Source organism: Oncorhynchus gorbuscha, linkage group LG03 (genome assembly GCF_021184085.1).
Source record: "Oncorhynchus gorbuscha isolate QuinsamMale2020 ecotype Even-year linkage group LG03, OgorEven_v1.0, whole genome shotgun sequence".
Lineage (NCBI taxonomy): Eukaryota > Metazoa > Chordata > Actinopteri > Salmoniformes > Salmonidae > Oncorhynchus > Oncorhynchus gorbuscha.
This window is the reverse complement of record NC_060175.1, coordinates 36,520,362-36,646,656: the sequence shown is the minus strand read 5'-3', so window position 1 is coordinate 36,646,656 and position 126,295 is coordinate 36,520,362. Positions and strand designations below refer to the sequence as shown.

The window sequence follows — 126,295 nt, the reverse complement described above, 5'->3', positions numbered from 1 at the left end:
TAGCACTGCTGCTTGATTTGACATGAATTATTGATGGAGGTTGCCTGTCTGTGTGAGTGGGGCGTTATGCATCTGTGTGAAGAGTGCCACGGTCTAATGAAAGAGAAAAAACATGTCTAACATCCAGCTAAAGATGTCACTAGTACCTCTCTTTCTCTGACATGAAGAAGGGACAGAATGCCTGTCTGTCAGAATACACAGACTGCAGGTCAGATGCACATACATGTGAACACACACACCTCTGAGTGCTATCTGACTGACACTCATCACAAGAACTAGTGAATAGTTGTAGGAGGCATGTTGTGGTATTTTGTTCCTGTTACCAGCTGTGTTTGTACAGTATTGGTTTGTTGAGTGATTATTGAGTTTCAAATGGCCACAGATACTGTTATACCCATATAGCAACTCCCAAGGTAATTCCTTTCTTTTTAATGAGATGTTTAGATGTTTTTTGTATTCTTCATAGACTTGCTCCTTTGCACCCCATTATTTTTATTTCTACTTTTCACATTCTTCCATTGCAAAACTACCATTCCAGTGTTTTACTTGCTATATTGTATTTACTTTGCCACCATGGCCTTTTTTGCCTTTACCTCCCTTCTCACCTCATTTGCTCACATTGTATATAGACTTGTTTATACTGTATTGTTGACTGTATGTTTGTTTTACTCCATGTGTAACTCTGTGTCGTTGTATCTGTCGAACTGCTTTGCTTTATCTTGGCCAGGTCGCAATTGTAAATGAGAACTTGTTCTCAACTTGCCTACCTGGTTAAATAAAGGTGAAATAAATTTAAAAAAAATTAAAGTGTAGTAATTTCCCCACCAGTAATTGGAGCTGGGTTGTTTTTGATTTGATCACAGAACATATTACTGTGAGAATGGTACTGACTCACTGTCACCAACTGTTTGTTAGAAAGCAACCATTTCCTCATTCTCTCGCACTCTACCCATCTGTCTCTCTCCTGCTTCTCGCTCACTCTCTTTCCCCCCTCCTTCTCTTCATCCCTCATCACCCTCCCTCTGGTTGTGTGTTGCAGTGATGGCCAACCCTCAGCGTTTCCTGGGTAACAGTCTGTTGCAGTGGACTAACCTGGCGGCGGTGGTGACTGTTCCCTGGCATGTGGAGCTCATGTTCCGCACGCGTCAGCCTAGTGCCACCCTGCTGCACGTCACCGCCGGACAGCACCACAACCTCACCCTACAGGTACAGAGAACACAATTAACTCACTGCACATTGTCTTGGCCCTCACAACCTCACCCTACAGGTACAGAGAACACAATTAACTCAATGCACATTGTCTTGGCCCTCACAACCTCACCCTACAGGTACAGAGAACACAATTAACTCACTGCACATTGTCTTGGCCCTCACAACCTCACCCTACAGGTACAGAGAACACAATTAACTCACTGCACATTGTCTTGGCCCTCACAACCTCACCCTACAGGTACAGAGAACACAATTAACTCACTGCACATTGTCCCGGCGCTCACAACCTCACCCTAAAGGATCTCACCCACACACCCTCCTCCCAACCACCCACACACCCTCCTCCCAACCACCCACACACCCTCCTCCCAACCACCCACACGCCCTCCTCCCAACCACCCACACGCCCTCCTCCCAACCACCCACACACCCTCTTCCCAACCACCCACACGCCCTCCTCCCAACCACCCTCACGCCCTCCTCCCAACCACCCACACACCCTCCTCCCAACCACCCACACACCCTCCTCCCAACCACCCACACGCCCTCCTCCCAACCACCCACACGCCCTCCTCCCAACCACCCACACGCCCTCCTCCCAACCACCCACACGCCCTCCTCCCAACCACCCACACGCCCTCCTCCCAACCACCCACACACCCTCCTCCCAACCACCCACACACCCTCCTCCCAACCACCCACACACCCTCCTCCCAACCACCCACACGCCCTCCTCCCAACCACCCACACGCCCTCCTCCCAACCACCCACACATATGGTTGGTCTTTCTGGCCTCAATAAAAAAACATAAATGCCATAGTAGTGATAAAATGAGCTGCACAAGGTGTCATAAGTGAACTTGAATACAAAACCAAATTAGATGTGTGTGTATGTATGTATGTATATATATATGTATATATATATATTATGGCCACAGAACCGGCCTTGATCGAGAACCTCTATATCAGGCAGTGTGAATGGAAGGCCCGGGGAAATCGTTAAAGACCCCAGCCACACAAGCCATAGACTATTCTCTCTGCTTCCGCACGGCAAGCGGTACCGGTGCATCAAGTCTGGCACCAAAAGGCTCCTACAGCTTCTATCCCCAAGCCATAAGACTGCTAAATAGTTAACAAAATGGCTACACGGACTACCTGAGTTGACCCTTGTATATATATATGTTTTGCTGCACACTCACAGAACTCCACACAATCACGCACACTGACACTCCAACACACACACACATTTCTAGTGACTCTTCTCACACGCACACACACACACACTCCCTCACATACAATCTTAATTTACGCTGCTGCTACTCTGTTTATCCTGATGCCTAGTCACTTTACCCCTGTACATATCTACCTCTATCACTTTAGGATCCCTGTACATTGTAAATATGGTATTTGAACTGCCCCTGTAAGCTTCTTACTTTCCTTGTGTTCTTGTTTCTTATTTCTTGTGTTTTTGTTCTACCGTGTCTTATTTTTAGTGCTTGATTGATTACTGTGTTGTTGGTTTAGAGTTTGCAAGAAAGGCATTTCACTGTACTTGTGCATGTGACATTACAACTTAACTTGAGTGACTGTAGGTTAGTTGGTGTAAAGCTCCACCTGTTGGCTGTCCGGGCAGCAGCATGACTAAATATTTGATGGTGTTGAGACAGCCTGCCAACTAACAAACACTTTATCTTGAGATCTGAGAGCTGCCATTTCAGGCCTTTCAGTTGGCAGCTGTTGTGTTTGTCTAGTCAGGTACCTCTTTTGAAAAATAACCGTCCAGCAGCTATTTTAAAGTTGTTGCATTTTAAAACGGGGCATATATTTTACTACAGTATTACCATAGATTGTCTGATGAGGAGGAGAAGAAAACCTTACTGACTGAGCATGTGATTTATGTATACTAAAGAAGTTCTCTCTCTCCTGCATTCCCTCACCTCTCTCTTCCCATCCCCTCCTCCCTCCCATCCTTTCCCTCACCTCTCTCTTCCCATCCCCTCCTCCCTCCCATCCTTTCCCTCACCTCTCTCTTCCCATCCCCTCCTCCCTCCCATCCTTTCCCTCACCTCTCTCTTCCCATCCCCTCCTCCCTCCCATCCTTTCCCTCACCTCTCTCTTCCCATCCCCTCCTCCCTCCCATCCTTTCCCTCACCTCTCTCTCCCATCCCCTTTCCCTCCCATCCTTTCCCTCACCTCTCTCCCCATCCCCTTCTCCCTCCCATCCTTTCCCTCACCTCTCTCTTCCCATCCCCTTCTCCCTCCCATCCTTTCCCTCACCTCTCTCTTCCCATCCCCTTCTCCCTCCCATCCTTTCCCTCACCTCTCTCTTCCCATCCCCTCCCTCCCATCCTTTCCCTCACCTCTCTTTCCCATCCCCTCCTCCCTCCCATCCTTTCCCTCACCTCTCTCTTCCCATCCCCTTCTCCCTCCCATCCTTTCCCTCACCTCTCTCTTCCCATCCCCTTCTCCCTCCCATCCTTTCCCTCACTTCTCTCTTCCCATCCCCTCCTCCCTCCCATCCTTTCCCTCACCTCTCTCTTCCCATCCCCTTCTCCCTCCCATCCTTTCCCTCACTTCTCTCTTCCCATCCCCTCCTCCCTCCCATCCTTTCCCTCACCTCTCTCTTCCCATCCCCTTCTCCCTCCCATCCTTTCCCTCACCTCTCTCTTCCCATCCCCTCCTCCCTCCCATCCTTTCCCTCACCTCTCTCTTCCCATCCCCTTCTCCCTCCCATCCTTTCCCTCACCTCTCTCTTCCCATCCCCTTCTCCCTCCCATCCTTTCCCTCACCTCTCTCTTCCCATCCCCTTCTCCCTCCCATCCTTTCCCTCACCTCTCTCTTCCCATCCCCTCCTCCCTCCCATCCTTTCCCTCACCTCTCTTCCCATCCCCTTCCACCTCTCTCTCTCTCTATCTATCTATAGCTGCGGGAGGGCAGTGTGGTGATGGGCCTGCAGAGAGGGGAGGACTCCACCCTGTCCCGGGTAGAGGAGGTGACAGTGAATGACGGAGACTGGCACCATCTACAGCTGGAGCTGAAGGGCGTCCCGGGAGGCGCGCCCAGACACAATGCTGTGCTCTCCTTCGACCATGGACTCTACACGGTGAGACACTGTTAGAAGACAAACTGTCGCTTCTGTATTTTAATTACATTTAATTGAAATGCTGTATGTATGTATTCAGGGCAGTTACCATGTGTTATGTACTTAGGCCAGTATGTAGACCGCCAGTCAGCTGAGTGTATATGAATGTATCTAATGTGTGTGATCTGATCTACATATCCAGGCCAGTATGGAAGTGGATAATAAGCTGAAGGGGGCGAAGGTCAAGACTCTGAGTGTCGGGGGCATCACTGGGGCTGATGGGAAAATACATCACGGCTTCCGTGGTTGTGTCCAGGTCAGTTCTCTTTTCATCACTCATTCTCTCTCTCTTACACACACACACACACACACACACACACACACACACACACACACACACACACACACACACACACACACACACACACACACACACACACACACACACACACACACACACACACACACACACAGAGTATTTATTGTCTGAGTGTGTTCTGCCTGCTGTGTGTGTGTTCCTCAGGGTCTGCTTGTGGGGGAGACCTCCTCCAGCTCCGTGCCTCTCAGCATGTCTCAGGCCAGGAGGGTGAACATGGAGCAGGGCTGCAGCGTACCAGACCCCTGTGTCTCTAACACCTGCCCCTCCAACAGCTACTGCAGTGATGACTGGGACAGCCACTCCTGTACCTGCCTCACCGGTCAGTCTGCCAACCATCATCATCCTCTTCCTCGTCATCATTGTCTTTATCCTCATAATTCAATTTTACAACCATATAATACAACCATATTGCCTTATGTTGATCCCTCCCAAGCATAACTTATGAATGTATATTGTGTTGTTTACCTGTCAGGTTACTATGGCGATAACTGCATAGACATATGTGCACTAAACCCCTGTGAGCACCAATCAGCTTGCACCAGGAAGGCTAGCTCCTCCCGTGGCTACACTTGTGACTGTCCCAGCAACCACTTTGGGCAGTACTGCGAGAGAAAGTGAGTAGGATCCTTTTGGTCCATATGACTATAAAGAAAACTATCAGAGTGTATTTGTGGTCCGTGTTTCTGACTGTATGTGTCCCTCCTTAGGACTGACCTGCCGTGTCCCAGGGGTTGGTGGGGACATAAGACCTGTGGTCCCTGTGACTGTCAGACAGACAGGGGCTTCGATGCCGACTGCAACAAGACCAGCGGGGAGTGCCGCTGCAAGGTCAGCTAACTACTGAGTCTCAATGTCAGGATGTTGGACAGGGGCGATGGGTGAAACTGCACTGTGGGCTACTTTCATCCCTACCTCCCTCCCTCCCTTTTCTGTTCCCTCCCCGTCCATCTCTCTCTCTATCCCACTCCCTCTTCTCAGGATAACCACTACCGTCCAGAGGCCAGCGAGGCATGTCTGCTGTGTGAGTGTTACCCAGTGGGCTCCGTCTCGCGAGCGTGTGAGAGAGAGAGTGGCCAGTGCCAGTGTAAACCAGGGGTCATTGGGCGCCAGTGTGACCGCTGTGACAACCCATTTGCTGAGGTGTCGCCCAATGGCTGTGAAGGTCAGCATTACCATACGTCACATGCTTCAGAAAACTGCATCATGGTTGAAATGTATCTGTAGCCCAGAATGATTCATTTAGTTCACTAATTTAGTAAATTAATGGTTATAGAAGGCCTTTTTAAAAAAATGTTGTGCCAAGTGAACATTAAAGGTGCAATGTGCATAAATCGCTCAGCCATTTCCTGGTTGCTGAAATTCTAATAGTTTGCCTAATTTCAGTTATGTGACAAAACAAGTATGGAAAATCATTGTACCGTCTAAACTGCTGTGAAATATCTTTTCAATAACCAAAAATATATTATTTTCAGCTGTTTTAATATGGTGTACAAAACTGAAAGTAAAAGACACGAAAACTAAACTTCAGAACGGGAAGCATAGAAATAGTGCACAAACAAACTTGCTTTCAATGAGAATGACAGATCTATAACTCACATTTCTATGTGAATTTGGTCGGGTAGCCTAAAAGTGACATATTGCAGCTTTAATAATTATCTGCCATGCATACAGTTACGCCTGGACAATTAATTGAATCAGCTTTCCTTCTCTCCCTCTTTCTCTCCCTCTCTCTTTCTACCTCCCTCTCTCTTTCTATCTCAGTGATCTATGACAGTTGTCCCCAGGCGATAGAGGCTGGGATCTGGTGGCCTAGGACAAAGTTTGGTCTCCCTACAGCTGTCTCCTGTCCCAAGGGATCTATTGGTATGATGACTCTGTGGCTTAGCTAATACAGTATACTACATAGCATATATAATAATTACCATTTCTATAATGGAATGGTTGAAACTCTCTTTAGGTCTGCCTCATGCACATTCCCTCCTTCTCTCTTACTCTCTCAGGTACAGCTGTCCGCCACTGTGATGAACACAAGGGATGGCTGCCCCCCAACCTCTTCAACTGTACCTCTGTCACCTTCACCAAACTCAAAGCCCTGGTGTGTACAGCTCCTCTACAGCTCGCTCACATTTATATGGATCAATTCACTTCAGTGACAAATGCTATTAAGTTGAGTGATGAACTGATTTTAGCAGAGTTGGTGCCTTTTTATTTAACTTTTATTTTAATTTAACAGGGATTCACCATTGAGACCACGGTCTCGTGTGTGTGTGTGTGTGTGTGTGTGTGTGTGTGTGTGTGTGTGTGTGTGTGTGTGTGTGTGTGTGTGTGTGTGTGTGTGTGTGTGTGTGTGTGTGTGTGTGTGTGTGTGTGTGTGTGTGTGTGTGTGTGTGTGTGTGTGTGTTATTTTAATGGACGAAAAATGTGCTTTTCTTTAAAAAACAAGGACATTTCTAAGTGACCCCAAACTTTTGAACGGTAGTGTACATCATACCGTAGCAGTCCAACGTTTGGACACACCTACTCATTCAAGGGGTTTTCTTTATTTTTACTATTTTCTACATTGTAGAATAATATTGAAGACATCAAAACTATGAAATAACACATATAATCATGTAGTAACCAAAAAAGTGTTAAACAAATTAAATATATATTTTATATTTGAAATTCTTCGAAGTAGCCACCCTCTGCCTTGATGACAGCGATGCACGCTCTTGGCATTCTCTCAACCAGAATTGTAAATAAATCACAGACAGTGTCACCAGTAAAACTCCACCACACCACCTCCTCCATGCTTCATGATGGGAACCACACATGCGGAGATCATCTGTTTACCTACTCTGTGTCTCACAAAGACACTGCAGTTGGAACCAAAAATCACACATTTTTTGGACTCATTGGCGCCAAGAAAGTCTCCTCTTCTTATTGGTGTACTTTAGTAGTGGTTTCTTTGCAGCAATTCAACCATGAAGACCTGATTCACACAGTCTCCTCTGAACAGTTGATATTGAGATGTGTCTGTTACTTGAACTCTGTGAAGCATTTATTTGGACTGCAACTTCTGAGGCTGGTAACTCTAATGAACTTATCCTCTGCAGCAGAGGTAACTTTGGGTCTTCCTTTCCTGTGGCGGTCCTCATGAGCGCCAGTTTCATCATAGAGCTTGATGGTTGTTGCGACTGCACTTGAAGAAACTTTCAAAGTTCTTGAAATTTTCGGGAGTTGACTGACCTTCATGTCTTAAAGTAATGATGGACTATTGTTTCCTTTTGCTTATTTGAGCTGTTCCTGCCATAATTTGGACTTGGTCTTTTACCAAATAGGGATCTTCTGCACACCACCTCTACCTTGTCACAACACAACTGATTGGCTCAAACGCTTAATGTAATGGCATATTTCTATCTATTCCATCCAATAAATATGGGACTATTTCGGACAAACACTCACAGCAGGTTTTAATGCACATCTGTAGAGATGATGGCAGTGTGGCGGATTGCAAGTTCACAAACAAAGGGATGCTTCTTCGTTCAAGCATATCAATGTAGACTTTCTAATATAAAAGATAGGAAAACTTAAATGTTCCTTATAATTCCTCTAATTCTAATAACTTATAAGAGCAATAAATTAAGTCTATTGTGCGCAGTAAATTCAAGATATCATGCGAGCAAGTGCGGTCAAATAACTACACCGCTCCCCCGTCGAACCAAGACTCCTCCTCGTAGGCCCGACTTCCTCCCTCAAATAACCTTTCCTCCTCCCGTAGCCACTGCACTGGCCGCAAGGGGGGTATTCATCTCCAATAATGGCTTCACACTAATACTTTGACTAATAATGCTCTGGTTATTGTATACAAATACAAATGGGCTATTTGGCTTTAACATTTCGGCCCCTAATTGTACAATGCACAAAATGCATAATCAATTACCTAAAATATTTCAAGTGGAGGCCATAATAAAAACAAATATACTGCATCAGAGCGTAATCGTAATTCATAATTGTCTAAGGTCCTGTATAGACATAGATGTATGGTTGTATGTGGGCGCGTGTCGGTGAAGAATCCATAGTTCATGAGCTCGACATCTTGGGTTGCATGTCACCTAAAGATGGTTGCCTAAATGAGTCTGCCTCAATGACAGAGCTTGGTGATGGGCCTGACTAAAATGCTAGTCTTTGTCTTAACTAACATGCTCCGGACTAGGCCTTTAGTCCCTGGCAGGGCCTTCACCACGCGTCCCATTAACCTTGAATTTCTTGGAGCTGTCTCATCCATGATGACGACCAGGTCTCCAGGAGGGAATTTTCTCCTAGGATTATTCCACTTGCTCCTTTCCTGCATCAATGGGAGATATTCCCTAACCCACCTCTTCCAGAAGAGATCAGCAATGTACTGCACTTGCCTCTCCACCTTCTCCTGGAGTACAGGTCTCCTCTCTGGAATAGCCTGGGGGGCATGATGGGTTTTGCCCTCAGTAGAAGCAGGTGGTTAGGAGTGAGAGGCTATAGGTCGTTGGGGTCGTTGGTCATCGTTGTTAATGGCCTGTCATTTATGATTGCCTCGACCTCGCACAGAGCTGTTTGCAAAGCCTCGTCTTCCGGTGCTTGTTCTTAGAGGCTTGATGCTAGAATCTTCTTCACTGGCCAAATCAGCCTTTCCCATACTCCTACATGGTGGGCTCCTGAGGGAGGGTTGATGCTAGAATCTTCTTCACTGGCCAAATCAGCCTTTCCCATACTCCTCCATGGTGGGCTCCTGAGGGAGGGTTGATGCTAGAATCTTCTTCACTGGCCAAATCAGCCTTTCCCATACTCCTCCATGGTGGGCTCCTGAGGGAGGGTTGATGCTAGAATCTTCTTCACTGGCCAAATCAGCCTTTCCCATACTCCTCCATGGTGGGCTCCTGAGGGAGGAATGATGCTAGAATCTTCTTCACTGGCCAAATCAGCCTTTCCCATACTCCTCCATGGTGGGCTCCTGAGGGAGGGTTGATGCTAGAATCTTCTTCACTGGCCAAATCAGCCTTTCCCATACTCCTACATGGTGGGCTCCTGAGGGAGGGTTGATGCTAGAATCTTCTTCACTGGCCAAATCAGCCTTTCCCATAGTCCTCCATGTTGGGCCACTGGCCAAATGGGTGGGCTCCTGAGGGAGGGTTGATGCTAGAATCTTCTTCACTGGCCAAATCAGCCTTTCCCATACTCCTCCATGGTGGGCTCCTGAGGGAGGAATGATGCTAGAATCTTCTTCACTGGCCAAATCAGCCTTTCCCATACTCCTCCATGGTGGGCTCCTGAGGGTGGGCTCCTGAGGGTTGATGCTAGAATCTTCTTCACTGGCCAAATCAGCCTTTCCCATACTCCTCCATGGTGGGCTCCTGAGGGAGGAATGATGCTAGAATCTTCTTCACTGGCCAAATCAGCCTTTCCCATACTCCTCCATGGTGGGCTCCTGAGGGAGGAATGATGATAGAATCTTCTTCACTGGTCAAATCAGCCTTTCCCATACTCCTCCATGGTGGGCTCCTGAGGGAGGAATGATGCTAGAATCTTCTTCACTGGCCAAATCAGCCTTTCCCATACTCCTACATGGTGGGCTCCTGAGGGAGGGTTGATGCTAGAATCTTCTTCACTGGCCAAATCAGCCTTTCCCATGCTCCTCCATGTTGGGCTCCTGAGGGAGGGTTGATGCTAGAATCTTCTTCACTGGCCAAATCAGCCTTTCCCATACTCCTACATGGTGGGCTCCTGAGGGAGGGTTGATGCTAGAATCTTCTTCACTGGCCAAATCAGCCTTTCCCATACTCCTCCATGGTGGGCTCCTGAGGGAGGAATGATGATAGAATCTTCTTCACTGGCCAAATCAGCCTTTCCCATACTCCTCCATGGTGGGCTCCTGAGGGAGGAATGATGCTAGAATCTTCTTCACTGGCCAAATCAGCCTTTCCCATACTCCTCCATGTTGGGCTCCTGAGGGAGGATTGATGCTAGAATCTTCTTCACTGGCCAAATCAGCCTTTCCCATACTCCTCCATGGTGGGCTCCTGAGGGAGGAATGATGCTAGAATCTTCTTCACTGGCCAAATCAGCCTTTCCCATACTCCTCCATGGTGGGCTCCTGAGGGAGGAGTGAACGACCATTTTACTCCAACGTTCAGTAATGTATTCTGGATCTTCTTGTGATCCAGTTCCTTTCGAGCCCCTGCTAGCTCCCTTTGTGCACCCACAAAATATGTACAGTTATCAGTCCCGATACTAGACACGGGCCTCTTCGGCAGATACATCTACGCAAGCGTTAATGCAGGAAGCTGTGTCTAAGTAGCTAGCAAGATCTAGATGGATGGCACGACAAACAAGGCAGGTAAAAATCACACGCCGTCGCTTCACAAAAGAGCAGCCTTGCTTGATCTTTGTAGGCCCAAAGTAGCCCATACCCACATGGGTAAAGGGTGGCAGGTCAGGGGTCACATGGTTCTGTGGAAGGTCAGACATCTTTTGTTCTCCAGCTTTGGCCTGTATACGCCTACAGAAGACACAGCTCTTGATGATCTTTCTTGCCAATGAATTCCCACAGGGCATCCAAAAGCATTGGCTAAGTCTGGACAGCATACGGCCCCTCCCACAATGATCAATCTGCTCATGAATCTATCGTGGGAATCTTTTGTCAGTATCATGGGGTTCTTCAGCTCCATAGGCATGGATCCTTTACTTATCCATCCTCCTACTCTCAGCAGGCCTTAATCCATGATTGGGTCCATCTACCGTTTCCTTTAGCACATTGTCTCCCTTTATCTTCAGGTGCTGCTTCTGATCGTAACAGATTATTGCTTTCTCAGCTACCTACATGTCCTCCGAAGTGAGGCTTTGTGTCTTGACAGACAGCTTGAGCTGGGTAGAGGGGGTAATTCAAAATATTCTGTTCTGGCTTGACCCTCACTAATTTTAAACATCAGCTATCTGATCAGCTAACCAATCGCTGCAGCTGTACACAGCCCATCTGTAAACAGCCCATCCAATCTACCTACCTCATCCCCATATTGTTTTGATTTACTTTTTTGCTCTTTTGCACACCAGTATGTCTACTTGCACATCATCATCTGCTCATCTATCACTCCAGTGTTCATTTCCTATATTGTAATTACTTCGATTACTATGGCCTATTTATTGCCTTACCTCCTCTCTCCTCTGTCACGCTCACACTATTTATAGTGACATCCTTCCTTACCTCGGGGTCATCCTGAGGGATAGAGCCCAGCTGTGGATTCTTTGGCCATTGTGTTTATGGTTTCTCCAAAAACTCTGGTCCTGCCAGCCATCTTGAATTCAGAAAGGTCTCAATGTTCAGGCCACGTGAGGCGCCGTCAGCTGGGTTCTGTTTTGTATTGATGTATCTCCACTGCTCTCCTCTTGACGGATCACGAATCACAGAGACTCGGCTTGCTACAAAGGTATGGAATCTTGTAGTCTTGTTGTTGTTATATTTCAGTACTGACTGGCTGTCTGTCCAGAAAGTCGAGTCTTGTAGTCTTGTTGTTGTTATATTTCAGTACAGACTGGCTGTCTGTCCAGAAAGTCGAGTCTTGTAGTCTTGTTGTTGTTATATTTCAGTACAGACTGGCTGTCTGTCCAGAGAGTCGAGTCTTGTAGTCTTGTTGTTGTTATATTTCAGTACAGACTGGCTGTCTGTCCAGAAAGTCAAGTCTTGTAGTCTTGTTGTTGTTATATTTCAGTACAGACTGGCTGTCTGTCCAGAAAGTCGAGTCTTGTAGTTCAATCTGTAGCTCCATTCTGAGCATCTGATCTACTTCACACAGCTGATGTTGATGCTGAGAGTTCCAGCCTGGGGATTGTCATCTGCTTAATTGGCATCACTCTGGACCCAGAACAAATGCAATGTGAACCTTTTCTTCTTCGCCTGTGAGCCTCAAGTAGCTTGCAGTTCCGTAGACTTGTTCACTTGCGTCACAGAAATGATGCATCTTAGTAGTTTTAACTGGACCAAAGTTTTCAGGCTTCATGCCCCCTTCACCTGGACTCTAGAAAGCTGATCCAACTCTGAGAGCCATCTTTGCAATGGTTTACAGAGTTCCTATGGGAAACCTAGTGGATCGTAGACTGCCATTACAGTTGAGAGGATACCTCTTCTGGTAGCTGGTCAGCCGTTGATCATGACTCGGTAGGTGAATAGGTCATTCTCAATGTTCCATTGAATACCAAGCGCTCGAATGCTAACTTTTTTCTGTCGAGATCCAGTTCCTTTATCTGCTTGGCTTTATGTTCATCAGGGAGGGAGGCCAATATAGCATGGCTGTTACTGACCTATTTGGTCAACTTATATCCACCTTGAGAGCATAGGTCCCTGATATCTCTTGTGAGAGCTACAGTTGAAGTCGGAAGTTTACATACACTTAGGTTGGAGTCAATAAAACTCATTTTTCAACCATTACACAAATTTCTTGTTAACAAACTATAGTTTTGGCAAATTGATTAGGACATCTACTTTGTGCATGACACAAGTCATTTCTCCAACAATTGTTTACAGACAGATTATTTCACTTATAATTCACTGTATCACAATTCCAGTGGGTCAGAAGTTTACATACACTAAGATGACTGTGCCTTTAAACAGCTTGTAAAATTCTAGAAAATGATGTCATGGCTTTAGAAGCTTCTGATAGGCTAATTGTCATAATTTGAGTCAATTGGAGGTGTACCTGTGGATGTATTTCAAGGCCTACCTTCAAACTCAGTTCCTATTTGCTTGACATCATGCGAAAATCTAAAGAAATCAGCAAAAAAATTGTAGACTTCCACAAGTCTGGTTCATCTTTGGGAGCAATTTCCAAACACCTGAAGGTACCATGTTCATCTGTACAAACAATAGTACGCAAGTATAAACACAATCCCAGAACAACAGCAAGGACCTTGTGAAAATGCTGGAGGAAACCGGTACAAAAGTATCTATATCCACTGTAAAACAAGTCTTATATCGACATAACCTGAAAGGCCACTCAGCAAGGAAGAAGCCACTGTTCCAAAACCGCCATAAGAAAAGACAGACTACGGTTTGCAACTGCACATGGGGACAAAGATCGTACTTTTTGGAGAAATGTCCTCTGGTTTGATGAAACAAAAATATAACTATTTGGCCATATTGACCATCGTTATGTTCGGAGAAAAAAGGGGGAGGCTTGCAAGCCGAAGAACTTCTACAAACCTGACTCCGTTACACCACCTCTGTCAGGAGGAATGGGCCAAAATTCACCCAACATATTGTGGGAAAGGATTAAATGTCAGGAATTGTGAAAAAACTGAGTTTAAATGTATTTGGCTAAGGTGTATGTAAACTTCCGACTTCAACCGTGTGTGTGTGTGTGTGTGTGTGTGTGTGTGTGTGCGCGCACGCACGCACGCACGCACGCACGCACACACGCACACACACACGCACACACGCACGCACACACGCACACACGCACACATCATCAAACGTGTAAAATGTTGCTTTAAGAATGTTCTCCCTTCCCCGGTCCAGTCGGAGAAGTTGGCCCGTAACATGTCTCTCCTGGACTCTGGGCATGTCCAGCAGACTGCAGCCATGTTGGCCAACGCCACGCTACACACGGTGGAGTTCTACGGTAGTGATGTAAGGGTGGCCTACCGCCTCACCCAGAGCCTTCTGAAGTACGAGAGCCACCAGCAGGGCTTCAGCCTGACCGCTACACAGGACGTCCTATTCACTGAGGTAACACAATAATACACAACACAGCACAATGCTGCACAGTGTAACACACCACCATGCAGCACAGGATAGGGCAACACATGGCAGCACACAACAGTTGAATGCACAGCGTAATACCACATGACACAGTACAACATAAATCTCAGATCAACTCTGTAGACATTTGCCCAACACCACCCTATGCCAGTCTGTCTCTCTGACCCCCTGCCTTACTCCCTCTATCAGAACCTGGTGCGGGTGGGCAGTGCCATCCTGTCCCCGGGCACACGGCCACACTGGGAGCTGATCCAGCAGACGGAAGGGGGCACGGCGGCCCTGCTGCGCCAGTTTGAACAGTACGCCAACACCCTGGCACAGAACATGAGGAAGACCTACCTCAGCCCCTTCACCATCGTCACTCCACACATAGGTGAGGGTAGTCTTCTGTGGTATGCCATTGTAGAAATATGGGAGTGATGATGATCGCTTAATGCAAAATAAGTTAGAGATATGCACAGCATGTTGTAGTTTGTTTATCAGCTGGAATATATGTGTTCATTATTCTTCCATGAGCGTTGAAGGATAAACTGAACGTCTAACCAGTTATCTCTTTGTTGTGGTTTGTCTAACCTACCCTTCCTGTGTTGTGTGTTCTCTCCACAGTCATCTCAATAGATCGCCTCCAGAAGATGAACTTTCCCGGAGCCAAACTCCCTCGCTACCAGTCTCTGAGAGGACTGAGGCCTCAGGACCAGGAGACGGCCGTCACCCTCCCCGACTCCGTCTTTGAGCCACCCATGGAGACCAAGGGCCACCGCCACCTGGACACCTTCCCAGAACCCTTCCTGAGGAACCACACGTCCAACAGGAAGAGGCGCCATAGAGGTCCTGACGACCCCGAGCAGGAAGCCATCGCTAGTGTGATCATCTTCCACAGCCTGGCCTCACTTCTGCCTGAGAGCTACGACCCTGATAAGAGGAGTCTGAGGTGAGACCAAGAGAGACTGAGATCTGATTCCATATTAACATACATACAGTTGAAGTCGGAAGTTTATATACACTCAGGTTGGAGTCAATAAAACTTGTTTTTCAGCTACTCCACAAATTTCTTGTGAACAAACTATAGTTTTTGCAAGTCGGTTAGGACATCTACTTTGTGCATGACACAAGTCATTTTTCCAACAATTGTTTACAGACAGATTATATCACTTATATTTCACTGTATCACAATTCCAGTGGGTCAGAAGTTTACATACACTAAGTTGACCGTGCCTTTAAACAGCTTGGAAAATTCCAGAAAATTATATCATGGCTTTAGAAGCTTCTGATAGGCTAATTGACATAATTAGAGTCAATTGGAGGTGTACCTGTAGATGTATTTCAAGGCCTACCCTCAAACTCAGTGCCTCAGCCAAGACCTCCACAAGTGTGGTTCATCCTTGGGAGCAATTTCCAAACGCCTGAAGGTACCACGCTCATCTGTACAAACAGTAGTACGCAAGTATAAATGCTCTTATGGCTGCGATCCCCGTACAGGGATCAACATCAGGGGGAATCTCAGAGTGACAACTAAAAATACATCGTAACATGAAACATTCTTGAAAATGCAAGTGTCTTAAATCCTTCAAAAGATTAGAATCTTGGTAATCAAACTCCGTTTTCCGATTTAAAATAGCTATTACAGAGAACAAATGCCATGCTTTTGTTTGAGAAGAGCGATCAACAAAAAAAAAAAACATTTTCCACCACAACAGTTTTTACACATTCACATCTGAAGGTAAAATGATGACTTACATTCTGATATCTTGCTCTTATTTCTCTTGCTGAGGGTCCCATTGATCAAATGAAGTGCGGTTTTCTTTGATAAAATCCATTTTTATAGCCTAAATCGAAACATTTGGTAAACCGGTTGTGCCGTGAATTCCATCTCTATCAACTTTTTACGGAGCATTCGACGTAATTACACATAGTAAACAATCGTTTATCTAGTCATGGTTGGTTTCAGTGCATTCCTCTGGATGTTTGCAACACAGCCAAACTTGATTGTTTTTTTTTTGCGGGGAGTATTGACCGAAGTGAACTGATTTGAAGACAACGAGCAATGACTTCATTGCGCACCAATCATTTTAGCGAAGCTTCGTTGATTGACTGTATTTCTGCCCAATGACCACTGATCTTCTTGAAATCTAGCTGGGTAGATAGCCAATGAGCTGAGGTAAACGCCAGTATGTGAAGGGTATGGGTTGGACCACCATCCCTTGTTTGTAAACGCTCGCGTAACGAACTCCATTCTCATCTTGACCATCAGAGTAGTTGCAGTCACGCTTGTTACGCACAGCAATGTTTTGGAAAGTAGTATTTCGGAAAGTGTTTTTTCAACAATTTCATTGAAGACATCATGGCGAATAAATCAGGAAAAACGAAGTCCAAGTCTAAATATACAGATTTGCACCAGTTTATAGAAGAGATTGATCGGGAAAGTGAGAGAGATTTTTTTGTTTGAGGAATCTTTGAGTGTTATGATTCAAACAGGAGCTGAGGAGCTGTTTCTGCAAGGACAGGACGTACTTTACGAGGATTAAATGTCAGGAATTGTGAAAAACTGAGTTTAAATGTATGTAAACTTCCAACTTCAACTGTGTGTATGTGTGTGTGTGTGTGTGTGTGTGTATGTCTATTTTTATATGTGTGTGTGTGTAGGGGTTAAGGGAGGAAGAGAAGATGGTAAAGTATAGGTTGCTGTCTTCTATGCTAAAGTATTATTTAATGATGGTTTTGTGTGACGTCCACTAGGGTGCCCAAGCGTCCTGTCATCAACACCCCTGTGGTCAGCATCACGGTCCATGACAACGAGGAGCTGCTGCAGCACACCCTGGACAAACCAATCACTGTGCAGTTCCGCATGGTCACTGCTGAGGACCGCTCCAAACCCATCTGTGTCTTCTGGAACCACTCCATACTGTGAGTTACACACACACACACACACACACACACACACACACACACACACACACACACACACACACACACACACACACACACACACACACACACACACACACACACACACACACACACACACACACACACACACACACACACACACACTAGCTATTTGAACTTTGAGCTGTAGAAACAGGTTTTTAGAAAGGCTCTATAAAGGATTAGGTTGAAACCAATGAATCCACCATTGTATTGTTTGACTGTTTATTGTGTTTGTCAGAGCGGGGAACGGAGGCTGGTCAGCTAAAGGCTGTGAGGTGGTGTTCAGGAACAACACTCACATCAGCTGCCAGTGTTACCACATGACCAGCTTCGCTGTCCTCATGGATGTCTCCAGGAGAGAGGTGAGAGGGGCTACACGATGTATCACAAAAACACCACACAACATTCCCCTCATACTTTCAGACCTAACATTGCATACAACACTACAAAACTACTCCATATAGACTTCACATTGTAAACTTCACATAGATACCTCAATGCACCACAGGCCGGCCTCACCCAAAAGTGGTCTTGTTCACTATAATGACCAGAAAAAGCTCTGTTTAAACTTCCCCTTCTTATCTTTTCAGAACGGCGAGATCCTGCCTGTGAAGCTGGTGACGTGGAGCACGGTGGGTGTGACCCTGGTCTTCCTCTTTCTCACCACCCTCTTCCTCCTCTGCCTGCGGGCCATGCACTGCAACAAGACCAGTATCATCAACAATGGAGCCACTGCCCTCTTCATCTCCGAACTCATCTTCATCCTGGGCATTAACCTGCCAGACAACCCGGTAAACTACTGGAATAAAGTTATTCTCTATCTACCTTTAATACTGTATTTGACCTCGTGTCCCACTCTACCTCTGTTCAGCACTTCACTTTCAGTATCCTACCTTTCCTCTCATTTGTATTTGGAATAGGTGTCTGACATATGGATCTGATTCAAATCAAAGGCAAAAATAAGCAAAGCATTCAGCCCATTTTGAGGCCTGCCATATCCAGTATTATATGCTCTCTCTGTCTGTGTGTGTGTGTGTGTGTGTGTCTGTGTGTGTGTTTAGTTCATGTGCACAATCATTGCCATCTTGCTGCATTTCTTCTACCTGTGCACCTTCTCCTGGCTCTTCCTGGAGGGCCTGCACGTCTACCGCATGCTGAGCGAAATACGAGACATCAACTACGGACCCATGCGCTTTTACTACATGATCGGCTGGGGCGTGCCGGCCTTTATCACAGGTCTGAATAATACACACACACAGACACACAATGCCAACTCATCATATATCCAGTTAGACTGTAGTTATTTTATAGTTACTAGTGGTTTGTTTGTTTGTTGTGTTGTCCAGGCCTGGCGGTCGGACTGGACCCAGAGGGTTATGGGAACCCAGACTTCTGCTGGCTGTCCATGTACGACACTCTGATCTGGAGCTTGGCAGGGCCCATCGCCATGGTGGTGTTTGTGAGTGCACTCCACTTCTAATACAGTGTATTATATTACACTCATATGATATGGTGGTTGGTGTGTAATCTTTGTGTAACTTGTGTTCAATATTAGTAGCTTATTATGTAAATTATGGTGCATTAATACATTGTTTGTGTTTTCCAGATGAACATCTTCCTGTACATCCTGGCCTCCAGAGCATCCTGCTCCATTAGACACCACAGCTTTGAGAAGAAAGAGCCCCCTGTGTGAGTGTCCTGCCGCTGCCTGAATAAAAACAATAGGGAAACTACACTCATTCTGTCATTAACACAGGCATGCTGTTGTACCCCGAGGAAACATGACTACCGCACTTTAGAGACAACGGAGAGTGTGCATTGTGTCATTGAATTGAGAGTGAAGCTGCCAATTCACTAAACTCTGAAAATGCACTTATCCCAAAGTAACCTTGTGTCCTCATTTAACATGTGTGTGTGTGTGTGTGTGTGTGTGTGTGTGTGTGTGTGTGTGTGTGTGTGTGTGTGTGTGTGTGTGTGTGTGTGTGTGTGTGTGTGTGTGTGTGTGTGTGTGTGTAGCTCTGGGCTGAGGACTGCGTGTGGGGTTCTCCTCCTGGTCACTGTAACGTGTCTGTTAGCTGTACTCTCAGTCAACAGTGACATGATCATCTTCCACTACTTGTTTGCTGGATTCAACTGTCTCCAGGTAAACACTTTCTTCTCTGACTTATACCAGGAATCGGTACCTTGCTCCATTGGTTTCTTTGACTTCCTCTTCCTTTGGTCTGTCCATCCAGGGTCCCTTCATCTTCTTCTTCCGCATCGTCTTCAACAAGGATGCCAGGAAAGCCATGCGCTACTGCTGCAGCCGCAAGCGCCCAGATCACATGATCAAGTCCAAGCCCTCTGTGAGTCTCTCCCACTATATAGGGACACCAGTCATCCAAGGCCTTAGTAGAACAGGAACTAGTACAGCTATGTACAGCTGTAGGCCTCCATATCATACCTTTAGGTTTGGCCTTGTGTTACCAAGGACAATGAACTAAAGCATCAAACAAATAAAACAGAATTTGGTGTGATGACTGCCTATTAACTTATACCATGTCCCTCTCCTCCTCCTCCAGTCATATAACTGTACCAACAGCTACATGGATGGCAGACTGTACCACCTGCCGTTTGGAGACTCCAGTGTGTCTCTGAACGGCACCCTGCAGAGTGGCAAGAGCCAGCAGAGCTACGTCCCTTTTGTCCTTAGGTACGGCAAGCCCAGAGGGACATAACAGACCCCTTGGACACAAGCTGTTCAGGGCCTCCTGCATCATTGTGTATTAGAAAAAAGTTTACTTTACAAATTAATTGAAAATGTATATTTTATGATGGTCTATTATGTACAGTAAGACAAGTAGAACAGCCCTTTCAGATACACATAGTAACTTTGATTGAGGAGATGAGGGCTTTGTGTTTGTATGTCTATGTCCTGTTACAAGTCCTGTTGTGTTTTTCAGGGATGATGGTGGCCTGAATAACAGCCAAGCACACATCGCTCTGAATGAACACGGCTCACTCTTCCATGAAACTAAAGAGCATTTAGATAGTAGGTCTCCCATTCTAATGTCATTAGGATCACTGTGACTGCCTTTAGCAGAGAGGCATACAGAGGGTTATTTCATATGGTTAATATATGTATACAAACTATATATCTGTGCAATTCTCATTGGTCATCATCTTAACGTGTGTGTGCAACAACAGATCCCAACTCAGACTCTGACAGTGACCTGTCTCTGGAGGACGACCAGAGCGGCTCATACGCCTCTACACACTCCTCTGACAGCGAGGAGGAGGAGCCCTACCCACCAGAGGAATGCTGGGAAAGCATGGCCTCCAACGTGTCCAAGAGACCACACCCTCACGGTATGACCTCACACCTATAATCAACCCAGTCATCCACACTCTATACGACCTCATACATTCAATGCCTCACTCTCAGTAGACCACACCAACATGGTGGTTGTGTTCCCCTGCTCAGACGTTGCATGCATCAACCAATGGTTGCTGTTGGGCACCAGGTTGCTATAATGTATGATGTGGTTAGCTGATTTGTAAAATACCTATCTAGGTGTTGTAAGATTTGGCATGCGTCAGCAACACTTTGGCAGAGGAACGCGCCCGATTTGTCACCACAGCCCCATCATCCACTGTGTGACCTCAGACCTTCTTGATAATACTGCTCCCACACTTTTAACAGTTCACCACACCCAAACAGCACACACTGACCAGACCTTCAATAGACTATACCTACACTGTATACAATTGTCCAGGTGTAAATAAATCCACCTCTGAGCAATACATGAATGTTATGAATTTGACCATAGGTTACACCATCATTTAATGCATCAAGCATTTAAGATGTAGTCTTAAAATTGTTCCCCAGATAACAACCTGAGTAAGCTGTACTGGCCAGTGGAGTATATGACGACAGCCAGCAACAGTGAGGGCCTCGGGGGAGCAGACAGGCTGAAGACAGAGTCTCTGGCCAACACTGAGCTGGGCCAGACTCGGGACACCCGAGGCATGCCAAGCGAAAGGCCAGGGGACAAGGCAGGTAGCTATGGGAAGGATAACTTGATGCTGCTACTTCCCAGTCTGCCCAACCTCAATGCACACCCACAGAAAGGTTAGCAACAAAACTGAACATCCACACTGCTGCAACATTCCTCCACATGTTGTTAGTTCAACTGTATATCTCTGTAGGGGTGGGCTTTCCAGAACTTTGGAATTGTTTGAGAGGATGTGTCTTCAAATTCAGGAATCCTGAAGAAGAAGCAGCTCTCCCCCATCGCAGAGAGAAATGGTATCAACCGCATCCATAACGAGCTGTCAAAGAACGCGCCGGGCCACGCCTCCTCTCAGGGCTCCTCCTCCAGTGAGAGCCGAGGGGGCCGGGCCAAACCCAGCCTACCAGATCAGCTGAATGGTGTCGGCATGAGCATCAAGGCGGGAACAGTAGACGGTGACTCGTCAGGATCAGAGTGAGTGTCATCCAACACAGAGCACCAGACACAAAGCAGGTTCAAGCATAATACACAGAATACACATAATACACAGAATACACAGAATACACAATGTCATAGAATCAAAGCAATAGCTTTAGATGGAAGTTAAGAGATTTCTCAGTACTTATGTATTTAAATGTTGTTTCATATGTTGCTGGATACAGTATGTTACATTTTCTGTTGATCAGTCTGCCAGGTTGATGTGTGAGAATTGATGTCCCACTGAATGTATCTTGAGCACCCCCCCCCCCCCCCCCCCCCCATCACCATTGTGTGTAGTCCTCTGTCCTCCTCTATGTACTGGTGATGTCAGCATGCTGGCTTGTCAATAGTCCAAAACAAAACAGCACCTTCACATTCTCATCAATGAGCTCAGACACCAATAATGTCAAGCAACTTCCGTGATCAGGTGATTTTATTCTATTGCAAGCATTTCGCTACACTCGCATTAACATCTGCTAACCATGTGTATGTGACAAATAACATCTGATTTGATTATTGGGAACTAAATACTGTTCCATAAACAGAGGGACTTTTAGTAAAAGCTGATTTCAACAAGTTAGATTGTATATTAACACGTTTTGTTGAGCTTTTATTGCTACCATATTACAAGCGGCTTTAAAGCTGGAATCAGCAGTTGAAACGTAACAAAGCGTACTCCCAGCGCCTGTTTTGTTACAAAGCTGAGGGATGGGGCTAGAGAAATGTACATTCATAGAGCTATGGATGCAAGGACTGACCATCCATGATATCAAAAGTATCATTTTAACTATGTTTTAATGCTATATAGTGTTTGAAAACATTTAATTTGTTTACAAACATTGGAATAATAATAATAATAATATATAATAATAATAATAACAATAATAATAATTATAATATAATATAATAATAATAATATAAATAATATAATAAATAATAATAATATAATAATATAATATAATAATAATAATAATAATATATATATGCTATTTAGCAGACGCTTTTATCCAAAGCGACTTACAGTCATGTGTGCATACATTCTACGTATGGGTGGTCCCGGGGATCGAACCCACTACCCTGGCGTTACAAGCGCCATGCTCTACCAACTGAGCTACAGAAGGACCAGGAATGGAGGAATGAAACCAGCTGATATGATGGGGTCTGACAGTTACACTAAGCTCCTGAGGCATTTCGAAGTTCTATTCTTCAAGAATCAATAGGTACATATTATTCATTTATAGGTCAAAAAAATAGTTAGGCAATATCATTTTATTATGAAGAGTGTCTACAATGCTGAGTCTTGTAGCTTACGAACCACCCTTCTCTGTCCTTTCTCTCTCTCACTCCAAAAGCCATAGATTCTTATTCTTTCATTTTATTTACTGAAGCACTTGATCCTCATTTGAAATCAGGATCACTGTCTTCATGTCGATGGATCATTCAGCCCTTACAGCCATCCTTCACCCCTTACAACCATCCTTCACCCCTTACAGCCATCCTTCACCCCTTACTGCCATCCTTCACCCCTTACAACCATCCTTCACCCCTTACAGCCATCCTTCACCCCTTACAGCCATCCTTCACCCCTTACAGCCATCCTTCACCCCTTACAACCATCCTTCACCCCTTACAACCATCCTTCACCCCTTACAGCCATCCTTCACCCCTTACTGCCATCCTTCACCCCTTACAACCAAAATAAGAATCCCATGTGTGTGTGTGAATAATTCATTCATTTTTTTCCTGTTCCTTCTATTTTCCCTGTGTTGTGTTGTGTTTGTCACCGACACCACCCCCCCTCCCATCGCCCTGTTTTCCCAGCAGCCGCCGTAACACATATGAACAGGCTGACGGAGGGGTGTGTCTTTGCAGGTCATAGAGCCCAGCCCCTCATCGCCACGCACACTTTTCTCTGAGTGACAGGAGCTGATGTATGAGGAGACACAGAGCATTGGACTGTCCTCAACTGGAGATCCATGGAGTACCCTCTCTCTTCCCCCTCATTTTTTAAGAGGGTGCGTGTGTGTGCGAGAGAGCACGAGACCGAGCCAAACCTCAGGAGTCTCTGCACTGGCCCAGGTTTCACAGCACTGATAGAATGAGTCTCCCTCTTTAAAACATATATATATATATCATTGTTTGTTTACATACTTGAAGCAATGTACTTTTTAAAATAATTTACACTGCCTGACCAGATGTGCTGGTAGTCAACTGGAGCAGATGTTTCGTTTTATGTTTCAAACTCCGGAGATACAAAGTCCTCCTTTGGTTGTGTCATTTAGCTGTCAGATTTTAAACGTTCAGGGAATTTCCTTATCTAATTTGTAATTTCAGAAAGGGTCGCCTGTACAGTTGTTGTTTTGTTTGAGGATTGAATTGTTCTACTGAGGGCTGAGGCCAGTTTGAGTTTTGCTGCAGTGTAGAGAGGACTCACTCTTCTCCACTCCAGTCTCAGGAAGCTGCCAGCCTGAGCAGTCAGTCCAAAATGTCCCCAGACTGAACAGGAGACGGGGACAGCTCCACCCAGCTGAGTTCAGGCACTGGAGGAAAGGGACTCCTGTTGGAAGTGTGGCTGGAGAACTGGGTTGTGGACAGTGAGGCCATTGGGTCACTCAGTACTGCAATGCCTCGTATTGGACGGGCTCTGTAAACAGTTTCTCTCACTATTGACGGATGTTTAATCAAGGCAACAGGACAGCTGTCATCCAGAGGGAGAACGCCTGAGGGAGAACGCCTGAGGGAGAACGCCTGAGGGAGAACGCCTGAGGGAGAACGCCTGAGGGAGAACGCCTGAGGGAGAACGCCTGAGGGAGAACGCCTGAGGGAGAACGCCTGAGGGAGACCGCCTGAGGGAGAACGCCTGCCTTTCTCCACCACTTCGCCTTTGATTTATTACATCCTCATTGGAGGAAAAGAGTGCGCGTGTCAAGAATTTGTATAACAAGGACTTTTGATACATCTTGACTTTTGTAAAGTGTTGGGAGCAAATTTTTTGTATGAACATTGAAGATGCTCCCGTTTTTGTCCAAGGGATATTTGCCATCATTTGAATCCGTGACTAAATTACTTTGTATTTTATAGATCAGATATGAAGGACCCATTGTTTTGTCAAATACTTACTGTAATACACTTTGAAATGTATTCCAATTTTACTGTACAGAGTTGTCTGTAAAATGACATACACTAATACTTCATGCAACATATTGAATCATACTGCATAAACTGTACACACCTCAGTCAGTGCTCAAATATAACGTACACCACTACATTCCAACTATTGAAAAGCAGTTCAAGCAATGTATTGATGTGTAGGAAAGAAGCTGTTATTTCTCTTGCATATTACTTGTTTTTATGCGTCTTAAAAGGTCTTATCATTCATGTATTACTCCACAAGCACCAACACAGCCTTCATGGGAAGATGTAATAACACTACAGTTCCTGAGAGCATTGTGTTTGCACTGGTGCTCCCTAAAATGAAATGTACGGACATCTGAGAGCATTCTCCATGATACAATACCTCAACAATATGTGCCAAGTCAAGGGAATTTATGTATTGCCAATAGTTTCTTAAATGTTTTCCTCTTCTTTTTCTTACAACAACACTATGGGTAAATACAAGGTGAAGCTTGGTAAAACATTTGCTGAAGGGTTATTGAATATCAGGCCTACAAAAGAGTTCTCTCATTTTCATTACCACATTATCGGGATCCTAATGAATCACTTTGTTGAGACTCAACTGTGAAGAGCTTTATGCTCTTCACAGTAGCATACAGTTGCTACAGTATGCTACTCTCATACTCCTTATCTGGTTGGTACGAACACTTCATAATTGGAGCTCCAAGTAATCAACTGCTTAAAACCAAGACCTGTAGTAGGTTACTGATGTCAAAGCTTTAGTGATCCAGGGTAGATATGACTTGTATTTTTCTAAGATAAATGGCTTTCTAAAGGAATTTTCCAAAATGCAATGAGTAAAACAGACATGCTTTTAATACAGTGGTATTGTTTTTTATTCCTTCAGGGGAAATGGCCTCCTTAGCCTATTAAAAATATTACATAACACATGTAGTCCAAGCAGTTTGTAGTAGAATGCTGAGCTTTAGTACAGTCCAGTCATTAGAGCCCTCTGGTGCTGAACTGCTACCGAAACAACTAAAAAGCAAATAAAAATGTATTGGTCATTGCTGGTGTAGCAAAATGCTTGTAACTTCAAGAAGAATCACAGATTAGTCATTGAAATTCAAGTCTTTATTCTTTTGTGTCGTCTGTTTCAAGGGGACACTCCTTGCAGGGTAGAACATTCCCATCTTTAGTAGCTGAGGCTCCACTGCGCCAACCCAGCATAGCAGACAGTGCCCTGCCCCACCCCACCAGGGTCGCCAGCACTCCTCCCTCTGGGACCGGCTCACTGTGCCTAACCTTGGAGGATACCTGGCACTTCAGGCTCTCAATACGCTCATGGAGCTCTTTTGTCAGATGGTGGCTGGCGCCCAACTTGTACTTGTAGTCTACAGTAACACAGAGAGGAGAAGTAAAGAGATGGAGAGGACTTTCTACAGTTCATATGCTCCGATACATTGAAGTGTAGGGACACTTTGACCAGGGATTACCATTCTCAATATTTTGTAGAATCTGCAGGGTCTCCTTCTCAATCATACACACCATAGGGAGGGGAATCTGAAGAAGAGAGTTGCATGATTCAGCTTTCAGGGTCATGGACATTAAGATATCAGCAACTCTCACGACCAGCTGTACCCTTTCTACCATTGAGCTGAGGTGAAGGAATACGGTTGGGGTCTCTTACACTGGTTTTGCAGTCCAGCTCATGCTGCATGATCATGGCCTTGCGTCTGGGGTCATCGGTCAGGCAGTTGATATGGTAGCCTCTCCGATGGGCCATCTTCCACTTGCTGATATACTTGGTGGTTCCCCAGATAGAAAGCATCCGGGCAAAGGAATCCTCCTCTGTGGCGCACAACAATGGTTACTTACATCATTGGTACTTCAGAATAGTGGGGGAGAAATGTTACTGGTGATAATACTCACTTACCCTTCTCCTTGGGTTGGGCTGCAGGCCCTGCCTAATGAAAGAGGAACACGTACCTAAACTGTATGTGATGACATCCCTGATATCAAATGTACAGTGCCTTGCGAAAGTATTCGGTCCCCTTGAACTTTGCAACCTTTTGCCACATTTCAGGCTTCAAACATAAAGATATAAAACTGTATTTTTTTGTGAAGAATCAACAAGTGGGACACAATCATGAAGTGGAACGATATTTATTGGATATTTCAAACTTTAACAAATCAAAAACTAAAAAAATTGGGCGTGCAAAATTATTCAGCCCCCTTAAGTTAATACTTTGTAGCTCCACCTTTTGCTGCGATTACAGCTGTAAGTCGCTTGGGGTTTGTCTCTATCAGTTTTGCACATCGAGAGACTGAATTTTTTCCCCATTCCTCCTTGCAAAACAGCTCGAGCTCAGTGAGGTTGGATGGAGATCATTTGTGAACAGCAGTTTTCAGTTCTTTCCACAGATTCTCGATTGGATTCAGGTCTGGACTTTGACTTGGCCATTCTAACACCTGGATATGTTTATTTTTGAACCATTCCATTGTAGATTTTGCTTTATGTTTTGGATCATTGTCTTGTTGGAAGACAAATCTCCGTCCCAGTCTCAGGTCTTTTGCAGACTCCATCAGGTTTTCTTCCAGAATGGTCCTGTATTTGGCTCCATCCATCTTCCCATCAATTTTAACCATCTTCCCTGTCCCTGCTGAAGAAAAGCAGGCCCAAACCATGATGCTGCCACCACCATGTTTGACAGTGGGGATGGTCTGTGTTGCTTTTACGCCAAACATAACGTTTTGCATTGTTGCCAAAAAGTTCAATTTTGGTTTCATCTGACCAGAGCACCTTCTTCCACATGTTTGGTGTGTCTCCCAGGTGGCTTGTGGCAAACTTTAAACGACACTTTTTATGGATATCTTTAAGAAATGGCTTTATTCGTGCCACTCTTCCAATAAAGGCCAGATTTGTGCAATATATGACTGATTGTTGTCCTATGGACAGAGTGTCCCACCTCAGCTGTAGATCTCTGCAGTTCATCCAGAGTGATCATGAGCCTCTTGGCTGCATCTCTGATCAGTCTTCTCCTTGTATGAGCTGAAAGTTTAGAGGGACGGCCAGGTCTTGGTAGATTTGCAGTGGTCTGATACTCCTTCCATTTCAATAGTATCGCTTGCACAGTGCTTCTTGGGATGTTTAAAGCTTGGGAAATCTTTTTGTATCCAAATCCGGCTTTAAACTTCTTCACAACAGTATCTCGGACCTGCCTGGTGTGTTCCTTGTTCTTCATGATGCTCTCTGCGCTTTTAACGGACCTCTGAGACTATCACAGTGCAGGTGCATTTATACGGAGACTTGATTACACAGGTGGATTGTATTTATCATTAGTCATTTAGGTCAACATTGGATCATTCAGAGATCCTCACTGAACTTCTGGAGAGAGTTTGCTGCACTGAAAATAAAGGGGCTGAATAATTTTGCACGCCCAATTTTTCAGTTTTTGATTTGTTAAAAAAGTTTGAAATATCCAATAAATGTCACTCCACTTCATGATTGTGTCCCACTTGTTGTTGATACTTCACAAAAAAATAGTTTTATATCTATGTTTGAAGCCTGAAATGTGGCAAAAGGTCGCAAAGTTCAAGGGGGCCGAATACTTTCGCAAGGCACTGTAGTTGTCTGGATTGGACCAAACATTACGATGTCCTAACAAAGTTACCTCTTCATCGTCATCCTCTTCATCCACACCCTCTGACTCCGTGCCACTCTGTCCCTTGTCTGACTGCACGCCGGTCCCCCCAACAAAGCCATCATCCTCCTCCTCCTCCTCCTCCAACTCGCTCTGTGAGTCACTGAGACCAGAGTGCAAGCATTTACCTCATGCTTTGGTATTCCAATTGTATGAGACTATATTCACTATAGTAGTGACCATATCATGGACTAGGTGAGACTACACCATTGTATTTCTATGGACTATACATACTCCAAGGTGGGCTGCTGTGCAGTGTGAGCCGTCTCAGTCTTCTCCATCCCCAAACCTCTGGATCACAGAAGTATAATGTAGATGTCTTCAGTAACTTAAAATAAACATTCAATGTATTATAGGTTAAACAAATGCGGTCGCTTCTTACCTACTTGGTACACAATGGCCAGGATAGTCTTGTTGCAGTTCAAAAGCACTTGAAAAATGCTGTTGTCAGCTATGACACGTTTCAGAACTCTCCTCATTCCAGAATCTTAATATTCAATTATTCTTACCATCCTAAATTTCTTCCAGGTGTTGATTCATGTCATTACATTTTAGTTTTTGTCACATGTGCAACAGGCGTATTGATAGCATCACTTCCATCTTCTGTATTAGTGTGGACAGTCTAAATTTTCCTGGGGTCGTTATCCTGCTGGCATCTAAATGATAAAGATTGGTTTATTATCAGGGAAATAGAAGTATCCTCTAAGGCTTGAGGACTGGTGCTGTGAAGATGCTGAAAACAGAACCCTATTTAAGAGTGAAGGGAAACAATTGATTATTTTTCAAAATCATTTTATTTAAAAATTTTATAAATGAATTTCATAGTATTCATAACAGAACACTCTGATAACCAGTTTAAATACAGTCTAAAATGTATATTTGTATATATAATACTGCGTTTTTTAAAACTATATTTCAAATGTTTTATCTAGTAACAATCCTATGACCAATCAGCAATTAGCATGCCAGCTAAGTCGGAAGCATAGTGTCTGCTAGAGTTTGTATACTATGCAAATACACATGGCACAAACACATTTGTCAAGTGTCAGCTTAAATAGTGTATATATAACTCCTGTAAAGGAAGAGGACAACTGTCTTTGACAATCTTTATTATTGGCCTTCCAGAAACACACTGTCATTTTTCCATAAATACAACAAAAAGTTTTTTTTTTTTGACCATAATCCTTTGCAACAGTCTGTGGTCCTCTCTGAGTTTCAGTTTGAGTCCTCCAGGCTGCTGCTCTTCTGATCTGAGCCACAATTGCAAAGCCGTACCATGATGCTTTGCAGGCTGGGCTCTACGATGCCGAGCAGTGGCCTCTGGGAAGGGTCTCCATTCCAGCAGGCCTCCATCAGCTGCCAGCATTCCTCATCAAAGTTGGCCAACCGTTCGGGTCGCGCACCTGCAAACAACATGGGCACAAATGAGGCCCGGGCAGCTCTCTAGTCCAATTCAGCTAACAGACACACAGCCCACATCTCATCCACAAATAGACACACTGTAAATCCTGGATAAAAGACAAATGTTACAACAAGAATTTGTGGGTTTGCATATCACCTTTTTTAACATTATTCCACAACTGGTCCTTGCTGGAGCATTTCTCAAAGGACTCTGGGAGTTTGACAGAGCCAGTGCAGAGGTACCAGAACAGGATTCCAAAGGCATAGACATCCACAGAATTATCATACTTTCCTGAAGAAAGAGGTGAGACTTGGGGTTTAACCAAAGAATCTAGAATAAGAGATGATGCAGCAGTGTGACCGAGTAGCAGGATAGCTGACCTGTGAAGAGCTCGGGGGCCATGTGAATGGGGGTTCCTACAATGCTGCCGGACATCATGGCCTCTGGCTTACAGAAGCCCAGGTCTGTGATCTTGGCCCGGTTCTGTTTGTCCAGCTGAGGGAGGGACAGATGACAGCACAGACGAGGAACACTTTTGGCAAGACGTGAAACTTCAGGGCCATAAATATTGGTTTCTCAGGGAATATACAGTCAAAAAAGCATACCCTTGAGTCTTCAATACAAAGAAAGTAAGTGATTTTATCCCCCAATTGTCAACTCAAAACTAAATTCCAAAAAGGTCAGTGCTCAGAGCATCCAATTTATGAGTGAAGTTAAATATTTTCCATAACTCTGTCCTAACAATACAGCTATGTGTTGTAGCCTGTGACCTCCATTTCATGAAAATGCAAACATAGTATGTCTCATTAAACATTGCCCCTTATTTTCACACATAGTTAAGTCAGTCAGAGGACACAGCAAAACAGTGATATATGAGCCAACCATCAGACTGTGTAGGCGGGGCTGGGCTATTCTTACACTACCAAGCAAGCAACACAGGTGGAATATGATGGAAATAATGAGGAATTCATTGGTGTGCGGTGCTGGAGCATTTCCACTGAGCCATGATGCCCACAGCTGAATCAGATCAACATTAGAACTGATTTGATGAATGGATAATGTAGTGATCAACGCTGGTGTTAAACATTTAGCATGAGTTGAGATGACCTTTAACCCTCACTCACCAGCACATTCTTTAGTTTGATGTCTCTGTGCAGAAGCCCCTGGCCATGCAGGAAGCGAATGCCTTCCACCACGTCCAGAGCGATCTGGAGTCTCTCCTTTAGTGATAAACCAGCCTGATAGAGAGCGAGGAGATGGGGAGGTAGGCCTCAGTGTGCCAAATCACTTATGTCATCATAAGTTCTAGATTAGGGTAAATGATAGATATGGGATTACCTTCAGGCCTGTGTAGAGATCTCTGTGAAGCCTCTCCATGATGAGCAGCACAGCAATGCTGGAGCCGCCGCCATACGTGTGGTCAATCACTGAGCCGTGCAGGTCCACCAGGCGCTCGTGTTTAGGGAGGGACCTGAGCAATAGAGAAGGTAGGAAAACAAAGGTCCTACATTTTTATATACGTCCTACCCTCTGTGTTAGTAGAAATGGTGGGGACGGGGGTTGCATTGGAATATATATTATATTGAATTCTGCTTATATCACGCTATACCAGAACAAAGATAAAGTTGAAATGCAGAGACTCCGAGGCCATTGATTGAGTGCTTTTGAAGTGACAGGCTACAGATTTACAACAGTATAAATAGGGTAATTCCCCTATGTGAATGCAGCCATACACACAGTGGTCTTAACAAAATAACCTAGTCATTCATGCAGGCTTAGAATACCGACAACTACTACAGTGAGAAGCAGCCATGAAGTTAAATCACAGCAGTCTTGCCAAACAAATAGGCCCGCTTGAAAAATCATGGTGCCCAAAAATCATGGTGCCCAGTACAGCAACACGTGACATAGCACAACGTGATCAACCAGCATAAAACTAAAACTGAGGACGCACAAGTTTCAACTGAGGGGGCTGGCCCGCAAATACAGTACCATCACTTTTCCATGGTGTATGAAATTCTTCTATCAGTCACAAGGGGGCATAGGCATCTCAGTTCCAACACTAGCATCTGTCCACAGACATGAGTGGTTACTTCTCTATGAACTGTATTAGTAAGCTGTTAGAGCAGATGATCTGTGAAATTACACAGTGAAAGGCTGCAGTTATATGAAATGAACATGCTGAGATGTACACTAAACACAGCACCAGATGCCAATTCATTGCCCTAGAGGAAAAACATCTGTCCTGGAGAGCAGAATATGTTTCGTTATCCTAGAGGGTGTTGGTTGTACCAGTACATGCATTATACAAAGAACTGTCACCACCAATAACAATAGTTTTGTTGATGACAAATGAGTCTCACCATTCCTTATTATTGGATGATTCTTTTTCACTTGACTATGGATCCATTTTGATTAATGCAAAACAAGTTCACTCAGTTGACATCCTATTTACTATTTTAGGTGTCAGCTTATTAAAGGCATGCTTTATTGAAATGATAGTCCATTCAGCAATGGTTGAGGTCCACAGGCTGGGCCAGCTCACCTGGTGTAGTGAAACTCCAGGGCCAGGTCGTTCCAGTGCTTGTCATCAGGTGGTACAACTGACTTCAGAGCGCAGGGATAGCGTCCCCCCCAGCTGTCACACAGATAGACCACTCCATACTGACCCCGCCCCAGCTCTGGCCCAAGTTTGGGCTTGCCTGCCAGGAAGAGAGAAACATGTCAACACATGTTCATACAACCAACAGTGACGTCGCCAGTGACATCAAAGTAAACTACTGGTCAACTTCATGAAAAAGTTGTTAAGTTTGTCAGTCAGAAATACAAATTTGTGTTATTGTACTGTGACTGGTATAGGTTCTGGGCCTTTTTAGCACGTGAGAGCATGGAACCCAGACAGAGTGATTACTGTCACTGCCAGAGCTCAAAGCCCAGTGGATAGAGCAGCTATTATGTGTGTGTCTCACCATGCAGTAGCACGTCTCGGAGAGAGCGGCTCTCCAGAGACAGGCGGGCCAGCCGCGGGGCGTGGTCCTTCCTCACACGCAGCCACAGGTCCTCAGTACGCTCCAACCGCCCCGTGTGGCCTTCCTCCAGCTACACAAACATACGTCATTGGTTAAAATGAAACCAACAAATGTTAACGACACTCCAGATACTTGTAAACTCATAAGATCATCATAAGAGTACAAAACTGCAAACAGAAAAATAATCTAGGATTAGAAATCAGATAAATCATAAATAATTCTGTCAAACACAGGCCAAATAAGCCATGTTTTCCACATATAATGTTTTAATCTGTAATATGGCATCCTAGTTCAAACTGGGTTTTGCTGAAACCACTGTGATACTTAACGAGGGTCTTTATCAATGATGGGAATCACATTGTCAGTCATGTGGGAAGAACCATCACATACATTTGGGGTGGCAGGGTAGCCTAGTGGTTAGAGCATTGGACTAGCAACCGGAAGGTTGTGAGTTCAAACCCCCGAGCTGACAAGGTACAAATCTGTCGTTCTGCCCCTGAACAGGCAGTTAACCCACTGTTCCCAGGCCGTCATTGAAAATAAGAATGTGTTCTTAACTGACTTGCCTGGTTAAATAAAGGTAAAATTAAAAACAGTTTGACCATTGAGATCAAAGGTCAAAGAAGGTCAAGCAGAAAATCTTACTTGTTTACAACACAAAATCTGTAACTGGAGAGTTGCTGAAGTTCATTTGCACACACTGTATACAGATTTTTATAATGTGTTTACGTTTGTTTATCCCCATGTGTAACTCTGTTGTTGCACTGCTTTGCTTTATTTTTGCCAGGTCACAGTTATAAATGAGAAGTTGTTCTCAACAGGCCTACCTAGTTAAACATAAGTGAAATAAAAAAATTAAGTGAGACATTGCCAGGTTAAGTCCCAAGAGCTACCGTAAAGAGAGAACCTGGCAAAACTGGTTGAAATTACAGTACCAATCAAAGGTTTGGACAAACCTAATCATCCAAGGGTTTTTCTTTATTTTACGATTTTCTCAATTTTAGAATAATAGTGAAGACATCAAAACTATGAAATAACACATGGAATCATGTAGTAACCAAAAAACAGAAACAAATCAAAATATATTTTAGATTCTTCAAAGTAGCCATCCTTTGCCTTGACAGCTTTGCACACGCTTGGCATTCTCTCAACGAGCTTCATGAGGTAATCACCTGGAATGCTTTTCCAACAGTCTTGAAGGAGTTCCCACATATGCTGAGCACTTGTTGGCTGCATTTCCTTCACTCTGCGATCCAACTCATCCCAAACCATCTCAATTGGGTGGAGGTCGGGTAATTGTGGAGGCCTGGTCATCTGATGCAGCACTCCATCACTCTCCTTCTTGGTCAAATAGCCCTTACACAGCCTGGAGGTGTGTTGGGTCACTTTCCTGTTGAAAGACAAATGATAGTCCCACTAAGCACAAACCAGATGGGATGGTGTATCGCTGCAGAATTCTGTGGTAGCCATGCTGGTTAAGTGTGCCTTAAATTCTAAATAAATCACCAACAGTGTCACCAGCAAAGCACCCCCACACCATCACACCTCCTCCTCCATACTTCACGGTGGGAACCACACAAGTGGAGATCACCCAATCACCTATGCTGCGTCTCACAAAGACACGGCGGTTGGAACCAAAAATCTCAAATTTGGACTCATCAGACCAAAGGACATATTTCCACTGGTCTAATGTCCATTGCTTGTGTTTCTTGGCTCAAGCAAGTCTCTTCTTATTATTGGTGTCCTTTAATAGTGGTTTCTTTGCAGCAATTTGACCATGAAGGCCTGATTCTCCTCTGAACAGTCGAAGTTGAGATGTGTCTGTTATTTGAACTCTGTGAAGCATTTTTGGGGGCTGCAATCTGAGGTGCAGTTAACTCTAATGAACTTATCCTCTGCAGCAGAGGTAACTCTGGGTCTTCCATTCCTGTGGCTGTCCTCATGAGAGCCAGTTTCATCATAGCGCTTGGTGGTTTCTGTGATTGCACTTGAAGAAACAGTTCTTGAAATGTTCCGGATTGACTGACCTTCAAATCTTAGTGTCTTCATGTCTGTTGTTTCTATTTGCTTATTTGAGCTTTTCTTACCATAATATGGACTTGGTATTTTACCAAACAGGGCTATCTTCTGCAAACCACAATTACCTTGTCACAACACAACTGACTGGTACAAATGCATTAAGGAAAGAAATTCCACAAATGTACTTTAAACAAGGCACACCTGTTAAATTAAATGCATTCCAGGTGACTACCTAATGAATCTAGTTGAGAGAATGCAAAGCTGTCATCAAGGCAAAGGGTGGCTATATATCAAATATATTTAGATTTGTTCAACACTTTTTTTGGTTACTACATCACTCATAGTGTTGATGTCTTCACTATTATTCTACAATATAAAAAATAGTAAAAACAAAAAAACCTGGAATGAGTAGGTGTGTCCAAACTTTTGACTGGTACTTATATATCATTATTACAAACAGAGACTGGTTGAAAGAAGGTCATTGATAAGGTCATTTCAAACCGTTTTTCCCGCTGGGAAAGAAAAAAGTAGTCAAGACCAAACCTGATTGGATGAAGAGTGCAATAGAGAAGAGGGAACCTTATGGAGAGTGTGAATTATGGAGGTGCATAAAAAAAGTTTCTTGTTTGATATAAAAAGATTAGCAGAAGCCGGGTTTGGAGTGCGGTGTACCTGTCGCAGGGAGCCAGCGAAGGCATCGTGGGAGCTGTTGAGGCGTGTTCTGAACTGGGAACAGATACTCTTAGCCAGCTTGGCAGCACTCAAGCTCTCTATGGCATCCTGGGCCACCTTCCTCTTCCACTCTGTAGTGATGCCAGGAGGGTTCACAAACGTTATCCTCTGAATGATCTACATAGGGGAGGAGAGAGAGACCAAGAGAGAGAATACACAAGACATAAATCAAGGTTCAAATCAATGTGTTGTTATTGCAAAGCCCTACAATTGAAGTAGATTCCTGATGCTCGACTGGGAATGGTTACCTGTTTGATCTGCTCCCAGACGAGTCTCGTAACAGATGATCCTGAATGGAAGGTCACCTCCACGTGATAGGCAGCGTTAAGGATCTGACCAGGACAGGAAGTGAGATGGAGAGAACAGAATAAGATGTTATCATTTAACTTAGACCAACTGTCTTGTAGGAAAAAAGGCAATTGTCTTTTATCCTGTCTTTTTCATTGTCTTTTGAGGAATCAGTCTATTGAATTAATCTCAAACATCTGATGGTATTTGGACATAATGTAGTACAGAGAAATAGAAAAGGCATTTCTGAACAAAACAAGCTTCATTTGACATGGTTGACATACAGTATATAAATTATGGAAGAGTATACTGTACAATCACACACCTGTTTGAGGTGGTTGGAGGTGACATTGTGGACAGATGACTCCATGTTGGACTTCTCCAGGCTGTTTAGACAGCGCTCCAGGGTTCCTACAAAGCTCTCCCTCAGATAATCCACAGAGCTGATCAGCTTGTTGGCCACCGCCTGGTTCAACCTCACAACTATCAGCTCCTGGATCTGGTGGATGCAAGACTTGATGTCCTTTGAGGTAACAGGCTCTCCGTTGGTCGCCACTATGACATCTGCGAGGTCAGAGAGAGAGAGAAAGATAATGTAGGTTGGTTACAGGCCACTACCATGCAAACCTCATGCTGTGACTGAGTTCATGCTATGGCGTTATAGTGTGGTTATGTTGATTGCATGGCTAGTTTCGACATTTTTACAAGTAGGCTAAATGGTATTTTGTAAACTGTCAAGAGAAATGTGTGATCAGTGTGAACACTGAAGAAATGACACTTTGCTACAATGGAAAGTAGTGAGTGTACAGCTTGTATAACAGTGTAAATTTGCTGTCCTCTCAAAATAACTCAACATACAGTCGTTAATGTCTAAACCGCTGGCAACAAAAGTGAGTACACCCCTAAGTGAAAATGTCCAAATTAGGCCCAATTAGCCATTTTCCCTCCCCGGTGTCATGTGACTCGTTAGTGTTACAAGGTCTCAGGTGTGAATGGGGAGCAGGTGTGTTAAATTTGGTGTTATCACTCTCACACTCCCTCATACTGACTGGTCACTGGAAGTTCAACATGGTACCTCATGACAAAGAACTCTCTGATGATCTGAAAGAAATAATTGTTGCTCTACATAAAGATGGCCTGGGCTATAAGAAGTATATAAGTATATAAGTATATAAGAAGATTGCCAAGATAATGAAACTGAGCTGCAGCACGGTGGCCAAGACCATACAGCAGTTTAACTGGACAGGTTCCACTCAGAACAGTCCTCGCCATGGTCGACCAAAGAAGTTGAGTGCAGATGCTCAGCGTCATATCCAGAGGTTGTCTTTGGGAAATAGACGTATGAGTGCTGCCAGCATTGCTGCAGAGGTTGAAGGGGTGGGGGTCAGCCTGTCAGTGCTCATACCATAGGCCGTACACTGCATCAAATTGGTCTGCATGGCTGTCGTCCCAGAAGGAAGCCCCTTCTAAAGATGATGCACAAGAAAGCCCGCAAGCAGTTTGCTGAAGACAAGCAGACTAAGGACATGGAACCATGTCCTGTGGTCTGAAGAGACCAAGATAAACTTATTTGGTTCAGATGGTGTCAAGCGTGTGTAGCGGCAACCAGGTGAGGAGTGCAAAGACAAATGTGTCTTGCCTACAGTTAAACATAGTGGTGGGAGTGTCATGGTCTGGGGCTGCATGAGTGCTGCTGGCATTGGGGAGCTACAGTCCATTGAGGGAACCATGAATGCCAACTTGTACTGTGAGATACTGAAGCAGAGCATGATCCCCTCCCTTCGGATACTGGGCCGCAGGGCAGTATTCCAACATAACGACCCCAAACACACCTCCAAGACGACCACTGCCTTGCTAAAGAAGCTGAGGGTAAAGGTGATGGACTGGCCAAGCATGTCTCCAGACCTAAACCCTATTGAGCATCTGTGGGGCATCCTCAAACGGAAGGTGGAGGAGTGCAAGGTCTCCAACATCCAGCAGCTCTGTGATGTCGTCATGGAGGAGTACTCCAGTGGCAACCTGTGAAGCTCTGGTGAACTCCATGCCCAAGAGGGTTAAGGCAGTGCTGGAAAATGATGGTGGCCACACAAAATATTGACACTTTGGGCCCAATTTGGACATTTTCACTTAGGGGTGTACTCACTTATGTTGCCAACGGTTTAGACGTTAATGGCTGTGTGTTGAGTTATTTTGAGGGGACAGCATATTTACACTGCTATACAAGCTGTACACTCACTACTTTACATTGTAGCAAAGTGTCATTTCTTCAGTGTTGTCACATGAAAAGATATACTCAAATATTTACAAAAGTGTGAGGGGTGTACTCACTTTTGTGATATACTGTGTGTGTGTGTGTGTGTGTGTGTGTGTGTGTGTGTGTGTGTGTGTGTGTGTGTGTGTGTGTGTGTGTGTGTGTGTGTGTGTGTGTGTGTGTGTGTGTGTGTGTGTGTGTGTGTGTGTGTGTGTGTGTGTGTGTGTGTGTGTTAGATATATATAGGGGTGGTGGGATCGTTGAGGTTGTTTCTCTCGAGGGCACAACCAGCAGGAGGGGTTGGTTGAAATGGCCGTACGTAGACTTTGAAAAACTCAGTCGGCAGAATGAGGTGAAGAATTGGTGGAAGAATGTATTTTAGCATCAAATCAGCCTTAAGGATAAATAGCGCTGTAGTAATAGTCTTAGATTCTATTGAAAAGGTGAATACGATAGCTGAGAGTTGTTACGGGAGACACAGACGTCGGTATTTTAAATCCTGGCGAAGAACGTTATACTTTCTAAGGTGTCCTTTTTGTTAGAGATGAAGTGTTGGAGCGAGAGTCCTCCTCATGGACAACAGGTTTCTACAATAAAAAAAGGTTACTTTTGGATGCAAATCGCCTTTGCTGAAACATGTAGTATCTCATAGGAGACAAAGTGCACATGATTTTAAAGAAGGATACTGACAAACTGAATTTAGATTTCAGTTTCAAGATTGATGGGTTTGATTATGTGTTCTACGCTTCTACTGAATCAATCAAATGCTTTGGGTGTGGAAGAGCAGGGCATTTGGTGTGTAGTTGTCCAGAGAACGAGTGCGCAGAGCCCAGTAGCAGCTCTAGCACTGGTGCAGCTGAAGCACCACTGAGAAGGGAGGTGGGCAGATGTGGTGGGAGAAATAGGAAAGGAGAGCAATGTGGCTACGAGGATAGTTGTGGGAAAGCAGGGAAAAGGGGGGCGGGGGGGGCAGTAGGTGAGTCTGCAGACTAAGAGGAAGGTCGAGATGATCGATTAGTTGAGGATGAACAGGTTGTTGAGATGCAGGTTTCTTCTGGGGATGATGGCGAGAGTGAGGCATCTGATGCGTTACAACAAAATAGCGAGAGAAATGGGGTGGAAGGGAGCTATGGGATTGAAAAGGTACATACATTTTTGAATATGACAAAATTGAAGAAATATATGCAGGATTATAATGTAATGGATTCCCCCCCCCCTCCCCTAAAAATGAATTGTTTATTGAACCAGCAAAGTTTCTGATGTAATAAATAACAGGTGTAGGTTTGACAAGCCCAGAAATTGCTAGACTAAAGAAGGTGGTCACAAGAGTGACAAGTGAGGTACATTCTAAAGGAAATGAAAGAGTTCAGTTGCAGCCTTAACTCTGTAAAGAGATGTGTTCTGTTTCTTACTCTATTTTCAGCCAGTTAAGACTTCTTCTTTAAACATAAATGGGGCAAGAGACATGAAAAAAAGTGTATGAGTTAATAAAGGGAAAGGGAAGTGACATAAGTTTTCTACAAGACACGCATAGTAATATGTCAAATGAAGTTGTGGCAACAGGAGTGGGGGGGACAGAGGTGTGTAGTCATAAACTCAATGTGGGGGTGTGGCCTTCCTGTTCTCAAAAGGGTTTTTGCCTTTGTCATATGAGGTTGAAGAGGAGGATGAGGAGAGGTTATTAAAAGTTAGAGCGAGATATCACTATGTGTTTAATAAATGTATATGCCCCAGTAGTGGCGGTATGAAACAGTATGTTTTTTAGAAGCATTAAATACCATTGAGAAATGTAATACTGAGGATTATTTATTTCTTGCTGGGGATTTTAACTGTACAGTCAGTGATTTAGATATAAATCACAAAGAACCTCATACAGCTTCAAGGACTTTTTAAAAACACATTATTGTAACACATGAACTATGTGATATTTGGAGTTAAAAATGGAGGCACGAGACAGTACACATGGGCTAATGTGAGAGAGAACACAATCTCTCTGGCCAGGTTAGATAGGTTATGAGCATCAATCTCAAGTCTGTAAGTGTGATGACCCCAGTGAGATTTTCTGATCATTGTATAGTAACAGAGGTGGTGTACATTAACGCTGTAAAACCCAAAAGAGCATACTGACATTTTAATATAACTTTATATATAACTTAGTGTTTTAGTTTTTCTGGGAGAGGTAGGGGTCTGAAAAGGACAGTTCTATATCTCTTCAACAGTGGTGGGATATAGGGGGAAATCCAGATTAAACCATTCTGTAATCAATACACAATGAATGTCACCAGATATATCACCAGATGAATGAACGCCCCAGAGTCTGAGATAGTGGAACTCCTGACGTTAGTTGAGACCACAGGAGATCGAGGCCATATTCAGGCACTCGAGAGGAAAAAAGCCGCAGTGGCAGACCTGCTGGGTATCAGAGCACAGGGGCATTGGTGAGAAGTAAGTTTCAGGGAATCCCTGAAATGGATATGCAATGTTGCATGGCATCATTGCAGTTAATGCTTTTGTATCTGTCGTTAATTCAGATGTTGAATATAGTTTTGCTTGTATTACAAAAAGGACATCTATTTTTCACTGCTTTATGGAGTGTGAGAGGATAAAGCCTCTCTTTGAAATACTACAGTCTTTGTTGACAGCTGTAGGGGAGTTAACACTTTATTTTGGCGTTTCAATATAGTAATCAACAGAAAATAAACTGTCAACTGTTACATTTTATTTTGGGTCAAGCAAAAATGTAAATTATTCTGAGAAGGAAGAATTAGATAGACAAAAGATATAGTAAGGATGTAAGATGGGTTTTTAAATGATTAGTAAAAGCGAGGATAAAAGTGGATTTTGAGTTCTCGGCTGATTGATTGAGGATTGAAGTGGATTTATGAAGGAGTGGAATGTTTTGTGGAGGGGAAACAATTTTTTGTTGACGTAATAAGTTGAATGTACATTTTTTATGAAATGTATTAGATTTTTATGTTTATTTAAGAATGACACAATTGTTGTGTAATTTCTGATAAGGCAGTGTGCCAATATTTGTGTTAATACTTTATTTTAAAATAAAGGTTTTATAAAAACTCTAAATGATCTGTGTCTAGGGAGGTAGGTCTCTTTCGTCAGTCTCTTATTTATTTTATTTCATCTTTATTTAACCAGGTATGCCAGTTGAACAAGTTCCCATTTACAACTGCAACCTGGCCAAGATAAAGCAAAGCAGTGCGACACAAACAACTACAGAGTTACACATAAACAAACGTATAGTCAATAACCCAATAGAAAAAATCTGTATACAGTGTGTGCAAATGTAGGGAGGGAGGGTAAGGCAATAAATAGGCCATAGAGGCGAAATATTTACAATTTAGCATTAACACTGGAGTGACAGATGTGCAGATGATGATGTACAAGTAGAGATACTGGGGTGCAAAAGAGCAAGAAGGTAAATAACAATATGGGGATGACCAGTGAAATATAGCTGTTTGAGATCCTGCTGTGGGTGGGTGTTGCTATGGTGACCGGTGAGCTGAGATAAGGCGGTGGTTTACCGAGCAAAGACTTATAGATGACCTGGAACCACTGGGTTTGGCGACAAATATGTAGGGAGGGCCAGTCAGGTCTCTCTCTCTCTCTCTCTCTCTCTCCCTCTCCCCGGTCTCTCTCTCCCTCTCCCCAGGTCTCTCTCTCTCCCTACCCCCAGGCCCCCCCCGGGTCTCTCTCTCTCCCCCTCCCCGGTCTCTCTCTCTCCCCCTCCCCGGTCTCTCTCCATCTCCCCCCCCGGTCTCTCTCTCTCCCCCCGGGTCACTCTCTCTCCCCACAGGTCTCTCTCTCTCTCTCCCCCCCCAGGTCTCTCTCTCTTTCTCCACACCCCCTGGTCGGTCTCGGTCTCTCTCTCTCTCGGTCTCTCTCTCTCTCTCTCTCTCGGTCTCTCTCTCTCTCTCCCCCCCGGTCTCTCTCTCTCCCCCCCCGGTCTCTCTCTCTCTCTCTCCCCCGGTCTCTCTCTCTCCCTCATCCCCCCAGTGTCTCCTCCCGGTCTCTCTGTCTCTCTCCCCGGTCTCTCTCCCCCGGTCTCTCTCGCTCTCTCCCCCGGTCCCTCTCGCTCTCTCCCCCGGTCCCTCTCCTCGGTCTCTCTCTTTCTCTCCCCGGTCTCTCTCTCTCTCCCCCCCCGGTCTCTCTCTCTCTCTCTCCCTCTCTCTCTCTCTCTCCCCGGTCTCTCTCTCTCCCCCCGGTCTCTCTCTCTCTCTCCCCCCGGTCTCTCTCTCTCTCCCCGGTCTCTCTCTCTCTCTCTCTCATCCCCCCAGTGTCTCCTCCCGGTCTCTCTCTTTCTCTCCCCGGTCTCTCTCTTTCTCTCCCCGGCCTCTCTCCCGGCCTCTCTCCCCAGCCTCTCTCCCCGGCCTCTCTCCCCGGCCTCTCTCCCCGGCCTCTCTCCCCGGCCTCTCTTTGGTCTCTCTCCACTTATTGTGTCTTTGGCTGTATCCCACACATGAACTATTAAGGTATTTTTACTATAGTATGCCATGATCTCAAGAGACATTTTACAGTATCAGTCTTTAGACTTGACCTTTGACAGGCAGTGTACCTGTGAACTCCAGGTTGGCAGCATCCTCCAGCAGCTGCTCCTTCATGCTGCTCAGCGTCTCCACGATCATCTCTTTCATCTCCTCCTGCTTGCGGTTGGCGATGGCCATCAGGGAGATGAACAGCTCGCCCTCCTTCTCCCGTGTGTACTCCAGCCGCCGCGGCGTGATCTGCAAGTCCCTCTGCATGTCAAATGCCTGCAGCCAGGGAGAGGAGGAAAAGTACGTCTTTGCCACCACTACCACGACACAGTCACTAATTTCTCCCTACTGTAATTATGCCTTCAAATTAAACAAGTTTCAGTTATACATTTTGTGACGCTATACAGATTTTATTTGATTAGCTAATTGATTGGCTGATTTACTTCCCCCAGACACAGCTGTCCTCCTACTGACCTGGTTGATGAAGAGGTCAAGGCAACGGCAGTGCACCCCATTGAGCAAGTTCGCAACCTCCACCTGCTGGTTGTGGAGCACCTGGCGGGCAAAGGTCACCAGGAGGCGGTGCAGCCTCTCAAAGGTCTCCCCCAGGACACTCTGGGGCTTGACGGCCGGGCTAGGTGTCTGGGAGGGGGCTCCGCAGGAACAGTTCCCCACCGGAGTGCTGAGGAAGCCCAGGGACAGCAGCTGCTTGTAGAGGGGGCTCCTCTCCCTCTCTAGGCGCCGGCTGGGCTCGGGGGAGGCCTCGGGCGGAGTCGCAGGGATACGGACGAAGCAGATGGGGAAGAGGAGCATCTCTTTGACTTTCCTTAGCTCGGCCACCTGTTCGTCAGTGAGGGTGTCCTGGTTGAGGGCGTAGAGCATGATGGGAACTGTGTTACGCGTACAGTCCTCTAGGGCCTCCTCAATGGGCTGGACACTGGGGCATGGCACCACCATGATTTTCGCCTCCTGACAGAGCAGGGAATATACTTTAATCATTGAAATGGTCATAGCAGCACTCAACACTTATATAAAATGTTGTGTAAACATAAAACACCTACAGGTAACTGCCAAAATAAAGGAAACACTAGACTGGGTGTTTCATATCGTCTGGAAAAGGGATCTCCTCACTGAACTCACTGCCGACAGATGGCCGCCTCGCTTCGCGTTCCTTGGTGTTATTTCTTACATTGTTACCCCAGGTAATCTTAGGTTTTATTACATACAGTCGGGAGGAACTATTGCATATAAGAGCAACATCAACTCACCAACATTACGATCAGGAATACGACTTTCCCGAAGCGGATCCTCTGTTTGGCCTAAGAACAATGTATCGGATCCCAGCCGGCGGATGGAGCGGTCTTCTGGTCAGGCTCCGTAGACGGGCAAGTCGCGCACCGCTCCCGAGCATACTACTCGCCAATGTACAGTCTCTTGACAATAATGTAGACAGAATCCGAGCAAGGGTAGCATTCCAGAGAGACATCCGAGACTGTAACGTTCTTTGTTTCACGGAAACATGGCTCAATCGAGACACACTATCTGAGTCAGTACAGCCACCTGGTTACTTCACACATCACGCCAACAGAAACAAGCATCTCTCAGGTAAGAAGAAGGGTGGGGGTGTATGCCTTATGATTAACGAAACAACATACAGGACCTCAAGTCCTTCTGTTTTTCCTGACTTAGAACTCCTCACAATCAAATGCCGACCGCATTATCTACCAAGAGAATTCTCTTCCATCATAATCACAGTTGGGTATATTACACCCCAAGCAGACACATCGACGGCCCAGAAAGAACTTCATTGGACTCTATGTAAATTGGAAACCACATATCCTGAGGCTGCATTTACATTTACATTTACATTTAAGTCATTTAGCAGACGCTCTTATCCAGAGCGACTTACAAATTGGTGCATTCACCTTATGACATCCAGTGGAACAACCACTTTACAATAGTGCATCTAAATATTTTAAGGGGGGGGAGGGGGGGTGAGAAGGAGTACTTTATCCTATCCTAGGTATTCCTTAAAGAGGTGTGGTTTCAAGTGTCTCCGGAAGGTGGTGATTGACTCCGCTGTCCTGGCGTCGTGAGGGAGTTTGTTCCACCATTGGGGAGCCAGAGCAGCGAACAGTTTTGACTGAGCTGAGCGGGAACTGTACTTCCTCAGTGGTAGGGAGGCGAGCAGGCCAGAGGTGGATGAACGCAGTGCCCTTATTTGGGTGTAGGGCATTTATTGTAGCTGGGGATTTTAACAAGGCTAATCTGAAAACAAGGCTCCCCAAATTCTATCAGCATATCGATTGTGCTACCAGGGCTGGAAAAACCCTAGACCACTGTTATTCTAACTTCCGCGACGCATATAAGGCCCTCCCCCGCCCTCCTTTCGGAAAAGCTGACTACGACTCCATTTTGTTGCTACCAGCCTATAGACAGACACTAAAACAGGAAGCACCCGCGACCAGGTCTGTTCAACGCTGGTCGAACCAATCGGATTCCACACTTCAAGATTTCTTCGATCATGTGGACTGGGATATGTTCCGCATTGCAGCGAACAACATTGACGAATATGCTAATTCGGTGTGTGAGTTTATTAACAAGTGCATCGGTGATGTTGTACCCACAGCGTCTATTAAAACATTCCCCAACCAGAAACTGTGGATTGATGGCAGTATTCATGAAAAACAACTTTTTTGCTCGCTTTGAGGACAATACAGTGCCACTGACACGGCCCGCTACCAAAACCTGCGGGCTCTCCTTCACTGTAGCCAACATGAGTAAATCATTTAAAACGGGTTAACCCTCGCAGGGCTGCAGGCCCAGATGGCATCCCCGGCTGCATCCTCAGAGCATACGCAGACCAGCTGTCTGGTGTGTTTACAGTCATATTCAATCAATCCTTATCCCAGTCTGCTGTCCCCACATGCTTCAAGAGGGCCACCATTGTTCCTGTTCCCAAGAAAGCTAAGGTAACTGAGCTTAATGACTACTGCCCTGTAGCACTCACTTCCGTCATCATGAAGTACTTTGAGAGACGAGTCAAGGATCATATCACCTCCACCCTATCTGACACCCTAGACCTACTCCAATTTGCTTACCGCCCCAATAGGTCCACAGATGACGCAATCGCCATCACACTGCCCTAACCCACCTGGACAAGAGGAATACCTATGTAAGAATGCTGTTCATTGACTACAGCTCAGCATTTAACACCATAGTACCCTCCAAACTGGGTCTCGACCCCGCCCTGTGCAACTGGGTCCTGGACTTCCTGACGGGCCGCCCCCAGGTGGTGAGGGTAGGGAACATCTCCACCCCGAAAATCCTCAACACTGGGTCCCCACAAGGGTGCGTTCTCAGCCCTCTCCTGTACTCCCTGTTCACCCACGACTGTGTGGCCATGCATGGTACGGCAGCTGCTCCGCCCATAACCGTAAGGCTCTCCGGAGGGTAGTGAGGTCTGCACAACGCATCACCGGGTGCAAACTACCTGCCCTCCGGGACACCTACACCACCCGATGTCACAGGAAGGCCAAAAAGATCCTCAAGGACACCACCACCCGAGTCACTGCCTGTTCACCTCGCTATCATCCAGAAGGCGGTCAGTACAGGTGCATCAAAGCGGGGACTGAGAAACTGAAAAACAGCTTCCATCTCAAAGCCATCGGACTGTTAAAACAGCCACCACGAACACAGAGAGACTGCTGCCTACATACAGATTCAAATCATTGGCCACTTTAATAAATGGAAAAATGTATGTAATCAATATATCACTAGCCACTTTATATTATAGAATGTTTACTTACCCTACATTAATCATCTCATATGTATATACGGTACTCTATACCATCTACTGCATCTTGCCATCTTTATGTAATGTATCTCTAGCCACTTTAAACAATGCTGCTTTATATGTTTTCACACCCTATATTACTCATCTCATATGTATACACTGTACACTATGTATGTACATATGTACATATTCGTATTAATTCCTTTACACTTGTGTGTATAAAGTAGTTGTGAAATTGTTACTTGTTAGATATTACTGCATGGTCGGAACTAGAAGCACAAGCATTTCGCTACACTTGCATTAACACCTGCTAACCATGTGTGTGTGACAAATACATTTGATGTGAAACCTTCCGCCTTTATTGCATTTTGGGAGTGGCACCACTGGAGCCCCCTCTAAACAGTTCTATTAAGTGGCACCACTGGAGCCCCCTCTAAACAGTTCTATTGAGTGGCACCACTGGAGCCCCCTCTAAACAGTTCTATTGAGTGGCACCACTGGAGCCCCCTCTAAACAGTTCTATTGAGTGGCACCACTGGAGTCCCCTCTAAACAGTTCTATTGAGTGGCACCACTGGAGTCCCCTCTAAACAGTTCTATTGAGTGGCACCACTGGAGTCCCCTCTAAACAGTTCTATTGAGTGGCACCACTGGAGTCCCCTCTAAACAGTTCTATTGAGTGGCACCACTGGAGGCCCCTCTAAACAGTTCTATTGAGTGGCACCACTGGAGGCCCCTCTAAACAGTTATATTGAGTGGCACCACTGGAGGCCCCTCTAAACAGTTATATTGAGTGGCACCACTGGAGGCCCCTCTAAACAGTTATATTGAGTGGCACCACTGGAGGCCCCTCTAAACAGTTCTATTGAGTGGCACCACTGGAGCCCCCTCTAAACAGTTATATGGCAACATGCTGGCATGTACTACTCTTCTAGCTAGACGTCTTCTACTATTTAAGTGGAAAGATCGGTTCCCTCTTACTTTTAACAATTGCATAACTTCCTTTATCCAACATCTCAAGCTAGAGGAAATATGCTACTCCATTAGTGGATCTGCAATTACATTTTATAATATCTGACAACCTTTCCCATCTTTTGTTGAAGACTTGGACCCAGCTAATTTCACAAGTCCATAAACCAACCCAAATTAGAATTTGTATCACTATTTTTACTCTTTGTTTTATAATATCTTTGTCATTTTTTTTAACCTATTTTATTATATTACTCACTGTATATCATGCCTGCTTTAAGTCTGGTTTTGGAGTTGGGCTCTGTTAAAGCTGGATTTGATAGGGGATCCGTGTGCGTTTTGCCCTCTACCTGCTCTGTCTGTGTTATCTGTATAATCATGAAAAATGGCTAAATAATAATAATACAACATGTGTTCGTAGGGCGTTGGGCCACCACAAGCCGCCAGAACAGATTCAATGCACCTTGGTATACATTCTACAAGTGTCTGGACCTCTATTGTAGGGATGTGATACCATTCTTCCACGAGAAATTCCATAATTTGGTGTTTTGTTGATGGTGGTGAACAACTGTCTCAGGAGCCACTCCAGAATTCTTATAGGTGTTCAATGTGGTTGAGATCTGGTGACTGAGACGGCCATGGCATATGGTTTACATCATTTTCATGCTCATCAAACCATTCAGTGATGACTCGTGCCCTGTGGATGGGGGCAATGTCATCCTGGAAGAGACCACACCCATCAGGATAGAAACTATTCACCATAGGTTGAAAGTGACCACTCTGAATGGCTGTGTCTTTATTGGTGTTTACCTGACCCTCTAAGGGTAAGGTTGAATGGACCTAAACCATGGTAGGAAAATGAATCCCACACCATACAAGAGCAACCAGAACCCTCATTTACTCAAGTGTTTCCTTTATTTTGGCAGTTACCTGTATCAACAAAAGTATATTTCTCTTGCATGAGAAATGTCCCTACACTTGTTTTTGTACTGTTATTTTAAGTAAAAATATTCCTAGGTTGAGTAAACATGCAGGGTAGTACACAATATTTCTCCAATCCTCATTTGCCCCCCCCCCCCACATACACTACTACCAGTCAACATTATTGTTTTTCTAACTGGGACAAAACTCAGACGCAGTATGTGCTGCCAGTGCCATCCCCCATAAACACAAACACAGACCTGTCTGGTCATGGGAAAGGGTATGGGAGGGCAACAGAAAACCAAGCAAGAAAACATTTTCACTCCACGTTTGATGAATTACACAGTAACAGCCACAGAAATAGAACGAGAGGGCGTGCGAGGGAAAGAGGAAGAGAAATGGAGGGTGGGTGGCAGACTGTAAAAGAGCGAGAGAGAGAGAGAGAGAGAGAGAGAGAGAGAGAGAGAGAGAGAGAGAGAGAGAGAGAGAGAGAGAAATGACTAACACAGCCACACAAAAGAGACAGTCAGTCCCATCTCCAAGAAACAGCAGCGTTGGCCAACTGAGCAGTCTCTTCAGAACAAAGCCTGCAAACATTTCTTCACAACCAATCAAAATAAATAGAATGTTTGAATTGCCAAAATGCAGTCAATTTCCAAATGTAGTCCAACTGCTGAATATCTACGGGATATTTTGAAGACTATTTTATTCACCCTTATGGGTAAATCCATTTGAATTCAATCACTTTTTGACAGCACCCCTTTTGATTTACACTTCCCCAGTGTAGAAGTGGTCAGAAAGTGACTTTTTGGACCTGAATGGCAAAACATTAAAGAGATAAAGGTGCAAAAAGGTGACCTATTTTGCATACGAGACATCCGTATCGTCAACACTGGAAAAGATACAGTAAAGATGGATATCATTTAAAAGCTTACAAACAGCCCTGTCAAACTATTTTATAATTACTTGAAAAACGTGCTAATAAAACATAACATTTTCTAACCTTCAACGTCAACCATCTACAAACACGTGAACTCAGATGTTTTTATTTTCTCATACCCGTATTTTCCGTCATCGGAGGTTGTGTTGTGCCCGCCATCGGTTCAGACGCAAAATGCTCTGGAATACAGGGTGGATGTCATGTTTTGGCTGATTAACATATTCAAATGGGAACAACATTGAAATTTCAACTTTTGTATCACAAAGATGGTTGGAGGTCCACACATCAGAGAATGTTGACTTGAATGGGAATATCTGTTGTTTTAAATTATACTGTCAAATCTCCATAAGAAACCTATTGAAATCATAGAAAATATAGATCATAGAATAGACATGACCATTTAAGTTGACATTTGACATGGGTGGACTGGCAGCCATGTCAATACAATGTGCATTTCAAGTGTGCCAGCTAAATTGCAGTGGTCTAATGGGATAGAATTGATAGAATGGACCTATTTCTGTGATTGAAATGACCCCCACCCTGTATTCCAGAGCATGCTGTGCCTCAACCAATGGCAGGTAAAACACAAACTCATAATGTAAAGTAGCTACAACGTGTAAAACCGGAGTTTACACGTGTTTAGATGACAATAAAATTCTAAAAATTAAAAAAAAATTGACAGCCCTGTTTGTAAGATTTTAAATGATATCAAACTCAACCGTTTATCTTTTCCAGTGATGAAGACATAGATGTCTCCTGGTATGGTGGGTATGCAAAATGGGTCAACTTTGAGCACCTTTATCCAAAGTCCAAAAAGTCACTTTCTGACCACTTCTTGCAAACATGTATGGAAAGTTGTGTTTGAATCAAAAAGGTTGCTGGTTCAAACACCAGAACCGACAAGGGAAGAGAAATCTGTTGCAGTACCCACTTAACCCCAATTGCTCCACAATGGCGACCCTGGCTGTAACCCCACTCCCTGCGGGTGTTTCAGGTGTAGTTGGGATATGCAACAAAAAAAACATTCCAGCAACAGGACAAATATAAGCACCCCTCAAAAGTATTATTATTATTATTATTAAGGGAGGCTGTCAAAAAGTGATTGAATTCAAATGGATTAACCCCTATATCAGACAATAATGGACAGTTGCAACCCACAATCTGCATATGTAAGCAATCATTTTTTATTCTCAGTCGAAAACATTCTTTAGATATAGAAACACATCTAGGCTATATGAACTTGTGGCAGACTTATGTCTGGGAGGTTATCTGAGAAATGCATCCATACATAGGTTAGCACTATCCCAGTCATGTGTGTCACTGTGTGGCTAACCTGGGGAGAGTGGGGTGGGGAGCCCAGAGGAGGGTAATTAACGAGTTAGCCCTTTTATCTCCAGGCCTCCCAATACAGGGCGCTCTGATTCTGCCATGGCTGTGTGAATGTCACAGTAGGCTGAGAGCTGCTTCCCTGCCTGCCAGCCTCTAGCCCCCCAGAGGAAACAGCAGCAGCTAGCTGCAACTCTTTGAACTACTGCTCTGACTACATTATTAAATACAGCACAGCCTAGCCTACCCAACCTGGCACATGCGTTTGCATTATCATGACAAGATGAATCAGGTTGACAAGCGTCAGAAACATTACATACAAGCCAGAATTGTACAGCTTCTCAGGTAAAGTGTCATTAATCATTGAGTAAACAATAGCACCTTTAGCCTATCTGAAAACAGAACAGGAAAAATAAGATGGGTAAGGGAGCATTCCACTTCATAAGATTGATTTCATGTGTGAGTAATCACATAGGTCATCACATATTGACTTGCACTGGCTCCGTCACTACTCCATTTATACTCAGAATCCTGCCTCGCCAATTTAACACAAAAGAGACAAAACCTAAGGGCAGGGCAACCTGATATCAGCTTTTTGTTCTCCAAATAAGAAGCTTACGATCATAATGAATTTGGCAAAACACAGGGGGGGGAAAAAAAGACAGCAAATTATGACATGGGCTAATAAGCAGTGCCCTGCTGGAAGGATCCAGTCGTAACCATGGCAACTTCCTCATCGCAGTGAAGGGTTTAACTTTGGAAGTGTTTTCCTTATGTGCCCCGGTCATGTGAATCGCACCAGACCAGGGCCATTACATAAGGTGAGGGTGGGCGGGGGGCCGAGCGGCCTATAAGGCAGTGCAGGCAGGGCCTAGCTAACGCATACGTCTCAGCGCTGTCTGGAGCCTGGCTTCCATGGCGACCAGCTAAGCGAGGCCTTTTTTTGAAGGATTAAGCACCACTTTTCTCAACCCGCACGTGACAACAAGCAAGCACAGTGCAATCCACACACCAAGGCATGTTAGTCAGCCGAGCAAGATGGGCTGTGTCTGTCCACCTGGTAGAGGAGTCCACTAGTCTTCTGTAAGTAACCTCTGGTACCAGAGGGAAAGCTCAGACTAACATGGGGACTGATCTACTCTGTGCAGTAACCTTTGTGTGCTATTAATGTTACCAGCCCGGAGAGGACGATGAAAAACAAGCCTGCCATTCTAGTTCCCATAAGAGGGAGAACTAACATATCATCAGTGAGATGACAGTATCATCAATCAAAGCCAAAAACTCAAAAGACTCACTCTCATGAGAGCCAACGAATCAGGCATTTATCAAATCAATACTGTAACGTCAATGAGCATACCAATAAGTAAAAAGGACCTTTGACCATTTCTCCTGTAGGCTTACATTGCAAATACATTAAAAAAGACTCCCACCACCGGAATCCTCCTCGCATATGCAAATGTAGGTGTACCTGTAGCAGAGGGTGGTGCAGGGTGATCTCCAGCTCAGCCAGCCTGTGGGCGGGGTCTTCACACTCCTCCTGGATCTCCAGGTCCTCCCGGGGAACCGTATCCCAGCGCCCACAGTGGGCCGCCAGCTGGTGCACCAGCTCATACTGGCCGGGCAGCGCCAGGCTGAGTCGCGTCTGGCGCCCGTGGGTGAAGCACAGCTTTCTCCTCTTGCAGGAGGTGCCCTGGACGCCATCGCAGGCCTCGCCCGCCTCAGGCCCCAGGGGCAAGAGCCGCTCCCCCAGCAGGCAGTTGAGCAGCTGGTAGCGTGCGGCACAGTCCTGACCAAGTACCACGATGTAGAGGACGCTGCCCACGTTGCTTTGCAGGAACTCCTCCTCATGCCGGGGGAAGGAGATGCAGCTCAGCTGGCCTAAGAGAAGGGACAACAACATATGGGTGTATAGAAGGGAATCAAATCTAATTTTATTTGTCACATACACATGGTTAGCAGATGTTAATGCGAGTGTAGCGAAATGCTTGTGCTTCTAGTTCCGACAATGCAGTTATAAACAACGAGTAATCTAACCTAACAATTCCAAACTGGGAATAGTAATGGTGGGGGGAGGGCTTGAGTTGTTGTCCCTCTCCCTTCTGAGGGGTAAGGAAGAAGCCTTTTTCTTCAGGTATTAGGCCTAGTAAAAAATCTGCATACGTTGATAATACAACGTAATGTTATAACAACATCTAATATCCCACTTTGAATGTGTGCAAATTCCAACGGATTGGAGAAATAACGGAACCGGTTGTGAACTGGTGTCTTGCATCTATTTGTCTCTGCAGTTCTGGCATAGGAAAGGTCAGAGGGAGAATCTATTGTGTTTACTTCAAAGCCCCTCCTTAAGCCCTTGTCTGTTATCTCCTGACCCATCTCTGTGGCAACCCATACATCCTGGTTCATCATTAGGTGGAAAATACAGTGCGTTCGGAAAGTATTCAGACTCCTTGACTTTCTCCACTTTGTTACGTTACAGCCTTATTCGAAAAATTATGAAATAGTTTCCCCCCTCAATCTACACACAATAGCCCAAAATGACAAAGCAAAAACAGGTTAAGAAATGTTTATTTACATAAGTATTCAGACCCTTTACTCAGTACTTTGTTGAAGCACTTTAAGCAGCTATTACAGCCTGGAGTGTTCTTGGGTATGATGCTACAAGCTTGGCACACCTGTATTTGGGGAGTTTCTCCCATTCTTCTCTGCAGATCTTCTCGAGCTCTGTCATGTTGGATGAGGAGCATTCCAGCACAGCTATTTTCAGGTCTCTCCAGAGAGGTTATATTGGGTTCAAGTACAGGCTCTGACTGGGCCACTCAAGGACATTCACAGACTTGTCCTGAAGCCCCTCCTGCGTTGTCTTGGCTGTGAACTTAGGGTCATTGTCCTGTTGGAAGATGATCCCTCACCCCAGTCTGAGGACATGAGTGCTCTGGAGCAGGTTTTCATCAAGGATCTCTCTGTACTTTGCTCCGTTCATCTTTCCCTCGATCCTGACTAGTCTCCCAGTCCCTGCCGCTGAAAAACATCCCCACAGCATGATGCTGCCACCACCATGTTTCACAGTATGGATGGTGCCAGGTTTCCTCCAGACATGATGCTTGCAATTCAGGCCAAAGAGTTAAATCTTGGTTTCATCAGACCAGAGAATGTTTTTTCTCATGGTCTGAGAGTCTTTAGGTATCTTTCCGCAAACTCCAAGCGGGCTGTCATGTGCTTTTTACTGAGGAGTGGCTTCCGTCTGGCCACTCTACCATAAAGGCCTGATTGGTGGAGTGCTGCAGAGATGGTTGTCCTTCTGGGAGTTTCTCCCATCTCCACAGAGGAACTGTGTCAGAGTTACCATCGGGTTCTTGGTCACCTCCCTGACTTAGGCCCTTCTCCCCGATTGCTCAGTTTGGCCAGGCAGCCAGCTCTAGGAAGAGTATTGGTGGTTCCAACCTTCTTCCATTTAAGAATGATGGAGGCCACTGTTCTTGGGGACCTTCAATGCTGCAGAAATGTTTTGGTACTTTTCCCCAGATCTGTGCCTCGACACAATCCTGTCTTGGAGCTCTACAGACAATTCCTTCGATCACATTGGTAGGTTTTTGCTCTGACATGTGCTGTCAACTGCGGGACCTTATATAGACAGGTGTGTGCCTTTCCAAATCACGTTCAATCAATTGAATTTTACCACAGGTGGACTCCAATCAAGTTGTAGAAACATCTCAAGGATGATCAATGGAAACAGGATTCACCTGAGCTCAATTTCAAGTCTCATAGCAAAGGGTCTGAATTAGAGGTCGACCGATTGTGATTTTTCAACGCCTATACCGATTATTGGAGGACCCCAAAAAAAAAGCGGGTACCGATTAATCGGCCCATTTTTTTTATTTTATTTGTAATAATGACAATTACAACAATACTGAATTAACACTTATTTTAACTTAATATAATACATCAATAACAATCCATTCAGCCTCAAATAAATAATGAAACATGTTCAATTTGGTTTAAATAATGCAAAAACAAAGTGTTGGAGAAGTAAAAGTGCAATATGTGCCATGTAAAAAAGCTAACGTTTGAGTTCCTTTCTCAGAACATGAGAACATATGAAAGTTGGTGGTTCCTTTTAACATGAGACTTCCATATTCCAAGGTAAGAGGTTTTAGGTTGTAGTTAATATAGTATTTATAGGACTATTTCTCTCTATACCATTTGTATTTCATATACCTTTGTCTACTGGATGTTCTTATAGACACTTTAGTATTGCCAGTGTAACAGTATAGCTTCCGTCCCTCTCCTCGCCACTACCTGGGCTCAAACCAGGAACACATCGACAACAGCCACACTCGAAACAGCGTTACCCATCGCTCCACAAAAGCCGTGGCCCTTGCAGAGCAAGGGGAATAACTACTCCAAGTCTCAGAGCAAGTGACGTTTGAAACGCTATTAGCGTGCTCCACGCTAACTAGCTAGCCATTTCACATCGGTTACACCAGCCATTAGGCTGATAGGCTTGAAGTCATAAATAGCGCTGTGCTTGCGAAGAGCTGCTGGCAAAACGCACGAAAGTGCTGTTTGAATTCATTCTTACGAGCCTGCTGCTGCCTACCAACGCTCAGTCAGACTGCTCTATCAAATCAGACTTAATTATAACATGATAACACACAGAAATACGAGCCTTAATATGGTCGAATCAAGAAACAAAACATTTATTATTTCAGTGAAACATGGAACCGTTCGGTATTTTATCTAAAGGGTGGCATCCCTAAGTCTAAATATACGTGTTACGTTGCACAACCTTCAATGCCATGTCATAATTACGTAAAATTCTGGCAAATTAGAACGCAATGAGCCAGGCTGGCCAAACTGTTGCATATACCCTGACACTGCGTGCAATGAACGCAAGAGAAGTGACACAATTTCACCTGGTTAATATTGCCTGCTAACCTGGATTTCTTTTAGCCAAATATGCAGGTTTAAAATATATACTTCTGTGTATTGATTTTAAGAAAGGCATGTGTTTATGGTTAGGTACAGTCGTCCAACGATTGTGCTTTTTTCGCAAATGCGCTTTTGTTAAATCATCCCCCAGCGTTGCATTGATTATATGCCAAGCTGGACACGCTAGATAAACTAGTAATATCATCAACCATGTGTGATAACTAGTGATTATGATTGATTGTTTTTTATAAGTTTAATGCTAGCTAGCAACTTACCTTGGCTTCTACTGCATTCGCGTAACAGGCAGGCTCCTCGTGGAGTGCAATGAGAGGCAGGTGATTAGAGCGTTGGACTAGTTAACTGTAATGTTGCAAGGATGGATCCCCCGAGCTGACAAGGTGAAAATCTTTCGTTCTGCCCCTGAACAAGGCAGTTAACCCACCGTTCCTAGGCCGTCATTGAAAATAAGAATGTGTTCTTAGCTGACTTGCCTGGTTAAATAAAAGGTATTTTTTTTAAAAGGTTTTATAAAATCGGCGCCCCAAAATAACGATTGTTAATTCAATTAAATCGGCCATTCCGATTAATCGGTCGACCTCTAGTCTGAATAACTATGTAAATGTGATTTCAGTTTTTAATTTTGTATAAATTGAAAAACATTTCTAAAAACCTGTTTTTGCTTTGTCATTATGGGGTATTGTGTGTAGAATGATGAGGGGGGAAAACAATTTAATACATTTTAGAATAAGGCTGTAACATAACAAAATGTAGAAAAAGTAAAGGGGTCTGAATACATTCCAAATGCACATACAGGTTAAGACAACGTAATAAGTCCACGCGGGAGCTTTCAATAAATATATACATTTTTTATAATTAAACCAGCGCTGTTGCTGATTCTACAGGATTAGCATAGAAAACATGACCAGCGGTCGGGAAATCAAGTAATAAAGTGGGTGTAGATCATTTGAAAAATGTTTAAATGATTAGAATGACAATAAAACAGTTATACTATGCATTTGCTGAGTAAGCTGAAATGCACTATAATTGTGTTTATTTTACACTTTGATGGCGAACTTTCTGTACTGCTAACATTCCCTTTAGTAATTTTCACTCGAATTGCTAGTCCCATTGTTTAGAAATCGTCCCCATTGTTGCGAAGAGTTATGGGATATTAGAATCCCGTTGTTTTAACCTTTGTCATCTTCAACCTAAATGAATCACAGGAAATGGTCATAATCCTCCATGATGCAGAGTCACGTTCTAAAGCAGTTATACAACAGACAAAGACAATGCCAGCAATGGACTTCTCTACTCTGTTTCTCTCTTTCCCTCCCCACCCCTTATATTCACTCCCTCTTTCTCCAACCCGACACTGTTTCCTCTGCAGCTGTTGATCTGGTATTACTCTGCATGGTGTTTGGCCTAAAACATTTTGCACGCAGTAGGCCTTATAATCCAATGGATGATTGAACCACAATAGAAAATATATATATATTTAAATACCTACTGTACTGTTTTCTACATCTAATTAGGTATTTTATTCAAGTTCACTTAAGACGCCTTGCTTAAGGAGGTGGAAGCTCATTTTATCACAACTATGGCATTCATAAGGTTTTTAGTCGAGGCCAGAAAGACCAGCCGTGTGTGTGTCTGTCTGATTCTAAAGGCGGTGACTGAGTTCATAAGGTTTTGTATAAAAATAGGCCTATAGGCTTAATAAAAACATCCACTTGGAATTAGATTAAACAGCTGCACTTTCCATTCAGTGATGACTGGTCACATTTTGTAGCATGTTACTAGAGCTTGAAACATGTCATCTGGCATGGCAACCTCTCTGTGGTTTGTTGTTAGACTGAAAGAGATATTTATAGCCCTACTTGATGGAAAGGATAGATTTGCTTTTCACATTAAATTTGACATTCTAGATGCACTAGATTGAGGATGTTGAAACATTCTTGGTAAATGTAAATTGGGTTTAGTGTCGACACTAAACCCACAAACATACCTTAGTGGACAGGTAGGTGGGCTTGAATGACAGCCCTATTAGACAGAGGCTCAAAAGAACTCACATCTCCTAGACAGGAACGTGAGAATCACACTCACACCCTGCTCATCAGCCCGCACACATTTCAAGGTCAGGCTATCCCCAAATTAACTAGTGCAGTGACTAGTGCAGAGTTTAAAATTAGGATGGCTTACAGCAAATGGATATGTAGCCTACTATGTTATTTATCATCAGTACATGTTTCCCTTTGCCTTAGTTATTTCTTAAGCGGGAATCTCAGCATACTGGGTGCCCTTTGTCAGGTCATACTGTTGAGATAGACTGGCCCTAATCTGTTAATTTCCCCTCTAAATCCTATTTAACACATTTTCTACAGTCGACATGTTGCCAAAGAAATCTCTGTCCGGCCAACAGTTGTTTTTTCCAGTGGGGGAATAGGCAGACCCTAGGCCATTTACCCTTCCTCATTACTTCCATTCAGATAACAGTTAAACTTTGAACAATATCCACCTGTATATGGCATCCCACCACCGTATATGAATTGGGTACAGGTTAGAAACATGTGGGTCCTTTAGGAATAGCCTGACGTCAGCAGCACTTGTGCACATTCCTAATTGGAACATTATGGGATGTGCAGAGTCTGCTGTACCTAATTCAGTCCACCTTGAATGACCACAATCGGAAGAGTTCCCACACAAACTCATTCTAGAATGACTGACATTCCTCTGCTTGTTGTCTATGTTTATGGGGCTTGTCCAAAGTTAATAGAGTTTCACACTGGAACCAATAAGCACATTACAAAACGTGTGAGTGGTGGCTCTCAATGAAGGCCAAGTCTGTATAATGTAAAATAATCAGACAGGGTCCTTCAGTAACAGGCATGTTATAATATAAGTACTGTAGCTACTTGGATAAAAGTAACCTGAAGTACTAAAGTGTGTGTGACATGATGTGACAACCTAATCACTTAATATGGTCTAGTTAGATATGCATGTTTGGATAAGCATGCCGTTTTCTGAGGAATGTGGAAGTTTTACTGAACATTCTGTTGTGATGATGCAGAGAAAAGCGGTAATTATTGGTAACAAATGTGAACAGGTTAACATTCTTACCTGCCTCCAGAGCAGCTGCCTCCGAGCTGGCGGCCGATGCGCAGGCGTTACTGTAGTTGCGTTTTATTTCCCGGAAAAATGCGTTGGTCTCCTTCAGATTCTTTTTCAGTTGTATGGAGTGTTTATTGTAGCTGTTGAAGAGTCGGGATAATTCTCTAGCTAAAGGAGTGACTTTCTGCACATTTCCCCCACCTACCACCTCCATTGCAGTAGGTATTTGAGTCTGAAATGAGGCACAATGGGGAGAACGCTCTTCTCTTTACTGCTACCACCTTTTGAACTGCCAACCGAATATGGTATGCAAATGGTCCCAGTCTTCAAGTTGTAATTGCCATTGCAAGTTATTGGACAAGGGCGCATCGGTGAGCGTCAATGTGATTTGCTGCTCCGTTTCAGTGAATTCTCTTATGGTCTCACTTATTCAGATTTCCACTGTTCAATTATTTGCATCAGTATCACTAATGTTTGTTTACTTGACGTATAGGTTGTGCCCCGTGTCATGGATTTCAGACACCAACAGTCCAAAAAGTCCACTGTTAATTTAAAGGGGCGATTGTGCAAGCGATATCGCAGTGCAAGCGGGCAACGTTACTGCCGTGGGGAATTCCGTAGCAAAATCACTGCATCACATTGTCGCTGTCCACACAAACAAAATATGGCATGACAAACTTCGAACGGCAAATAGCTAGTTTGATAACCAGTGTCCTCTAGCAAACGACTGTCTTAGCTAACGTTAGCTATCGAACATGCCAACTTCTGTCCAGCCCTAGCTAGCAGTGTCTCAGTGATGTGAGATAGTTAACGTTAGCTAATTCCCGTACTAGTAGCCGTACTTACCTTCCTATCCAGTTCCTATCCTACTAGCCAGCAAGCCAGGCATCGTATTCCAAGTTAATGTTTCAAGACAGCAGACCCATTACCCAAGCCGATGTTGTCATTAGCTCCCTTGAGTAACCTTTTCCACAGGTGCTACATAAACTAGCGAGTTACTGCTGGTTTATCCGAGATTCCACGGAAGAGATGGCTAGTTAGCTAGCAAAACAAAGTCGCTCGCTGTCAATCACAGTTGTGATACATAATAAAGATGTCTGTCACTACGCTCCTCAGTCTTCAATGAATGCTAGAAAAAAAGCTATTACCATCACTCGAGGGGATCAACATTTGGAATGTTACAGTTTAGCAGCACTCTCTTAAAACAGACAGTTCGAGAGTACCTAGCTAGCTACAGTAGTTACTTGGAGAAGGACAATGTTTCTCTATTGCCTTCTGGGATATGTAGTTCTTCTGCCCTACTGCCTAGAGAACATGGATTCATTTGCTACTGTTAGGACGAAATCTCGTTTAACCCAGACTAAATTTTGCTCGATTAAATGTATGTTTTATTTACATTTACGCAATCTGTCCACGATATATTATTTAGGGACAAATAGGCTCAGGTTCTCCATACTCTTTCTCTGACATAGCAACGTGTGAAAAACAGTATTATCTGGGAGTCTGATTTTAGAGGTTTGGTGTTGCAGTGAATTGGAATTTGGGTCCATGCGACTGTCAATCGAACACTTAAACTACTAACTTCCCAGGGATGGTCAAAAATGACAAAATATAATTATAAAATACAATAAAGATCAATGTATCAAAATTAACTACAAAATATTTATATTTAATTAAAATACATGTATTTTAAGATATAGAAATAACCTACATTTTTAATAACTAGCTGGCCCGAAGAGCAACAACATTCTTAGTAATGGATACAGAAACGTTTTACTTGCTATAACTGTTATATGTTGACGTTTATCTACCTTAGTTGAATTCACTGACTGTAAATAACTCCGGATAAGAGTGTGTGCTAAATGACCAAAATGTAAGTGTATATATGAAAATGAACATACCAAAATGAACTGCAAGCAAGCACTGGGTATTATTATTGATGTCAGGCAGAAGTCAATGAGAATAATACTCAGCATTTTTTTATTTCACTTTTATTCAACCAGGCAGGCCAGTTGAGAACAATTTCTCATTTACAACTGTCACCTGGCCAAGATAAAGCAAAACAGTGCGACAAAAACAACAGAGTTACACATGGGACAAACAAACGTACAGTCAACAACACAATAGAAAATCTGTATACAGTGTGTGCAAATGAAGTAAGGAGGTAAAGGCAAAAACAGGCCAATAGTGGTGAAGTAATTACAATTTAGCAATTTACACTGAAGTGATATATGTGCAGATGAGGATGTGCAAGTAGAAATACTGGTGTGCAAAAGAGCAGTAAAACAAAAACTAATATGGGGATGAGGTAGGTAGTTGGTTGGATGGGCTATTTACAGATGGCCTGTGTATAGCTGCAGCGATCGGAAAGCTGCTCTGACAGCTGACGCTTGAAGATAGACTGCATCCAATTTGCTGAGTAGAGTGTTGGAGGCTATTTTGTAAATGACATCATCGAAATCAAGGATCGGTAGGACGAGGGTATGTTTGGCAGCATGAGTGAAGGAGGCTTTGTTGTGAAATAGGAAGCCGATTCTAGATTAATTTTGGGTTGGATATGCTTAATGTGAGTCTGGAAGGAGAGTTTACAGTCTAACTATTTACCTAAATACCTAGGTATTTAAAGTTGTCCACATATTCTAAGTCCGAACCGTCCAGAGTAGTGACGCTGGTCAGGCGGGCGGGTGTGGGAAGTGATCGGTTGAAGAGCATGCATTTAGTTTTACTAGCAGTTAAGAGCAGTTGGAGGCCACAGGAGTAGTGTTGTATGGCATTGAGGCTCATTTGGAGGTTTGTTAACACAGTGTCCAAAGAGTGACCAGATGTATACAGAATGGTGTCGTCTGCGTAGAGGTGGATCAAAGAATCACCCGCAGCAAGAGCGACATCATTGATATATACAGAGAAAAGAGTCTGCCCAGGAATTGAACCCTGTGGCACCCCCATAGAGACTGCCAGAGGTCCGGACAACAGGCCCTCCGATTTGACACACTGAACTCAATCTGAGAAGTAGTTGGTGTACCAGGCGAGGCAGTCATTTGAGAACCAAGGCTATTGAGTCTGCCGATAAGAATATGGTGATTGACAGAGTTGAAAGCCTTGAGAGTGGCTGAGGTGCACCCGTGACCAGCTCGGAAGCCAGATTGCATTGCGAAGAAGGTGGGATTCGAAATAGTCTGTGATCTGTTTGTTCACTTGGCTTTCGAAGACTTTAGAAAGGCCGGGCAGGATGGATATAGGTCTATAACAGTTTGGGTCTAGAGTGTCTTCCCCTTTTGAAGAGGAGGATGACTGCGCTGCTTTCCAATCTTTAGGAATCTCAGACGATACAAAAGAGAGGGTGAAAAGACTAGTAATAGGGGTTGCAACAATGGCGGTGGATAATTTTAGGAAGAGAGGGTCCAGATTGTCTAGCCCAGCTGATTTGTAGGGATCCAGATTTTGCAGCTCTTTCAGAACATCAGCTGTCTGGATTTGGGTGAAGGGGAAGTGGGGGGGGGGGGCTGAGCTGTTGGCCAGGGATGGGGTAGCCAGGTGGAAAGCATGGCCACCTGCAAAGAAATGCCTATTGAAATGATCGATTGTCGTGGATTTATCAGTGGTGATAGTGTTTCCTAGTCTCAGTGCAGTGGGCAGCTGAGAGGAGGTAATCTTATTCTCCATGGACTTTACAATGTCTCAAAACTTTTTGGAATTAGTGCTGCAGGATGCAAATTTCTGTTTGAAAATGCTTACCTTTGCTTTCCTAACTGTGTGTATTGGTTCCTGACTTCACTGAAAAGTTGCATATAGTGGAGACTTTACGAAGCTAGTGCAGTACGCCAGTGTGTTTTTTTATGCTGGTCAAGAGCGGTCAAGTGTGGAGTGAACCAAGGGCTATATCGGTTCTTAGTTCAAATTTTTTGAATGGGCCATGCTTATTTAAGAGGGTGAGGAAAGCACTTTTAAATAACAACCAGGCATCCTCTGCTGACAGGATGAGGTCAATATCCTTCCAGGATACCCGGGCCAGGTCGATTAGAAAGGCCTGCTCACTAAAGTATTTTAGGGAGCGTTTGACAGTGATGAGGGGTGGTCGTTTGACCGCGGACCCATAACATAATTTTTGGGGGCCTTCCTAAGCCAGGATTCAGACACAGCTAGGACATCAGGGTTGGTGGAGTGTGCTAAAGCAGTGAATAAAGCGAACTTAGAGAGGAGGCTTCTGATGTTAACATTCATGAACCCAAGGCTTTTACAGTTGCAGAAGTCAACAAATGAGAGCGCCTGGGGACACACAGGGCCTGGGTTAATCTCTACATCACCAGAGGAACAGAGGAGGAGTAGGATAAGGATACAGCTAAAGATAAAAAGAACTGGTCTTCTAGTGCTTTGGGAACAGAGAATAAAAGGAGCAGATATCTGGGCGTGGTAGAATAGATTCAGGGCATAGTGTACAGACAAGGGTATGGTAGGGTGCAAGTACAATGGGGGTAAACCCTAGGCATTGAGTGACGATGAGAGGTTGCATCTCTAGAGGTGCCAGTTAAGCTAAGTGTGGGCTCCGCATGTGTGGGGGGTGGGACAAGGAGGCTATCTGAGGCATGTTGAGCAGGACTAGGGGCTCTGCAGTAAAATAAAACAATGAGAGCTGCCCTAAACAACAGTATACAAGGCATACTGAGAAAGGTATAGAGCAATCACAGGTGTTGATTGGGAGAGCTAAGACAACGGGTGAGACAACGAGTAAATGGCAATGAATTGGCAGAGAGGGTCAGTTAGCTACACACAGGGCCTGAAATGCTTTGCAATTGTCCATTTTTATATATACAATTATAGGTAATTTAGTAGATGCTCTTATCACACCATAGTGCCAAGACATTCTGATACCAATGCAGAGTGAGAGGGGGCCAGTTGTGAACCACTAAAAATAAATGGTATAGAAAATTATTTATTTTGAAAGTATAAATTCACATATACCTACAGCTCTCTAAAGTATCTTGTTACAAAATACATTTGAATTTAGTTCAGCCCAGTGTACTACAAATGACAAAATACTCAGAATTGAAATTCGTATTTCAAATACAGAAATTTTGCAAATCTCTGTCCCTTCCTTTGGAAAGTGCAAGTCCTGACAAGTACACCTGACTGCAGTGTGCAATTCAGGGCCGGTCTCAATGTGGTCGGAGTCAAACGTTTGACCCCGCCCACCTTTTTCAGTCCAGCTGAGGTTTGAGTCACACACTGAATACAAACACGCAAGTTTGCACAAGGCACGCATTGAATACAAACGTATTTCATTTTTGAAACTGTAAGAAATAATTATATAAAGTGGTACTAGATGTGTTGTAACACTTTTTGCTTCATGCTATACTTTAGATAAGCTACTGATATTGTTGCAGTGTACAGACTTATGTCATGTACTGTTAAAATTGTGTTGATAAATGTTAACTTTATATTATTTAATTGAGCATACACACACACATACAGTTACTACCTACCCTGATTTATAATGCTATTTACTTTCCCAATGAGAATGGAGACAGACTAAACTATATAGTAGACATACTGAATAGCTGAAGGTGCTTTGTACATTAAGTTATACCAGCTCCAGTACAGAGATCAGAGACTTGGGTGACTTCTATGTCATCTTTACTAAACAACATAACACAATTAACAATTGAAACAGCAGACAAAAACAAGGTTTGACTACTCCTCAAAAATGGCTTCACTCCTGCTCCTCAAAAGAGGCAAAGAGAGTAATGTTCTTGTTGTCAACTGCCTCCACATAGAACATCTCATAATCTCTCTGTAACATGAATGGTTCCTTGAGGATAAAATTTTCCTCTTCATCCAGGCCATCATACAACCGTAGTTCTTTAAGGATTGTAATGCGGTCTTCCCTGTCCATCCCAATTACACTAGGGAGGGAAACAGTGCCTTTAAATGTTCGATGCCTCTAGGGTGTGTGAAATTGCACACTGCCATTGGGGGTTTCTCAATCCCGATGTGACACACTTTCAACAGTCTCCCAGCAGCGCAATCCCAATTCTAACACCAGTACAGCAAATTTGGGGGGTAGCCCAACTGAGTTCACCCTCTCTCACACACCATATTATTTTCATCCTGGTAGTGTTTGACTTTGTTGAGTTTGAATCGCGTTTGTCTCCAGAGCTGAGTTCAAATACATGTGTAGGACTAATTTTTTATTTGCTATTTAGACACCTCTTTTCTGTGTATTTGAGCATTCTCAAATAATCTGGCCGAAATCAACTACTTCTATCGGAAGTATCCTATGAAAAAAGCCTACTATTTGAACATATTTCAAATACTTATTTCCAAATACATTATATCAAATACCAAACATACCTGGATTCAAATGACCAAAAGTATTTATTTATATTTGAAAATGCACTGTGTATTTGAGTATTGTCAAGTATTTTAACTCAGCTCTGTTTTTTTCAAATGTGTCCCAATCCACATTTAAGCTGCTCCGCACGAAGCCTCACTTGTCCTACTTTAGGGGCTCATCAAATAGTCACCTTTTCAATCACTGTGTCCCAAGACAGTGACTGATGTTGCACAAACCTGAGCCATTGGCCTTTAGCCTTAATTTTGCAATGTCAGTAGACATATTGCAGCTAATCAATTGGTATTGGAGGTTTTGATGGCTGCACCTTCAAATGCAGAATCATGCCTTGTGACAGGTTTGTCAATTGGCATGTAACTTGAGAAAATATATGTATAATACTGGTGTATTCCAGTAGAGACTCAGAGACCTTCTCTTGAAATGCCCCGAATTACTTTGATTATTGTTGTGTTTTATTTGTTTGATGTTTCATGCAATATTCCAGTAGCTCCACTGCAATCATTACATGAGGTATAATGTAATGGCACAATTAAGTATCACAAAACCCCAAGCCAGTAACTGATAAAGACAATTTATTTACCAAACTCTTAACACGGATTATACATTTGTGTGTAAAGCGCTCCCTCTTGGGGCAAAAGTAGGCCTACATTTCATGATTCAAATTCACCACTTGGTGGTGTCTGTACTTTATGTGTGTAGAATTCACACAAAGATTTCAAATGACAATGTCGTGTGTGTGGACGGACCAATAATGTATATAAACCTTGGTTTGCTGATGCTGTGTATTGGGCTTTGAAGCCACCAGTCGGCCATATTTTCACTCCTCAGAGGGAGCAGTCCTCCATAGGAATGAATGGAATTCTACAGTATTTCAATTAAACGTTTCAAGGACACAATTACATGTATTTAAGTCATTTTGTTATAGTGGGGACAGTAACATTAGACATTTCTCAAAATCACACTTTAAAGAAAATGGTTTTATATATTTTTTCATTTTTAAATGTTTAGCTCACATAAATATAATTTACAAGTATTCATTAAGGTGTCTGTAATGGAATACAAGTGGCAAAAACAAATGTAGACATTAACAAATGCATTTCTATAGCTTCCTAAATATGTTTCACAGAGTGCCATGATGGAGGCACTCTAGCTTCAAAAGTGATGGTTGCTGATAATGGGCCTCTGTATGCCTATGTAGATATTCCATAAAAAAATCTGCCGTTTCCAGTTACAATAGTAATTTACAACATTAACAATGTCTACACTGTATTTCTGATCAATTTTATGTTATTTTAATGGACAAAATATATTATTTTCTTTCAAAAACAAGGACATTTCTAAGTGACCCCAAACCTTTGAACGTGTGTGTGTGTGTGTGTGTGTGTGTGTGTGTGTGTGTGTGTGTGTGTGTGTGTGTGTGTGTGTGTGTGTGTGTGTGTGTATGTATGTATGTATGTATGTATGTATGTATGTATGTATGTATGTATGTATGTATGTATGTATGTATGTATGTATGTATGTATGTATGTATGTATGTATGTATGTATGTATGTATGTATGTATGTATGTATGTATGTATGTATGTATGTATGTATGTATGTATGTATGTATGTATGTATGTATGTATATACTGCACACATTTCTTGTTAACAAACTATAGTTTTGCCAAGTCGGTTAGGACATCTACTTTGTGCATGACACAAGTAATTTTTCCAACAATTGTTTGCAGACAGATTATTTCATTTATAATTCACTGTATCAGAATTCCAGGTGGCTAGAAGTTTACATACACTAAGTTGGCTGTGCCTTTAAACAGCTTGGAAAATTCCAGAAAATTATGTCATGGCTTTAGAAGCTTCTGTTAGGATCATTTACATAATTTCAGTCAATTGGAGGTGTACCTGTGGATGTATTTCAAGGCCTACCTTCAAACTCAGTGCCTCTTTGCTTGACATCATGGGCAAATCAACAAAATAATCAGCCATGACCTCAGAAAATAATTGTAGACCTCCACAAGTCTGGTTCATCCCTGGGAGCAATTTCCAAACGCCTGAAGGTACCACCTTCATCTGTACAAACAATAGTACGCAAGTATAAGCACCATGGAACCACACAGCCATCATACCGCTCAGGAAGGAGACACGTTCTGTCTCCTAGAGATGAACGTACTTTGGTGCGAAAAGTGCAAATCAATCCCAGAACAACAGCGAAGGACCTTGTGAAGATGCTGGAGGAAACAGGTACAAAAGTGTCTATATACACAGAAAAACAAGTACTATATTTTCTGGAAATATATATATATATATATATATTAAATTATATATACACTGCTCAAAAAAATAAGGGGAACTTAAAAAACACAATGTAACTCCAAGTCAATCACACTTCTGTGAAATCAAACTGTCCACTTAGGAAGAAACACTGATTGACAATAAATGTCACATGCTGTTGTGTAAATGGAATAGACAACAGCTGGAAATGATAGGCAATTAGCAAGACACCCCCAATAGAGGAGTGGATCTGCAGGTGGTGACCACAGACCACTTCTCAGTTCCTATTCTTCCTGGCTGATGTTTTGATCACTTTTGAATGCTGGCGGTGCTTTCACTCTAGTGGTAGCATGAGACGGAGTCTACAACCCACACAAGTGGCTCAGGTAGTGCAGCTCATCCAGGATGGAACATCAATGCGAGCTGTGGCAATAAGGTATGCTGTGTCTGTCAATGTAGTGTTCAGAGCATGGAGGCGCTACCAGGAGACAGGCCAGTACATCAGGAGACATGGAGGAGGCCGTAGGAGGGCAACAACCCAGCAGCAGGACCGCTACCTCCGCCTTTGTGCAAGGAGGAGCAGGAGGAGCACTGCCAGAGCCCTGCAAAATGAGCTCCAGCAGGCCACAAATGTGCATGTGTCTGCTCAAACGGTCAGAAACAGACTCCATGAGGGTGGTATGAGGGCCCGACTTCCACAAGTGGGGGTTGTGCTTAAAACCCAACACCGTGCAGGACGTTTGGCATTTGCCAGAGAACACCAAGATTGGCAAATTCGCCACTGGCGCCCTGTGCTCTTCACAGATGAAAGCAGGTTCACACTGAGCACACGTGACAGAGTCTGGAGACGCCGTGGAGAACGTTCTGCTGCCTGCAACATCCTCCAGCATGACCAGTTTGGCGGTGGGTCAGTCATGGTGTGGGGTGGCATTTCTTTGGGGGGCCGCACAGCCTTTCATGTGCTTGCCAGAGGTAGCCTGACTGCCATTAGGTACCGAGATGAGATCCTCAGACCCATTGTGAGACCATATGCTGGTGCGGTTGGCCCTGGGTTCCTCCTAATGCAAGACAATGCTAGACCTCATGTGGCTGGAGTGTGTCAGCAGTTCCTGCAAGAGGAAGGCATTGATGCTATGGACTGGCCCGCCCCTTCCCCAGACCTGAATCCAATTGAGCACATCTTGGACATCATGTCTCGCTCCATCCACCAACGCCACGTTGCACCACAGACTGTCCAGGAGTTGGCGGATGCTTTAGTCCAGGTCTGGGAGGAGATCCCTCAGGAGACCATCCTCCACCTCATCAGGAGCATGCCCAGGCGTTGTAGGGAGGTCATACAGGCACGTGGAGGCCACACACACTACTGAGCCTCATTTTGACTTGTTTTAAGGACATTACATCAAAGTTGGATCAGCCTGTAGTGTGGTTTTCCACTTTTGAGTGTGACTCCAAATTCAGACCTCCATGGGTTGATAAATTTGATTTCCATTGATAATTTTTGTGTGATTTTGTTGTCAGCACATTCAACTATGTAAAGAAGAAAGTATTTAATAAGAATATTTCATTCATTCAGATCTAGGATGTGTTATTTTAGTGTTCCCTTTATTTTTTTGAGCAGTGTATATATAAAAATTGGTATGTTGGTATGTACAGTACTAGTGTGTTAACATGCAAAACATTTCAATGTAAAAACAAATCAGAGGACATAATTTAATTTTAATGTATGGATGATGAAAAATCCAGTACCTGTTTTAAAGACTATATAACTTTCATATTTACATATGCTGTGTGATCTTGGCTTCCATTCCTGTTTGTCAGTTCTTCACTCATTAAGAGGCATTTCAATTTACAGTTGAGGTGACTTGTGTTAATTACAGTGAGATTCTTTTGGGAGCTGTTTGGTTAGACTTCAGTGCAGCTTTTGACATTATCCATCATAATCTGCTGCTGGAAATAGTGTGTTATGGCTTCACATCCCTTGCTATATTGTGGATCAAGAGTTTCCTGTCTAAAATAACACAGAGGGTGTTATTTTAATGGAAGCCTCTCCAACATAATACAGATAGTCTGGCATTCCCCATGGCAGTTGTCTAGGCCAATTACTTTTTTCAATCTTTAGTAATGACCTGTCACTGGCACTGAGCAAAGCCTGTGTATCTATGTATGCTTATGACTCAACATTATACACTTCAGCTACCACAGCAAGTGAAATCACTGCAACCCTTAACAAAGAGCTGCAGTCAGTTTTAGAATGGGTGGAAAGTAATAGGCTAGAACTAAATATTTCAAAAGCTAAAAGCATTTTATATGGGACAAATCATTCACTAAACCCTAAACTAAATATTGTAATAAATATTGTGTAAATGTAGCAAGTTGAGAGAATAAACTGCTTGGTATAACCCTGGATTGTAAACTGTCATGGTCAAAATATATTGATGCAATGGTAGCTAAAATGGGGAGAGGTCTGTCCATAATGAAGCGTTGCTCTGCTTTCTTAACTAGGCTATCAACAAAACAAGTTCTACAGGTCGTAGACTACTGTCCAGTCATATGGTCAAGTTCCACAAAGAGGGACATATGCAAATTACAGTTGGCCCAGAACAGAGCAGCACGGCTGGCCCTTAAATGTACACAGAGAGCTAACATCAATGACATGCTCAAAGTAGAGAAGAGATTGACTGCATTCCTACTTGTCTTTGTGAGAGGGATGGACATGTTGGAAGTACTGAGGTGTCTGTTCAAACTCAGACACCCATGCATACCCCAATAGACATGCCACCAGGGGTCGCTGGCAATGTTGAAGAGAACAGATAAGAACTTGTGAAACTAAATGTAGGAACATTTTCTTTGTGAGGAAGAGATGCATCTGATTTAGCTTGCCTGACATTTTGGGACTGTTGGTGCAGTGTTTTGCACTGGCAGAAAACGAAATAATGCCGAGTTCAAGAACAACTGGGAACTGAGAAATCTCCAATTTACAACTTCAGTGCATTCAAAACAACTGGGAACTCGTAAAAAAAACAAGCTCCGAATGGGAAAATCGTTTTGAACGGTCATCCAACTCGGAATTCCAAGTCGGAAACCTGGGCATCTTTCTACAGCTCCGACCTGAAGCTCACTGACTTCATGATTTGATCTGGTTGTTTTTTCGAGTTCCCAGTTCAAAACAACTGGGAACTCGGAAAAATACGAGGTCAAATCATGACGTCAGTGATCTTCAGGTCTAGACCGAGGCCAGAGTTCTCGAGTTGGATGACCGTTCAAAAAGATTGTCCCAGTCTGAGCTAGTTTTTTTCTGAGTTCCCAGTTGTCTTGAATACACTGAAGTCGGAAGTCTGATAATTCCGATTTCCCAGTACCGCGTTCCCAGGTGTTTTGAACATATTACCCGAACTCCGCCCACAATTATGCCTTGTTCAAGGCGCCAGGGAACTCGGAATTCTCTGATTTCAGTGTGTACAAGACAAATGGGAACTCGGAAAAAAATGTGCCCCCAAGATGGAGAAATTTGTTTGAACGGTCATTCAATTTGAAATTATAAGTCGAGAACTTGAGCTCTTACGTTCCGAATGAAGATCCCCGAAGTCATGACTTGACCTCGGTTATTTCCAAGTTCCCCGTTGTCTGGAAAGCACCATGAAGCTCACAACGCCTCCTGGTAAAAACAACAGCAAATGGGCAACGATGCCTGTTTATTGGATATTCAAATAGGAGGAGTGGTCACCTTCATCGACTTCATGAAACCAACACAGGAAACAAGGCTACCTGAGGAAGAGTATATACAACAAACTACATGTTTTCAATGTGTTATGTTTGTATAGTCTAGTCATTCAACTGTAGGAGAAATAAAAAGTGGTTGCAATCTATAATGGATCCTAACGATTTCAACAGTGGTGGGCGATCATCAACTTTATCCGACAATGGACAACAGTCACCTGGTCATGGCCACTCGCTTGTTAGAAAATCGTTCTCCGAGGCATCCGTGAAAAGGCAAGCGGTGAAGAGACATCATCATAAACACAATCTGAAGCATCGGTATGAATTTCTTGAAACTCTTGGAAAAGGGACTTACGGAAAAGTGAAGAAAGCAATCGAGAGATCCGGTAGAATGGTACGTTTTTTAATGTTTTTCCCATTTTCAAATGTGTAATGAGTAGCCTTTTTAAATATTTCATGATTTTTCATTACAATTTCCTAAAATGTTTAAGGTTTAGGCCTTTAATTCATCTGTTGGCCTACTTTGTTGGTTTAATTATGTAGACTGTTGTATTATTTGTATATTATACCTATAGCCTACATTCTGCGATAATCTACAAAACCAAAAGTATGTGGACACCTGCTCCTCGAACATCTCATTACAAAATCATAGGCATTAAAATGGAGTTGGTTTCCCAATTTGCTGATATAATAACATTGACTCTTCTGAGAAGGCTTTCCACTAGATGTTGGAACATTGCTGCTGGGACTTGCTTCCTTTCAGCTTCAAGAGCATTCGTGAGGTCTGGCACTGATGTTGGGCGAGTAGGCCTGGCTTGCATTCAGCATTCCAATTCGTCCCAAGGTGTTTGATGGGGTTGAGGTCAGGGGTCTGTGCAGGCCAGTCAAGTTCTTCCACACCGATCTCAACTAACCATTTCTGTATGGACCACGCTTTGTGCAAGGGGGCATTGTCATGCTGAAACAAGAAAAGGCCTTCCCCAAACTGTTGTCACAAAGTTGGAAGCACGGAATCTTCTAGAATGTCATTGTATGCTGTAGCATTAAGATGACCCTTTACTGGAACTAAGGGGCCTAGCCAGAACTATGAAAAACAGCCCCAGAGCATTATTCCTTCTGCACCAAACTTTACAGTTGGCACTATGCATTGGGGCAGGTAGCGTTCTCTTGGCATCCACCAACCCAAGGTATGTCCGTCGGGCTGCCAGATGGTGAAGCGTGATTCATCACTCCAGAGAATGCTTTTCCACTACTCCAGAGTCCAATGGCGGCAAGCTTCACATCACTCTAGCCGACACTTGACATTGTCCATGGTGATCTTAGGCTTGTGTGTGGCTGCTTGGCCATGGAAACCCATTTCATGAAGCTCCAGACTAACAGTTCTTGTGCTGACGTTGCTTCAAGAGGCAATTTCGAACTTGGTAGTGAGTGTTGCAACTGAGGACAGACAATTTTTACGCAATACACTTTTCAGCACTCAGAGGTCCTGTTCTGTGAGCTTGTGTGGCCTTTCACTTTGCAGTTGAGTGGTTGCTCCTTGACATTTCCACTTCACAATAACATCACTTACAGTTGACCAGTGCAGAAATTTTACAAACTGACTTGTTGGAAAGGTGGCATCCTATGATGGTGCCATGTTGAAAGTCACTGAGGTCTTCAGTATGGCCATTTTACTACCAATGTTTGTCTATGGAGATTGTATGGCTGTGTGCTCGATTTTTATACACCTGTCAGCAACTGGTGTGGCTGAAATTGCAGAATCCACTCATTTAAAGGGATGTCCACATACTTCTGTGTATATAGTGTATCTGATGCCATGTCAGACCAAATTGTTGTGTTGAACAGAGGAGACTGAACCAAGCACACGTAATTGTGTATGTTCTGTCATGACTCACTCAAACTACAATGACACAAAACAATGACACACTGTGAGAGGTTCACCAGGAGCTTGAATAGACTTTCCTTTAAAAACAAAAACAGGTCTTTCCATTAGCACACCCATATCGCCTTTACACTGTAGAAACTCCTAAAGGTGGGTGTTGGCCTGCTGGTGTTTATAGGCCTGTGTTATTTCACCCATACCATTAGCTGTGTGCAGCCTACATTAAAGAAACGTTTTTTGATGAGACTTTATAAACCGGCAGGCTACAAAATCGGCAATAGATTCATTCTGTGATCTTTTCCACACTGTGACCTTGTTTGGTTGGATCTACTTAGACTAAACATGTCCAGGCTATTGAGCACCCAACATGTCAGAACAAAGAGGCACCAAACTGGCCTGTAGCCTATTCTGCAATGCCTGCCTGGAAGTGAATAGCTCTGTGGGCAGACAGTTGGCAATTTGACACTGGTATCAGAGGTTTCTGGGAAGGCACGCCACTTTCTATTTACCCTCAGTTTTGGAATGTGTTGAGTAAAGATTTAGACAAATGTATGTTTGAGTAAGAGTTCAACGGTTAAGACAACAGGACATGCTCTGGGATGGTTCAGTACAGTCCAATATACCTCCCACATATCCAGACCATAACAATGTATGTGCACTTCTTATCTGTCCTAAAGAACATCTCCAAACAGTCTGAGCTCATTCACCTCTTGGGTACGTTGTATACAAGAATGAGTTCTAATGACCGCCTACTTGGCAATAGATGCCAATGACTATGAATGACCAGTACTGACAATTGAGTCATACTGGAAAAACACATTGTTATTGAAGTTTCCAACAGGGCATTAAAAGTGTAGTTCTCATCTAATCAAGCACAAGACTGACATGTGCGTAACATGTTCCTGTGTCAAGGGCAACCCACCTCCAAATACAATTTAGTGATCCATCAAAATAATCTTTAGACTTGACTGGGGCAGTTACATACATTTAATGCAGGGGATTTGAAATGCAGGAGTTGGGTGGATAACAACCACTACCTTGTAGTTTACTGACATGTGGGTTAGCAAAGTGGAAGTCCATGTCCCAAAATCTCAACACTTTTCAAGTCCCACAATCCTGTCCTCATGGTATTTATTTTGTGTAAAATGTGACACCGAGGTGTAATCTGTAACCCAGATTTGTCCTTGGAAAGGACACTGGAGTTTTGGTGTCTCCTGATGGGGTGGTAGTTGGTCATCCTAAAATGGTTCTCTAATCTAGGCCTATCTCTCAGGTATGGAGGAGGGACAGCTGGGTAAATTCCCACCTGGCTGAGGTGCATTCCTGTCCTGTAGCCTAGGGGGAAAAAGAGAGGGGGATGGGAGAATGAGGTTTAAAAAAACAACATTTACTTGTGATTATTCACAATTTGTTTGCTGACAAACATCAAACATTCAGTATGTAATTTGTATGTTCAAAAAAAAAATATATTTGTCAGTATTAACCTCAGTGAACAGTTGCAGCAGTTTTGTAGCCAAAACTAGGCAGCATTGGGTCATAACACGATGCCTCTATGGTGTAACCTCGGACTTCTGTCATATTGATCAGAAGGAGGGGGGTTAGAGTGGGAGAGAGGAGGGCAATAGTCTTGGCTAAAGAAAGATCATTTATTTGTCACGGAGAGATTAATGGACTGCAACCCTGCATCCTGACCAGTAACTTCAATATTCAGTTTCACATTTCATTACACTATTTATCATTTACCATTAGGGAAGCAGGAAACACAATTTGTAGGAAAGAACACGAGGGGTTTTTATTTTGGGGTTTCCTTTGATGTGGTCACGTCATAGTAAAGGATTGTTCCATAAGGAAATGTATATGTTTCCATTTCGGGCAGTTCCACGGTAACAGACAGATGCTCACACCCTTCTTGACTGTGGACATGCACAAAGATACAGTATCACTCATTATATTTTGAGATATAAGCAGGGAGAAAACAACAGTTGAACATTCTATGCTGACCTTCAAAACATGCATGTGCTGAGTTTGGTTTATTGCTAAATCAGTTGGGGTTGGGCCCTTTCCAAGCAGTGTGCTGTTAAAGGTTGGGGAAACATCCTGAGAAAATTGAAGAAAGTGACGATTGGAATTCCCCTCCCAAAACTTCTGTATAGACTTGGAAGATAAGTGTCGTGTCTGCATACCTGGCCTGGCTGGCTGTATCATCACACATGGCTTGTTCCATATCTTCCAGTCTAATGACATAGAGATGTAGAACTCAATGCTGGGAGTGACCTTTTCATACAATAGAGGGCATCATTTTGAACTACAGGCTCTATTATCATTGTGTTCTGCTGCTCCTATCCCTTTGTGAAATCCTGTATGTTTCATATTACATCATCTTCAGGAGCTTCATCTTCAGGCTCGCCTCCCACAGAGCGTGGGCATCAAAAACTCCCGAGTGGTGCAGCGGTCTAAGGCACTGCATCTCAGTGCTAGAAGCATCACTACAGACTCTGGTTCGATTCCAGGCTGTATCGCAACCGGTCGTGATTGGGAGTCCCATAGGGTGGGGCACAATTGGCCCAGTGTTGTCTGGGTTAGAGTTTGGCTGGGGTAGGTTGTCATTGTAAATAAGAATTTGTTCTTAAACTGACTTCCCTAGTTCGATAAATACAATTGGTCCTCGCCACAGTGTTTTACAGAGACAGTATTTGGTGGCTATACTCCACCTGTATTGAGGAATAGCACACTAACATGATGTTAACACTGGCTCAGTGTGACTTGAGCATTAGTTTGGCCATGAATCCAGTCAACAGACACAACAACCGACGGATTCATCCTGAGGTAAGTACCATTGATAGAAGACGTATCCAGACTATGACTCATAGGAAGAGGCTGTGAGTGTGAAGGTCTTGTCTGGTATTCCTCCTCCTGTCAGGGAGTGTTTCTGTGGTCTTAGGGTGAATGTGAAGGGCTGAAGAAGACTACATTCTCTAACCATCGGCTGCCCGTCATAACCCCCTCTTCTCTCCTTTTGATATACTTCTACGCACTCTGAGTCGGTGTGGAATCCCATACATCTAAACTAGCCTGCATCACATGGGCTAAGACGCATGCATACTCCTTCATGTACACATGGATAGAGTGCAATCTATTATACATGCAACAATATAAAAGGCATATAGGTAAACATTAGCACCAATCACAGATAGCATCTCAACACGCATGTTTCACACAGGCAACCATATACACACAGATTTGCTGACATTTAGTCACCCTGATGCATGTGTGCGCATTTAAACTCTGTCACTTCTATTCAAATGATCTAATTCTGTGGGCCTCACTAACGTCATACGAGACAATGCATTTCATCACAGCAGCCAGTACACTGTCCCTCCTTCGACTGCCCTGTCACAGTAGCACTATGGTGTTTTCAGTTAACACTTTCAGCCCAGTAATCCTCAGGCTATGGAAGGGTAAAGCTAAACTATGTTTCTGATTGCTCCTTTCATTTGAATAAATTGTTTCTAATCTACATGTTGCCTAACCTCACATGTTGCCTAACACACTTGGCTAGGTTTATAAAAATAAAAATAAATTACTCACTTTGTTTTAGTTTGGTATTTTCTTTGTAAACTCAGCAAAGAAAGAAACGTCCCTTTTTCAGGACCCTTTCAAAGATAATTAGTCAAAATTCAAATAACTTAACATATCATCATTGTAAAGGGTTTAAATACTGTTCCCCATGCTTGTTCAATGACTCATAAACAATTAATAAACATGCACCTGTAGAACGGTCGTTTTGACACTTAACAGTTTATAGACGGTATGCAATTAAGGTCACAGTTATGAAAACTTAGGACACTAAAGAGGCCTTCCTACTGACTCTGAAAAACACCAAAAGAAAGATGCCCAGGGTCCCTGCTCATCTGCGTGAACGTGCCTTAGGCATGCTGCAAGGAGGCATGAGGACTGCAGATGTGGCCAGGGCAATAAATTGCCATGTCCGTACTGTGAGACGCCTAAGACAGCGCTACAGGACGGACAGCTGATTGTCCTCGCAGTGGCAGACCACGTGAAACAACACCTGCACAGGATCTGTACAGGATGGCAACAACTACTGCCCGACCTACACCAGGAATGCACAATCCCTCCATCAGTGCTCAGACTGTCAGCAATAGGCTGAGAGAGGCTGGACTGAGGGCCTGTTGTAAGGCAGGTCCTCACCAGACATTACCGGCAACAATGTCTCCTATGGGACCGTCGCTGGACCAGACAGGCCTGGCAAGAAGTGCTCTTCACTGACAAGTTGTGGTTATGTCTCACCAGGGGTGATGGTCGGATTCATGTTTATCGTTGAAAGAATGAGCGTTACACCGAGGCGTGTACTCGGGAGCGGGAGCGATTTGAGGGTGGAGGGTCCCACGGTCTAGGGCGGTGTGTCACAGTATCATCGGCCTGAGCTTGTTGTCATTTGCAGGCATTCTTAACACTGTGCGTTACAGGGAAGAGATCCTCCTCTTTTCTCTGCATATATCAATGATGTCGCTCATGCTGCGGGTGACTATCTGATCCACCTCTACGCAGACGACACCATTCTGTATACTTCTGGCCCTTCTTTGGACACTGTGTTAACAATCCTCCAAACAAGCTTCAATGCCATACAACACTCCAACTGCTCTTAAATGCTAGTAAAACTAAATGCATGCTCTTCAACCGATCGCTACCCGCCCGCCTAGCATCACTACTCTCGACGGTTCTGACTTAGAATATAACTATAAATACCTAGGTGTCTGGCTAGACTGTAAACTCTCCTTCCAGACTCGCATTAAGCATCTCCAATTCAGAATTCAATCTAGAATCGGCTTCCCATTTCGCAAGAAAGCCTCCTTCAGTCATGCTGCCAAACATACCCTCGTAAAACTGACTATCCTACCAATCCATGACTTTGGCAATGTCATTTACAAAATAACCCCTAACACTCTACTCAGCAAATTGGATGCAGTCTATCACAGTGCCATCCGTTTTGTCACCAAAGCCCCATATACTACCCACCATTGTGACCTGTATGCTCTCGTTGGCTGGTCCTCGCTACATATTCGTCGCCAAACCCAGTGCCTCCAGGTCATCTATAAGTCTTTGCTAGGTAACGCTCTGCCTTATCTCAGCTCACTGGTCACCATAGCAACACCCACCCGTAGCACGCGCTCCAGTAGGTATATTTCACTGATCATCCCCCAAAGCCAACACTTCATTTGGTCGCCTTTCCTTCCAGTTCTCTGCTGCCAATGACTGGAAATAATTGCAAAAATCACTAAAGCTGGAGACTTCTATCTCCCTCACTAACTTCAAGCATCGGCTGTCAGAGCAGTTTACCGATCGCTGCACCTGTAAATAGCCCATCCAACCAACTACCTACCTCATCCCCATATTTGTTTTTGTTTTTCTGCTCTTTTGCCACCAGCATTTTAACTTGCACATCCTCATCTGCACATACAAATTGAATTCAGAAGTTTACATACACCTTAGCCAAATACATTTAAACTCAGTTTTTCACAATTCCCTGACATTTTAATCCTAGTAAAAATGTTGGATCACCAATTTATTTTAAGAAGGCGAAACGTCAGAATAATAGTAGAGTTTATTTATTTCATCACATTCCCAGTGGGTCAGAAGTTTACATGCACTCAATTAGTATTTGGCAGCATAAATTGTTTAACTTGACTCAAATGTTTCTGACAGAGCTGGTGTAACGGAGTCAGGTTTCTAGGCTTGCAAGCATTCCCATTTTTCTTCCAAATATAACGATGGTCATTATGGACAAATAGTTCTATTTCTGTTTCATCAGACCAGAGGACTTTTCTCCAAAAAGTATGATCTTTGTCCTCATGTGCAGTTGCAAACCGTAGTCTGGCTTTTTATGGTGGTTTTGGAGCAGTGGCTTCTTCCTTGCTGAGCGGCCTTTCAGGTTATGTCGATATAGAACTAATTTTACTGGGAAGTTAGGCCTTGAAATACATCCACAGGTACACCTCCAATAGGCTAATTGACATAATTTGAGTCAATCAGAAGCTTCTAAAGACAGGACTTCATTTTCTGGAATTTTCCAAGCTGTTTAAAGGCACAGTCAACTTAGTGTATGTGAACTTTTGACCTACTGGAATTGTGATAGTGAAATAATCTGTCTGCAAACAATTGTTGGAAAAATGACTTGTGTCATGTACAAAGTAGATGTCCTGACTGGCTTGCCAAAACTATAGCTTGTTTTCAAGACATTTTTTGAGTGGTTGAAAAACAAGTTGTATTGACTCCAATCTAAGTGTATATAAACTTCTGACTTCGACTTTAACATCTACTTGATTAACTGTCTTATATTGTGCTGTTTGGTTTAGGTGACATTCCCTTGGCAGGACTTGCTACAATATTTAGTATATTGATTGTCTTTGAGAATAAACTGATTCATGTTTAACCTGTCAGTGATGGTGGATGCTTTATATCAGGAGTGTCAAACTCATTCCATGGAGGGTCAAGGGCAGGGATCCTCAACTAGATTTAGACGTGGGATGATTTTGTTATTTATAACTTTTTTGGGAGTGGATGGTCGAGGTAATAAGTCCCTGTTCTGATGCATGACACAACCCTAAAACATGGTATATTGACCAAATACCACAAACCCCTGAGGTGCCTTATTACTATTATAAGTGTGTTACCAGTGTAATTAGAGCAATACAAAATAATTGTTTTGTCATAGCCATGGTATATCAGACCGTATACCACGGATATCAGATAATCAGCATTCAGGGCTCGAACCACCCAGTTTTTTTTTTGTTTGTTTTTTTTCCAAGTCATTTGTAGATTGCAAATTGACTGCAAGAAGGCCAAACACGTTTGACTAAAACAATCATTTCAAATCTCGCTTACATTTGTATACGATCATGTCTGTTATTTGTGGGAATACTTGGGAACAGATTTCTGAAAAACCCCAAATGTACAGCCTTTTATGTCCAGCAATAATACAATTTTGCTCAGAAAACTTGGGGGGGAAATTCGTCTCGTGGGCCGCCAGTTGAAAACCCTGGCCTGGTGTCTGCTGGTTTTAAGTTTTCAACTAAGACCAAGACAACCAGGGGAGGGGGAGTTCCTTACTAATCAGTGACCTTAATTCTTATTGTTCTTAGTTCCATTCTTTTACTTTTTATATTTGAGTGTATTGTTTGATATTACTGCACTGTTGGAGATGGGAGCAAAAGCATTTTGCTACACCTGCAATAACATGTGTATGCGACCAATAAAATGTGGGAGGAGCGAAACCCTGCAGACACTCCACCCTCTGGAATGAGTTTGACGTGTGCAATTTAAAGTAAACACAGTTTGATCTAATGCATACCTTTCACAAAGCCTTATTTTATTGTTCTTCTCTTTACGTTTACCTAGGTTGCCATTAAGTCCATCAGAAAGGAGAAGATCCAGGATGAGCAGGACCTAGTGCACATTCGCAGAGAGATTGAGATCATGTCCTCACTCAATCACCCCTACATCATCACCATATATGAAGGTACATACGTCTGTGTCTCAAATCCCAATGAGGCATTTTCTATTGAATTAGCCCTTTTTATTTAGACAGGGAAGTCTCATTGAGACCCAGGTTGTGGTCAGCCCTGTGGATTTTACAATAGTCACGCACAGATACAGTAGGAAAACATCTCGGGAATAAAACAATCAGATGTGATCAAATTGCATATGTGATGAAACGTGACACCTGAATAAGATGTTTCACACTGAACTCTGTGGAGCGGAGTCTGGTCACGGAAGACTTTATTTGACATTGAGCCGTTCTTGGTTACATAATCCGCTGCAGTGCCATCCGAGCTTCACAATTCCCCATCACCACTGACGTGTTTTCCCTGTAACAACCCATCCCGCCTACGTTGCCGTGTACCTTTGTTTGACTGTTTTCCTGTGTGTGGCCTCGCAGTGTTCGAGAACAAGGACAAGATTGTGATTGTGATGGAGTATGCTAGCCGAGGTGACCTATACGACTACATCTCTGAAAAGCAGAGGATCTCAGAACGCGAGGCCAGACACTTCTTCAGACAAATCGTGTCAGCTGTACACTACTGCCACAGGGTAAGGCATTGCATCTCTATTAGTCTGTCTTGACAGAGTATGAGATTTGGTTCTGAGATTAGCCTACATCTCTGTACACTTGTTTCGTATTTACCAATAGAGTGGTATCATATATAATTACAGCCATCTTGTTTTTCTTAAATCTGCTGACACAAAGAACAGACCACTGTTAAATCTCCATCAGTGCCCACAACATGCTGTACCTCATGGGCATATTTGTGACTGGGCACACAGGGACAGTAAGTAGGCAGGGAACCCCACTAGCTTGCCCACTCATCAGCCTCCTCCCTAGAGTGCTGGCAAAGCCACCCTGGCAGTTACATAATGGGCATCATTCACCGTCGGCCAGCTCTGTAGGGTGAAATGAACCGTTAGGTTTATGGCGAGCCAGCGTCGGGGCCAAAGGCCATTCGTCTCAACACAATCACACACATACACACCGTCTCTCTGTCTCTCTCTCTCTAATGAGGATGCGAGGGAACAGACAGGCTCTGTGAATGCACACACAAATCTACTCGTTACTCCCCCAAGGCCCAAAGTATTGTTGCAAACAATCACTGTCTATAGAGTACTTGGTGTCATAGTATACTGTTTTTCTGTACATTACAGTAAGAACCACTTAGGCCTGTTGTCTGTGAGGTAGGAAGAGTTTAGTACCATATAAAACCGACCGGAGTTGACAAAGTGAAGGAAATGGTCCGGTAAAGGCTATCCAGCTGTCTATTCTGTTTGTCTTTTGTCAGACATGTCAATATTTGAGGTACTTTATTGCTGTTTGAACTGTATGAAATTGCTCTTAGGCTGGTTATTTCGTGGTAGAATATTGTTGGTCCAATAGAATGTGGTCCCTCATTAAGTCAACTATTTTGTATTATCAATTTGAACAGTACATTTAGAAACAAATGTATATCAAATCAATAAGTAGTATGTTCTGAACCCTTTTACAGTTACTAAAAGCATTATTCTTATTTCACTGGCTCTTGTATGTTTTCTTTATCAAATTCAAATGGAAATTCCGCATAGTTAAAATTTTAGCCCATTTTTGAGTGATTGTAACAGGAGTTGCAAGGCAAATAGTTTGACCTGCATTTCTTGAAGTTGAACTAAATTTAAGCTCTTGCTCCACGCCTGTCAGAGGCATGCCCCCCTGTAGAGTGGAGGACAATGGAGCATAGCTGACATTCCAGAACAATCTTCTGTTGGAACAACCTCTGTTCTGACCCAAATGTTGAGTGCTTCACACTTTTTTTCTTTAAAAAAAACACATTGCGGGCAAATAGCCAAGACTCATATCTGCCATCATAAGTGTCAACTGTGTCAACATGAAGACCTTAATAGTTTGTATCTTCTTCCCATCACACAGAATGGGATAGTACACCGGGACTTGAAGCTGGAGAACATTTTACTAGATGGAAAGGGCAATATTAAGGTATGGACGAAGGGCTGCTGTGTCTCAGCACCTGTGATAATCTACAATCTTTATCATGTGCACACCTGAGGCATTCACGCATAGGTCACACTCATACCTGCACAGTTCACACTGCAATGTTGCTTGGGGAATTTACACATGAACAACTCTCACATATTGGTGGAAAATGATTCCCGCCATCCACTCCAATTCGGTTCTCTCTACTTTCACTTGTTTGTAGTTCCTAGTGTTCATTGAATAGTGATTGTATCTAATGGCAAACTTCTATTTGATTGTTGTTCCAGATTGCTGACTTTGGGCTGTCCAACCTGTACCGTGGTGATGAGTACCTGCAGACGTTTTGTGGCAGCCCTCTGTATGCTTCTCCAGAGATCGTTAACGGGCGGCCATACAAAGGGCCCGAGGTGGACACCTGGTCGCTGGGCGTTCTGCTCTACACCCTGGTCCATGGTGCCATGCCCTTCGATGGGCAAAACTACAAGAACCTGGTTCAGCAGATTAGCACTGGAAACTACCGCAAACCCACCAACCCTTCAGGTGAGAGTATTGCCTCTCCTAACTGGAATGTAGTTCTGCCATGTAGTGGTGTGTGTGTTTTAGTTATATCTTATTGTAGCAGAGCTGTATCAGTTGTAAATACTGCTGTATGTTCTTCCTCCCTGTCTCAGATGCCTGTGGGCTGATTCGTTGGATGCTAATGGTAAATCCTGAGCGCAGAGCTACCATAGAGGAGATCGCTGGACACTGGTGGCTCAACTGGGGTTACCAGAAACCCCTACTGGCCGAGGGTGAGAATGCGACATTGCTACAACCAAGTGAGAAGACCACTGCATCCACACAGCAGCCTGGAGGCCTTGCAAGCATTGCCAGTTGGCTGCGTCGAAACTCCCGGCCCTTACTGGAGAACAGCTCCAAGGTGCGCTGTCTGCTGCGGTCCCACGGGAGCGGTGGAGGGGATGTGGTGCGGCAGCGGTCCCTAAGGAGGTCACGCAAGGAGAACAACGTGTCCCAGACCATGAATGATGGGGCCACCGCTCGGCCCTCCAAGGGCATACTGAAGAGACGAGGTAGCCTGAAACAGAAGGCCCTCAGCGAGGCTACAACCTCAGTGATGGAGGAACCAGTGAGGGACTATGAACTCTCCACCCCGGCCCAGGCCCTGCCTGTTGCATCACTGCCCCGCAAAGGCATCTTGAAGAAACCAGCCGAGCGAGAGTCTGGCTACTACTCTTCCTCCCCAGACAGCAGTGACTCTGCCCAGACACCCCAGGCCCAGCTCTGCCCCTCAGCACCGCCCCACCGAAAGGGAATCCTGAAGCGCCACGGTAAGTTCTCTTCAGGCCTACTGCAGGAGTTTGGGTCTCTGGACCAGCTGGCGGCCTCCCTGCCAAGGGGGGGCACGAGAGCACGACCCAGCGGGGCAATCAGCGAGGACAGCATCCTCTCCTCTGAGTCCTTTGACCAGCTGGATCTGCCTGACCGCGTGGGGCCAGCGGCACCCAGCGAACGCCCAGCCAAGGGCACCATGAGGGGCTGCGTGTCTGCTGACAACCTCCTGGACATCCGAGAAGAGGGGCTTGGGCAAGACCTGCTGAGGCAGAGAGGACCCTGGGACATGGCCTGTTACCAGTCTGGGGTGGCTGACAGCGCCTTCTCCATCACAGACTGTGAGAACGTGACAGAAGCCTACAAGCATGCCATGGTGATTGGAGGAGCTGCAGTCAGCTGAGGACCAGCAAGTGTCCCAGGACAGTATAATACAGCATTCTCAAAGGACTGAGGCAGTTGTTTAAAGTTGGCTGATAGCTGAACACATTTGTGGTAATGTGTGACTTGATAGCCAAAGTGGTATAGGAGAAGTGCGAAGCTACAGTAGCCACTCGTGATGTGACATTGTTTTGATGCAGTACTATAAGAACTTTACCAAAAACAGATTCTAGCAAAGGGAGAAAGAATCTAGGCTCATATCAGACTTATTGCTAGTTTAGACAAACATTGTAAAATAAATGCCTTTCAATTAGTTAACTAGATCAGAGGTTTGAGTTATTCCCATTTTTTTGTTTCTTTGCCAGGGAGATCCAGACTTCAATACAATATTTTTTTTCAGGGACTAAATGTTTAGTCAGAAGAACAGAGGGTACAGTGTTTTTCAAAAATATTGGTAGCTGTTAATTGTGACATTTTGTCTGGACCAAGTTCTAATTGACTTTGGAGGGTTTTCAATGTTGACTTTTGGATTTTGATTTCAAAATGTAGCATTTTTGTTCAGGGTTTGAGGGAATTGACAGTTTAATACCAAAGCTAAAATGTGAAAACATGTAGAGCACAAATTTTTTCTGTCCAATCACCATGTTAATAAGACATTCAACTTTTAGAACTGGAATTGATTTACACCTGGAAAGATGACTCACAATAATTAGTAAAGGTAATGACATCCATTAAAAGGGCAATCTGCAGTTGGTACATCCATTATTAAACATTTAAATGAATGATGAATATAACTTATAGATGCCTCATCAGCTTAGTTCAACTGTCGTACCCCATCAGAACTCAAAATATGAGCTTGTTCTACTCCTTTTGTTTTAATAAATGTAAACTGAAACTAATCTTGAAGTCATGGATGGTCAGTCCCTTTATACATAGCTCTGTACATTGAGTGGTTACATTTCTCCAGCCCCACCCCTCAGCTGTTTACCAGGCTACCGCTTTATTTTTCAAACTGCAGATTGCCCCTTTAAGCCCTGAGGCACACTAGCACGAACTTGTCGAACCTGCTACTATTCTATTCAGCCTAAGTTTACTCTGTGTACAGTGCATTACAGATGAAAACCTTTTTATTTTGGCGGGTTAAGTATTGTAGCAGTATTCCAGTTCTCTGGAATTAAACCATGCTCTTTAGCATGTGTGGTAACTAGTTAATGTGTAACTTCCCCAGAGAGTGAACTGAAGAACTAGTTCAGACCGATACGTGACATTTTTATGAGTTAATTCATTTACAAGGACGGGTCTAAAGGTGTGTTTCGGTTTCCCAGTAACAGCATGTGGCCAAAGATTGGGATTTGTGACTTTGATGTGCCCTCTGGGCATTTCATGATTATGACTAGGATCGATTCAATTTATTCTGTTTTAACACCTAAAAATGATTAATACTATGAAAAATTGTGCCTAGGAGCTGCTCAGACTATTGAAATCTGATAATTATATGTTTCAGGGTTCACTTGAATGTGGAACAAACTGCACACACAGCTTTGCACAAGGGGCTACAACAACAAGTGGCTGTTCAATGACTGGAATGTGGTGATTTCTTATTGTTGGTTATTAATAGGTTGATTTTATATTTAACACTGTAGGGATAAAGGGAAATATAACTCTTATTTTTAGTAGTATACAAGAGCGATCAACAAAGGAGGTTAAAACACAAAGATATTCACACTTTGATGCTCAAACAGATTCAGGTGATTATTTTATCCCCCCTCAGTATTATACAGGAACTACAAAATGTTTATATAGTTCCTTTAAGTGACCTATCAATTGTTAGCCAACTCATGTCAACACAACCATAAAAATATGTTGCCATGTTAATAAATACAGGTAAATCTAAGCAATATGTTTTTCATGAGTTGGACATGATCCATGTTTGCCAAAGTGTCTGGCTTATCTGTTGTCAGCTTGTACTCTGATCTGACTTGGCCCAGTGAATCAAACATTTAAAAAAAATAATAACTGTCCCCATATGAATGATTCTTTTGTCTTTGAACTCGTTTGGGACATTTATGGTAGTTGTGGCTTTACTATTGATTTAGTAGGCTGATTATGGTAAAACACTGATACCAGGAAACAATGCATGGCATTGTTTGTGCTTATCAAATTCTGCTGGCATTAGCCAAGATCTAGAGGTGTATTGTAACCGTCCTGAGTGACTGTTCACAGGATGAGAGATGTCAAAGGGGTACTTAATACAACTCCATTGAAAAGCAGCATTTTTTTATAATAATTCATAATGTATTCACAGAGAACACCACTCAGCAAACTCACACAGTGCAAACATTGAAATGGAAATTCAGTAATACTTCTGGCAATATCACAAATAGCATGTTTTAAGTTAAAAAGATACCCCTCTGTGGTAACTTCAGAGAGCAGTGAGAAACTGTGTTCCCTGAAGCTAGCAACAGTAACTTAAGTTTTAAAACGTCCTTAAAAAAAACCTTAGCAGCAACAGCATAGCAACAACAAAGAACTCAAATACACTAATGTAAACAGAAAAAAAACTTGACATCAAAAAGATCTCCACAATTCATCATGTGTGAACACAGCAATGCTTATAAGACATGTTTTTTCTTACCGCATACATTTGTTTTAGTGACTGCCAAAAATAGTCTTATGGGGTAGTTAAGACACCTGCCTCATTATGGTATAAATAAGCTCCAGTCATTGTTAAGTGATTGTCTACTTGGTGTCATCTCTAGCCTAGTGGTGACAGGTGTACGTCCTGGATGTCAGTGGGGGTGTAGCTGACCTCTGGGCCAGGTGTCCCTGAACGGCAAGCCCCTGGTGTCTGGGGGCAGGGGGGCAGGCTGAGCTCCAGCACACCCTCCAACTGGTCAGAGCAGCAGCAGAGAGACTCCTGTTTGGGGACAGAGCAGTAAAGAAAGAGTTTAAGATTGGTGAAATTAAAAGCTGAAACATCAAACTCCAGAGTCCTCACCAACCAAGGCCCAGAGAAAACAATGACATTTGTACTATTAGTTTCAAAACCAGTTTGCTTGTAGAGTAGGAGGAGCCAGACAAACAAGGAGGAGTCAGACAAACAAGAAATATACAGGCATTTGCTTGAAGAGGAAGCAGACAAGGTTAAAAGGAGCAGCAGGTTTCTAGTTAAATATTCGCCTCACCAGATCAATGGCCAAGATGTTAGCTAGCAACTGCATAAGTGAATCATTGGATAGAGCTCCTTCCAGGAGCTTCAGTCTGCGAATGGCAGCGCCCACACTGGCACAGGCAATAGTGGAAGGCAGGAACACAGAGAACTTAAACTCTAAAAGCAGGGAGATAAACAAGAGATCAGCGGAAATGTAATACCTATAGGTTTGACAAGTCTGTTAGACTAATCTGCTTAGATGACAGAGCAATTGTCAGACCCACTTTGTGGACAAGGAACATAATACCAGATGTGCAACAGAAAACAATTTCTTAACAATTGTGAGGTAGTGGTTTGGAGCAGACATCATTGATCGCTGAGGCATGATGCCATAGGAGTAGAGGAATGCTGCAAATATAGACCCGCTCTGACAGACAGACAATAGGAAGTGCTTAAAGACGAGACAATTAATCAATCTCAGGCAATCCTTTCACCCATACCTCATAGAATAGGTTTCAAAGTCCGGAATGGGCCAAATCCAGATACAATAAAACAGCCTATTCAAAATGACCATGACTGTATCCCAGTGACTGGTTGCCTCAGGCAACCTCGTGGGAGATTTGTGGGAAATCAGGCAGTTGAATGGACGGGCAAGGGTCTTTCACACCGCACAATACAGGATTACACAAACTCACCCCCACCCCCAAATGGACCGCTGACACATCGTAATCAAAGTTATGGCTGCTGTGTGCCCTTTGTTTGCCTCACACAGAGCCACTTGATTTCTTGAAACACAAGCTATTATCATCATTAAATCAAAGAAGTGCCACGCACATAGAATAACAAAGTGATGTTTGTTTTTCTATGATAATTGACTTGTAGGCCTAAATGTTTCTGCATTGCTAGAAGCAACAGTCACACATCACCATGAGTTACCCAATGCCTGCCTCTACCTGTGGCTGCCAGTGCAATGTAGGAGTGGACATGCCTGCGCAAGGCATGGAGGTTGTGAGGGATTATGGGTATGCCATGAAGAATTTGCTCCAGGAAGTCAGAGGGTAACACAGAAGCCAGGTCCCACTCTAACCCTGCCACCACCACAAGTTCCCATTGCTGCAAAACAGACACACACACAATACATTAAATCCGCATAAGCTCCAACTGCTGCATAACATAAATACATACAGTGGGGCAAAAAAGTATTTAATCAGCCACCAAGTGTGCAAGTTCTCCCACTTAAAAAAATGAGAGGCCTGTAATTTATCATAGGTACACTTCAATTATAACGGACAAAATGAGAAAAAAAACATCCAGAAAATCACATTGTAGAATTTTTTATGAATTTATTTGCAAATAAATTCAAGCAAGATTTCTGGCTCTCACAGACCTGTAACAACTTCTTTAAGAGGCTCCTCTGTACTCCAATCGTTACCTGTATTAATGGCACCTGTTTGAACTTGTTATCAGTATAAAAGACACCTGTCCACAACCTCAAACAGTCACACTCCAAACTCCACTATGGCCAAGACCAAAGAGCTGTCAAAGGACACCAGAAACATAATTGTAGACCTGCACCAGGCTGGGAAGACTGAATCTGCAATAGGTAAGCAGCTTGGTTTGAAGAAATCAACTGTGGGAGCAATTATTAGGAAATGGAAGACATAAAAGACCACTGATAACCTCCCTCGGTCTGGGGCTCCACGCAAGATCTCACCCCGTGGGGTCAAAATGATCACAAGAACGATGAGCAAAAATCCCAGAACCACACGGGGGGACCTAGTGAATGACCTGCAGAGAGCTGGGACCAAAGTAACAAAGCCTACCATCGGTAACACACTACGCCGCCAGGGACTCAAATCCTGCAGTGCCAGACGTGTCCCCTTGCTTAAGCCTGTACATGTCCAGGCCCGTCTGAAGTTTGCTAGAGAGCATTTGGATGACCCAGAAGAAGATTGGGAGACTGTCATATGGTCAGATGAAACCAAAATATAACTTTTTGGTAAAAACTCAACTTGTTGTGTTTGGAGGACAAAGAATACCTGAGTTGCATCCAAAGAACACCATACCTACTGTGAAGCATCATGCTTTGGGGCTGTTTTTCTGCAAAGGGACCAGGACGACTGATCCGTGTAAAGGAAGGAAAGAATGGGGCCATACATCGTGAGATTTTGAGTGAAAACCTCCTTCCATCAGCAAGGGCATTGAAGATTAAACGTGGCTGGGTCTTTCAGCATGACAATGATCCCAAACACACCGCCCGGGCAATGTAGGAGTGGCTTCGTAAGAAGCATTTCAAGGTCCTGGAGTGGCCTAGCCAGTCTCCAGATCTCAACCTCATAGAAAATCTTTGGAGGGAGTTGAAAGTCTGTGTTGCCCAGCAACAGCCCCAAAACATCACTGCTCTAGAGATCTGCATGGAGGAATGGGCCAAAATACCAGCAACAGTGTGTGAAAACCTTGTGAAGACTTACAGAAAACATTTGACCTCTGTCATTGCCAACAAAGGGTATATAACAAAGTATTGAGATAAACTTTTGTCATTGACCAAATACTTATTTTCCACCATAATTTGCAAATAAATGCATAAAAAATCCTACAATGTGATTTTCTGGATTTTTTCTTCTCATTTTGTCTGTCATAGTTGAAGTGTACCTATGATGAAAATTACAGGCCTCATCTTTTTAAGTGGGAGAACTTGCACAATTGGTGGCTGACTAAATACTTTTTTGCCCCACTGTATGTAGGCTATTACAATAACATAAAATAGGCTCCCACTGACAAAAGCAGAACAGAGAACTGAAAGTGCATTCAACCTGCTATTACAAAGGGATAACACTTATTGATGAGTCAAAGCTCATTAAATGTATCAGCCATTTTGTTATGCTTATGGCGAAAGCACATGGAACTTGTAAACAAATCTTGTGTTTACCAGGAGCTCTGACACTGTAATGGCATTGTCAGTGTAGATGCAGAGCTTGCTGGCACTCAGGGGTACTGTCTCACGCAGTTTTGAGGCCAGGAACATGCAAACAGCACCTAAAAGCTGCAGGTTGGACCTTTGAACAGGGAAGCAACTCATGTAACGGTCCAGATAGTGGATGGCCAAAGGAAACACCTCTTCCTCACACTTCTGCTCCTCGCAAACCTGTTGGAAGAAAGAAGTTTGTTAAACAAAGTTAAGTAAGGACTTGACTGGTTTCAGGGATAGATTTGTTTCTATACACATGCATGTTTTCTTGTACTCCTGTCCTCCAATGTCTCTCTCGTTTGGTGATAGTATTTTACAGGGGTGCAACTTTGGTTTTAGAACGGGGGGGGTCATTAATTTGGATTTTTTTTTATCCAGTCGGATACACTCTCCAAACAACCTATCAGACCACGCAGAATTGTCTGCATGGTCCTAAAGCACACAGTTGCCTTGTTTTGTATCACATTGAAATGATAAAACTGGGGAGGACAAAAATGTAATTTCAGAATTCGGCCGCCCAACAACCTGCCCGCTCGACCCTATCCCCTCCTCTCTTCTCCAGACCATTTCCGGAGACCTTCTCCCTTACCTCACCTCGCTCATCAACTTATCCCTGACCGCTGGCTACGTCCCTTCCGTCTTCAAGAGAGCGAGAGTTGCACCCCTTCTGAAAAAACCTACACTCGATCCCTCCGATGTCAACAACTACAGACCAGTATCCCTTCTTTCTTTTCTCTCCAAAACTCTTGAACGTGCCGTCCTTGGTCAGCTCTCCCGCTATCTCTCTCAGAATGACCTTCTTGATCCAAATCAGTCAGGTTTCAAGACTAGTCATTCAACTGAGACTGCTCTTCTCTGTATCACGGAGGCGCTCCGCACCGCTAAAGCTAACTCTCTCTCCTCTGCTCTCATCCTTCTAGACCTATCGGCTGCCTTCGATACTGTGAACCATCAGATCCTCCTCTCCACCCTCTCCGAGTTGGGCATCTCCGGCGCGGCCCACGCTTGGATTGCGTCCTACCTGACAGGTCGCTCCTACCAGGTGGCGTGGCGAGAATCTGTCTCCTCACCACGCGCTCTCACCACTGGTGTCCCCCAGGGCTCTGTTCTAGGCCCTCTCCTATTCTCGCTATACACCAAGTCACTTGGCTCTGTCATAACCTCACATGGTCTCTCCTATCATTGCTATGCAGACGACACACAATTAATCTTCTCCTTTCCCCCTTCTGATGACCAGGTGGCGAATCGCATCTCTGCATGTCTGGCAGACATATCAGTGTGGATGACGGATCACCACCTCAAGCTGAACTTCGGCAAGACGGAGCTGCTCTTCCTCCCAGGGAAGGACTGCCCGTTCCATGATCTCGCCATCACGGTTGACAACTCCATTGTGTCCTCCTCCCAGAGCGCTAAGAACCTTGGCGTGATCCTGGACAACAAACTGTCGTTCTCAACTAACATCAAGGCGGTGGCCCGTTCCTGTAGGTTCATGCTCTACAACATCCGCAGAGTACGACCCTGCCTCACACAGGAAGCGGCGCAGGTCCTAATCCAGGCACTTGTCATCTCCCGTCTGGATTACTGCAACTCGCTGTTGGCTGGGCTCCCTGCCTGTGCCATTAAACCCCTACAACTCATCCAGAACGCCGCAGCCCGTCTAGTGTTCAACCTTCCCAAGTTCTCTCACGTCACCCCGCTCCTCCGCTCTCTCCACTGGCTTCCAGTTGAAGCTCGCATCCGCTACAAGACCATGGTGCTTGCCTACGGAGCTGTGAGGGGAACGGCACCTCAGTACCTCCAGGCTCTGATCAGGCCCTACACCCAAATAAGGGCACTGCGTTCATCCACCTCTGGCCTGCTCGCCTCCCTACCACTGAGGAAGTACAGTTCCCGCTCAGCTCAGTCAAAACTGTTCGCTGCTCTGGCTCCCCAATGGTGGAACAAACTCCCTCACGACGCCAGGACAGCGGAGTCAATCACCACCTTCCGGAGACACCTGAAACCCCACCTCTTTAAGGAATACCTAGGATAGGATAAAGTAATCCTTCTCACCCCCCTTAAAATATTTAGATGCACTATTGTAAAGTGGTTGTTCCACTGGATGTCATAAGGTGAATGCACCAATTTGTAAGTCGCTCTGGATAAGAGCGTCTGCTAAATGACTTAAATGTAAATGTAATGTAAATGTAGAATGTGGGGGCGACATGTCCCCCGTTCCCAGTGAAAGTTGCGCCCCTGGTATTTTACCCAATCAGTCCAAGCGAGTCCCTCTTACTTTCGGGTGCAATGCAGGCTGATGAGTGCATTAGCTACATAAGAAAGCAAACTGAGACAATTAACGTTAATATTGGATGACGATGGTCAATTAAATAATTACATCCGATTTGACAGCAGAATCGTATCAAAATCAACACTAACCGTGACCTGAATGTCTTTCACTTTGGATATTTTGTCATACATTACCTGTAGCATCCATACTGCCAATATTCTCCGCATATATGGCTGAATGTCTGTCTGAATCGTGCCGAAGTATGATGGTGAGGCCCGACTGGTCTTTTCCAGTGACAGAAGGTTCTGCAATGCTCGACGGTCCCGTGTCAGGGTCGGGTCAGAGCTGGCCCGAAGAGCAGCGGAATTCATATATTCGGTTGTGCTTTCTGAGGCGGCTTGGAATCGTCCATCCTCGTGACACAACAACTCCATTAGAGGGTTGTTTAGACAACTTTTTGTAGGGTCTCTCAGTTAGCTAGCTTAGCTAACAAACACAATACGTTAATTGGCGTTAGCTAAGTTTTCTAACTCTGCCACCGTCTCAGCTACTATAGCTAGCTAACAGAGCAGAAATGTTCTTGATTTTCTGAAAATTCAGAATGTCATTTGTCGTCAAATAGTAGGTCGGGTTCCTTTCCTCTCATTCACATGACTTTAATTTGCTAATGTTATATATGTTAAATCGAACGTGTAGAAGCGAGAGGCAGCTACGAGTTCTAGCTAGATGCACAACGCTATGCCCTCGCGCCCCCTAGCACCATGGGAATTTCAAACGCAAGCTCGAGCTGTCACACCTTGGAGTCATCTGGTAGGCCAGGCCAGGCCAGGGTACCAGTCAGGGGGATTCTGGCTTTTTTTTGTGGATGGTAGCAACACAACTTAAGACATTTTACTTTTTAAAAAGACAAACCATTTTTTTTTAAACATGTCGAAATTTTTATTTTTACAGTAACAGTAACAGTCAGTCCAAGGCCACTGACAGGCATGGCGGATTCCAGGTCACGGGACCGAGTTCTGCAGCTCCCGACGGATCTCTGCAGATATCTGGGGTGTGTCTGCAATTTAAGCAGCTCCAGCAGAGCATCCTAATGTTCTGAGGCCTGGTCGGCCTTGTAGTGCTGCGCCATGGTGAGCAGACTTTGGTGCCACTGCGGAAGAACAAGAAGTGGCCGACCAGGGCATCCAGAACACGGAAGGGCAGGGCGTATTAATTGTCCAGTAAGAGTCGCAGGAAGATGATCCATTGTACTCAATCGCTGCCAGTTTGAGCATGGCAGCACTGCAAAAAAAGAATAAGTCATTTGTTTCCTGCATTATTTCCACAGAGGACAAGTGGTGGCAAGCCCTGCAGTTCTACTACCTTCAAAACTGTACCATACATTCACATTAATTACCATTTACATAATCAGCGATAGTCAAGCTGCCAAGCTTAAACACTAAGTCCCTAACCAAAACGGCAAGCCGAGCAATTACGTTAGGCATCGTAGATCATACAACATTGCACGCATAACTCGGGTAAAAGTGTGTCTCTTACCCGGAATGCACTACAGGGATTGAGCACTTTGTGAATGTGCTGCCAATGATGATCATCCAGTGACACATGAAACATGCTGTTTATAGTTAGTCGTTAGTTGAACATGTTAAATAGATCATAGATTATCATTTTTATTTATCTTGAGATAAACACTCAACCTAAGGTAAAAATGTTTTAGTTTATTGGTTAGCATCATAGCTTTTCTGACCACTCAAATCCTTGCTTTCTTTACTAAGGAACCAAAATAAATCTGGTCGAGTTTATGATCTGATTAAACAATACTGTCACCTAGTGGCAGTGACTGTAAAATGTGACTGTAAAATGCAAAAAAATCCAGTATACAGATAGAGAAGTCCACAAATGTTGAATGCCTGACAGCAAAATGTGTATTATCTTAATTACTTTCATTCCACATTATTACATCCTGGAAACCTTACATCTGATTATCAACCACGTTTTCAGATGATCTACCTGACTATATCTCTCCCCTTTGATACAGGTTCTTGATTTGTCTCACCTTTGAACCATGCCCCTGGCTTGAAAAAAGTCTTCTTCAGGGCCATGTGCAAGTTTATTTTATTTTATACTCTGCAATGTCCTCTCGTATCCTTGGCAGTAGCACCATGTTGTAGAACCGTTGGGCCATTCGCTCCTTCAAATTGGCTGCTTTGCGTGATGATGTATTGTTGTCTTTACCTTCTTGACATTGCGGCTGTTGTCTGTGCCAAATAATGTTTGGACCATGTCTTGTGCTGCTACCATGTTGTGGTGCTACCATGTTGTTGTCATGTGTTGCTGCCTTGCTATGTTGTAGTCTTAGGTCTCTCTTGATGTAGTGTTGTCTCTCTTGTTGTGATGTGTATTTTGTCCTATATTTATATATATATAAAATATATATTTTTTAAATCCCAGCCCTCGTCCCCGCAGGAGGCCTTTTGCCTTTTGGTAGACCGTCATTGTAAATAAGAATTTGTTCTTAACAAATCAGATGGATCAACACCCTCCCTATCTTTCTGTAGTCTCTCCAACACCTTTAGATCAACTACTGGAGGCAGGAGTAGCCATGGTTGATTTACAGGAATAGCTACTGTTGGACTAAACTCCCATCTCCCAGTCCCATCTCCTTCGCCTGGGTATTACCCACCCAAAGCTTGTGTTCTGTCTTCGCTCATGTTCCCAGCATGCCTGTAAAATCCCTTTCGCAGGATGAGACACCCCATGTCCCTGTAGGTTGACCCAATAATAAATTGCCAGCTGCTGTCTCTCCACCTGTATTGCATCCAATTGGGGTGTCCGAAACGCCCCACTACATATTCAGAGTCCTTGCCAATGAGGTCCGGCCTGCCAAACCATACACTGTACTGCCATAGTCTATTACAGATCAGATCAATGCAACATACATGGTCCTCACTGAGGAACGACCCCCACTCCTTCCCTGTCAGACAGCGCATCACATTTATCCCCTTCTTACAATTTCCCACCACTCTCTCAATATATTCTGCCCAGGTTAGTCTAGTGCCTAAATATACCCCAAGGAACCTGAAGGCCCCGACTCTCTTCAAGTTTCTCACATAGAAACTCAAGCATACCTCATCTCCCACCTTCTTCCTGGTAACGAATACTGAGTTCTCTACAGAACCTAAATCACCACATTAATACCCACTGCTCTACCTCATCAATTGCTTCCTGTACCTTCCTGACTATGAATGGCACATCTCTTCCCCTCTTCCATAAGGCCCCATCATCTGCAAATAACGACCTCCAAATATCCGTCTGTACCTGAGAATAAACATCATTGATCATGATTGAGAACAACAGAGGACTAATCATGCTCCCCTGTTGGTGTACCGTTATCCACCAGGTAGCTGCCTGAAATGATGGGGAAGTCTCTATCCAGTTGAACGTTCTTCCTTCTACCCCCATAATATCAAGCTTGATTAAATCAATGGGGGTGACTTGGTGAGATCTATTGTTAGTTTTGGTTGCTTTCTTATAAAACTCATGAAATATCAGTACTTAGCTAGCTACAACTTCTCACTCCTGGTCTCTTACATGGTCCAAGATCCCATGTGGATCAACCAGTGATTTATAAATGCAGGATTGCTGATGCTACTGTATATACTGGCCATTGAGAACACATTTTCTAAACATACTGTATAGTCTTTGATGAGATCCTTTGAATCCACCAGTTGGCCATGTTGACAGTCCTCCATAGGAAGTCATTGAATTCTACAGTATTTAAATTAAATGCTTCCAGTACAAAATTACATGTATTTAAGTATTTTTTTGTTTTGTTATAGTGGGGAAGGTAATATTAGCAATCTCTAAAAAATTATACTTAAAAAAAAAAAATTCTATATGTTTATGTTTAGCTCACATAATATAATATAAAAGTAAGTATGCATGCATAAATGTGTCTGTAATAGAATAAACGTGGTAAAAACAAATGTGACCTTAATAAATGCATTTCTATAGCTTCCTAAAATACTTTACAATGGTGGGGGAGTGCCAAAATGAAGGCACTGTGGCTTCAACACAAAGCCCCCAATTAGTCATCTAGTGTATATCTAAATCATCGGGATCAACATGCAACAATGCACAATTCAATTACCTGTCACACCTGGCACTACCCTCTGTAGCTCTTTGCGGTTGAATGCCAAGCAGTTGTCATACCAAGCGGTGATGCAGCCATTCACCACCTGGGGGCGGCCTGTCAGGAAATCCAGGATCCAGTTGCGAGGGAGGTGTTCAGTCCCAGGGGCCTTAGCTTAGTGACTTTAAAAAAGTTTTGCAAAGAGTAAAGTCTACAAAACTTAGTCCACTCTGTTCATAACATATTCTAGTTTTGGGAACAGAAAACTGTATTGAGATCAAATGTTTAATCGATGAGAAAATGTGCAGAATGTTGGCCAAAATTAATCTCGTTCATCTTCTCCCACCACCGGCAGTGGGCTTCCTCTTACTAACATAATTGGTAGTGAGTGGAAACGCCAACCCGGTGCTTCACATTTATACATACAGTGAAATATCAGTCTGTTGTTCTATCTGTGTTAGTGATGCGCTTTGAGGGCACTATGGTGTTGAACGCTGAGCTGTAGTCAATGAACAGCATTCTCACCCAAGTGTTCCATTTGTCCAAGTGGGGAAGGGCAGTGTGGAGTGCAATAGATTGCATCATCTGTGGATTTGTTGGAGTGGGTCTGGGATGATGGTGTTGATGTGAGCCATGACCAGCTTTTCAAAGCATTAATGGCTAAAGCTGTTTGTGCTACAAGCGGTAGTCATGTACAGGAAATTCTTTATGGCAGCAGGAAATGTATGTACTGAGCATTAGTACAGCAACTCAAACTGTTCAAAGGCTTTCACAACCACTGCAAGGAATATCTCATGCTAAAAATGAGATTAGATCAAAACCGTATTAAAGTCTGACCTCTTGACAGAATAATGCTGTCCCAAATGTCTTGCGGATTGTCTTTATGAGTAATCGGTTTGAAGGACCTACTAACGTTGTATCTGGAGTGTATTCATTAGATACTAACGTTGTATCTGGGGTGTATTCATTAGACGAATTCCGTTGCAAAACGTTTGGTCTGTTGTAAAACGTTTTGCAACGGAAACCGTTTACTCTAGGAACCCAAAGGGAACAAACAGAACGAAACTGGGAGGGCCCTACATGGATTTGACTAATACAAACTATCGTTTTCGTTTGGAGTGAACGGTTTCTGTTGCGAAACTTTTGCAACAGAATCGGCGTAATGAATGCACCCCTGGGCTTTATGGTTCTACTTATAGTTGGTCATTTGTATAAAAAAATGTCTGACAAAACACTAAATAAACATTTTTGTAAATGTCAAATTGATTATGTTCCTCATTAACCATATACATATTTTGTCAGTCAGTCATGAATGGTTTATTGGTGACTATTTAAGCTGTTATGAATGGGAAAAGCATGCCATACTAATGAATTGAAATAAATCAATGATTGTGCTAATAATAATTAATCAGTCTCCAGGTGAAAAGCCATATGCCTTGTAAATACGGCATTGGGTTTACCAACTGAGCTCAAATAATGTGGACTGCGGTGGGTTTACTGCTCACATCTTTTCACGACCAATTTAATGAATGCCACCTCTTGTACCAATGAAAGCTCAAGCTCAACGGAAGAGTGATCAGCTCAATCCAATCAGAATGAGTTGATTCCAGGACTGATATGGTTCGGTTGTCTCGAGGTTTGTGACAGCTTTCGCGTATAGACGATGGCGGTAAATAGAAGCATTTTTTTACTAATACATCAAACCGTTCCTTTTTTAGATCAAGTAGCTAGTTACTGACATTGTCAACCTCAGAACTGTAGGGGTTCATAACGTTAGCTAGCTATGTTGTATGTTTTCTCAGAATGTGTGACTTTATTCTAGGTTGACCTCCCGGTGTTTTGTTTGAAGATGTACTCAAAAGTTGATATCAGACACAGTTATCTTTGTTTACATTGCGGCTCCGTGGATGCTAGCTATATAACAGGCAAAATGTCAGTGATTTTTTTTTTCTTTCTTTTTTCCGTCGTTGTCAATCACATCAACCCGAAGTTGAGTTTTCGCAAGAAAGTGGGTTTCAGACCAGTCTTTGTTCTGATAGCAAGCCTAGCTAGTAATGCTAGCTAGCCACCAAGCTATTGATTGTGTATTTGTCTTCAATTGAAGAAAGTACACTTCAGTATAGGGACACAATTATGAGGCGAATGACATTTTCTTTGTCATCAAATAATGTGCATATTGTATCATTAGCCGAATGATTATCAAGAAATACAGTGTATAATGGGTAACTTGGCTAGCTAACGTTACCAACAAGTAGCTAACTAGCTATCTGTATTGCCAATAGTATTGGCGAGCAACCTGGCTTTATAACCAAACAGGCAACAATAAGTTAGAGCTTGTTACTTCGCTAAATGAACAAGAACACACTCTAACCCGCTTCGGGTGGATTGAGTAACTAACGTTGGCTACATTTTCATTGTGTTACAAGCCGAGTGGGCACGTTATGGCAAAACTGGTACCATTTGGCAAGCCATGTACCAGACGCTAGCTAGCATATAGCACAGTTTGATATCGAGTCCATTGATTGGTCGCCCAACCCAACGCATGTTGGCCAGTGAGGCTAACTTGCAAACTTCACAAAAAATGTTCAATACAGTTGGACCCCTTTGTTTGTAATCATGGATAAATCGGTTATTTGTCAGACTTGCTAACTAGTCAATAACGTGTTACCGGTTAAACTCAATTGCGTAACATAATTATTTGTTTATAAGCAGTGTTACATTCTGCTAAGAAACTGAACAGCAGAATTTAACACGGACTGTAAATTGCCACAGTTAGCAAGTTTATACATTTACCTGTAAATGTAAAGAGCTAGCTATATAAGCACCATTTCTTTTCCTGCTTTGTATACTCTGTTTATTCAGGATTCGGAATCAGACTTGAGTGAAGCTGACTGAATGCACCTGGGAAGGGCCCTTTTCATATGTTGAAGGAACACTGACTTACATCAGCACACAGTGTTTTTACAGTAAGTAAAACAAGCCTACATGGTGAACAAGTTCATGTTCTTGGGCCTTAAAATCCTTTCCGCATGCTACACCATTTTCATTTCATATAGAGAACACATTTTTGAATTTGGCATATCTAAAATGAAATGGTTGAATTATGTCCCTGTGATGTACTGAAGTGTATCTGTTTCCCTCCTGTAGGATGAATTGCTGCTTGGCACAAGGGCTTGTGTCCTGACGCTGTGGGCAGGCACATGTGCATCTGGAGAGATGGACCGCTGTAAACATGTGGGACGCCTTCGCCTGGGCCACGACCACTCCATCCTCAATCCACAGAAATGGCGCTGCGTGGACTGCTGCACCACAGAGTCCGTGTGGGCCTGCCTCAAGTGCTCCCACGTGGCCTGTGGCCGCTTCATGGAAGAGCACTCCCTCAAACACTTCCAGGAGTCACGTCACCCCCTGGCCATGGAGGTGCGGGAGCTGGATATCTTCTGCTTTGCCTGTGGGGACTATGTGCTCAATGACAACGCTGAGGGAGACCTCAAGCTCCTGCGTGGGGCACTGTCCACTGTGCGCAGCTCTGGCAGGCGCTCCCTGCGCTCCTCTGCAGGGGGGGACTGCACTCCCTGGGTGGGCGAGGGCGGGCCTCAACCAGCCATGCAAACAGCCCTGTGGCACCGGAGGAAGGTGCTGCTGGGGAAGATGCTGCGCCACTGGAGGAGCCGGCAGCAGGAGGAACAGAACCAGCGGGAGGAGAAACTTGAGCAGGAGAAGGAGGAAGTCCGGCGCCAGAAAAACGAGATGAAGAGGAGACTCATGGGAGAGTTTGACAATTTGCAGCCAAGGAAGAGTGCCAGGCTGCTCACCCAGGCTCCTCGCTCAACCATCACACTTATCCCCCTGAAGTTCCGCGACCCTCCTGAGCGTCTGCCTCCACCCAAGAAGCCCTCCCTTCTATCCCTGAAACCTCCCAGCAATGGCAGGACTCATAAACTCAGAGTGCGGAGGTACTACTCCCATAAGGCAACCCATCGGAGACTGGCCCCGGGGGTCACAGGGCTACGCAACCTTGGGAACACGTGCTACATGAACTCTATCTTACAGGTGCTGAGCCACCTGCAGAAATTCAGGGAGTGCTTCCTCACATTGGACATGTGTGAGACTGAGGAGCTGCTGGCCAAGACCAACCAGGGTGTGGCAGGGGCTGTGGTTGGTGGTGGTAGTGTCGCCACACCAGGCTACCCTCTAGGACGTGGCATGGAAAAGACAGGCATAGGGGGTCTGCCCACGGGCAGCAAGCAGAGCTCGTCCCCCTGCCTAAATGCAGCAGAACTGGTACAGCCCAAGGAGCCGCGCTCCTCCACCCGCCAGCAGATGTCACTGTGCCATGAGCTGCACACTCTGTTCAGGGTCATGTGGTCGGGCCGCTGGTCGCTGGTGTCGCCCTTTGCCATGCTGCACTCTGTGTGGAACCTGATCCCAGCGTTCCGTGGCTATGACCAGCAGGACGCACAGGAGTTTCTGTGTGAGTTGCTGGACAAGGTGCAGCAGGAGCTGGAATCAGAGGGCAGCAAGCGCAGGATTGTCATCCCCATCACCCAGAGGAAGCTCTCCAAGCAAGTGCTCAAGGTCCTCAACACCATCTTTCACGGGCAGCTACTCAGCCAGGTAAAGGTCTCTACTCATTGACATGGCAATTGTACATAACACATGAATTTAGGTTTGACCTTCGGCACCCTATCATGGCTAAAGGTAAATCACAAGGATGTTTAAGCTCTTTCTACTCTATAGCATTCCCACTTTAGACCAGGTTTTCTCCACTCTTATACTAGTCGATTGCTGGATTTCACCCCAGGTGAGCATTCTTTTTTTAAAGAGATACCTAATTGCTTGTTACACAGCCTTTTTTTATACGTCTCTTTTATAAGTCAAGCAGGACAATAGTTGCTCTCCAGCACCAGGACTAAGGTGTGTCGGCTCTGTCAGATTTGAACTAATAAGCCCTTGGTAAAATGTTTGCTTGGTTATCCCTGAATCTGTCCAGGTGACGTGTCTGTCATGTAAGCACAAGTCGAACACGGTGGAGCCGTTCTGGGACCTGTCCCTGGAGTTCCCAGAGCGCTACCACAGCACGGAGAAAGGCTCGGCTGCGTCTCTGGCCTACCAGCGCAGCTGCTCCCTCACTGAGATGCTGGCCAAGTTCACTGAGACAGAGGCCCTGGAGGGCAGCATCTACGCCTGCAACCACTGCAACAGTTAGTACTGGGACAGAAACAAATCTGTCTGTTTGTGGAATAGACAAATCTTCCTGTACTGTGTTTTTCTATAGTTTTTATTTGGCTATTTGACCAGAGTCATGAAATCGAATAATTGTTTTTGTCACATGCTCTCATAAACAACAGGTGTAGACTAATCATGGTTAAGGAATTAGGCCTATTGTGTGTTTCATTTTGGGACAGATTTTATTTGACAAACTAGTCAATTGGTGGATAATTAAATTGAAACTGAGTTTGTGTTTTAGGGTAATCACAATATAGTTCTGCATTTTCTGGGTGATCCTATACCTCCGTCACACAAATGTTACACGTCTGTGATATGTATGTTTTATAATTGTCAGGGAAAAGACGGAAGACGTCCCACAAGCCCCTGGTTCTGTCAGAGGCATGTAAGCAGCTGCTGATCTACCGCCTACCTCAGGTTCTACGGCTGCACCTCAAACGCTTCAGGTTAGCCCCTGAACTTTAGTCCGTTTTGGTCATTCAGAGTGTTTATTACATCTGCAGGAAGCCTTTCTTTTCACACACCCAGTTGGTCTACTGAATTTGAAGACTTTGTCTGCTTACACAGTCAAGATTTACACCCACGCTTTCTGTTAGTTTCTTAAATGTATGTTGCATGTTAAAGTACAATGTCATCTTGTGGTTTAGTTTGTATGATAGATTTTGTTCTGCAAAGGGATGTCTTGTAACAGTGACAACCGTAAGATAACCAATCCCTGTTGTGACAGATGGTCAGGCCGAAACCACCGGGAGAAGATCGGCGTCCATGTGGCTTTTGACCAGGTTTTGAACATAGAGCCCTACTGCTGCACAGACTCTGGCCAGTCGGTCAACAGAGAGGGCTACACCTACGACCTGTCTGCTGTAGTTATGCACCACGGAAAAGGCTTTGGCTCAGGGCATTACACCGCATACTGCTACAACAGCGAGGGAGGTGAGTGGGACCAAGATACCAGAAACTGGTATCAAAGCTAACAACTCTGGCTTAGAATAGCCTAACTGGTACATCTTAGGTTGATTTTTGTCATGTTGTGGACATTTCAGATTTTGAAAACATTGGGTTTTGTATAGTACAGTTGGTTCTCATAAACAATTTGCTCCGAATATAACCTGATACTGTGAGATTACATGAGTTTCTGTTGACTGTAGGTGGCACAGTTTGCCAAACTGTAACCAGCCCTGTGTGTGTTTCCAGGTTTCTGGGTCCACTGTAATGACTCTGAGATGAACGTGTGCAGCGTGGAGGAGGTGTGCAACACTCAGGCCTACATTCTGTTCTATACCCAGAGGTCTGCCTAGACCCATCTCCCTCCCACATTTACACCCTACGCCAGGGTGGACTGTCTGCCTGGAGTCAACAACCAGGCCCATCTGCCAAGGCCTGGCCTGTGGGACCGAGACCCACATCTGGGTTTGTTTCCTAGAGGTCTGCTTGATCATGTTACACTCACATCTACTAGCTGTAAACCAGGATGTAGCCTAGTTGTGTGTCCAGGCTTGAAACAACTCAGCCCACATTCGTTGAGTCTGGTAGGCTTACAGCCATGTGAGAGCTACTGAACGTTGTACCACAGGGGAAGGCAATGTTGATCCTGGAATGTGGCAGTGTCAGCAATGTTTTTCGCTCTATCCAGCCTCAAGACCAGCTTTTGATAATAATGATTAATTGCATATCTGGTTAGTTATATTTTTCACCTGGTGTCAAAGTGCTTTACATTGTATAGGAGGTAACTTACCTCGTCCTCCAATGTTTATCTCCCTCCTGGGTTGATGAACAGCAGACATTTGGAGTGGAATCGGAATCCTCCTGTGGCTCAACTAATGGAGTTTTTCATTGTGGCTCAGGAGCGGAGATGATTGATTGCGTCAGGTGCTTCAGAGCCTGGGTGGATTACGAGCCTGCAGATACTATCAGACACTCCAGAACCAATGTTGCCTAGCCTACCTCTGTTCTGTATTCTCAACCACAATGAGATGTCAGCCAAAAGCATTTGTCTCCAACCCAGTTGTCATCTGTATCTCACTATGACCTCTTGTTCATACACATTCTGCTGTGTATATCTCAGGCTTAAAGGCCTTGGTCTGGGCCAACGGAATGAACAGGGATAGATTGTGTGTAGATATTCCTGTGTGTACTCGGTTTCCCTACGTTGAATGGCGGTATTGGGTTGTGTGGCAGGCATCCACTTTGAAGATGGATGGAAACTATTGAGCCAACTGGCGTCATGCTGCACCTTTTATGGAGGAGGGCTTAGCTTATTGATCTAATGATCAATTGGCTTCTGATCTTTTAATGACTTCTGTATCCTGTGGCAGCTCTCTTCTCCTACCTTAATTGTAGAGGCTAGTTTGGGCTCTGGTTGGAGTTCGATGTATTTTATCTCTGTTCATTGATAGAAATAGATGGAAGAGTGAACAAAGGACTGAGAAATTGAAGTGTGTTGTTGTGATAGGAGGGGGTACCCATTTCACGAGTGGATCACATGCAAGCAATATACGTGTGACATCATGACATCAAGATAAAATCAGGAATTCTAAAGCTTTGTAATATAATGTATTTTTTTTCTTCTACTCTGCTGTTTCTATTTGGGGTCTTTTTAAGTTAAATTTTCACTGGGAAGTTACTTTAAGTTATACTGAACAAAAATAGAAACGCGACATGTAAGGTGTTGGTGCGATCTTTCATGATCTGAAATAAAAGATCCCAGAAATGTTCCATAAGCGCAAAATGTATATTTCTCTCAAATGTGGTTCCCAAATTTGTTTACATCCCTGCTAGTGAGCATTTCAACTGTGCCAAGATAATCCATTCACCTGATGTGTGGCATATCAAGAAGCTGATTAAACCGCATGGTTATTACACAGGTACACCTTGTGCTGGGGTCAATGAAAGACCATTCTAAAATGTGTGGGCGATGTCTCAAGAATTGAGGGAGTGTGCAATTGGCATGCTGACTGCAGGAATGTCCACCAGAGCTGTTGCCAGAGACTTGAATGTTCATTTCTCTACTGTAAACTGCCTCTGTTATTTTAGAGAATTTGGCAGTATGTCCAACAGGCCTCACAACTGCAGACCAAGTGTAACCATGCCAGCCAAGGACCTCAACATCCGGCTTCTTCACCTGTGGGATCTTCTGGGACTAGCCAACCACACAGCTGATGAAACGAAGAATTTCTGCACAAACGTTCAGAAACCGTCTCAGGGAAGCTCATCTGCTGGCTCATCGTCCTTGACCTGACTGCAGTTCGGCGTCGACTTCAGTGGACAAATGCTCACCTTCGATGGCCACTGGCACAATGGAGAAGTGCGGTTATTTTTTTATTTTTTTTATACGTATCTGTGACCAACGGCAGCATATCTGTATTCCCAGTGGTGAAATACATAGATTAGGGACTAATTTATTTTTCAATTGACTGATTTCCTTTATGAACTGTACTCAGTAAAATCTTTGAAATTGTTGCATGTTGCTTTTTATTTTTGTGTAATATTCTGTTAACTCCTATCCAAATAATGTTGACCCATTCTATACTTGTATTTGTGGCCGAAGCATAAATTGAAGAAAAAAATACTTTAAACCCCCCACCTCAAACTTGTATTAAGAGTTTCTAAACTCAGAGGCTCAACATCACGAGACGTCCGTGAACGCTTGCGAAACAGACCAGACCAGGTCGGGGTTTTGAGAAGCCAAATGAGTGAAGTGAAAAATTATTCCATGTTTGCACAACCTAGATTCTATACAAATGTCTTAAGTAGTTGAACATACTCCTACCTTCTGAAAGTGACACTGATGTTTTAATTTTTGTTTAAAAAATACTTTATATCGAAGGAGTGCCTTTGATTTGACGGCCTGCAAATATGCAGTTCAGCGCGAGATGACCGTTAGACCCGATTACATGTTTCTACGCATGAGCTATGCGAGCCAACGTCGCCATGACATCGCCTACAAGTGTGATCGGGGATTTCTATTGGGAAAGCAGTTTTATTTTGCATATCTTCATACTGTACTGTCTTAGCTTGTATCTCAAACAGACCGTTGAAAATTTTCCTCATACAACATGTAATCTCCCTGAGGTGGAAGAGCTGGCCAATCAGCGGTCTACTTAATGACTGGTATACGCCCACACCATTCTGTCGTTGGGTTCCGTCCACACCTTTCCAACAGAAAAGCTGCTTTTTAACATACTTAATTCGATTTTTTTAGAAGGACATTTATTTTACTCATATTGTAAGTATAGGTCATATTTCATAGAAATGCTGGGCAGTTACTTACTTTGCCAGGTAATGAAGATATATGGTACTGCTGGTCTTGATATGAATCGAATAGAAAATTAATTTGTGAAGTATTTCAACTTTTACAATCTAATGACGATGAATGTCTTACTTTGAGGTCAGGTATGGCCTTTCCATTGGCCTGTCATGATCTCTTGGGTTCAGTCCTGTATTGTAAAAGCACCTGTTATCAATGTAATAGTCAAATGGGGTTTTGCCGGACAATACTGATTAAAAAAACAAGAAATTACATATTTTGTGTGTTATTTGCATGTATTTTGTCCATGTACTGCCTGCTTTAACCTCTTACATTGATGGACTGTCTTAATTTCTAAGCTGGGGGGGGTATATAAGATGGTTATACCATGGATCATTTAGCAATTTGGTTTTGAATTTTAAGGACCCTTTTAGGTATCATTATTTGATCAAATATTGAATTTGGCCTTTACTACAGTAATAGCCCAGAGAAATGCATTGAATAACACATTCATAAATGGCAAAAAAGACAATCATAAGGAATAAGGTTTTAAAGTGTCTGTCCTAGTTCTGTGCCAACAAAAATAAAGGCTTAAATATGTCACACAAAAAAAAACATATTTCCTGAGCTTTCTTACATCTCCTAGAGATAGCTCAGGAAATATTTAAGCCTTTATTGTTGTTGGCACTGAACTAACTCCATGCTTACATTCCCATTTGTATGGTTTATCTTCAGATGAGTAAGACTTTGTGGGGAACGTAGAGCTAAATGGAGAACACCATAGTGTTTGTGAGAGTTGCCCTTTTCCATAGTGGGGTCATTAGTTTGTAGCCCAAACAGTTTGGACACTACAGACAGAAGTTGGCACATCAGCAGGACCGACTTAAGACGAGTCCATCATGTTCATGAGTCTCATATTTCCTTATTAGTTTTGGACACTTTCGTGAGAAGACAGATTTTTCGGGATGTCTCATGGTCTGACAAAACTGTTGTCGCTCGGCCATCGTCCACCACAGATGCGGAAGGCTGAATGACATAGGAGGAGGCGGTGGATTGAGACGTAGCCAATGCAAAAAAACACATCTCTAGTTTATACTGACGGATTATGATGGGGATCTTTTTCATTGAGTTAGTTTAAATCCCATGTGTCAATCAAATTGTCTGTGTTTCTCACAATATTAGTTTGTGTTTCTCGAGAGAACGGTGCCACTGTCAACACTCATTTTTCAGGTTCAGTCAAGTTCTTGATTTTGGCGCAGTGAAGACTTCCCTTTTACTGTCCACAAAATAAAAAATATACATATTTTCCACTAGGAGGTGCCTTTGTGCTGCTGATGTGATTGTGACTATTTTACAAGACATACATTGTGTGTACAAAACATTAGGAACATCTACTCTTTTCATGACAGACTGACCAGTTGAATCCATGTGAAAGCTATGATCCCTTATTGATGTCACCTGTTAAATCCACGTCAATCAGTGTAGATGAAGGGGAGGAAACCGGTTAAAGAAGGATTTTTATGCCTTGAGACAATTGAGAGAAGGATTGTATATGTGTGCCATTGAGGGTGAATGGGCAAGAAAAAATATTTAAATGCCTTCTAATGGGGTGTGGTAGTTGATACTAGGCGCACCGGTTTGAGTGTGTCAAGAACTGCAACACTGCTGGGGTTTTTCACACTCAACAGTTTCCCAGACCCACTACCTAAAGAGCATCCAGCCAACTTTACACAACTGTGGGAAGCATTGGAGTAAATGTGGACCATCCCTGTGGGATGCTTTTGACACCTTGTAGAGGCCATGCCCCGATGAATTGAGGTTGTTCTGAGGGCAAAAGTGGGTGTAAGCCAATACTAATGTTTTGTACACTCTGTATTTTAGCATACGTCAGGGTCTGTCTGATGGTTGAAGCCTTTCCAAAGAAATCCTCACTAAAAACCTATTTGCCTCTTTACTACATCTGACAACCTTGACAACTCCTTTGAGAGTTCCATAGTTTATTTAGTACTGTTGGTAAGAACAGTAAACTTACATTTTGGCAACAGAACCAACCTAAACGTGTATTCTTTCAAGCATTTGAAATTCAGTTGTGCAGAGTTGGTAACCTCTCACCCAATCACATATGAGGATTAGCAGTTTTACTGAGCCAGTGAATAAAAGTGAGAGAGGGGGGCAGTTAAGTGTAAATAATGTTGTAATCCACAGGATTAGTGGGTGAATATTCAGTTGGGCTGGAACTGAATACATTTTTAGACATATATAACACATATTTTAGCCCCCTCTGACTGAAATTATGGACACAAGATATGTCATAACTTGATATAAAAACAACCTTTAGCTTGAACCAGGCTAGAATAAAATGTTGAAGGGGGGTTACATTGGGATTTTATAGGTTGTGGAACTCTATCTGACATTTGTAGTAATTTTTTCATAATGAAGAGCCAACTATCACAGATTACTTACCATATTATTATTCTGCTCCATTGTCAGTACTGTTAGATATACATAGTTGCATGCAAATGATCCTTACTTTCCAATATCATGCAACATTAGCATATAGTTTAAGAATGTATTTATTAAGAATGCAACAGAGTTGTGATGGATTTCGCAAACTGGATAGAAATATGGAAGCAATGGTCTAACATGCCTATGAATCTGACACTACATATATTCTTAGCTGCTCTACAACAACAGTGGTTATAAAATAGCATTGATGCTCAGAATAGATTATAGATAATTTAGTAGTTTTGATGATCCATCTCACCAGATTACTTTCTGGCCCTCAAATTCTTCTTTACATCACACATAAGACACTAAAATGACCGATACACCAAAAAAAGGTGTAGTTTTAAACACCAGAAGAGATTGAGTTGACTGTTTTAAAAATAATATGGAGATGAAAGTTTAAAAAAAACATTTAGGTAGAAACTGTCTACAGACAACAGAATGCTATTAAGTCCAAAGAGTATTTCTGTTGGTGTTGGAATGCTACTCATGCCAAGTGCATCACACAGGTATAAATGCACGTGAGGACATGCATGAGTAGTACATACCCTAACATTGAGCAAAAAAAACAATCCTTTTGCTTGGCCTTGTCCTCCAAATATACAATTGGCTCAACAAAAGGTAACAGCAAACATGGTTTAGCAAAGACAAAGTATAATTTGTTCTTTTATCCATTTTCACTTTTAAGTGTAGGCCTATACTAACATTAGAAAAATGTGTCAAAGAATTTCAACATGAATTCTCAAATTGCAATTAGGTCATAGTGACTACAGTACGATGGCGAGTTGACGCCACTAGATTGGTCATGAGAAAGAGCAAATGCTTGAGTTGCCAAGCGACCAGGCAGATAGTTCCTCAGGTTCCTTGTCATGGCAATCACCATAAAACACCCAACACTCTTCCTTAAATGTCTCTCTCTCGACCATCAGTCAACCAGAAATGACCCCCCCCCCCCTGTCCGAAGGAAGTCTTCGCCAGTTGCTTTGTAAAGAAATGTTTTGACCTTTCAACCCTCCTAAGTACGACTCTCTGAGCATAAATCCTATCAAAAAAGTGCACTGGTTCTCTTTCAGAAATATGAGTTTTGTATTCACGCTCTCTGAGTTTCAGACTGTTAGAGTGTCTAGGGCAGCTCAGTGAATCTCTCTGGTCCCTCTGTCCACATCCTGGTCATTCAGACACAAGGGCGTGGGTGATTGGCTGTAGGAAACTCAGCTGGGCATTAGCCACAGCTCCAGGAAGTCCCAGTGCTTCCAAAGGATGAACAGAAACAGGGCCAGCATGACGGTGGTGGCCACCCGCGCTCGAGTTTTCATGAGTGGGGTGATGAAGTTGGCCAGGGTGGAGACGAACACCAGCACTACGGCCATGAGTGCCAGGATGATGTTGATGAGTTTGCCCAGCAGGGCCCGGGCGTTGGCGTTCTCCACACCCTCCAACTGCACCACCTGCTGCTGCTGCTGCTGGAGCTCCAACTTAGTGATGCGGGTCAGGCACGACTCCACCGCTTCCTGCATGTATACATACACACACAGGGACAAATGACAAACACAGGCAAACACAATGTTACAACTGAATTAGGGGAACAAGGCTAATTTCTGGAGTCATACTTGTTTATCTACAGGAAAAGTATCATAAACTGTAAATCCAGGTCTCTATCTCTCTACCTGTATGTCTCTGGCTCTCTCATAGGACTGGTAGGCCACTTTCTCCTCCATGCTGGCCAGCTCTTGTTTCAGATTAGTCATTTCGTTTTGGTGCAGCTCTGTCAAGTCATTCAGCTGCTCTTCCAGTCGCTCATACCTGAACAGAAAGATATTTTTTTTAAATGTATGAGGCAGAGCCGGTATAATTTAGACCAGCAGAGTAAAGACCAATTCAACGAATTAGAGAAAGATTTGACATATTTATGCAATTTCCAAGGCGTCACTCCGTTTAATTTAAGGATCAGTTTTATACATTAAAACAATTACTTCTGATCTTGACAAAACTTGAAATATACAAAATCTGTAAAAGTTCCCTGGACCTTTTTAATTATCCTCATGAATATCATTCAGCATAAATCATGTAGTGTAATAACACTGAACATAATTTACACTGCTGTACTGAAACAAGCTAAAAGCAAAGCAGCTTGTTTCAGCAGTTAGTGTGAGATTGATGTATACTACCAACTCTCATTCGATGCTCTGTGTATTGGCCTAGGTGTTGGTCTGCACCTGTATCTCTCCTCCTGCAGGCATTGGTTCATGTAGGAGTAGTCACTCTGCAGCTGACTCTTCATGTCCTCGATGGCATCCTCCATGTGGGCCTGGCTGGCCTTGATCTCCTGCAGGCCTTCCAGCAAGGCGTCCCAGGAGCTGTGAATGTGGTGGTGGTGGTGGTGGTGGTGCCCATCCAGTCTGGGGCTCCCCAGGCCAGCCTGCCCTTGCCCCGACATCCCACCTCCTACCCCAGCCCCGCCTGAGTGACTGCCTGCCACTGATCCAGAGGTGGCACTGGAGCACTCGTCGTCGCTACCGTACTTGGGGCTGGAGACAAGGGTGGCACTGCCACTCAGGGCTCGTTGAGCGGGCGCGTCCTCCGAGTGCCCTCCCACCTCGTCCTCTATGAGGTGGGAGATGTTGTCTGCACTGCCAAATCTGTTGCGGATCAAGCTGGCGAACTCCCGTGGCTTAGACACCACAGCTCCTTTGACCCCTTCTACCCCTCCTTTGACCCCATCCACCATACCCCCGCCAAAGCCATGGAACCCGGCTCGTACATTGGCCCCCATGTCCTTCAGTCCCTGTTGCATGTCCCGCAGCACATCCTTAGGCTGACGGGCTGGACCATTCTATAAGGAGGGTAGAGAGAGGACAGGGGATGGAAGATGAGAGGGAGAAACACAAATAAATGGGATAGATTGACAGGGTGTAAAGGAGTAGCAGATGCATGGGTGGATAAGTGGTGAGAGAGGGACAGAAATGAAAGTGGAATGGTGGAGGTGACACAACAGAACAGGGAGATAGGAGAATATAAACATACTTTATCAATAAGAGGGCATAGTCAGAACAAAACCCTCAGATAATCTACCTAGGAATAGGGTTGGGCAGGTTTATGATAGCACCTATACCAAGGAATTTTGAAATACAGGAGACATGATTTCCAATCATGTGGAAACAGTTTCTTTAAAATGTCAATATTTGTACTTTTTAAATAAATAAATGTGTGTGTTAGTTTAAAGATAAAGCTAATCATTCTTATTTGCTTTTCTACAACAACAAAACATCTTTAGATAGTGAGTGAGTGAGTGACATCTCATGTCTTGTTCTACAAAGCCAGGTATTGAAATAGGTATTTTCAACAACCCGTTGTTAAAGGGAAATTCCACCAAAAAATTATCTTTTGATATTTGTTTCATTACTTCATTGTTGACATGCTTGCTTGTCAGCACTCAAGTGTTAAAGATATGTAACTTTCAAAATACATAAATACTCCAGGGATGAATTAATTCATAGGGTAATGTGGATATGGCCCAACCCTACTTATAAAGTGACAACATGTATCATAACGTCAGTGGAGGCTGCTGAGGGGAGAACAGCTCATAATAATGGAAGGGCATCAAACACCTGGAAACAATGTGTTTAATGTATTTTATACCATTCCACTGACTCCTCTCCAGTCATTACCACGAGCCTTTCTCCCCAATTAAGGTGCCACCAACCTCCTGTGCATCACCTCAGAGAGCAGTAGTCAGGGTAAAACATTCAAGTGAGACAAACACATTACATTACAAATGTCCCTTAGGAACAACTGAGCCATGGAGAGGAGTCATCATCAGTCATGAGATGGAACCAGTGTGGCAGGAACCAACACACACACACACACACACACACACACACACACACACACACACACACACACACACACACACACACACACACACACACACACACACACACACACACACACACACACACACACACACACACACACACACACACACACACACACACACACACACACACACACACACACACACACACTCACCTGCTCTGTCTCCTTCAGCTTCTTGTGATAATGCTCTAGCTTTTTGTGCAGGTGGGCGATGGTCTGTGCAGACTTCTGGTTCTTCTTCTCAAACACCTGCTTGATGCGCGAGGCTTGCTGCTTGTCTGCGTTGTGGGCCAGCTTCAAGTACTCGGCTACGTTGTCATCTCTTGCCTCCTGTTCTATCCGAATCTGCTCAGTTATCTTCAGGATCTTCTGCTGCAGGTGCTCCAGAGCGACCCGCGTTCGCTGAGGCTCGGAGACCCCTTCAGCCCCTCCAGCCACAGTCCCCAACCCGGCCACTGCCCCCGCCCCCACACCCACCCCAGCCCCATCCAAGCTGATGTTACCGTCAGAGCCGCCATGGCTGGCTGAGGGGGGCAGGCCCAATGTTGTCACTTCGCTTTTATCCAGCTAAGCAGGGACAGGGGATGGGGGAGGCAGAGGTGACAGAGTGCGCGGACAGGGAGAAAGTGGTTGCCATGATTGATGTGAAGTCAGCATCGTAAGGTAAACATTATCTTTAAAGCAGAACACCCATCACAATGACAGATCTAGTGACTGTTCTCTTTTCACAGACTTTCCCTCAGATCCTTGGCATAAGACTCAGACAAGTTACTGTGTTATGCCTTTAAAAACAGATTTTACATCAAGTGTTTTCACAGTGCATACTGCTAAACTGTGAAAAACTATTTTGGCACATGAATACCCGATGAATGTGATGGTGATAATAATGATGGTGATGATGATGGTTAGGCCTAAGACAACGATGAATACTGTGATTATTAGTTCAGAAATCTGCACTATCAATGTATCATTCTATCCCTTTTAAACTTGTGTGATGTATGATCTAGTGGTGTGATGCTGCATGACATAAACATGGGGGAGTACCCTCCCACTTCTGCAACGTGGCAGGCAGCTCAACAAACAATGGAGGTCTAATCCTCCTCAGTGTGAATTCTTAACATCTCACTGAAAGACACAACCATCTGTGGACTGTTTAAAAAGGATAAAAAAACATCTAGTTGTTTCTGGGAGTGGGAATTGTTGTGTTTTAATTATTACCCCATGTCGCCCGGGTAGACATCACAACACTACTGTCACCAACCCCAGCAGACAGGAACCAGGGCAGACACCACACATATCTCAGCAAGCGCTGCCCTAATTCATCTAGTCAGGCCACTGAGGCTTTATTAGGATTGTATTAGCATGTAAACGAGGTCTCAGAGGAGCCACAGTGCCCTGCACTATTTCCCAACAGATTCACTGACAAGCAGGCGACAATTTTAGAAAGTAGGTTACAATCAGGTAGCTGCATTGAAATGGAGGCATGTGATTTTAATGGACGAATGACTGCAGGCACTACAATACCAGGCTATTCATCTATTCCTTTTATTTCAATGAGAGAAAATGGAAAGCTTATTATGTTACAGACTGGATGAAGGGAAGAAATACAACAAAAACAACACACACACACACAGATCCAACATTGTGTGTGAAAACACAGGATTAGGTCCACGGTGGGTGAGGCTCCTGGAGACAAGAGCAGAAGCAGGGAGATAATCATAACAGACGGCTATGGCGTGAAAAAAAAGGGTCTTCACATGAGGAGTTTACACGCACTGCGACATGGGTGAAATGAGTGATGGGTGTCAATGAGAATGGAAGTAAACACTAGAGGATGATGAGACAAAACCAGTGCAGTGACAGATTAATTTGGGAACGTTACCATACTGTTTAATCCAGGATTGGCAGTGCCACTGCAGGTCTGTGTTCGAGGCCCATCCTTCTCCTCCACTTCCTCCTTCTCCTCCTTCCTCCCCCCTGTGGTCACACGAGACCCTCTTTCCTCAATGTCTCTCCCCTACCCAATATCTGCCTATCGCCTTACCAGAGCTTCATGCTCCATTGTTGATAACAAAGATGTCTGCAGCCTCCCTGTCTTCCTCCATCTCTCTCTCTCTCTCTCTCTCTCTCTCTCTCTCTCTCTCTCTCTCTCTCTCTCTCTCTCTCTCTCTCTCTCTCTCTGTGTCTCTTGCTGTTGCTCTCTTTCTCCCCCTTTGTATCTTAGGCTTGCTCTGTCTGCCTCTTTCTTTCGCTCCCTCACTCTCTCTCTTTCCCCTTCTCGCTGTCTGAGTGCAAATACTAGCGGTCCTGCTCTATCACGGCTGTGTGAGCAGAGGCACAGATGATGGAGGGAGAAGGGAGGGGGGATGGGGAGAATTTAGCGCACGCGCGCAGGTGCCTATATGTGCTGAAGCCAGGGAAGCGGAGAGGGGGAGGGAGGGGGGACGGTAGTACAGCAGGGCTTGTGTCAGGGCCTATTGCAGCCATTTCATCCCTTAAACCCTGAATATACACCGCCTCACGCATGTTAATGGAGGGCTGCTGCAGTGGTTTACAAAGAATGTGGATCTACGGCCAGGCTTATAAAGGAGTGCCCTGTCTTCTCTGTCCCACGGTGCAGCATTATATAGGCAGATGCAAAATTAAAGCCATTTTCATAAAAAAAGTTAAATAGAAATAGGCCTACACTCACCGGTTATAGGAATGCTTGGTGAGGGTTTCCAAAACAGAGAACTAATAATAGTCTCTTTGTGATGGACGGGTTCATATTTGATGCCCTTATTTATTATATATATTTATTTTTCTCTTGGTTCTCTCTAATGTGTTGGGAGGTTGTGGGGTCTGTAGGGATTTGGAGGGTTGCCAAGAGCTCTCCTCAGACTTCTTTGGGGAAAAGCTCCACAGATACATTATGTCTCACACAGCCATGCTTCCATGCTCAGCTGTATTTATGCCAGAAGGAATTTTTATTGTGGGTTATTTATGAATAAGCACCATAAATATTTTTCTATCAACATTTGTATTTATTTTCAATAATAGACAATGCACACATACTGGAGGGTCCAATCACAGATATCAGCAATCATGACAATCCACACAAAACAAAATTATGTTTCAAGAATGATATAACTATTTGCAAACTGTCAAGAGTTTACGCCATAGTTACAGAGTACACAATGCTATGATCTTACAGGGAGAAGTAGGAGATAACAAAACAATTTCATCATGGTATATTACTGGAGAAGAAAATGTACCCCACCCTCTCCCTTACAAAGTAGGTGAATAAATGTTTTCATTGAAATCAATGTTAAGATCTTTTGGAGTTTGTCACAGTCCATCACACACTTCAACGGTGGTGGCTCAAGCTTGGTTTATCACAGCCATTGACCGCTCTATACGAGCAATTTCTTGAAAATATGATTATTGTGGATGTGATAACCACCATAAAGCTTTTGAACTTATCACAGAATAGAATTGTTGATGATTGATTTCGCCCAATCTAGATACACCTGGGTTCCGTAGAGGTCTTTGTCTACATCGCCATTCCTAGTTGCAAGTTCATCATTGATCAGAAGTGAGGCGCAGAGCAGAGGCATAAGAGCACCTCACACAACAAGAAAATACATTTTGAGACACAACATTAGAACCATGAGCAACACAAAGCAGGAGGTCATTGTTCTTGCAGCTCCTGCAAACACAACGGATGAAAAGAACAGCTGCCCCCCCCAACATTTGGACTGAACTCCTGGCTGTCAGAGACATGGTAGTGGAGCAACGCTTGGAGCTGAGAAACACAGATGCCAAGATGAGAGCCCCCAAGGGTGTGGTGGAGAAACTCACCATAGTTAATGAAGGTACATTAAGAGATCAACTCAACTACTGTCTTTGGTTGGTTTTATTTAATAAATATCCTTCAACATTATTTCTGTCATTATAGCCATGGAGGCCAGGCTGAAAGTCAGTGAGGGCTTGGTAGCGGGGCTGAAGAAAGAAATGTCCGGTACTGTAATGCACAAAGCAACATTTTGATAATCATTCCCTTTTGGTACTTTTTGGTAAGGGTCCCTGCCCTGTGTACACAGAGAGGTCAGTGGTGGTGTTCTCCTCTGCACTGGGGAGCACCATAGGGCCTTATAACAATCACACCGCTGTGGTCTTCAAACGAGTCTACACCAACATCGGTGGGGCACATTATGATACTTTCACACCTCATTCCCTTTTCTTTGTTTAAAGTTCATAGTTTTTGGGTTATAATAAAGAACCTTTTTGATTGGCCTATACCTGTTGTTTGGGTCCCCTCATTTTTGCCACGAGCTATGAGCCGGCCTGGGACACATCTGACTGCACAATCCAATGTCTCATCAACTAAATCACTAATATCTTAATGCTTATATTTAGGTGTGTTCACTGCAAAGGTTAAAGGAGTCTACCACTTTGCGATTACTGGATTTGGCCGTGGAACATATCCTATGATTTTAAGCATGTACAAGAACTCCCAGAAGGTCATCTTTGCATTCCACAACTCATCTAATGATTATTACATCAACATGTCAAACTCAGTCTCCCTGCAACTAAAGGTTGGGGAGAATGTGTATGTTCAACTCAGGGGTGGAGCAGTTGCCCTTGATGATCACGATGTTGTCACTACTTTCAGTGGTCATCTTCTGTTTCCAAGGTGAAAAAGGGGCACAGGAGTGGAGGAGTGACCAAGATGAGGCCTCTGACAACCACAATGGGCTCTGTCAACTATTAATAGCAGTAACATAATTACAAATCCTATTTTTATTCGAGCTCTCAACATGATGATAGTATTCGTAATCATTATGCTATAAATACAAAAATACTAGGGATTTAGTTTTTAATCTTCGTTTATGCAAATAATTTATATTTGATGAGCTAACTTTCACAGTTTTTGGAATATGATCAGCATGATTAAAAAGAGTTCATGATGTGGTAATGGTGTATAATGTGTAGAGGTACTTAGAAATGTAATCAAACGTACGCTTGGCCCCGTCTTCATCCTTTATGAAGATTTTCCTGAGTTGCAGTTCCTATAAGGAAATCAGTCATTTGAAATAAATAGGCCCTAATCTATGGCTTTCTCATGACTGGGAATACAGATATGGATCTGTTGGTCACAGATACTTTAAAAAAAGATTACACTTCTCCATTTTGCCAGTGGTCATCGAAGATGAGCATTTTCCCATTGAAGTCGGTTACGACGCCGAACTGCAGTCAGGTCAAGAGCCTGGTGATGACGATGAGCATGCAGATAAGCTTCCATGAGACGATTTCTGACAGTTTATGTAAAACTTCTTCGGTTCTGCAAACCCACAGTTTCATCAGCTGTCTGGGTTGCTGGTCTCAGATGATCACAAAAATGAAGAAGCCGGATGTGGAGGTCCTGAGCTAGCATGGTTACACGTGGTCTGCAGTTTTGAGGCCGGTTGGACGTACTGCCAAACAACGTTGGAGGTGGATTATGGTAGAGAAATTAACATTAAATTCTCTGGCAACAGCTCTGGTGGACTTTCCTGCAGTAGTCAGCATGACAATTGCATGCTCCCTCAAAACTTGAGACATCTGTGGCATTGTGTTGTGTGACAAAACTGCACCTTTTAGAGTGTCCTTTTATTGTCCCCAGCACAAGGCTCACCTGTGTAATGATCATGCTGTTTAATCAGCTTCTTGATATGCCACACCTATCAGGTGGATGGATTATCTTGGCAAAGGAGAAATGCTCACTAGTAGGGATCTAAACACATTTGTGCACAAAATCTGAGAGAAATACGGAGATCTTTTATTTCAGCTCATGAAACATGGAACCAGCACTTTTACATGTTGCATTGATATTTTTGTTCAGTATAAATATGGTTCCATAGAACTACGATCTGTATTACATAAATATTTTGTTTGATTTCAGAATCGATGCCTGACTGAGGTGGAGAGAAACATTTTTATAAATATTGTTTACTTATCTTCAGGTCAAAAGATTTTCATGACACCCAAAGGTGAAACAATAAATGTACTTCAGGATAATATATACATACTGTATTTATTTAAAACAAATCTAACAACCAAGTACACATATCTACCTTATTTCACAATAAATTATATTTTAGTTGTGCACCAACATCTATAAACACAAATGCATTTTTTGGTGTTAATGCATGTTCTAAGCAGAATATCAGGGTCTGTGAAGCTATTAGTTTAGAAGAATTGTCATGACAGATACGAGTCTAACCCCCATTCAAATGACCAATAGCAGAAGGATCAGCCATCATAACAAAAAATAACCGTGGTCCGTGATGGACCTTAGTTTGAGGCAGATAAAAACACTTAATGTGTATTTTACTGCACTTACACTTGGCTGTAGCATACTCTAAAATAGCTATGTGTTTTTGAGCAATCAATTTCCCTGTTTAGATTAAAATACCATACATGCACTTGACTAATTTGAGTCCCTTGATGCACCTGCTGTGGGCAAAATTAAAAAATATTGAGCAACACTGAAAGAAAACATAGATCTCTGATACTATTCAAAGGAAACTTTCATGTCTGGCCTTGTGTTCAGAAAAACATGAAAGAGCATTGGGGAGGTACCCATCAACAAATTCCCAGGAGTATTATAGCAAAATGTCTCAGTTAGATAGAAGGTGGGGGACATTGGTGACATTTCTTATATAGGAATTTGCATTATAAGCATAACAGTCTTATTCATTACGGTACTCTTCCACTAGTTTCCTATAAGTACATGTTGAGATTTCACAAATGTACACAATATGTACAAAAATACATACTTTGGGCAGGAAGTGCTTGCAAAAGACAGACAATAACATGATTCTGGCGCTCTTCACAAGAAATACAGCATAATGAAAAAACATGAAATAAAATAACATCAATCAATACATTTGGACATATGAACCACAAATACTTTGTAAAAAGCTATTGTGTTGTTGGGGTCATTTTTCAATGAGTCCTCTCAATGTGACAGTATATTGTAGTAGATTCAACCTTTACCATAAACAGTATGTTTTCATAATTTCAAGATGTCATCAAGACAAGAGGGGTTAAGGGTAGACCCAGAGGCAGGGCTTTGATTGGTCCATTTCAGTGCTGTGGAATGTCAGACAGGAACTTACCTGTCCAGACAGTGAGCTCTTATAGCAAAAGTCCCCTTTACACCAAAAGGTCATAGGGTTTTAGAGGATGTCCTTACGTGACTCACAAATGAACATGGATGCATCATTTGTACCACTTGAATGTCCCTCCCTCACCACAGGAAGAACACAAGCCCCCTTACATTGAAATCATTAGTACATCAGTTAAGCATACATGGATCTCATTTATGTATTTTTACAGTATGCATTGGTAATGGATGCAATAAAAGAGGTTGTTTAATTTCCCCCTGCATTTGTCTAAAGTATTGGTTATGTATTCCTCCAGGTAAGTATCCACTCTATGTGTCCAGTGTCTGTGCAGTGTGTGGGTTCCTGCGAGAAGTAGTGTTTGCTGTGGTTCTGTCCCGACTGTTGGCTCCCTGGCAGCTGTGACTGTGTGCCCTGAAATCACTGGCCTGACTTACACTGCGTACCCACCACTCTCTTCTTGGCTTGGTAGAAATCTGCAGAGACAGAAACCAATAGAGGCCTTGTCAGCATTGGACTTCTTATTCAAAATGGAATTTTAAAGTAAACCAGCAGTTCAACCCTACCAACATATAACCCATCCCCAAAAACCAACCCCTACATCCACACACGACACCAACACTCCTGCCTGTGAGGTTGGTCTGTTTAGTCTTCGGTCTGTTTCGTCGTCAGTCTGTTTTCGTTGTGGTTCGTGTTCTCCTTCTTGTCTGGTGTTTTCTCCAGATTCTGGTGGTTGGTTACGCACTTCTCAGGGGTGCAAGGGATATTCTCCTTGCCACGGTGCAATGGCCCTGCCCTGACCCTCCCTGTGATGGCCACCAGGCCTCCCTCCCTCTGTGCCTCCTCCTGACCCAAAAGGCAGGGTTGGTAGAGGAGAGGCAGCTTGGTGCTTAGAACCCCCTCCCACTGGAAGTCTCCCCCAGCCAGAGGCTTCTCTGACAGGAAATCAAAGCCCCAGCGGTGGCAGGCGTCCTCCAGGTCTCTGCGCAAGGCATTCTGGTACTCCTGCTGCAGCTGCTCATGGTCCACTGGGCCAAACAGGTTCCGTCTGGCAGGACCTTTCCCCAGGGAGCTCAGAATCCACTTGTCCATGGTTGTTCTGGTTCTACACTGCAGGGCACAAAGGGAGAGAACAGCATGGTTATTTAAGTATACAGATATCTACTTTTATTACCTTTATTTAACTAACTGCCTATCTAAGGTCTTCGAAAGCCAAGTCAACAAACAGGTGACTGACCATCTCGAATCCCACCGTACCTTCTCCGCTATGCAATCCGGTTTCCGAGCCGGTCACGGGTGCACCTCAGCCACACTCAAGGTACTAAACGACATCATAACCGCCATCGATAAAAGACAGTACTGTGCAGCCGTCTTCATCGACCTTGCCAAGGCTTTCGACTCTGTCAATCACCATATTCTTATCGGCAGACTCAGTAGCCTCGGTTTTTCGGATGACTGCCTTGCCTGGTTCACCAATTACTTTGCAGACAGAGTTCAGTGTGTCAAATCGGAGGGCATGTTGTCCGGTCCTCTGGCAGTCTCTATGGGGGTGCCACAGGGTTCAATTCTCGGGCCGACTCTTTTCTCTGTATATATCAATGATGTTGCTCTTGCTGCGGGCGATTCCCTGATCCACCTCTACGCAGACGACACCATTGTATACACTTTCGGCCCGTCATTGGACACTGTGCTATCTAACCTCCAATCGAGCTTCAATGCCATACAACACTCCTTCCGTGGCCTCCAACTGCTCTTAAACGCTAGTAAAACCAAATGCATGCTTTTCAACCGATCGCTGCCTGCACCCGCATGCCCGACTAGCATCACCACACTGGATGGCTCCGACCTTGAATATGTGGACACCTATAAGTACCTAGGTGTCTGGCTAGACTGCAAACTCTCCTTCCAGACCCATATCAAACATCTCCAATCGAAAATCAAATCAAGAATCGGCTTTCTATTCCGCAACAAAGCCTCCTTCACTCACGCTGCCAAGCTTACCCTAGTAAAACTGACTATCCTACCGATCCTTGACTTCGGCGACGTCATCTACAAAATTGCTTCCAACACTCTACTCAGCAAACTGGATGCAGTTTATCACAGTGCCATCCGTTTTGTCACTAAAGCACCTTATACTACCCACCACTGCGACTTGTATGCTCTAGTCGGCTGGCCCTCGCTACATATTCGTCGCCAGACCCACTGGCTTCAGGTCATCTACAAGGCCATGCTAGGCAAAGCTCCGCCTTATCTCAGCTCACTGGTCACTTTGGCAACACCCATCCGTAGCACGCGCTCCAGCAGGTGTATCTCATTGATCATCCCTAAAGCCAACACCTCATTCGACCGCCTTTCGTTCCAGTACTCTGCTGCCTGTGACTGGAACGAATTGCAAAATCGCTGAAGTTGGAGACTTTTATCTCCCTCACCAACTTCAAACATCAGCTAGCTGAGCAGCTAACCGATCGCTGCAGCTGTACATAATCTATTGGTAAATAGCACACCCATTTTCACCTACCTCATCCCCACAGTTTTTATTTATTTACTTTTCTGCTCTTTTGCACACCAATATCTCTACCTGTACATGATCATTTATCACTCCAGTGTTAATCTGCAATATTGTAATTATTCGCCTACCTCCTCATGCCTTTTGCACACATTGTATATAGACTCCCCTTTTCTTCTCTGTGTTATTGACTTGTTAATTGTTTACTCCATGTGTAACTCTGTGTTGTCTGTTCACACTGCTATGCTTTATCTTGGCCAGGTCGCAGTTGCAAATGAGAACCTGTTCTCAACTAGCCTACCTGGTTAAATAAAGGTGAAATAAAAAAATAAAAAAAGGCAAGTCAGTTAAGAACAAATTCTTATTTTCAATGACAGCCTAGGAACAGTGGGTTAACTGGTCTAGGAACAGTGGGTTAACTGCCTGGTCAGGAGCAGAACAACAGCTTTGTACCTTGTCAGCTCGGGGGTTTGAACTTGCAACCTTCCGGTTACTAGTCCAACACTCTAACCACTAGGCTACCCTGTTACAGAGCACAGCGAGAGCTAGAGCAAACAGTAATGTCATCAATAAGATCATGTAAAAAGATCTCATGTCAAATGTAGACACCTGATCTACACTACATGACCATTATTTACACTATATTTACACTACATGGCCAAAAGCCCGTCCAACATCTCATTCCCCCCTCCCCTTCTGTGCTGCTATAACAGCCTCAACTCTTCTGGGAAGGCTTTCCACAAGATGTTGGAGCACTGCTGCAGGGACTTGCTTCCATTCAGCCACAAGAGCATTAGTGAGGTCGGGCACTGATGTTGGGCGATTAGGCCTGGCTTGCAGCCAGTGTTCCAATTCATCACAAAGGTGTTCGATGAGGTTGAGGCTCTGTGCTTCAGCACTTGGCGGTCCCGTTCTGTGAGCTTGTTTGGCCTACCACTTTGCGGCTGAGCCTTGTTACTCCCACCTTTCCGTTTCCACTTCACAACAACACTACTAGCAGGGCAGAAATTTTACAAACTGAATTGTTGGAAAGGTGGCATCCTATGACGATGCCACATTGAAAGTCAGGGAGCCCCTACAGTAAGGCCATTCCACTGACAGTGTTTGTCTATGGAGATTGCATGGCTGTGTGCTCGATTTTATATACTTGTCAGAAACGGGTGTGGCTAAAATAGCCGAATCCACTAATTTGAAGGGGTGTCCATATACTTTTGTAAATATAGTGTACATTGTCTGAGTTGACAGTTTGTTGAAATATCCTTAATATGTGACACAAGTTCATTTCTTGTGTCTTCTACTGTATAGAATAGCAAATCTAATCTAATTTTAAATTAGATTTTTTTTTTTATGTTTCACTTCAATCAGATGCCTCTGAACTTGTGAACAAAGGTAAATATGATAGATTATTGCTATGTGAGACCAAGACTGTTTCTCTCAGATTTAAATATCAACAACTAAGGTAGTAACCCAAATAAATGATCTTAAATCGGCCTATCATATCACCAACAATCAAACTGAAACAAATATTAGTAAATGGCATCAATAAATCAGATATTCCAATAACAACCAAATATCACACCATAATCACTGAAACACTACTAGCTAATGCAACAAGATGTAAGAAGTTGTATAGCTAGCCTACCCCAACCAATAAAGAACTTACCATTTATGCACAAGTAAATCTCTCTCAAAATCCCAACTGTACACTTCATCAGTGTAAAGGAGGAACTGGACTGTGTGTTCAGGATGCTGCAGTTCTATTTAACTGCTTGCCATCAGACTATGATTCATAAAGCCCTCCTACTGTCCTGATCTAGTACAGTACATGCCTGGGCAAACCTCTACAGCGACATGTAAAGACAAGTCCTGGACGTCAACTCTTGTGGCTGTAGTACTACATATAACCACTAGGTGCCAGTGTTAACCCATAACTTTCGTTTTTGACAAACAAAATGCAGAGATCCACAAGCACTTTTTGAATGTGCAAAATGCACATTCCACAGTTGTAAATGTTTCTGAACATTTGCTCACACGTCGTTCTATATTTGTTAAAATGTTCGCTTTTTTTGTGAGCTATATTCAATACATATACAGATCAAGGTTGAATTAGTGAAATATTTTACACATTTACAGATCCTATTTTATTTACTAAATATATTCATAGATCATAGTTTCATTTGTGAATCATGTTGAATATACGCACAGATAATGATAGACATTTACAGATAAAAAAAAAAAAATCTCACTCCAAACTAGCTTCGTGAAAACTTGTCTGATGTCAGGCAACAATACAAATAGAGTTAACTACAGTAAATGAATAGAGGCTGAAATTGGGTAAATCTATGTCACGTGTCAAACTCATTCCACAGAAGACCGAGCGTCTTGGGGTTGTCGGTCCTCCCCTGTACTTGACTGATGAATTAAGGTCACTAATTAATAAGGAACACCCCTCCCCTGGTTGTCTAGGTCGAAAGATCATCGGTTGAGAAGGTGGTTGGAAACTGAGGTTTTGTTTGAAACTTCTAGTGAGTCGGGTGAAGCTAATAACACAGAAAGTGAGAATACTGGGTTACAGTGGCGAAGAAAAAGGGAAACAAGAGACGTGAAGCAGTATTGGAAAATAGGTAGTATTTAATCGGATTGAGGGTTTTGGATCAATGCTATTTAGGAAATCCATTTAACGTCTCCAGGAAAATCTGGAATGTGTTGGAGGAAAGTGTGGAGTCGGTGAGTCACAAGAAGTGATCTTAGATTGTTTGTGTCTGCGGAGGAGAAGAAGCGTGTTTTAAGACTCAAATTATATTGTTGCGGAATGTTTCCTGTTGGATTTCGTAGCAGGGTGCTATCTAGGGGGTGATTTCTAGGGTGGCGCAAGAAATAAAGTCAGAGAATATAACTGAAGACATCGATAGAGTGGTTGGTGCAAATCGACTGACGTGTATGGAGAAAATAAATTCAATTCATCCACGCTACTGTTCTTTGAGTCTCTCCCTTCTCATACGAAGTTAGGATTCATGAGATACCCTGTCAGAGCTTTTGTGCACAAACCCCTTCAAGTGTCGTAAATGTAAAATATTTGGTAATGTGTCAAGTGTGTGCAGAAGGGAAGAGTATCTTATGCCAGATGAATGCTGCAACTGGAGGTGATCATGCACCTGCATTTCTGGAGTGCCCTGTTAGGGTGGAGGGTAAGGAGTGTCCAGTGCGTCTCCCATGTGGATGGGTTTTCTCAGTTAACATGTTTTATTTTAATATGATGTAGTTTTCCCCCCTTTTCTGCACTGTTCTTTTAGTTTCTTATTCAATATCCCGTCCAGCTGATGGTGGTAATGCAACGTTCTCGCTCTGTCGCCACCCGCCGTTAACCCCATCGAAGACGAAGAGAAGATGGTTGTCGGTTTTAATTGAACGGAAAAAACGAAAACTCAAGAGACATCACTACGGGAACCTGGATGCAGTAAGGACACGTGCAGAGAGAAGTTGCACCGCATTCCTATGAGATCCAAATGGCGCATGGATCACAACTTAGAGGAAACCGAGTGGCTCTAAGGCTTCAGCCGTTTACTCAAGGGACTGAGGATCATGAGGAGGACACTACTTAAGTGTCAAATGCCTTCAGCATTGGACAAAAGTCAGAACACCCTGACTGACAATGAATGCTGTTCAACTGCTTCAATAAGTGCTTCAGCAGAACCAAAAAGGACTGCCAAAGCCTCAAAGGCTAATTGAGAATGACAACAAAACAAATAACCTGGACTGAATGTTTGTGGAAACAAAGAGCCACAATAGAGTATTGTTGGACAGAGACTGTATTTATTTGGGAAACACAAATTCACTCAATATGTTTGCCTCCTTAAGTGATGAGTGAGTCAAGCAGACCACCATAGTCCCTGGGCCCAAGAACACCATGGTAACCTACCTAAATGACCAACGATCTGTAGCACTCA

The 126,295-nt window shown here is 43.7% G+C and overlaps 7 protein-coding genes and 1 long non-coding RNA gene across 14 annotated transcripts in view; 3 read left to right on the top strand and 5 right to left on the bottom strand.

Moving 5' to 3' along the window:
• The window catches only part of LOC124031323 (cadherin EGF LAG seven-pass G-type receptor 2-like), a 108,748-nt gene extending 82,848 nt beyond the window's left edge, over window positions 1–25,900 (top strand). Inside the window, exons 9-34 of one of the 3 annotated variants that reach the window (XM_046342416.1) lie at window positions 1,040–1,206; window positions 4,135–4,314; window positions 4,496–4,609; window positions 4,817–4,991; window positions 5,145–5,286; window positions 5,380–5,500; window positions 5,651–5,834; window positions 6,434–6,535; window positions 6,673–6,767; window positions 14,196–14,405; window positions 14,628–14,811; window positions 15,045–15,369; window positions 17,175–17,342; window positions 17,605–17,728; window positions 17,957–18,157; window positions 18,428–18,602; window positions 18,713–18,825; window positions 18,973–19,055; window positions 19,383–19,509; window positions 19,601–19,711; window positions 19,928–20,058; window positions 20,309–20,397; window positions 20,553–20,714; window positions 21,235–21,477; window positions 21,610–21,832; window positions 23,711–25,900. In XM_046342416.1, coding sequence (XP_046198372.1) covers window positions 1,040–1,206; window positions 4,135–4,314; window positions 4,496–4,609; window positions 4,817–4,991; window positions 5,145–5,286; window positions 5,380–5,500; window positions 5,651–5,834; window positions 6,434–6,535; window positions 6,673–6,767; window positions 14,196–14,405; window positions 14,628–14,811; window positions 15,045–15,369; window positions 17,175–17,342; window positions 17,605–17,728; window positions 17,957–18,157; window positions 18,428–18,602; window positions 18,713–18,825; window positions 18,973–19,055; window positions 19,383–19,509; window positions 19,601–19,711; window positions 19,928–20,058; window positions 20,309–20,397; window positions 20,553–20,714; window positions 21,235–21,477; window positions 21,610–21,832; window positions 23,711–23,717 — 3,956 coding nt within the window. In that variant the 3' untranslated portion in view covers window positions 23,718–25,900. Of the gene's footprint in view, window positions 1–1,039; window positions 1,207–4,134; window positions 4,315–4,495; window positions 4,610–4,816; window positions 4,992–5,144; window positions 5,287–5,379; window positions 5,501–5,650; window positions 5,835–6,433; window positions 6,536–6,672; window positions 6,768–14,195; window positions 14,406–14,627; window positions 14,812–15,044; window positions 15,370–17,174; window positions 17,343–17,604; window positions 17,729–17,956; window positions 18,158–18,427; window positions 18,603–18,712; window positions 18,826–18,972; window positions 19,056–19,382; window positions 19,510–19,600; window positions 19,712–19,927; window positions 20,059–20,308; window positions 20,398–20,552; window positions 20,715–21,234; window positions 21,478–21,609; window positions 21,833–23,659 lie in introns of all 3 variants that reach the window. The other 2 variants (XM_046342415.1, XM_046342414.1) reach the window with 2 other exon arrangements.
• Window positions 25,901–29,563: 3,663 nt separating this feature from the next.
• On the bottom strand, window positions 29,564–60,141 carry LOC124031322 (dual serine/threonine and tyrosine protein kinase-like). Its single transcript, XM_046342413.1, has 15 exons — window positions 59,705–60,141; window positions 58,868–59,503; window positions 52,287–52,696; window positions 43,342–43,836; window positions 42,948–43,143; window positions 36,452–36,690; window positions 36,087–36,170; window positions 35,779–35,955; window positions 33,028–33,157; window positions 32,604–32,760; window positions 31,397–31,529; window positions 31,183–31,296; window positions 30,439–30,553; window positions 30,215–30,349; window positions 29,564–30,059 (listed from the first exon to the last, which is right to left on the bottom strand). Exons 2-15 carry the CDS (start codon window positions 59,070–59,072, stop codon window positions 29,872–29,874), a joined length of 2,778 nt encoding a protein of 925 aa, XP_046198369.1. The 5' UTR covers window positions 59,073–59,503; window positions 59,705–60,141; the 3' UTR covers window positions 29,564–29,871.
• Window positions 60,142–71,189: 11,048 nt separating this feature from the next.
• On the top strand, window positions 71,190–86,342 carry nuak2 (NUAK family, SNF1-like kinase, 2). The gene is made up of 6 exons (XM_046342410.1): window positions 71,190–71,588; window positions 80,493–80,613; window positions 81,034–81,185; window positions 82,549–82,614; window positions 82,899–83,151; window positions 83,283–86,342. The coding sequence occupies exons 1-6, from the start codon at window positions 71,346–71,348 to the stop codon at window positions 84,341–84,343; spliced, it is 1,896 nt and encodes a 631-aa protein (XP_046198366.1). The 5' UTR covers window positions 71,190–71,345; the 3' UTR covers window positions 84,344–86,342.
• Window positions 86,343–86,368: 26 nt separating this feature from the next.
• On the bottom strand, window positions 86,369–93,449 carry LOC124031320 (G1/S-specific cyclin-D2-like). The gene is made up of 5 exons (XM_046342412.1): window positions 92,904–93,449; window positions 90,402–90,617; window positions 88,426–88,585; window positions 87,507–87,649; window positions 86,369–87,238 (listed from the first exon to the last, which is right to left on the bottom strand). Exons 1-5 carry the CDS (start codon window positions 93,141–93,143, stop codon window positions 87,077–87,079), a joined length of 921 nt encoding a protein of 306 aa, XP_046198368.1. The 5' UTR covers window positions 93,144–93,449; the 3' UTR covers window positions 86,369–87,076.
• A 174-nt stretch (window positions 93,450–93,623) lies between these two features.
• On the bottom strand, window positions 93,624–94,568 carry LOC124031321. Its single transcript, XR_006838106.1, has 2 exons — window positions 94,246–94,568; window positions 93,624–93,990 (listed from the first exon to the last, which is right to left on the bottom strand). It is a non-coding gene; the product is annotated as an uncharacterized LOC124031321 (long non-coding RNA).
• A 3,767-nt stretch (window positions 94,569–98,335) lies between these two features.
• On the top strand, window positions 98,336–104,782 carry LOC124031317 (ubiquitin carboxyl-terminal hydrolase 49-like). Of its 4 annotated transcripts, none has more exons than XM_046342406.1 (7): window positions 98,336–98,507; window positions 99,701–99,804; window positions 99,986–101,455; window positions 101,832–102,042; window positions 102,405–102,513; window positions 102,795–103,000; window positions 103,262–104,782. In XM_046342406.1, the coding sequence occupies exons 3-7, from the start codon at window positions 100,055–100,057 to the stop codon at window positions 103,363–103,365; spliced, it is 2,031 nt and encodes a 676-aa protein (XP_046198362.1). In that variant the 5' UTR covers window positions 98,336–98,507; window positions 99,701–99,804; window positions 99,986–100,054; the 3' UTR covers window positions 103,366–104,782. The 4 variants fall into 4 exon arrangements, with proteins under 4 accessions (XP_046198362.1, XP_046198364.1, XP_046198365.1 ...); XM_046342408.1 differs by having other exon boundaries at window positions 98,346–98,474; XM_046342409.1 differs by lacking the exon at window positions 98,336–98,507 and adding an exon at window positions 98,523–98,770.
• A 4,088-nt stretch (window positions 104,783–108,870) lies between these two features.
• On the bottom strand, window positions 108,871–115,005 carry LOC124019924 (transmembrane and coiled-coil domains protein 2-like). The gene is made up of 5 exons (XM_046335373.1): window positions 114,577–115,005; window positions 112,848–113,261; window positions 111,035–111,651; window positions 110,486–110,621; window positions 108,871–110,329 (listed from the first exon to the last, which is right to left on the bottom strand). The coding sequence occupies exons 1-5, from the start codon at window positions 114,577–114,579 to the stop codon at window positions 110,030–110,032; spliced, it is 1,470 nt and encodes a 489-aa protein (XP_046191329.1). The 5' UTR covers window positions 114,580–115,005; the 3' UTR covers window positions 108,871–110,029.
• A 3,475-nt stretch (window positions 115,006–118,480) lies between these two features.
• Window positions 118,481–124,124, bottom strand: LOC124019911 (cyclin-dependent kinase inhibitor 1B-like). Of its 2 annotated transcripts, XM_046335362.1 has the most exons (3): window positions 124,012–124,124; window positions 120,444–120,952; window positions 118,481–120,318 (listed from the first exon to the last, which is right to left on the bottom strand). In XM_046335362.1, the coding sequence occupies exons 1-2, from the start codon at window positions 124,012–124,014 to the stop codon at window positions 120,488–120,490; spliced, it is 468 nt and encodes a 155-aa protein (XP_046191318.1). In that variant the 5' UTR covers window positions 124,015–124,124; the 3' UTR covers window positions 118,481–120,318; window positions 120,444–120,487. The 2 variants fall into 2 exon arrangements, with proteins under 2 accessions (XP_046191318.1, XP_046191311.1); XM_046335355.1 differs by having other exon boundaries at window positions 118,481–120,952.
• Window positions 124,125–126,295: the final 2,171 nt, after the last annotated feature.

What these genes read in the sequence shown, in the direction of transcription:
- nuak2 (XM_046342410.1), top strand. Translation starts at nt 71,346, where the DNA reads ATGGATCCTAACGATTTCAACAGTGGTGGGCGATCATCAACTTTATCC. An exon ending in TCGAGAGATCCGGTAGAATG is followed by an intron (nt 71,589 to 80,492) that starts GTACGTTTTTTA and finishes ACGTTTACCTAG; the next exon opens with GTTGCCATTAAGTCCATCAG. An exon ending in CTGTACACTACTGCCACAGG is followed by an intron (nt 81,186 to 82,548) that starts GTAAGGCATTGC and finishes CCCATCACACAG; the next exon opens with AATGGGATAGTACACCGGGA.
- LOC124019924 (XM_046335373.1), bottom strand. An exon ending in AGCTGAAGGAGACAGAGCAG is followed by an intron (nt 111,652 to 112,847) that starts GTGAGTGTGTGT and finishes CCCTCCTTATAG; the next exon opens with AATGGTCCAGCCCGTCAGCC. An exon ending in AGAGAGCCAGAGACATACAG is followed by an intron (nt 110,330 to 110,485) that starts GTAGAGAGATAG and finishes GTATACATGCAG; the next exon opens with GAAGCGGTGGAGTCGTGCCT.
- LOC124031322 (XM_046342413.1), bottom strand. Translation starts at nt 59,072, where the DNA reads ATGGAGGTGGTAGGTGGGGGAAATGTGCAGAAAGTCACTCCTTTAGCT. An exon ending in TCGCTGGCTCCCTGCGACAG is followed by an intron (nt 33,158 to 35,778) that starts GTACACCGCACT and finishes ATGTTTGTGTAG; the next exon opens with CTGGAGGAAGGCCACACGGG. An exon ending in ATCTCTACACAGGCCTGAAG is followed by an intron (nt 31,297 to 31,396) that starts GTAATCCCATAT and finishes GCTCTCTATCAG; the next exon opens with GCTGGTTTATCACTAAAGGA.
- LOC124031317 (XM_046342406.1), top strand. Translation starts at nt 100,055, where the DNA reads ATGGACCGCTGTAAACATGTGGGACGCCTTCGCCTGGGCCACGACCAC. An exon ending in CTGCACCTCAAACGCTTCAG is followed by an intron (nt 102,514 to 102,794) that starts GTTAGCCCCTGA and finishes CTGTTGTGACAG; the next exon opens with ATGGTCAGGCCGAAACCACC. An exon ending in CTGCTACAACAGCGAGGGAG is followed by an intron (nt 103,001 to 103,261) that starts GTGAGTGGGACC and finishes GTGTGTTTCCAG; the next exon opens with GTTTCTGGGTCCACTGTAAT.
- LOC124031320 (XM_046342412.1), bottom strand. Translation starts at nt 93,143, where the DNA reads ATGGAGTTGTTGTGTCACGAGGATGGACGATTCCAAGCCGCCTCAGAA. An exon ending in TTACAGTGTCAGAGCTCCTG is followed by an intron (nt 88,586 to 90,401) that starts GTAAACACAAGA and finishes TCTGTTTTGCAG; the next exon opens with CAATGGGAACTTGTGGTGGT. An exon ending in CATTGCACTGGCAGCCACAG is followed by an intron (nt 87,650 to 88,425) that starts GTAGAGGCAGGC and finishes CCCTGCTTTTAG; the next exon opens with AGTTTAAGTTCTCTGTGTTC.